Source organism: Salmo salar, chromosome 24 (genome assembly GCF_965601325.2).
Source record: "Salmo salar chromosome 24, fSalSal1, whole genome shotgun sequence".
Classification (NCBI taxonomy): Eukaryota; Metazoa; Chordata; class Actinopteri; order Salmoniformes; family Salmonidae; genus Salmo; species Salmo salar.
In genome coordinates, this window is record NC_138314.1 from 25,750,861 (window position 1) to 25,855,435 (window position 104,575).

Sequence of the window (104,575 nt, forward strand, 5' to 3'; positions counted from 1 at the left end):
TAGTTGGCTAGCTGACAAGGCAGGCTGGGGTATATAAGTACAGTAGCTAGCAACGTCAATCTAAAAACAGCTTAAATTACTTATTGTTATTTGTATTTACATAAAGACAAATACATGGTAAAGAAAGTGTTCTCTTTCCAGTCTTTTCGGTCCTCTAAGCAGCAGGTAGTCAGCAGGTTGTCACCGTCAAAAACACCGTCCTTGGAGAGCAATTCTGAGGTAATAATTTTGCGTGGACTGAGCGAGCGTCTATGCGGTCAACTGCCCGCGTCCTCCTTCCAAGCAACCAGCATAGCAACGGACACTTTGGTTCATTACGTAATCCAGTCAGAATGTTTCAAGTTCTAGCAACAGCCCTAGCAACAGAAGCTAGAACTCATTGAATACCATTGTAACGTAGAGGGGGACACTATTTGGCCGGGGGACACAATTTGGCATGACAGCCCCCCCACATTGTGGGCCAAACATTTAATTTAAGTTTTGAAGTTTATTTTCCTGCAATTCTACACGTTTTGCCATGGGGAGTAGAGAAAATGTTGCAGTTTTAAAGCTAGCTTTCTGCAATTCTGCACATCTTGCCATGGGACTGAGAGAAGTTTAGAAATGTTATAACAAATTTCATGCAATTCTACAAATTTTGCCATCGCACAGAGATATATTTTTTTGCAGTGTTACAGCTAATTTCCTGCAATTCTATCCATTTTTCTATGACTTATACCATGTTAATGATATCTGAATGAGAGTGACTAACACCCCTGGAGGTCAGGGATCCTTGGCGCATGGTTGTCCTCCTGGAAGCTTCTCCTATCTCCACAGAGGAACTGTGGAGCTCTGTCAGAGTGACCATCGTGTTTTTGGTCACCTCCCTGACCAAGGCTCTGTTTGGCCGGGCGGCCAGCTCTAGGAAGAGTCTTGGTGGTTCCAAACTTCTTCGTGTGTTCTTGGGGACCTTCAATGCTGCAGAAATGTTTTGGTACCTTTCCCCACATCTGTGCCTCAACACAATCCTGTTTCGGAGCTCTACGGACAATTCCTTTGACCTCATGGCTTGGGTTTTACTCTGACATGCACTGTCTACTGTGGGACCTCTAGGTGTGTGCCTTTCAAAATCATGTCCAATCAATTGAATTTACCACAGGTGGACTCCAATCTAGTTGTAGAAACATCTAAAGGATGATCAATGGAAACAGGATGCTCCTGAGCTAAATTTCGAGTCTCATAGCAAAGGGTCTGAATACTTATGTAAATAAGATATTTCTGTTTTTTATTTTAATACATTTGCAAATTATAAAACCTGTTTTTGCTTTGTCATTATGGGGTATTGTGTGTAGATTGCTGAGGATTTTATATTTTTTATTGCTGCCAAAGGTGCTTCAACAAAGTACTGAGTAAAGGGTCTTAATAATTATGTAAATGTGATATTTCAGTTTTTATTTTTTATAAATTATCAAAAATTTCTAAAAACATGTTTTTGCTTTGTCATCTTGGGGTATTGTGTGTAGATTGATGAAGAAGAAAAAAACAATTGTATCAGTTTTAGAATATGGCTGTAACTTAACAAAATGTGGAAAAAGTCAAGTGGTCTGAATACTTTCTGAAGGCACTGTATATAATCTGAAAACCAATTCAACTGAGGAACTCACCCTTACACAGCCTACCACCAGTTTTTCCATTAAATACAAACCCACAAGTATAAATCCTTATCACCCGTAGCTTATAGGCCTGTAACTTGTGTTACTTTTTAAAGCACATAAGCTAAAGACAACAGTAAAAAACAACAACCCATAGGCTAATCCAGGGATAATGCATTTTTATGGACCCCCCAACATACATAATCATATAAGCATGACTCTCCTGAAACTAAAAAAATGTGTTCCTGGACGGTCATAAGCCTACTACATATAGGCTACTGTACCAATGTATCAACAATGTTAATGGAGCAGTTTACCCTAAAATGTACGTTTGAGAAACATCCTCGGATTTCAGTGTCACAAGGTCAGTATTTGGTGCAAAATTTGATCATCTGGATTGGCACAAAACCGTAGTGGCATTTCTGTGCTCTGTGCTATTCAAAGCACAGGAAACATGCACATTTACATCAGCAACTGGTAATCTGACAACCAACTCAATTTAATGAAAAATACACTTTGAAAAGAACAAAGGACTATAACATTTGATGTTGCTCCTATTTCTGCCAACAGCAGCCAGCTACATTTTAACCTCGTCCCCAGACTATTGCGCACAGCACATAAACCTGGGATATCAACTACTTAAAGTTGGCCTTAGTTTGCGTGATCCGTAGAGATAGATAGAGGACTCATCTTTATATCTATGCCATTATAGCGTCTGTGACAGCTTGGGCAGCGCCATTGAGGTGACAACCCATAGGAATCCCCACCTAGTTGACTACTATGACTACTTTAAAATGGTGGAAGCATAGATGTGGTAAAGGAGTCAACGGAATGCAGACGTTCCATTGACCAGATTGGCACACATTCACCAAATCCAATATTTTTTTATATATAAATATATATATATATACTGTATATGTATTTTTTGTACCCCTTTTTTTCTTCAATTTCGTGGTATCCAATTGGTAGTTACAGTCTTGTCCCATTGCTGCAACTCACGTATGGACTCGGGAGAGGCGAAGATCGAGAGCTGTGCGTCCTCCGAAACACGACCCAGCCAAGCCACACTGCTTCTTGACACCATGCCCGCTTAACCCGGAAGCCAGCCACACCAATGTGTCGGAGGAAACACCGTACACCTGCCGACCTTGTCAGCATGCATGCGCCCGGTCCGCCACGGGAGTCACTAGAGCACGATGGGACAAGGACATCTCGGCTGGGCCAAACCCTCCCCTAACCCGGACGACGCTGGGCCAATTGTGCACCGCCCCATGGGTCTCTCGGTCGCGGCCGGCTGCGACAGCGCCTGGACTCGAACCAGGATCTCTAGTGGCACAGCTAGCACTGCGATGCAGTGCCTTAGACCACCACCAAATCTGATCTAACAAAGTGGATATTTGTCAAATCCATCATTATTCAGGTATTGTAACAGGCCCACTATGTGGTTACTTAAGTCAAATGTTGATATTTGTGTCTGTATTTGCTGCATAACATGTAGAAGTTGTCCCTTTTCAGGTTTAGAAAAAGTAACTGCTAAATGCTAACTCCAGTTCGTATAAACTGGTTAGCATAGCTAGCATACAGAAATCAGTGGTGTTAGTCAAAGTCATTTTTAACTGTAATGCATTTGAGTGGTAACGATGACATGAACATGTGTTGGGGTTGACATCCTGGGTTACCAGTTGTCTTCAACTTACTGACGTCTGAGATTTCCCAGTTCCGAGTTTCCAGTTGTTTTGACCGCGGCAAAAGTAAAAAAAACAATAAGAGACAATAAGTTTTGAATGATCATCCAATTCAGAATTCCAAGTCGGGAACTCTGGCCTCTTCCTTGAGCTCCAACCTGAAGATCAATGACGTCATTATTCAACCTTTGATGGCAAAGTTTGATGACAAAATTTGCTCACAAGAAGGACCGCTGCGCTACCTCCCTGTTCAAGTGAGTACAGCACAACAAGGTGAGTCCAAAAATGTCTTGTATGCTGCTGCATAAATGGTGTACTATGCCAGGGAGATATGTATACTGTAGCTAAGAAAGTAACACTTAGTGTATGTTGTGTAGTAAGTTGTTAGTAGGCCATGTGCCTAACCCTAATAATTTGGTCCCTTTCCCCCTCATAACTTAGTCTACTGTTCTGACTTGGTGGTGGACATGTAGCCTATAGCCTGTTTAAGAGAAATGTAATCATCTTAAAATATATTTTAAGAGCTTTCATTGTTTGCTTATATGCCGCCTTTATTTATCCTACAGTTCTGACTTGGTGTACAGGGAGAATACTGTAAGACCGGCCCATGTTCTGAATTCTGTCACTGTACATTTCAAAAGTGCTGAACAAATAGTTATATTGACAACATCCATCCTAGCTTGCTTATTAATGTCTTAATCGGAATTAATGATTGCCTCTTATCCGCTCGTCGTCCCCTTATGCCATAGTTTGTACATCTCAATTGTCAGTAGAAACCACATTTGTTTAAGCAAGTCAGCCATATCAACAGTGGCGACCTGTTTTGAGCAACATATTTTTAGCAAAAAAACCCATGTTTTTGGGGCTTGCCTGTTTTGCATGTTGTTTTGGCATTAGTATGTGTCACATATCAGTTTGCAAACAATGTAAAAATATATATATATCATAGAGATAATAAAGCCGCATACAAACATGGTCTCTTTTTTTGTTTTCTTGAGTAAGGCAGCTGTAAAATGCAGGTGTTTCAGCCTAGCTCAGTGCTTCTGTGGTAGTGGGGCAAACCAGCAAAAAATAGGTGCGTTGCACCGTGATTGTCTCAGTATTCTGTCACTCATGGGGACACTACGTCACCGCCAAGTCTAAGGGTAGACATCGAAAATTCAAGCCCTTTGGGTCCGGACATAGTTATATTAGAAGTGCCCTTCCAAGAAGGCTCAAGGTCAATGACCACAGATAAAATGACGTCAAGTCACGTTATATGTACAGTAGCTTTGATTGGACTGATCGTGTCAACATCTTACTTTCAAAATCTAAGCTAGCAGTCATCATCATGAATCAAGCTGACAATCTACTGGCAAATCCTTTTTAATCCTTGTCATATGAAGAGAAATAATGAAGAGAAATTATAGATAAAAAAGTATCGGTGCTCATCAGCCATTAGACATAAACATTACACAACAAGTAGGAAATCACAAAGTCAACAATGAGTGGTTTGGAAGGAATCGGTGACAGTGGCTAACTGCAAGCATTGCAACTGGGAAGTTCTGGGAAAATACATTTTGAACGGTCATCCAACTCGGAATTGTAAATCCATCCTCTTTCTCTTTCTTTGGTGACAAAATTTGCAAACGAAGGACTGCCGCGCCACATTTATTTTATGCTACTGCATAAATGATGTAATATGCCAGGGAGATATGTATACTGTAGCTAAGAAAGTAATGCTAAGTGTATGTTGTGTAATAAGCTGTTAGTAGCCCGTTTGCCTTACTCTAATAATTTGGTGTACTTTCACCTCTTAATTTTCACCCATAACCTGTTTTAGAGAAATGTAATCATCGAATATTGTAAGAGCTTTCATTGTCTGCTACATGCCCCCTTTATTTATCCTACGGTTTTGACTTGGTGTACAGGGAGAGCACTGTAAGAATGGCCCATGTTCTGAATTTTGTTGCTGTACATTTTGTACATTTCAAAAGTGCTGAACAAATAGTTATATTGACTACTTACGTCCCAGCTTGCTCATTAATGTCAATCAAAATTACGGATTGCATCTTATCGCTAGTCGTCCCTTATGCCATAGTTTGTATATCTCAATTGTCAGTAAACACCACATTTGTTTAATCAAGTCAGCTATGTTTTTTTAAAAGGCAGTAAATGAGGCTGAATGAACTGTTTCGCTGCAAGACAAGGCTCCGCTGATAGCCAGGTGTAGCAGTGGTAAGGATTCACTCCATGGTGCTGAAAAGAAGGCTCTGTTGTTGGGACAATTTTTATGTAGACCCTAACAGTTAGTGGGCACGTTTGTCACCGTTATAGTGCGATTCATATATTGTTTAGTATTGTGTTGTGTTGTGTAGAGGCTTTGGTGGCATGCATCTTTAAAAAATGTTTAAGTTTGCCTCGCCAAGATATATATGCTAAAATCGCCACTGGTGATTTATGACGATCAATGGGACGTCGGAGTATCGCGTCTCAGCGTTTGTGGACTATTGCCACGTTCATATACTATTTGGAACCAGGAAACTCAGAAATATTCGACTTGCCAACTACAACCAGTTAGCGAGTCGGACATTTCTTAGTTTCCTAGTTCCGACTAATCTATGAACGTGGCATAAAATGTACGTTCCTGTCATAGTTCACAAGGGCATGTTGGGGACTGTAGTTTAAATAGTAGAGGGACTGGATGAGTTGCCCAAGTCTTCTGTCCTGTAGAGTTTTATAGGCTACTGGCTACATTATTACAAGGCGATTTAAGGTTATTTTTACGGACACATATAGCTTATAAGTATTTAGCATTTACATTCTTATTTGCGAAGGCCTATGTTTAATTTTAAATCTAAAGATTAGCTTGTACGCCTATACCGGGGTAGATTGATCTGACTTCCTGTTGCACTGCAGTGCTTTGTACGTGCTTTGCCTGCTGTTAGTTTACTAGATATCGCGGTGAATGTCATGCAACAACACAAGTTAAGTAGGGCCTCGTTAGGTAATTATAGGCTTATAACCTAGATATAGAGGACACTAGCTGCTTGGTAACATGGTAAACCTGTAGGCGAGATATCATCCACAACCATGACAATTGGGTGAGTTGTTATTATTATTGCGCAGGCCTATCATGTTGCATTCGTTCCGAGTTGTTTTTATGGGCTACAAGTCTAGCTTTTACAGATCTTCACACAAGATGCTGTCTGAGATTCTGTGGTGATTTTATGCGATTGAATGATGACACGTAGGCAAGCATGAGGGCATTAGAGGCAGGAATATTGGTGAAATTGAGAGAGGAGAGGGGAGACGAGTGTTATGGATGGTTGTCCCCATTGCTGTAGGGTTTTTTAATATGACAGTTCCTCAAGGCATGGCAGCAGACAACGAGCGTATATAGGCTATAGCTCAGTGGAGTGAACTATGTAGTTGTGCCAGGGCGGTTCTGTGGGGGCGTGCGTCTCGGTGGACTGTGATCGGGGTTGTGTTCACTTGAGAGGAGAGGGCTGTTCTGGCTGTCCAAGCAGGTTTGCCGGACCATTCTTGGTGAGATTGTTTTGCAGGAGAAGCATAGGCAGTTATGTACATTGTGAGCGCTGCTTATGCGTGTTTATGTTTACTGTATGCAGTGCATAGTATTCTTGTGACAGTATCTTTTCGTCTGTGTCGTGACTCGTGATTGTGGGTGCTTCATACTGCAGTTACTGTTCATGTATATATGCTGGTGCAAATCCTTTGTTCTCTTCATGCACATCATGGTTGTTTACATTGCCATGATCCTTTTTCACTTTCCTAAGGGACAGTTCGAAACGAAATGTACAGTACTGGGTGGGGGGGGGGGGGGGGGGGGGGGGGGGGGGGCAAAAACATTTTTTGGTTTGGGGAGTGTTGTTTTTTTTTGTTTGCACAGGGGAGGGTAGTGCGTTTTTTCCCCCTGATTTACATTCGCCATTCTGCATGTGTTACTATATATTGTCTTCCATATTGCCAGATTTCCTATTCTGCTTGCATGCGCCTCCCCTATCAAGGTGTTTTGGTACTTCCCTTATGCCCTATGCTTTTTCCACATGCTTACTATACCACACACAGGTCAATATAGTCTACCAATCAACTGTCTATCCTGCCCTGTATTCATAGTGACAATAGTGGTAGGTGGATCGTTTGTCCAGATCTGCTGTAGGTTAAGTAGAAATCATACCACACAAAATAATTAAAATCGGAATTTTTCAAAATAAGTCCACAAAATAGAGGAATAGCTGATAAGCAGAGGAGAGGCCAGGTGCATAATTGCATGAAAGAACAGTGAAGACATGCAATTCAAAAAGCTCTCTTATTGATCTTGTTTAAGAACAATCAAATTATCCTACCAAGCCTACAACACCACAATCCAGTTAATAATTGCAATATTGTTTTCAAGTGAGTATAATTCTACTCTAGGCTTTACACTGCAGTGGAAAAGGTCATTTGAATAATGGCGCAAAAGCCCTGTTATTTGAATGTTTCATTCCATTTGGATCAGTTGTGGGTCTACTCTTGACAGATTATAGAATGGCACAGTAGCAGGCCACTCTGTCTGTATTTTTACTTCTGATGCGTTGTCTGTTGCTGAACCATTATTCTCCCAAGTTGTCATATGCTCCCAGCAGGCCCAGTTATCAGTGTGGACTCGAGTCACATGACTTGGACTCGAGTCTGACTCGAGAAAATAAAATAACTTGACTTCACCTTGGAGCCTCAAGACTCGGGACCTGACTGATTACTTGAAATTATTTGGCCAGGGTTTGTAATGTCATGTCACTTATTTTGTGGCACAGAGTCTCCATGGATTAGGCTACTCTCCACACAGCCAGAGACAGTACCGCACTTGCAAATAAACAGATTAGCTAGTGAAACGCACACTCTGCCCTCTGATTGGACCAGCAAACTGTCAATTAACACAGGTCGGGTGCGCTACAGTAGCGCAGTGAGAAGGTTTTGAGGGGATGCTGGCACTGGAAAAAACAGAGTAGACTAACTATGTTATTATTATCCATATAAAATTCAGTCTAGAAATCTGCTACGGAGGCATCTTGCCAGAACAATAGGCTACCTGGTGATTTCATTGATTATTTTCATATTTCAGGTAGGCCTAGTTTGGGTGGGTTATAAGTAGGCCTGTGGCGGTCACGAAATTCCGTCAGCTGGTGATTGTCAAGCAAATAACTGTCAGTCTCACGGTAATTGACCGTTAATTAACAAACACATTAAGGATCTCCTGGCTTCCACACATAGCCTACAAGCCATTTTAAAAACTTGAATAAATCCATGTAATATAGCCTACACCTTAACAATAAATCCATAATTTATTTTAGACATGTCTAAAGAAGCATGATATGAAGAAAATGTAGTCTATTTCAGAAGAACATAATAGCATACTCTGAGTTGTCCTGATGTGGCTATGACTGTGGGCTACACTAGTTTAACAGACAAGATTTACTTATAATTCCGTGGCATTATTTTATATTATTTTCTAGTATGAATAATACAATTGAACAAAGCTGAATAAAATCTAAATATTTTCTCCAAACGATTTGAGGGAGTGCGCACATGCGGCTATTCTGTGTTGAGTGGTTAACAAAGAAACTGGTACTCCTATATGCTTAATTTAGAGTTATTAATGTAACTTCAGTTGTTCTACAAATGTTGGGCTATATGTTTTGATTTTTAATACATTGTAAGGCTGCATGGTGAGACTAATGATTATTTTTAAAAAGTCGCTTGAAAGGCATGAGCTCTGCTTTGTTTTTTTGCGCCGGCTGTACATACTTCATTAGTCTCTCATTCACTATTTGACAAGCATTTGATGATGCCTTGAATTTCATGGCGGCATTGCCTTTGTGGCCGTAATGCACCCTAAAAAAATCCATGCCTTTTGCGGCCGGGAGTGCTGCGTTGTGCCATATCCAATTACGAGGTGCATATTGAAGATATTGGATGAACTGTCCACATTTACTTTTCGTCAGCCAACAAGATGAGTAGGCCTAAAAAACAGCAAAAACTATAGCCAATGTCAATGTACTATCCCCCATAGTACAAAAGTCGACCTATTCTGTGCGAGAAATAAATATTCCAAACAGTCTGGGACAGTTGTGGGATGCGATAGATCCCAAATTAATACAACAACTAGCATCAAAAAACCTTGTTTATGTAATGTGGCTGACAACAGAAGAGCACGTTTAGCTTAAAATGTTGATAAACTATTAGGCTATTTCTTCACATTATAAGCGCAGCCATGCGCACATGGTAGTAGGCTATAAGCGCAAATGTTCCATTAGCAGAAAACACCATTATCAAAAGTGACCGCAAATGAAATTATGCATGTAATGCTTTTATCATAAAGGTGCATTTTTATGTTGAAAATTATCTTACCCAAACTTGAAACTCACGAGTAAAGCGGATTAATGTGCTTAATTTTAAGAAATTATTTGGCCACTTTAGTTGTGTTGCAAACCTTATTAAAACATATAAGCCTATGGGCTAGGCTACATGAGGTGTGTGACTATGATTTGAACAAGTCGCAAAAACAGGCATTGTTTCTTATGCTCGGCATCATTCACAAGTGATGATATATAATTAATCAGACTATTCTTGATTTAATCTTGTCTTTACATATACTAAACAATATGTGTGACATTTATGATTTAGAATGGACCATTATCATGCACCTGTATCGAAACGGGCAGAGGAAAAAATACATGTCATCTATGCACTTAAATAGCGAATGGATGCTTTTCCCGTCGTTTATTTTCATGCCAGCCAGGTTGGCTATACTCCTGTTGTAAATATAAGCAATGTGCTTAATATTAGGAAAGTTGATGAATAAATATAGTAGGCCTAGCCTATAGAAAGCTCATGGGATCCTCCTCTTTTTATTAGTGGCCATCACTCTGTTTTCTCACACAATTGCATAGCCTATAGAAATGTTGCGCAACATGAAGTGTTTGATTAGATTTTCAAATACATTTGCATTGATGTCAGAGGGAGTAGAGGGACAATATAGTGCTGAGTACCAGGCAGTTAGAAAGTTTGGTAGGCTACTAATGACCTGCAGCAACATCGGAGCTTAGACAAGCGTAAAAATCGTAAGTAAATGGTCATGTGGAATTTGAATGCCTTCATGACTTGTGACCGCTGGTAATACGGTCACTGCAACAACCCTAGTTATAATTTTATACCTCAGGGGTGGTACTGGCTATATATCTAAGATCGCACTAGCTTCAGTACTTATGTGATGAAGATGTAACATATTCTGGTGAATTACAGTGCCTTCAGAAACCTTTACTTTTCCCACATTTTGTTAGGTTACAGACTTATTCTAAAATGTATTCAATTGTTTGTTTACCCTCAATCTACACACTACCCCATAATGACAAAGCAAAAACAGGTTTTTAGAAATTTTAGCAAATGTATAAAATAAAAAAAAACGGAAATATCACATTTACATAAGTATTCAGACCCTTTACTCAGTACTTTGTTGAAGCACCTTTGGCAGCGATTACAGCCACGGGTCTTCTTGGGTGTGACGCTACAAGCTTGGCACATCTGTATTTGGGGAGATTCTCCCATTCTTCTCTGCAGATCCTCTAAAGCTCTGTCAGGTTGGATGGGGAGCGTCGCTGCACAGCTATTTTCAGGTCTCTTCAGAGATGTTCGATCGGGTTCAATTCCGGGCTCTGGCTGGGCCACTCAAGGACATTCAGAGACTTGTCCCGAAGCCACTCTTGTGTTGTGTGTGTTCTTAGGGTCGTTGTCTTGTTGGAAGGTGAACCTTCGCCACAATCTGAGTTCCTGAATGCTCTGGAGCAGGTTTTCATCAAGGATCTCTCTGTACTTTGCTCTGTTCATCTTTGCCTCAATCCTGATTAGTCTCCCAGTCCCTGCCACTGAAAAACATCCCCACAGCATGATGCCGCCACCACCATGCTTGACCGTAGGGATGGTGCCAGGTTTCCTCCAGATGTGACGCTGGACATTCAGGCCAAAGAGTCCAATCTTGGTTTCACCAGACCAGAGGATCTTATTTCTTATGGTCTGAGAGTCTTTAAGTGCCTTTTTGGCAAACTCCAAGTGGGCTGTCATGTGTCTTTTACTGAGGAGTGGCTTCCGTTTCGACCACTCTACCATAAGGCCTGATTGGTGGAGTGCTGCAGAGATGGTTGTCCTTCTGGAAGGTTCTCCCATCTCCACAGAGGAACTCTAGAGCTCTGTCAGAGTGACCATCGGGTTCTTGGTCACCTCCCTGACCAAGGCCATTCTCCCCCGATTGCTCAGTTTGGCCGGGCGACCAGCTCTAGGAAGAGTCTTGGTGGTTCCAAACTTCTTCCATTTAAGAATGATGGAGGCCACTGTGCTTTTGGGGACCTTTAATGCTGCAGAAATGTTTTGGTACCCTTCCTCATATTTGTGCCTTGACAAAATCCTGTCTCGGAGCTCTATGGACAATTCCTTCGACCTCATGTCTTGGTTTTTGCTCTGACATTTACTGTCAACTGTGGGACCTTATATAGACGAGTGTGTGCCTTTCCAAATCATGTCCAATCAATTGAATTTACCACAGGTGGATTTCAATTAAATTGTAGAAACATCTCAAGGATGATCAATGGAAACAGGATGCACCTGACCTCAATTTAGTTTCTCATATCAAAGGGTCTGAATACATATGTAAATAAGGTATTTCTGTTTTTTTAAATGTCAAAACTGTTTTCGCTTTGTCATTATGTGGTATTGTGTGTAGATTGCTGCAGATTTGTATTTATTTAATCCATTTTAGAATAAGGCTGTAACGTAACAAAATGTGTAAAAAGTCAAGGGATCTGAATACGTTCTGAATGCACTGTAATTACAATATTTGAGAGAAAGAAAAAGACTACAGACAGATCATGCTTTCCATCCAATCCTGCAACCCCCGCTGCATATAGGTAGGCTGTGTGATCGTGCTTGCTCTGGACTCTGGACTAGTTTATATTGACTGTTAACATTAATGACTTTCAGCTCAAAATGCAGGTGTAAAACGCAGTTTATTTCTGTATCTTTCGTTTAAAAAAAAAAGCATCATTTGCGCGTGCATGCGTGGGGGGTCGCAAACTTTGAACCCCTCCTTTTTGTCGTACGCAGGTCAAAACCTTTGAGATCCACTGCGCTAGCGAACAGGTTGCTGATTTGTGGTACAGCTATAGGATCGGGTGCAGCGCAAATGTAGGGAGAGAGGATTAACATAACTAAATATGCAGCTACAAAAATGGTTTGCTGATCAAGAATATTAACTGTTTTGTAGTGAATTCTTCTTTCTTAACCCATTATTTTATTTTTTATTTTTTTATTTCACCATTATTTAACCAGGTAGGCTAGTTGAGAACAAGTTCTCATTTACAACTGCGGCCTGGCCAAGATAAAGCAAAGCAATGCGACACAAACAACAACACAGAGTTACACATGGAATAAACAAACATACAGCCAATAATACAATAGAGAAAGTCTATATACAGTGTGTGCAAATTAGGTAGGATAAGGGGGGCGAGGCAATAAATAGGCCATAGTGGCCAAATTATTACAGTATGGCAAATTAATCACTGGGGTGATATATGTGTAAGTAGCGGTACTGGGGTGCAAAGGAGCAAAATAAATAACAGTATGGTGATGAGGTAGTTGGATGGGCTATTTACAGATTGGCTATGTACAGGTGCAGTGATCTGTGAGCTGCTCTGACAGCTGCTCTGACAGCTGGTGCTTAAAGCTAGTGAGGCAGATATGAGTCTCCAGCTTCAGTGATTTTTGCAGTTTGTTCCAGTCATTGGCAGCAGAGAACTGGAAGGAAAGGCAGCCAAAGGAGGAATTGGCTTTGGGGGTGACCAGTGAAATATACCTGCTGGAGCGCGTGCTATAGGTGGGTGCTGCTATGGTGACCAGTGAGCTGAGATAAGGTGGTGCTTTACCTAGCAACGACTTATAGATGACCTGGAGCCAGTGGGTTTGGCGACGGATATTAAGCGAGGGCCAGCCAACGAGAGCATACAGTGGGTAGTATATGGGGCTTTGGTGACAAAACGGGTGGCACTGTGATAGACTGCATCCAATTTGCTTAGTAGAGTGTTGGAGGCTATTTTGTAAATGACATAGCCGAAGTCAAGGATCGGTAGGATAGTCAGTTTTACGAGGGTGTGTTTGGCAGCATGAGTGAAGGATGCTTTGTTGCGAAACAGGAAGCAGATTCTAGATTTCATTTTGGATTGGAGATGCTTAATGTGAGTCTGGAAGGAGACTTTACAGTCTAACCAGACACCTAGGTATTTGTAGTTGTCCACATATTCTAAGTCAGAACCGTCCAGAGTAGTGATGCTGGACGGGTGGGTAGGTGTGAGCAGCGATCGGTTGAAGAGCAGGCATTTAGTTTTGCTTGCATTTAAGAGCAGTTGGAGGCCACGGAAGGAGAGTTGTATGGCATTGAAGATCGTCTGGAGGTTTGTTAACACAGTGTCCAAAGAAGGGCCAGAAGTATACAGAATGGTGTCGTCTGCGTAGAGGTGGATCAGAGAATCACCAGCAGCAAGAGCAACATCATTGATATATACAGAGAAAAGAGCCGGCCTGAGGACTGAACCCTGAGGCACCCCCATAGAGACTGCCAGAGGTCCGGACAACAGGCCCTCCGATTTGACACACTGAACTCTATCAGAGAAGTAGTTGGTGAACCAGGCGAGGCAGTCATTTGAGAAACCAAGGCTGTTGAGTCTGCCGATAAGGATGTGGTGATTGACAGAGTCGAAAGCCTTGGCCAGGTCGATGAATACAGCTGCACAGTATTGTCTTTTATCGAGCGTGGCTGAGGTGCACCCATGACCAGCTCGGAAACCAGATTGCATAGCGGAGAAGGTACGGTGGAATTCGAAATGGTCGGTGATCTGTTTGTTAACTTGGCTTTCGAAGACCGTAGAAAGGCAGGATAGGATAGATATAGGTCTGTAACAGTTTGGGTCTAGAGTGTCTCCCCCTTTGAAAAGGGGGATGACCGATGCAGCTTTCCAATCTTTGTGGATCTCAGACGATACGAAAGAGAGGTTGAACAAGCTAGTAATAGGGGTTGCAACAATTTCGGCTGATAACTTTAGGAAGAGAGGGTCCAGATTGTCTAGCCCTTCTGATTTGTAGGGGTCCAGATTTTGCAGCTCTTTCAGAACATCAGCTATCTGGATTTGGGTGAAGGAGAAATAGGGGAGGCTTGGGCAAGTTGCAGTGAGGGATGCAGGGCCGTTGACCGGGCTAGGGGTAGCCAGGTGGAAAGCATGGCCAGCCGTAGAAAAATGCTTCTTGAAATAGTCAATTATCGCGGATTTATCGGTGGTGACAGTGTTTCCTAGCCTCAATGCAGTGGGCAGCTGGCAGGAGGTGCTCTCGTATCCCAGAACTTTTTGGAGTTAGTACTTCGAAGCATGTCAACCGCTGTTTAAAATCAATTTTTATGCTATTTTTCTCGTAAAAAAGCGATAATATTCCAACCGGGAAAGCGTGTTTACGTTCAAAGAGAGAGAAAATAAAAACATGGGATCCCCTCGTGCACGAGCCTCAGTCTGATGGTCCTCTGATAGACCACTTAGCAAAGGCGCTAATGTGTTTCAGCCTGGGGCTGGAATTACATCATTCAGTTTTTTCCCGGGTTCTGAGAGCCTATGGGAGCCATGAAGTGTCACGTTACTGCAAAGATCCTCAGTTTTCAATAAAGAGAGCCAAGAAGCCCAAGGAATGGTCAGAGAGGGCACTTTCTGTACAGAATCTTCTCAGGTTTTTGCCTGCCATATGAGTTCTCTTATACTCACAGACACCATTCAAACAGTTTTAGAAACTTTAGGGTGTTTTCTATCCAAAGCCAATAATTATATGCATATTCTAGTTACTGGGCAGGAGTAGTAACCAGATTAAATCGGGTACGTTTTTTATCCGGCCATGCAAATACTGCCCCCTATCCCCAACAGGTTAAGCTAACAGTCCGATGTGCTCTAGACAGCTAGCGGGCCGCGGCTAGCAAGCTAGCGGGTGGGCATACAGGGGACGTCGCGACGGAGGAGTCAGTTGAAAAACCAGTCGTGATGGGTCGGTGGGGGTCCAGGTATTGTAGCCCAAGGAGTGGCTGATGTGCCTCTACTGCTAGCCGGGAGATTGGCCTAGCAGATGGGCCCAGCAATGGCTAACTGACTACTAGTTAGTAGCCAGTTAGCTGGCTAGCTTTTGATGGGGGTTCCGGTTCTTAAGTATAAAGAAATAGCAGATCTGTACCACATTGGGTGAGGCGGGTTGCAGGAGAGTATATTCAGTCCGTAGATGGAAAGTGATATTAAAATATATATGAAATATATACGGAAAAAAACAAGGAAAAACGATATTTACACGTGACAAGACAAAACACACGTCCCACTGCTACGCCATCTTGGATGTAGACCCTCACCTTAAGGTCCTCACCTAAAGTGCAGAGTATCAAAATCCTGAGGCATTTGTAAATCTGTTTTTTTCAGGAGAGTGCAATCACAAAGGTTCTATCTGACACTTCTGAATTAGACTTGTTCAGTTTTTAAGAAGACTGTAGCTATTTGAATACATACATGATATAATATCACTATTGTACCAAGATAGTCAGTACTCATCATCAAATAGTTAAGAAATGTATTACGATCATCAGACGAATTACTGTCATCACTGAACAACGATGTGACATTGTTTACTTTAAGATTTCTGATAGTGTTATTTTCTTGCTTGTGTGCCATTTTTGCTCGCTAGACTAGCCTAGACCATACTTAGAGGGAGATGGCAAAGACGTGTTCTGATTGGTCCCTCTGTATTTGTTCAGGCTTGTGATTGGATTGCAGATACAACCTTATAGCACCAAGTTCAAATTAGTTTATGCGGATAGAAAGCTGTAGTTTTTCACTTAAAATTAACTTTTTCAAAAATCTAACTTCACAAACGTATGAATAACCATCTAAAGATCTATTATATGTGACTAATTCATTTTTGACAAAAATGTCAGATGGAACCTTATGGTCTCAGCATCTCAATTTGTACTTGAACAAGTCATTGCATGTATAGATTTTTTTTTTTTACTTGACTTGTGACTCGACTTCACTTGCTCTTAGAATGCACGACTTTGACTTGACTCCACCCGTTCTACTTGGGACTCGACTTGAGACTCTGACCTTGTTACTTGAGACTTGCTTGTTACTCGAATAATAGTGACTTGGTCTCACCTCTGCCAGTTATTCAGGAAAGCTTAACGCGTGTTCTGCCTTCTTTCCGGATCAGACCGGCTATTCCTCGACCTAGAAACTAATGTGCCAATATAGCCTAAATATTTGTCATTTAACTTTTAAAATGTATTACCTTTTTATGGGGCAGCAGGTAGCCTAGCGGTTAAGAGCGTTGGACCAGTAACTGAAAGGTCTCTGGTTTGAATCCCGGAGCTAGCTGAAAACTCTGTGAATGTGCCCTTGTGCAAGGCACTTAACCCTAATCGTTCCTGTAAATTGCTCTGGATAAGAGTGTCTACTAAATTATTAAAATGTAATAAACATTTAAAAAAGCATTATTTATGGGGAAAAAATAAGGTATTATCTTATAAATAGGGAAGGTGGAGTTATGTCACGTGCTGTTAACAAAAATATGGAAATGTTTGCTCTATCCCAAATTACAACCAGCTGATTTCAGCGTTAACTCAAAAATGGAGGAGGCAATTGGAAAGTGGAGAAGGTAGGGAACTTGTCTGCCCTTTATTAAAGACCAAAATTGGCCTCCAAAAATTGTCATAAATACAAAAATATACCCGCTTTAATTTTAGGATCAAAATCTTTTACAGGTTGCAAAATAGTTTCGATTTTCGATGTGCCGATTCCATGGCACATGGTTTATGAACTGATACACAAAACAACGCTTGTTTCAAAAAACAGTTTTTTATTATACAAGATTCTTGCCATGAACAGAATGTTATGTGCAGTGCTGTGAAAAAGCATTTACCCCCTTATTTTTCTCATATTTTGCCAATTTTGGATACTGCAGTGTCTGGTTTTTGCCAGGCATAATGGGACCGATGTCGTCCAAAAATTTAGACTTTTGAATCATCTGTGCATGGAGCATACTTCCAAGAGTGTTGATGGCCATCCAGGGGCTTCCAGGTGCTTTTTGGAAAACATGGGTCCCGTTATGCCTTGCAGAAACCAAACACTGCATTCCACAGTAAGTACCTCATACCAACAGTCAAGCATGGTGGTGGTTTGGGGATGCTTTGCTACTTCAGGACCTGGACGACTTGCCTTAATAGAAGGAACCATGAATATCAGAGAATTCTACAGGAGAATGTCAGGCCATCCGTCTGTGAGCTGAAGCGCAGATGGTTCATGCAGCAAGATAATGATCCAAAACACACAATCAAGTTTACATGAAAATGGCTATAAAGCAACACATTTGAATGGTTTGGAATGGCCTAGTCAAAGTCCAGACCTAATCCGAATTGAGAAGATGTGGCAGGACTTGAAACGAGCAGTTCATGCTTGAAAACCCACAAATGTCGCTAAGTTAAATCAATTCTTCATGCAAGAGTGGGCCAAATTTCCTCGACAGCAATGTGAGAGACTGATCAACAACTATAGGAAGCATTTGGTTGCAGTCATTGCAGCTAAAGGTGGCACAACCAGTTATTCCGTGTAAGGGGGCAATTACTTTTTCACACAGGGGAATTGGGTGTTGCATAACTCTGTTAATTAAATAAATAAAATAATATTTTTTGTGTTATTTGAACAGGTTCCCTTTATCTAATAGTAGGTTTTGGTTGAAGAGCTGATAACATTACCTATCAAAAATATGCAAAAATAGAGAATCAGAAAGGAGGCAAATACTTTCTCACGGCACTGATATGGGGCATACAACCATGTTAGCTTTGCAGATTTTGCTGCGAAGAGACAGAACCATTAGATCACTTATTCTGGTATTGCCTCTATGGTATTGCCCACACAAAACCCACACACATTCACATACACACATAACACACACACACATAACACACACATGCATACTGACACAACACAAACACACATACAGTTGAAGTCGGAAGTTTACATACACTTAGGTTGGTGTCATTAAAACTGGTTTTTCAACAACCCCACAAATTTCTTGTTAACAAACTATAGTTATGGCAAGTCGGTTAGGACATCTACTTTGTGCATGACACAAGTCATTTTTCCAACAATTGTTTACAGACAGACTATTTCACTTATAATTCACTGTTTCACAATTCCAGTGGGTCAGAAGTTTACATACACTAAGTTGACTGTGCCTTTTTAACCTTTCTAGCGCAGGCGTTCTGCTAGCGAACCACCTCGACAACATCCGGTGAAATTGCAGAGCGCGAAATTCAAATGACAGAAATATAAATATTTAACATTCATGAAAATACAAGTGTTATACATCAAAATAAAGCTTAACTTCTTGTTAATCCAGCCGCTGTGTCAGATTTCAAAAATACTTTACGCCGAAAGCACACCATACGATTATCTGAGGACAGCGCCCCGCATACAAAAGCATGAAAAACATATTTCAACCAGGCAGGTGCGCCACGAAAGTCAGAAATAGCGATATAATAAATGCCTTACCTTTGAAGATCTTCTGTTGGCACTCCAAAAGGTCCCAGTTACATCACAAATGGTCCTTTTGTTTGATAAAGTCCTTCTTTATATCCATAAATACTCAGTTTAGCTGGCGCGCTTCAGTCAATAATCCACCAGTTTCCCTCCTTCAAAATGCATACAAAATGAATCCCAAACATTACAAATAAACTTATCCAAACAAGTCAAACAACATTTATAATCAAACCTTAGGTACCCTAATACGTAAATAAATTATACAAATTTAAGACGGAGAATAGTATGTTCATTACCGGAGATAAATAACAAAGAACACACTTCATCCACGCGCATGGAAACACTACAGCCAAAATGGGAGCCACTTAGAAAAACTACAACTTCTAGCTAATTTTTCCAAAAACCAGCCTGAAACTCTTTCTAAAGACTGTTGACATCTAGTGGAAGCCCTAGGGACTGCAATCGGGGAGGACTTCGCCTCATAATAAACATGAAAGCCATTGGAAACAGTGGTAGGCTGAATTTCTTTTGGGGGGGATGGTTTGTCCTCGAGGTTTCGCCTGCATATCAGTTCTGTTATACTCACAGACATTATTTTAACAGTTTTAGAAACTTTAGAGTGTTTTCTATCGAAATGTACCAATTATATGCATATCCTAGCTTCTGTGCCTGAGTAACAGGCAGTTTACTTTGGGCACGCTTTTCATCCGGACGTGAAAATACTACCCCCTAGCCTAAAGAGGATATTAAACAGCTTGGAAAATTCCAGAAAATGATGTCATGGCATTAGAAGTTTCTGATAGGCTAATAGACATAATTTGAGTCAATTGGAGGTGAACCTATGGATGTATTTTAATGCCCATCTTCATACTCAGTGCCTCTTTGCTTGACAACATGGAAAAATCAAAAGAAATCAGCCAAGACCTCAGAAAAAAAGTTGTAGACCTCCACAAGTCTGGTTCATCCTTGGGAGTAATTTCCAAACGCCTGAAGGTACCACGTTCATCTGTACAAACAATAGTATGCAAGTATAAACTCCATAGGACCACGCAGCCATCATACCTCTCAGGAAGGAGATGCGTTCTGTCTCCTAGAGATGAACGTACTTTGGTGCGAAAAGTGCAAATCAATCCCAGAACAACAGCAAAGGAACTTGTGAAGATGCTGGAGGAAACAGGTACAAAAGTATCTATATCCACAGTTAAACGAGTCCTATATCGACATAACCTGAAAGGCCGCTTAGCAAGGAAGAAGCCACTGCTCCAAAACCGCCATAAAAAAGCCAGACTACGGTTTGCAACTGCAAATGGGGACAAAGATCGTACTTTTTGGAGAAATGTCCTCTGGTCTGATGAAACAAAAATAGAACTGTTTGGCCATAATGACCATCGTTATGTTTGGAGGAAAAAGGGGGAGGCTTGCAAGCAGAAGAACACCATCCCAACCGTGAAGCACGGTGGTGGCAGCATAATGTTGTGGGGTTGCTTTTCTGCAGGAAGGACTGGTGCACTTCACAAAATAAGGCAATAAATAGGCCATGGTGGCGAAGTAATTACAATATAGCAATTAATGGCGCTGAGAGAAAAATTGCAGTTTCATAGGTCATTTCCTGCAATTCTACACATTTTGCCATGGGGCTGAGAGAATTTGTAGTTTTAAACCTAGTTTCCTGCAATTCTATACATTTTGCTATTCTTATGCTATCTGATTGACTCAAACATTATAACAAAGTCAATGGGGGCCCCATGCCATGCAATTTTTTACATTTAAAATTCTCCTTGTCTAGTTTTTATTTTGGTGATTGTTAGTTCTCAAAGATGATCTTATTTAAAAATATATTGCTCCATGATATGTTCTACATATTTTTATATCTGGTTGTAGTCGTTTAAGTTTATACTAAAAACGTTTTACCATCCCAAAAAAATTATCCATGAAGTCATTTTACATGCATGAAATGTGACTCATGGCTTTGTACAATGCAGTGTGGAGGTGTGTGGAGACCTGAATTTGAAATGCCATCCGTATGGGTGTGTGCATGATGCACTGCGTGTGTCCAGAGCTGAGTGTGGGGGTGGGAGTTTGCACAAAGGGTGGTGCAGAGGGTGGGAGTTAGCTGGTTTAATATGGAACTAAGTGGGGGAGTCATGTGGAAAACTGAACTTGCAATGACATCTGCATGTTGGTACTCTACTTCTGTATTAGATGCTGCCTAAAGTCTTGAGTGTATTTGTTTGTGCAATGCTTATGTCTAATGACCTTTTCCCTATTTCCTTCCCTGTCTTTCTGATGCAGATGCCAGATACTCTGAGGTATGTTGTCTGTCTGCATTTGTCTAAAATGAAAAAGGGCGGGAGCAGCACAAATACCGCACAGCCAGACGCGATGCAGGGGGAGCCCTCCCCTCATCCCTGAGTGCTGAAATGTCCAGACTGGAGCCTTAGTGTGTCATCAGATAGTGTCAGACTGCATCCAACAGGGGGGATGATAAGAGTTTATTGAAAGTAGCCTTTCAGACACCCTGTGGAAGATTTTCCTCTAAAATACATTTTCAATCAGTCAGACAGATTTGGTCATTGACCTTCTCAACAGTAGTTTCTCCAGACCAGACCATCAGGGGTTTTAGCGAGGAGCCAGTATGGAGTGGTCACTAGAAAGGGTGAGGGAGATGGTGGCTGGAGGGATGCAGTCTATGAGGGACTGTGAGTCCAGTGCCTTTGGCACAGCCATGTGCCTGCTGCTGCTCTTTGTGTGGTACTGTTACAGGGTAGGCCGTGAGCACAGCTCCTCTCCCCTGCGTGGGGGGTACAGCACTGAGCCCAGTCGAGTAGGAGGGGGTGGGGGGGCCTTGATCAGCACAGATGGGGATGGTAGGGCTAAAGGCAGGCCGGTGTCAGGGGTGGAGGAGCAGAACGGCTTTGCTTACTGCCAGTCCACCGAGTGTTTTCGCTGCACCAACACAGGGGAGGGTCTTAATCAGAGGCTGTACCACAGCTTGCAGGATTACGCCAAACGCTACACCTGGTCAGGCATGGGCAGGGTACACAAAGGGGTACGAGACCAGGGCCGCTACCTCACCAGCCGGCCCACCATCCAGAGGCCAGAGGTGTTCTTCCTCCCTGACCTGCCCTCAGCACCCTTCTTCTCCCGGGACGCACAGAAACACGACGTGGAGCTGCTGGAGAGAAGCTTCCCTGCTCTGCTGGCTGAGTTTGAGAACATCTACCACGCCCCCCCAGCGCGGGCAGGCTCCTCCCTGCCTCCGGGCTGGAAGGCCAACAGCACCCCCCATGGCCAGTGGTGGACCTTCTACCTGGTGAACCAGGGAACTCCGCTGGCCCTCAACGCCAGGAGGTGCCCCCGAGCATGGAGGGTGCTGGGCCAGCTGCGCACCTTCATTGCCAACAACGTGTTTGGAAATGCCTGCTTCTCTGTGCTGACCCCCGGAGCCCTGATAACTGAGCATTACGGCCCGACCAACGTCAGGCTGCGCTGCCACCTGGGTAAGAAATAGAGAGAGCTCCCTGGAGGGCTACAACACTGTTAAATATAGGGATGCACCTGGCTCCCAAAATGCACCTGGCTCCCATATGTATGTGTTCACCTGTGCCTTTGTGAAAGTATTACAATGATAATAATGATATTCACTTTCGTATGGTTGGTTTCAAAGCTTGCTTTGCTTGCAGCATATACAGCAGACATTTTAGAATATATTCATATATGTTTGAGTCATACAATATTTTCCTTGGTTTCTTTAGTAATTATATAGACTGACTTGCTGTCTGTCCTCTGTAGGTCTTAGAGTGCCCTCTTCCTGTGAGCTGGTAGTTGGAGGGGAGCCGCAGTGCTGGTCTGAGGGGAGCTGTCTGCTGTTTGATGACTCCTTCCTCCACAGGGCCTTCCATGAGGGTGAGAGAGGGACAGCTGTTTGTGAGGAGGGATGAAAGGGGTTGCCTTTTTCTACCCTGGGTTGTGTGTGTGTGTGTTTGTAATATTCTGACAAAATGTTATTAAGCTGTTATAAAGGGTTGATTGGAGGAAAACAGGAATCTGTGTTTTCTCTATGTTCAGGCAGCCCAGAGGACGGCCCCAGGGTGGTCTTCATGGTGGACCTCTGGCATCCTAATGTGGCAGCTGCTGAGAGGCAGGCTCTGGACTACATCTTCACCCCTGGACGCTGAGCAGACGGTGGGGTGGGGTGGGGTGGGGGGGAGAAAAAGAGAGACAGAGCTACAGAGAGAAACACAGAGAGGTAAAGAGAGACAGAGAGAATGTGTCAGAATTGAAGAGAGAGTTGGTGAGAAAAGTAGAGAAGAACAGTGTGAGTGAGGTGAGAGATCTTCTTTGTCTCTTGTTCCGTTCCCACACTCACTGTGTACATATTCTCTGTCTTGTTCAAATTGGCTCTCTCCCTGTAACTCTCCCTTAGCACCTACTGACTTTGACCAAACAGACGTAATGTAAAATATTACATTTGAATGTTTACAGCCCCAATCCTTATATCTGTGATTATCCCTGCCCATGTGTGATAGTTTACCGTGCTCTCCTTTAGAAATCAATACAGCTTTCACAAAAACAGTTGGATAAGCACATAGAAAATGTTTTTTAGAGATCAAATGATTTGCTAGAGACTGCCTGTGTTGTTGCTACACAGGAGAAATGGTTGTATTTGCAGTAGTGGGGAAAAGCCAGAAAAAAAGCCATATTACAACCTGTGTTGTGATAACTGCGTTGTTTGCTCTATAACCTGTTAATTCATATGCCTTGCGACTGTGATATATAGCTCTAAAGGCCAAGACAATAAGAAGACAGTGGCAGAATAAATTCAACCACCCTTGTTTTATCACAAAACCGGATAGCAACCTCTGTCCGGTTTAGTCCACAAAGCATATTGCATGTAACAGACAGTTACATGACCTACAGCATGGTCAAGCAAGTTAATGTCTCTGACATTTTGGACTACTAAACAACTATTGATTTAGAACCACAGAGAGTTACCGCAAGTCACAAAGAAAACAGGCGCTGCCTCCACTATTCCAGCACCATTTCAACTTCAACATTTCAACATCATCAAATCACCTTTGCTTAGTCTAATACAGTGAACTAAAAGATACCAAAAACAATTTAGTCCAATCAACATAAGCTAAACATGTTGTGGCTGTCCACGGTTCTAATTTCTTTGTGCGTGTGCGCGTTTGTGCAAGTAGAATAATATGTTGACTCACCCTACTTGTAGAGAAATTCCAATGCCATCCTCCTCCCTTTCATTTTGACCAAACAGTCTGTCATACAGTACACAGTTTTATTTTTTGTTGTCCTAGGCTAGCTGGCTAAAACGCATGCTGGCCTAACTTCCATTCATGGGCAATGTTAGCTAGATAACGTTAGCCTTCTACATCTAGCTACATGTTGAACTAACATCCTCTCAGGCCAGGGTCACAACAATGTATGAATGAATGGTCAGAATGCCGTTATAATCATTGGCCAGTACAGAGAATTAAGTAAAACAACAAGTCCAAATCCCTATCGCCATCCATGGCTTATTTAGGAAACGGACAACTGTAGCTAGCTAGCTAGTCACTGGAAGACAATAACACAACGAGATGCAACACCTCAACTTGTTTCTATCAATGATGTATGCTCTCAATGCGATTTGATAGTAGTGACGCCAAAATCCAAGCTGGCTTCCCTTGACACTTTTTTTTGGTGCGCCAGGACCGTTTAGCTCAACGATGAGCAACTTTTTTTTTTTATCAAGGGAGGCCAAATGCTCGCAGGCTTTCCTTGCATTCCATTCAATGCTTGGGGTCGGCAACAATGTCATACATCTATCTGATGCTGGCTGTCGTTGGGACCATACAGAATCAGAAAGATGGCATACACGTAGACCGACAGAGGGGGATCTGTTTCGCTTGTTCGGATGCTTTCTCCTCCGAGATACATTCAGCCTCTTGCGAATTGAGGGAAAATGATGAAACAGAGAGATGAATGATAAATGATTTAATGTTATTTTCTTGGTACATTTTGGGGGGAGCCTGGCTTCCCTTGACATCCATGAATACACGCCACTGTGTATTTGGTAAATTATCTAATTAATGCTTGTAATATGGTTGGTTGTATTTGATATCAACTTTGTATTTATGTAAATATAGTTGGAGTACAAAACATATCTGAGAGGTTTTGAAATATAATTGTCTTACAATCAGTAGTTATTGTGTGGTCTTAATTTACTGGTACTGCAATGTCATCTTCTCTCCCGAGTATTTGTCATTTTGAGACATTCATTTTTAGATATTTGAAATGTTTATCAAGTGGTTTGGCTATTGTTCAGTAACATTTTATACCATTCTGTGATTTTTCAGCTGCATATCAAATGTTTGGTGATATTCTTCCCCAATAGTCATATTTGTGGCATTTGTACTCATTTTGAACAGTATTTAATAAATGGCAAATTATCTGAATCAGACAACTTCAGTCTTGAATTCATAATCTATTTTGTGCATGGTAACACTGTTGCAACCGCTTATGTATTCCGTGTGTGTCTGCATATCAGTACCCTTGGGTAGAATGTTGTTCTGCAGTTTCATATTAGTGGCACGAGGAGGCGTAGGTGTGCCATATTCAGTATGAACAGATGGAGAGGTGAATATGGAGATTCCACTGAAGCAAAGCAAGGCCAGTACACTAACACACCTACGCTACTCAATCTTAGCAGCAGAGGAATTATAATGTACTGTAAAAAAAAAAAAGTGTGAAATCAGTAAAAAACAATGGTTACTGGAATGAACACCTGTTCTGGGGCTACTACCCTTCTACATATGACTAAGTATACTGAACAAAAATGTAAACGCAACATGTAAAGTGTTGGTCCCATGTTCCGTGAGCTGAAATAAAATATCTCAGAAATGTTCCATATGCACAGAAAGCTTATTTCTCTCAAATTGTGCATAAATTTGTTTACATCCCTGTTAGTGAACATTTCCATCCACCTGACAGGTGTGGCATATCAAGAAGCTGATTAACCAGCATGATCGTTACACAGGTGCACCTTGTGCTGGGGACAATAAAAGGCCACATTAAAATGTGCCGTTTTTTCACACAACACAATACCACATATTTCTGCTGATGAGTATTTCTGTCTGTTATAAAGCTATTTTGTAGGGGGAAACTCATTTCTGATTCACTGGGCCTGGCTCCCTATTGGGTGGCCCTATGCCCTCCAAGGCCCAGCCATGGCTGCACCCCTGTCCAGTCATGTGAAATCCATAGATTAGGGCCAAATGAATTTATTTAAATTGACTGATGTCCTTATATGAACTGTAACTCAGTAAAAACTTTGAAATTGTTGAATTGATATTTTTGTTCAGCATAGTTTGAGTAGTTTCTCAGACTGTTTTGTAATTTGGTCCATCTGCATAAAGCTGCAATTTGTTCATTTGTGAAAATGGGTCATATTTTACCCTGCACCTCAGAGTTCAGTGATGATTCAAGTGAATCAGTAGTGGGACTATTCAATTGTTCAGGGGTGCAATTTTGGATTTAGAACTGGGGGGGACATAACTTGGTGGGGGGTCTTGGGGTCCTCCCATTTTTGGGGGTGTCTAAAGCACATTTCCTTAATTTCTACACAATCTAATATGACCCATGACCCTTCTAGCAGTCTCTATTTAGAACAACAAAAAGTCAACAAAAATGCCCACAGTCATCAAGCTAGGTAAGAGATTATTAAATATATTAAGTGATTGAAAAGACTGAACTAGATCAATGATAATTCAATCATCAATATTGTGTTGCACCTTTAACCAATAGCCTAACATATTAACAACTGTTACAAATAAAGTACAACGACTTAACTTTTGATTGTTTTTATTAAGACATCCTCTATATTCAATTTCAGCCAGACCGCCCAGCCAGCCAGCCCGAGCTACCTGCGCACCCAGACTGAGCAGACCAGCAGCTAGGGATTGCCTAAATAGGTAACTTCCCTGACGTGGGAATGTTTTCAATAAAGACTGTCATCCAGTATTCCATATAAGGCATATAAACACTAGCACACGCACTCTATACATTGTTATATGGCGATATTATGCATTTTGTATTGTAGATATGTAGTGCTGTAATAATGTTACATTGTTTTATGTATAATGTAAGTGCCTTAATGTGTTTGGACCCCAGGAAGAGTAGCTGCTGCCTTGGCAGCGCCTAATGGGGATTCGTACTGAATACAAATACAAATCTTGTAAAAACAAATCTAGTATACATGACTTGACATTTCTTCCATACACTGTGAGAGGATAACCAACCTTCCAATTAATAGCAATGCATTTCTTAGCCACAATAAATGCTATGTTACAGTTTCTTCTGGTAACAGTTTCCAGTATCAACATTTCCAAGCAAACAAAAACAGGAAGAAGGGAAAATCTTGAGACATGCTGATATAAAATAACATATTCTTTGCCAGAATTCAATTGGCCTTCACATGACCATAACATACAGTATGCAAATCTTTCCCCGTTTGTGCTTTAGGGGCGGGGGTGTATGTCTATTTGTCAATAACTGCTGGTGCACGAATCAGAGGGGTGCGGGGTGCTGCCTTAATCGACATCCACGTCTTCGGCGCCCGGAGAACAGTGGGTTAACTGCCTTGCTCAGGGGCAGAATGACAGATTTTTACATTTCAGTTACTGGCCCAACGCTCTAACTACTAGGCTACCTGCCGTCTGTAGAGATATTTATACTGTGTCAGTGTGAAAAGTAGGGAATTAGCTAGGGAAACTGACAGATCAATAATGTTACATTACTATACTGACTAATAAAAACTAACATTGCGCTGAAAAAAACGTCAGAATAACGATCTTTAATCGTTTGGCAGCTTGTTTCATTGTTTGATTCAGGACTAGTGTGATTGAGAAAAAATAATAGCTGAAGTTAGTCAGCTAGCTAGCTAGCTAGCTAACATTAGCCAACTTTTGGCTAGCTCTAGCTAGGTACATCATCAAATGTACTCATTTTGAAACGGGACAAAACAAAGTCTACAAAATATTTCCATACACACAACAGCTGTATTCTGTTACCTGACAGATAGGGGCGGCAGGGTAGCCTAGAGCGTTGGGCTAGTAACCGAAAGGTTGCAAGTTCAAATCCCCGAGCTGACAAGGTACAAATCTGTCGTTCTGCCCCTGAACAAGGAAGTTAACCCACTGTTCCTAGGCCGTCATTGAAAATAAGAATTTGTTCTTAACTGACTTGCCTAGTTAAATAAAGGTAAAATATATCTTTTTTAAATAGTTAGAGGCTAGCTAGAGCTGAACTGGCTATGGTTGCTACTAGCTAGCTAACTAGCTGCTAGTAGTTCATTCACTTCAGTCGAGAGGGTATGAAACATTGGCTAACGTAACATGTTACTACTAGCTCAGCACTCGGAATACATACTTTTTTTCTGTCAAACAGCAGTTACCTTGCCAGCTAGATCAGTCAACTAAACAGTAGCCAGTTTCTGCTCAGCTTGCACAACTCGGAGAAAAAGCACGATACAGACAGCAGCTGCCTCTTCATCTCTCCGGTGCTGGTCCTATACGCCAGCCTTTCAGGAGCTTTGCCTTCACACAGCCTGTCAGCACGATCTGTGGTGTCCATGTGGTCCTAACTCCACCCGGCTGAAACTGGAAAACAGCCTACCCGACCGCTCTGAGGTGTCTGCGTGGTCCTGAAGCACACCGGCACCACGTTTTGTATCACAGTGCAATGATAAAACTGGGGGGACAAATATGCAATTTCAGAATGTGGGGGGGACATGTCCCGTCTCCCCCCCCCCCCCCCCCCCCATCCCCTGTCCCCAGTGAAAGTTGCGCCCCTGCAATTATTCAATAAAGTGTGTGCATGTGTTTGTTTGTTAGAGTGTGTATAGCAGGGAGGGGTCAGCAACCTGCTGTTAGGGGAAATACGCTATCTCCTGTGCCATAGAGGACTAGACCTTTTGGTAGACATTTGCTTGAAATTATGCTTACATAAAATGGCCTACTGAGTATAAATAAATGCAGTTGATAATGTGTAACATAGTTAAGAACATATCGTAAGATCACTACACAGCTAGCTTGAAATGTTGAGGATGGAGCCTTCCAATCTGTAGTTTTTGGGTTGTCAAGAAAGGCAGTCACGTGTGCTGCGAAGCAGGGGATCACTGGTTCGAGCCCAGTATGAGACAGTCGGACATTGGGGGAAGCTATTAGTAGCAAACTGACCCCCGTTACACGAGCATACAGTGGGGGAAAAAAGTATTTGATCCCCTGATGATTTTGTATGTTTGCCCACTGACAAAGAAATGATCAGTTTATAATTTTAATGGTAGGTTTATTTGAACAGTGAGAGACAGAATAACAACAAAAATATCGAGAAATACGCATGTCAAAAATGTTATAAATTGATTTGCATTTTAATGAGGGAAATAAGTATTTGACCCCCTCTCAATCAGAAAGATTTCTGGCTCCCAGGTGTCTTTTATACAGGTAACGAGCTGAGATTAGGAGCACACTCTTAAAGGGAGTGCTCCTAATCTCAGCTTGTTACCTGTATAAAAGACACCTGTCCACAGAAGCAATCAATCAATCAGATTCCAAACTCTCCACCATGGCCAAGACCAAAGAGCTCTCCAAGGATGTCAGTGACAAGATTGTAGACCTACACAAGGCTGGAATGGGCTACAAGACCATCGCCAAGCAGCTTGGTGAGAAGGTGACAACATTTGGTGCGATTATTCGCAAATGGAAGAAACACAAAAGAACTGTCAATATCCCTCGGCCTGGGGCTCCATACAAGATCTCACCTCGAGGAGTTGCAATGATCATGAGAACGGTGAGGGTTCAGCCCAGAACTACACGGGAGGATCTTGTCAATGATCTCAAGGCAGCTGGGACCATAGTCACCAAGAAAACAATTGGTAACACACTACGCCGTGAAGGACTGAAATCCTGCAACGCCCGCAAGGTCCCCCTGCTCAAGAATACATATACATGCCCGTCTGAAGTTTGCCAATGAACATCTGAATCATTCAGAGGACAACTGGTGAAAGTGTTGTGGTCAGATGAGACCAAAATGGAGCTCTTTGGCATCAACTCAACTCGCCATGTTTGGAGGAGGAGGAATGCTGCCTATGACCCCAAGAACACCATCTCCACTGCCAAACATGGAGGTGGAAACATTATGCTTTGGGGGTGTTTTTCTGCTAAGGGGACAGGACAACTTCACCGCATCATTTGACGGGGCCATGTACTGTCAAATCTTGGGTGAGAACCTCTTTCCCTCAGCCAGGGCATTGAAAATGGGTCGTGGATGGGTATTCCAGCATGACAATGACCCAAAACACACGGCCAAGGCAACAAAGGAGTGGCTCAAGAAGAAGCACATTAAGGTCCTGGAGTGGCCTAGCCAGTCTCCAGACCTTAATCCCATAGAAGATCTGTGGAGGGAGCTGAAGGTTCGAGTTGCCAAACGTCAGCCTCGAAACCTTAATGACTTGGAGAAGATCTGCAAAGAGGAGTGGGACAAAATCCCTCCTGAGATGTGTGCAAACCTGGCGGCCAACTACAAGAAACGTCTGACCTCTGATTGCCAACAAGGGTTTTGCCACCAAGTACTAAGTCATGTTTTGCAGAGGGGTCAAATACTTATTTGCCTCATTAAAATGCAAATCAATTTATAACATTTTTGACGTGTTTTTCTTGATTTTTTTGTTGTTATTCTGTCTCTCACTGTTCATATAAACCTACCATTAAAATTATAGACTGATCATTTCTTTGTCAGTGGAAAAACGTACAAAATCAGCAGGGGATCAAATACTTTTTTCCCTTACTGTTTAGGGAAGCATTTACGCAAGCTTTTGGCAAGAATCAATATGTGCATAGCAACATCAATATTCATGCAAGTAGGAGGAGGTTGACAGTTAATATGTATGGAAGCCCATTCCCGTTGATACTATCTAAAGATTTTGAGATTTGTCAGTCAAAATTTCAAGATAGTATCTCAAAATGTTGTGATACTATTTTAAAATGTTGAGATACTATCTAAAAAAACATTTGGAGATACTATCAACTGTAGCCTACTGATAACAACCACAGCTGCAGTAGCCTAGAGAGGCCTATGCGCTCTGCTCTACAGGTGCATCAAAGCTGGGACCAAGAGACTGAAAAATACTTTTTTTTCACAAGGTCATCAGACTGTTAAATAGCCATCACTAGCCGGCCTCCACCCAGTACCTTGCCCTGAACTTAGTCACTGTCACTAGCAGGCTACCACCTGGTTAGTCAACCCTGCACCTTAGAGGTTGCTGCCCTATGTACATAGACAGGGAATCACTGATCATTTTAATAATGGAACACTGGTCACTTTAATAATGTTTACATACTATTTTACTCATTTCATATGTATATCACAGGAGGTTGGTGGCACCTTAATTGGGGAGAAGGGGCTTGTGTTAATGACTGGAGCGGAATTAGTGGAATGGTATCAAATAAAGCAAACACATGGATTCTAGGTGATTGATGCCATTCCATTTGCTCTGTTCTGGACATTATGATGAGCCGTTCTGCCCTCAGCAGCCTCCTGTGATGTATATGTAACAGTATAGCTTCCGTCCCTCTCCTCGCCCCAACCTGGGCTTGAACCAGGGACCCTCTGCGCACATCAACAACTGACACCCATGAAGCATCGTTACCCATCGCGCCACAAAAGCCGCGGCCCTTGCAACGCAAGGGGAACAACCACTTCAGGTCTCAGAGCGAGTGATGTCACTGATTGAAACGCTATTAGCGCGCACCACCGCTAACTAACTAGCCATTTCACATCGGTTACACTCACCCCCCTTTTGACCTCCTCTTTTTCCGCAGCAACCAATGATCCGGGTCAACAGCATCAATGTAACAGTGTAGGTTCCGTCCCTCTCTTCGCCCCAACCTGGGCTCGAACCAGGGACCCTTGCACACATCAACAACTGACACCCACGAAGCATCGTTACCCATCGCGCCACAAAAGCCACGGCCCTTGTAACGCAAGGGGAACAACCACTTCAGGTCTCAGAGCGAGTGACGTCACTGATTGAAACGTTATTAGCGCGCACCACCGCTAACTAACTAGCCATTTCACATCGGTTACATATATACTGTATTCTACTGTAGTCTAGTCAATGCCACTCTGACATTGCTGATCCTTATATTTATATATTTCTTAATTCCATTCTTTTACTTTGAGATTTGTGTGTATTGTTGTGAATTGTTAGATATTACTGCACTGTTGGAGCTAGGAACACAAGCATGTCGCTACACAAGCATCTCGCTACACTCGAAATAACATCTGCTAAATATGTGTATGTGACCACAAGCATCTCGCTACACTCGCCATAACATTTGCTAAATATGTGTATGTGACCAATAACATTTGATTTGATTTTAACATCCTGTATTTATAGCCTAAACTATGTACTGTATTTATAGCATAAAATACGCCAATTTATTTGTGTTAAAAGAGAATGTGATCAAATGTTGTTAATATTCACATTTCGGGTGGCTAGGTTAGTACTTTTCTAGTACTTTTCGATACAAAATGATTGACTGGAATTAATCAATCAACATTAGTGATTAAATACTGTATGAGTAACTTTTCAATTACAGATTTAAAGGCCTACATGATGCAACCCTACATAAAGCAAGCTTAGCCCTGTTATTTCTATTGTCCAAACGCAGTTGTCTCTTTGTCTGTGTAAAGAAAAATCGCTACACATGCTCAGAATTCATATCAACAATTACAAGGTGTCTGCAGTTTGTTTACCGCTTCGTTTCCCCTGGCCAGAGGTGATCAGAGCGCATAGGCTCTCTAGGCCAGGGTTTCCCAAACTTTGTCCTGGGGCTCGCTCTGGGTGAACGTTTTGGTTTTTGCCGTAGCACTACACAGCTGATTCAAATAATCCAGGCTTGATAATGAGTTGTTTATTTCAATCACCTGTGTAGTGCTTGGGCAAAAACCAAACATGCACCCAGGGAGGGCCCCAGGACAGAGTTTGGGAAACCCTGCTCTGGGCTACCTGCAACTGTGGTTGTTATCAGTAGGCTACAGTTGATCAGACTGAAGCACAGATTAATTGTACACGATTTGACAAATCATGAGGCAAATCAGTCTAAACAACATTACTTTGTCCATATTTAATGGCTTTGTGCCAATATTTTTTATTAAATCATATCAAAACTGCTGGGGTAAATGCCAGCTCACCACACATTTGATGGCGGTCCCACTGTGCTGATCTCTGCAATGTCAACGTGGATAGATGGAAATCGCCACACAATGCTACAAATTAAGAAACATATCCTCTATGATCTACTATCTCAACATTTTGAGGTAGGCTAGTATCTAAAAAATGTTACTTGGTATCTCAATGTTTACATAGTAGCCTATCTCAACATTTTTTAGATAGTATTGACATTTAAAGGCCCAGTGCAGTCAAAAAACGTGATCTTCCTGTGTTTTGTATATATATTTCCACACTATGAGGTTGGAATAATATGTGAAATTGTGAAAATTATGATAATGCCCTTTTAGTGTAAGAGCTGTTTGAAAAGACCACTGGAATTTTTTCCCTGTTTTGGTGGGATGGAGTTATGGCCTGCCTGTTGACCTCACCAGGTGGTAAATTAACAGACCAATAAGAAAGAGAGTTCCAAATTATCTCTCTGCCAATAACAGCTAGTTTTCAGTTTCCCCCTCCCCACTCAGACCACTCCCAGAAATTGCTCTTTGTTAAGAAGCTATTTTTGTTTATTTTTGACCATTTTAATTGTTAACAATTACAGTAAGGTACTTGATTGTTATCCAAAAATGATTTGATATTGAGATTTAAAAAAACTGCTGCCTAGGAACTTTTTAAAAAATGGTGGAGGAAATGGGTTTCCATATCCATAGTTATTATCTGCATTCATTTTGGAGCTTTGCCCTCTCTGTTTAAATCAATAGAGATGTAGCCTACCATAGCTGGCACCCGAGAGATGGGCATTGACATTTACTGCTGAATTATGACCCATTCCATTTGAAGACGGCATAGCCTACCGCAATCATTTATGAGCACGGTGTTTGGTCCTCCCACAACAGAACACGCACGGTAAATTCAATGTTCCAGGGACGTTTACATTAGTGACAGGATGACGCGACGTGAACATCGTGCTCTCCCTCATCACTATGATTTTGGTTACGCGTCTGCGCGCGCCCTGCATCAGCGGCCGGGCCACATAGCAATCAGGTGGTAAAATGCAACTTTTAAGGATAGCTTTTGAAGGCAGCTATGGTGTAGTTGTTACCTTACGAGGGCCGACAATGTGAGAAAATGACATAGTTGATGGGTAACCAAACGGCAATGAGTAGGTTAACCGGATGAAACGAGACTAGAAGCAAGACACAATCATGAGCTCCTCTTTTCCCAAATCCGAATCCAAGACCTCATTGCTGAAATCTTCCTCGGCAAGCGGAAGATCGACACACTTCCCTGAACGTACGACAGGAACCGACCGAAATCATCATCATCATCACCACCGTCCAGCTGCAAGTCAAGTGAGCAGCAATGCCGCAGAGGAGTCTTTCTGGTCGGCAGAGTGCGACGTTACCGCGCGGAGACCCCTGTGCCACCCCTCGCTCCTCGGTACCCGGAATAGGGCGACGACCCGAGCTAGTAAGAGCCAGCCCCACGCCCCACATGGCAACGTCCCCGCCGCCCACTCCCAGGATGACCCATCTGAGCAACATGGTGTGGGTCGAGGTATGAGAGAACGCTGCAAGTCAGCCAAGCATCACCGACACCACCGGAAAACGACCCGGGACGACCAGCCAGCTGCACAACACCACAGCCACACTCACCCTACCCGTTTAGACCCCAGAATAGGCATACAGCCTCACTCAGACTGCAAAGACGACACCGCGCTCTTGTTTGAATCGAGGGACCATACAAGGGCCAGTTCGTCTGCTAGCGTGGATGCCAGCATCCTGTCCCCAGCTTCCTCCTCACCTATCCCCGTATCCAGCCGATCCTCTCACCGCTCTCGAAGGTCCAGCGCAGCATCGTGTGAATCTGACTTTTTGCGGCCAATTCTCAACTCGGTTTTTGGACAGGTAAGACCCTTGCCTAAAACATAATACACATTAAATTGTTAATTAAAAGTCTTTCTTAATTATGAAAAATAATAATTAACTTGCAATCACAAATTATAAGGCTAAGCTTCTTCAAATAGTTTCATAATCAATAAGGCCTATTTAGCCTAGTAATGTAGGCTATTTCTTAAGAGGGAGTAGGTCTACCATTATCAGAGTATTGATCTCAGATAGAGAGGTAGTAGTCTGAATGTAATTGATAGTGCATGAAAACTATAGTATTTGAGGTTCACATTACTGTCTTGTAGTGGAATCGTACAGCCATTGAACATGCCTGGCTCACTGAGCCCAGTAAATCAATGACATTATTAATGGATGAGCTTGTCTGTGAAAGCACAGAGGGCTTCAGTGAGTCTTCTTATTAAAGCTCCTCTGTTAATGAACCGTGAAAAGGAAACCATATAGGCTATCCTCATTGTACATTTCACATAAAATTATCCAGAAATGTAATGCCCACATTTGGTGCACAAATTGTTATCCTCACATGTACCATGATGTCACAGGTGATTTAGCCTTACGTTCCAGATTTTTCTGCCTTTGTAATATTCACAGCTACACACATTGCCATATAAAGCCATGTCTCGATTGATGGTTTCTCAGCATGGATGTTCAGTAGTAGGCCTACACATTGAAATGAGAGAGGAGAGAGGCAGAGGAGATAGAGAGTTACAGAGTAGAACGGTTCTGAAGTGTTCATTTGTATTACACTGAAATCAATGTGATTTGCATATTCATAAATACATTGATTTAAAAAATATAACTATCTTTTTTGTATTTTGCTGTTTGACGGTAGCCGAGTCACATTGAAGGTAGCCTAGTCACATTGAAGGTAGCCTAGTCACATTGAAGTATCTCGTCACGATGAAAGGATGTTAGATGTTCCTCACTGCACTCCGAACAGGTGTTTTCCAAACATTTGCTGGATGTGTTTATAGATATTCAAATTATTGTCCAGAAATAAATAGCCAATTGTTATTCATGCACAGAGCTTAATCTCCATAGTGACATAGGCCTTCCAATAGTCGATTTACTGGTGTTAAGATATGCCTATCTATAGCTCAAGCAATTTGTTTTAGGATGGTTGTGTAAATGTCATAATATGTTAACTAGAGGTCGACTGATTAATCGGAATGGCCGATTAATTAGGACCGATTTCAAGTTTTCATAACAATCGGAAATCGGTATTTTTGGATGCCGATTTGGCCGATTTATTTATTATTATTATTATTATAATTATTATAATTTATTTTTTTAGACCTTTATTTAACTAGGCAAGTCAGTTAAGAACACATTTTTATTTTCAATGACGGCCTAGGAACGGTGGGTTAACTGCCTTGTTCAGGGGCAGAACGACAGATTTTTACCTTGTCAGCTCAGGGATTCAATCTTGCAACCTCACGGTTAACTAGTCCAACGCTCTAACCACCTGCTTTACATTGCACTCCACGAGGTTACGCGAATGCAGTAAGAAGCTAAGGTAAGTTGCTAGCTAGCATTAAACTTATCTTATAAAAAACAATCAATCAATCATAATCACTAGTTAACTACACACGGTTGATGATATTACTAGTTTATCTAGCCTGTCCTGCGTTGCATATAATCGCTTAGGTACACGTTACTCTAACCATAAACATCAATGCCTTTCTTAAAATCAATACACAAGTATATATTTTTAAACCTCCATATTTAGTTAATATTGCCTGCTAACATGAATTTCTTTTAACTAGGGAAAATGTGTCACTTCTCTTGCAAACAGAGTCAGGGTATATGCAGCAGTTTGGGCCGCCTGGCTCGTTGCGAACTGTGAAGACTATTTCTTCCTAACAAAGACAGCCGACTTCGCCAAACGGGAGATGATTTAACAAAAGTGCATTTGCGAAAAAAGCACAATCGTTGCACGACTGTACCCAACCATAAACATCAATGCCTTTCTTAAAATCAATACACAGAAGTATATATTTTTAAACCTGCATATTTAGCTAAAAGAAATCCAGGTTAGCAGGCAATATTAACCAGGTGAAATTGTGTCATTTTGCGTTCATTGCATGCAGAGTCAGTGTTTATGCAACAGTTTGGGCCGCCTGGCTCGTTGCAAACTAATTTGCCAGAATTTTACGTAATTATGACATAACATTGAAGATTGTGCAATGTAACAGGAATAACGTTTTTTTTTTTTCCGGATTCAACCATATTAATGACCTAAGGCTCGTATTTCTGTGTGTTATTATATTATAATTAAGTCTATGATTTGATAGAGCAGTCTGACTGAGCGGTGGTAGGCAGCAGCAGGCTCGTAAGCATTCATTCAAAATAGCACTTTTGTGCGTTTTGCCAGCAGCCCTTCGCAATGCATTGCGCTGTTTATGACTTCAAGCCTGTCAACTCCCGAGATTAGGCTGGTGTAACCGATGTGAAATGGCTAGCTAGTTAGCCGGGTGCGCGCTAATAGCGTTTCAAACGTCACTCGCTCTGAGACTTGGAGTAGTTATTTCCCTTCCTCTACGTGGGTAACGCTGCTTCGAGGGTGGCTGTTGTCAAAGTGTTCCTGGTTCGAGCCCAGGTAGGAGCGAGGAGAGGGACGGAAGCTATACTGTTACACTGGCAAGACTAAAGTGCCTATAAGAACATCCAATTGTCAAAGGTATATGAAATACAAATGGTATAGAGAGAAATAGTCCTATAATAACTACAACCTAAAACTTCTTACCTGGGAATATTGAAGACTCATGTTAAAAGGAACCACCAGCTTTCATATGTTGTCATGTTCTGAGCAAGGAACTTAAACGTTAGCTTTTTTACATGGCACATATTGCACTTTTACTTTCTTCTCCAACACTTTGTTTTTGCATTATTTAAACCAAATTGAACATGTTTCGTTATTTATTTGAGGCTAAATTGATTTTATTGATGTATTATATTAAGTTAAAATAAGTGTTCATTCAGTATTGTTGTAATTGTCATTATTACAAATAAATAAAGAAATAAAAAAAACGGCTGATTAATCGGCATCGGTTGTTTTGACCCTCCAATAATCGGCATCGGTATCGGCGTTGAAAAAAATCATAATCGGTCGACCTCTAATGTTAACTACCGTTGATGCTTATAAGCCACATGGAATACAGTAGTAACTACATTCAGACATTATAATGACACTTTACGCTAGAGGACACTCTGATAATGTATTAGTATTGCTCAAAATGAAACATGATAAGATCAGAAAACATTCCTATATTAGTGAATGATTTGTGTCCCTGCTCTGTAAACATAGTAATGTGCTGGCACTGACCCTTCTGCTGACTGGGGTCCTTAGTATTCATAAAGAGGAAGTTGGTATTGGTCTGTCAATGGGAGTGTGCGGCATCATGGAATGGGCTCTTGACTTTGTGGATCACTCTTGACTTGTATGGTGATGGTGTGTTGTGATATGCTATGCCTCATACTTTGGTTATAATTTATTCAATAAGTGTCCTGCAGATTAGGTGGAGTATATTATGTGTTCTCAATGTTTAATTCGTTTCCTTTTGTGTTTTTGCTGAGCGTTTGCAAACTGAAGCTTTGGTGCTTCTAACAATGAAGTCAATGAGTCTTTGTGACATCCCTCAGCTCAGCAGCCAATCTATTTCCATAATTGTTTTGTCTCTCGGGTGTTTTCCCTGTCATCTGTGAGTCAGTCAGGAAGTGTGTGCCAGTGAAACATAAGCTTAATATGAATCAGCTATTTATGACACAGTAATTGAGAGGTGGTGAGACACAGGGAGAAGCGTAACACATCTTCTATTAGATCCCAATGTAGCATGTGTTATAAGACACAATGTTTCTGAGACAGATAAAGCAGCCATCTCATTCTACCTAGTTGCTTTTTTTTCTTACAGACTACCGGTATAACAGAATGTTCCAAAATGAATCCAATGCTCCAATGTTCTACCTCCCTCCATGGTTTTCTCTCCCTCCCCTTCCATGACGTTCTCTGTTCATTTGGCTCTGTATCTGTTAGGTCAGTGTGACCTTGTCATAGTCTACAGAGTGGTGGAGATGGGAGGGGGAGAGGGGAGGAGAGTGAAGGATAGAGGGATGACGGGGAAAATAGGGGGTAGGAGATAGAGAGCCAGGTGACAGTTGAGCAGAAAAATGTATTCATCTCCAATGTACCTGTACATTTACAATGAATTATTTACAGGCACATTAAAAGGAACTGTGCATTTTACAGTCAGAGTTCCATCTAGAGCTTAAAACCAGGTGTGAAATTGAACAGAGTTTGATGTGTACTGTCTACATGTGGATGTGCATGCGTACACATCTGCATGATGCTAACATGATGCAATCAAACCAGAGAATGGCTCTGATCAGATGTGGGATGTGTTCTGAAGTTCACCATGACTCTGAGAAAGAATGCTACATTAGCTAAATATGCTCCTACCAAGATGAATCATCACCTGAGAGAGAGAGAGAGAGAGAGAGAGAGGGAGGAAGGTTATATCAGAGATTTTGTAGAAATAACTTACACCATCTGCGTGTTTCACGGTCATCCAACGTGTCAGCCAATTCTCATTGCCTATCTCCCAAAGTAGCTGCATATTTTGCTGGTTTTACATTTATAGCCTATTGATGAACAATTTAAGGAAATGACTCAATAAATGAGTGGGGCATGTTGTATTTGTCTCACAGTGATAACTGTGATATCAATGGCAGTGCAACCAACCGTAGTGCAAATTGCCCCCTCTGGTACACCTGAAAGACAAAACTCTTGAGGTGTAGTGGTCTACTACTTTATTCATCAGTACTGTACAGTCAGGGATAATTTTCATGGCTTGGCAGTTGAGAGAAAGTGGAATTAAAAACACTCAATGGCACAGCAGTATATAATAATCCATTCATTAAACCATGAATTACTACTAGTCCCACCTAAACATGCACTTAACGCATGGTAAAAACATTGTTACAAATACTTTTGCTAATGTCCCTGCATATTATCCTCATTTTGTTATATATTTGCTTAACATTGTTGATGGTGTTTAGTCAAGCTTGCATTCTTTATATGTGCCAGAAAATGGTATCCTGCCGCTTTTAGACAGATGAGCCTTTTTTTAAACACCTGCTGCCCCCTAAATATCTCTGCACAACCTTCCTGCTGATTAGAATCGTGTATGTTTGTGTAGGTAATGGAATGTGTCATGTGTTTTGAGAGAGACGGAAGGGGACTGTGGGTAAAGGATCGGCATCTTCTCTCTGCATTATTTGTTTCAGCTTGTGCATTTTATGGGAAAGTTGGATCTACCCCCCCCCCCCCCCCCCCCCCTTTCCATCTCTTGTTCCCTCCCTCTTACTCCTTCTTCCTCCCTTCCTCCCTCCCTCTGTCCTTCGCTCTCCCTCTCTCTTACTGTTTTTGTTGGTCCTGTCACTTTCGTTTCCACTTTCGTTAGGTGCTAATCAGCTCAGCTCTCTCTCACTATCATTCTTACACTCAGTACCTCAAATCAAAACAAATGTTATCACATGCGCCGAATACAACAGGTAGACCTTACCGTGAAATGCTTACTTACAAGCCCTTAACCAACAATGCAGTTTTAAGAAAAAAAAGAGTTAAGAAAATATTTACAAACTAAACTATAGTAAAAGAAAGTAACACAATAACAATAACAAGGCTATATACAGGCTGTACCGGTACCGGGTCAATGTGCGGGGGCCAAGGTTAGTCGAGGTAATTGAGGTAATATGTACATGTACACTACTGTTCAAAAGTTTGGGGTCACTTAGAAATGTCCTTGTTTTGGAAAGAAAAGCAATTTTTTGGTCCATTAAAATAACATCAAATTGATCAGAAATACAGTGTAGACATTGTTAGTGTTGTAAATGACTATTGTAGCTGGAAACGGCAGATTTATGGAATATCTACATAGACGTACAGAGGCCCATTATCAGCAAACATCACTCCTGTGTTCCAATGGCAAGTTGTGTTAGCTAATCCAAGTTTATCATTTTAAAAGGCTAATTGATCATTAGAAAACCCTTTTTCAATTATGTTAGCACAGCTGAAAACTGTTGTTCTGATTTTAAAGAAGCAATAAAACTGGCCTTCTTTAGACTAGTTGAGTATCTGGAGCATCAGCATTTGTGGGTTTGATTACAGGCTCAAAATGACCAGAAACAAATAATTTTCTTCTGAAACTCGTCAGTCTATTCTTGTTCTGAGAAATTAAGGCTATTCCATGCGAGAAATTGCCAAGAAACTGAAGATCTCGTACAACGCTGTGTACTACTCCCTTCACAGAACAGCGCACAATGGCTCTAAACAGAAATGAATAAGGAGTGGGAGGCCCCGGTGCACAACTGAGCAAGAGGAGAAGTACATTAGAGTGTCTAGTTTGAGAAACAGATGCCTCACAAGTCCTCAACTGGCAGCTTCATTAAATAGTACCCGCAAAACACCAGTCTCAAGGTCAACAGTGAAGAGACGCAGAAAAAATGAAAATATGCTGGAGGAGTGCTTGACGCCATCTGTCAAGCATGGTGGAGGCAATGTGATGGTCTGGGGTGTGCTTTGGTGGTGGTAAAGTGGCAGATGTGTACAGGGTAAAAGGGATCTTGAAGAAGGAAGGCTATCACTCCATTTTGCAATGCCATGCCATACCCTGTGGATGGCGCTTAATTGCAGCCAATTTCCTCCTACAACAGGACAATGACCAAAGCACAGCTCCAAACTATGCAATAACTTTTTAGGGAAGAAGCAGTCAGCTGGTATTCTGTCTATAATGGAGTGGCCAGCACAGTCACCGGATGTCAACCCTATTGAGCTGTTGTGGGAGCAGCTTGACCGTATGGTACGTAAGAAGTGCCCATCAAGCCAATCCAATTTGTGGGAGGTTGTCATTGTCGTGTGTGTAGGTGGCAGGGAAGTCAGGCGCAGGAGAAACCAACTTGGTGTAACTGGAGTAGTTTAAGATAAAACAAACTCCAAAAACCAATGTACATAAAAAAAATAACATGGGTAAAATAACCCGTCGCGCACCAATACAAAATACACGAGCACATAACAACAAACAATCTCTGACAAGGACATGAGGGGAAACAGAGGGTTAAATACACAACATGTAATGAATGGGATTGGAACCAGGTGTGTAGGAAGACAAGACAAAACCAATGGAAAATGAAAAATGGATCAATGATGGCTAGAAGACCGGTGACGTCGACCGCCGAGCACCACCCGAACAAGGAGGGGCATCGACTTCGGCAGAAGTCGTGACAGAGGTGCTTCAGGAAGCATAGGGTGAAATCTCTTCAGACTACCTCGACAAACTGACAACTAGAATGCCAAAGGTCTGCAAGGCTGTAATTGATGCAAATGGAGGATTCTTTGATGAAAGCGAAGTTTCAAGGACACAATTATTATTTCAATTACAAATCATTATTTATAACCTTGTCAACGTCTTGACTATATTTCCTACTCATTCTGCAACAAATTTCATGTATGTTTTCATGGAAAACAAGGACATTTCTAAGTGACCCCCTACTTTTGAACGGTAGTGTAGGTAGGGGTAAAGTGACTATGCATAGATAATAAACAGCGAGTAGCAGCAGCGCGAAAAAACGAGGGGTCAATTCAATTAGTCCGGGTAGCCATTTGATTAACTGTTCAGCAGTCTTGTGGCTTGAGGGTAGAAGCTGTTAAGGAGCCTTTTGGACCTAGACTTGGCGCTCCTGTACCGCTTGGCATGCGGTAGAAGAGAGAACAGTCTATGACTAGGGTGGCTGGAGTCTTTGACAATTTTTAGTGCCTCTGACACCGCCTGGTATAGAGGTCCTGGATAGCAGGAAGCTTGGCCCCAGTGATGTACTGGGCTGTACACACTACCCTCTGTAGCGCATTGCTGTCAGATGTCGACCAGTTGCCATACCAGGCAGTGATGCAACCAGTCAGGATGCTATCGATGGTGCAGCTGTAGAACTTTTTGCGGATCTGAGTACCCATGCCAAATCTTTTCTGTCTCCTGAGGGGGAATAGACGTTGTCGTGCACTCTTCACGACTGTCGTGGTGTGTTTGGACCATGATAGTTTGTTGGTGATGTGGACACCAAGGATCTTGAAGCTCTCGACCTCTATCCACATGGATCTACCTCAAACCTGTGTTATCTCTCCTCTCCTCCAAACCCTCTCAGAAAGACCCTTGTGGTCTTTTTATGTCTGGCGCAAACCCTTGTTTTCTACCATTGGGAACTGTGTAAAATCTCCTTTTAGAAGCCTCTCCAAAAAGGTAAGGTTGTATTTAATGTGATGCACTGTAGCCAGGGTTGAGGAGTAATTGATTACATGTAATCAGTTCCATGTAATCTGATTACAAAATACTGTAACTGTACGGATACGTTACCAGAAAAAAAGATTGAAATCAGATTACATATACATTTGAAAAACTAGATGATTACTTCTTGGATTACTTTTAAATTCAGAAAGGATGTTTGCGGAAAAAAAATACATTATGACACTTTTCTGTTTTCTTAATGACATTCAATTCAGCATTGAAAAGTCAGAGACCGCAATGATGACACACCAAATGCATTTGATGGATCCTTTTTGTGTTCTTTGAATGCCTCTTAAGGGTAAAGTAGTCTGAAGTAATCAGATTACGTTACAGAGTTTTGGTAGTCCAAAAGTTATGTTACTGATTACAGTTTTGGACAGGTAACTAGTAACTGTAACGAATTACATTTACAAAGTTACCTACCCAACCCTGACTATAGCACATGTGCTCTACCTCTCCAGCTGTCTATCCTCTATGTCTTGTGTCTGTTCCCATTTGACGTCAATTGAGTATGTAGAATGCTTATTGGTCATTGTATGGATATTGTTAGAATGCCAAAAGTTCCCAGATGTCGTACTAAACTTGCCAAAATACGAAGTATACAAGCAGCGGACACTCAATCCATGCTTTTAGGGCCCATAATGCAATTCTTCAGAAAATGGGCGTGGCTTCACATTTTCAGATTTGAAGAAAATGGTGGAAAATATGCAGCTGAAGTCCGACGAGAGTGGTTACAAATGCATTGCTTTAACTAATTATGTCAAATTTTAAGAAAATGTTAAGGAATGTAATAAAGAAATGACTTTTCAAATAAGTTACGTTACAAGTTATGTTGGATGACAATTTGTTAGCTACGCTATCCTTATGAAACGCATAGCATTACAGCAGTATGTACCGGTATGTTAGCTAGTTACCTGGTTGGCTAATTATTAGACAAGTGAGTATTCTGATCTTATCATTATTTCTATTCACATTTTCGAACTCCAAACCATATAAACTTGAATTCTTATTGGATTTAATCATTTTCTGGTGATATGTATTTGTGTAATGAGGGAGGGTGTGGTGAAAGTGAATAACACCTTATATCAAGGTGTGCATAATTATTAGGCAGCCTCATTACCTCAGGTAAAATGGGCCAAAAAAGAGATTTAACTGACACTGAAAAGCCCAAAAATGTAAAATGCATTTCAGACGGATGCGACACTCTTTAAATAGCTAAACTATTGTGGCGTGACCACCGGACAATCAAATGTTTTGTTGCGAATAGTCAACTGGGGTGAAAAAAACGCTTGGGGAAGAAAAGGCGCTAATTAACTGCAAAAGACTTGAGAAGAATTAAACGTCAAACTACCAGGAACCCATTATCCTCCAGTGCCACCGTATTCCAGAACTGCAACCTACCTGGAGTGTTCAGAAGTACAAGGTGTCAAGTGCTCAGAGACATGGCCAAGGTCAAGAAGACTGAAACAAGACCACCACTGAATAAGATTCACAAGTTGAAGCGTCAAGATTGGGCAAATAAATACCTGAAGACAGATTTTTCAAAGGTTTTATGGACAGATGAAATGAAAGTGACTCTTGATGGACCAAATGGATGGGCCCGTGGCTGGATCAGTAATGGACACAGGGCACCACTTTGAGTCAGGTGCCAGCAAGATGAAGGAGGGGTACTGGTATGGGCTGCTATCATTGAGGATGAGGTAGTTGGACCTTTTCAGGTTGAAGATGGACAGAAACTCAACTACCAAACCTACTGCCAGTTCCTGGAAGATTCTTTCGTCAAACAGTGGTACAGGAAGAAGTCCTCAGCGTTCTAGAAGGCCATGATCTTTATGCAGGACAATGCTCCATCACATGCATCCAAGTACTCCACTGCTTGGCTAGCCAGCAAGGGCCTCAAAGATGCCTGAATAACGACCTGGCCCCCTTCCTCACCTGACTTAAATCCTATTGAGAACTTGTGGACCCTTCTCAAATGTGAGATTTACAGTGAGGGAAGACAATACACCTCTTTGAACAGCATTTGGGAGGCTGTGGTTGCTGCTTCAGCGAAAATTGATCGTGAACAGATCAAGAAACTGACAGACTCCATGGATGGAAGGCTCATGGCAGTTCTTGAAAATAAGGGTGGCTATATTGGTCACTGAATATTTTTGAAAGGCCAAAAATGTTATATAATTGTCGTTTTGTGTTACTTATCTGTTACACTTACTCTAAAAATTTAGAATCAACAAGTGAGTTGAGAGAAATTATTTTTGTAATTTAGTTGCCTAATAATTCTGCACACTAATAGTTGCCTAATAATTGTGCACACTTATATATTTCCCTGCGAAAGACAAAACTCACTTTTCCTTTGTTAAACATTCAGGTTTGAGGTTCAATAACATTTTGGATTGACTGAGAGCATTGTGTTTGTTCAACAGTAAAATTAATCCCGAGGAATACAATTTGCCTAACAATTGTGCACGCAGTGTACATCGAACTTGCCAGGCAGTATATTAACTATATGCTAACTAACTATCCAACATTTATTGACTTGATTATTCACGTAATTCTTAGCTAAGTGTTATAGTTGTTGTGCGTTCTCAATGGACATGTTAATTCTGGCTATCTACTCCGATTTCATAGTGTGCCAGAGTCAGAGTGTCAGTAAACATTGCCAAAAAAAGGAGTAATTCAATTGTATCCAGCAGCACAGTTACAGTCACCAACAATCTGGATAACATGAAAACAGCCTAACCAGCTCTGCTAAGGCGAGTAAAATGGTCAGAGTGAGGTGTTCTCTCATTTGTGTCTGGAAGTAGCTAGCTTGGGTGCTTGACTGCCGTTGTAAGGTCAGAACGCTCGGATCCCTAACCCTACTCCTCGGCCAGAGCAAAACGCTCTGAGGTTACGAATGGACAATCTGACAATCGCACTCCAGATTGAATTTACGAACACACCCGACATCATAAAATGTCTAGCTAGTCATTTGTTATGCTAACAAGCTAGCAAGAGGTTGCATAGCCACACCATCAACTTCCGGTAAACAGGTGAAGCGCTAGTATGCTCAACTGAAATGATACCTTTCATTTACAGTATACTAAAATGAAATAATAGTGTGTAGTATATACTCATTAAGTATGTTGTATACAGTATGTTATTATGGGTATTCAAACACAGCTCATGTCCATATTATGTCAAGAACAGCTCAAATAAGCAAAGCGAAACAATAGTCCATCAGTACTTTAAGACATGAAGGTCAGTTAATCGGGAAGATTTCAAGAACTTTGAAAGTTTCTTCAAGTGCACTCGCAAAAACCATCAAGCTTTATGATGAAACTGGCTCTCATGAGGACCGCCACAGGAAAGGAAGACCCAGAGTTACCTCTGCTGCAGAGGATAAGTTCACAGAGTTCAAGTAACAGACACATCTCAACATCAACTGTTCAGAGGAGACTGCATGAATCAGGCCTTCATGGTCGAATTGCTGCAAAGAAACCACCACTAAAGGACACCAATAATAAGAAGAGATTTGCTTGGCCCAAGAAACACGAGCATTGGATATTAGACCGGTGGAAATCTGTCCTTTGGTCTGATGGGTCCAAATTTGAGATTTTTGCTTCCAACCGCTGTGTCTTTGTGAGACGCAGAGTAGGTGAACGGATGATCTCCACATGTTTGGTTCCCACGGTGAAGCATGGAGGAGTAGGTGTGATGGTGTTGGGGTGCTTTGCTGGTGGTACTGTCAGTGATTTATTTAGAATTCAAGGCACACTTAACCAGCATGGCTATCACAGCATTCTGCAGTGGTTTCTGGTTTGCACTTAGTGGGACTGTCATTTGTTTTTCAACAGGACAATGACGCAAAACACACCTCCAGGCTGTGTAAGGGCTATTTGACCAAGGAGAGTGATGGAGTGCAGCATCAGATGACCTGACCTCCACAATCACCTGACCTCAACCCAATTGAGATGTTTTGGGATGAGTTGGACCACAGAGTGATGGAAAAGCAGACAACAAGTGCTCAGCATATGTGGGAACTCCTTCAAGACTGTTAGAAAAGCATTCCTCATAAGCTGGTTGAGAGAATGCCAAGGACGTGCAAAGCTGTCATCAAGGCAAATGGTGGCTACTTTGAAGAATATAAAATATATTTTGATTTGTTTAACACTTTTTTCATTACTGCATGATTCCATATGTATTATTTCATAGTATTCTACAATGCAGAAAATAGTAAAAATAAAGAAAAACCCTTGAATGAGTAGGTGTGTCCAAACTTTCAACTGGTACTGTATTACTAGAATAAGAACAAGTCACTTGTCATTTGATTTATTACATTTACATATACAGTAAAGTTCATAACAGTCTGTAGACTGCAGAGCTCTTCATCTGTGTAAATTAGTTTACAAAGCGATGCAGAGTATTTTTATACTGTTTGTCTACTCATGTCAGGCCACGTTTTTACAATTATATTTCACTCATGACAGCAAAACATTTGTTGGGGACATCTACTACTTTCACAATGCCTCTTACCATGCCTATTTATACCTATACTTGGCCTGCCTCTTGGAACATGCTCTGTCGTAGAAAAAAAAATATTTGAACCAAATCTAAATTGCAAGTGAAGTCTTTGGCACAAATGGTCGGTCTTGGGCATCAGTGTAGAATGATGGAGAGATCCAGGTTCTAGTAGCAGATCCAGGTTCTAGTAGCAGATCCAGGTTCTAGTAGAGTATTAAGAGTTAAATGGAATACACGTGTGAGTGCAGTCCTAGTTCACTGAAAGAAAGTATCTTCTCTTCCATCTATTCTCTGCCTTTCATCCACTAGTCTTTCTCGCCTTTCCCCCTGTGTGTGTGCTTACTGTCGTGTTGACAGTGTATAGGTCTCAAGTGCCAGTCTACATGATGTGACCGGTAAACTGTTATGATGAATGAATGGAAAGTTCCACACACTTTTTTATTGATGTGGATATACAGTCCCTCCACCCCTCTCTTTTGCGCCCTCTCTCTCCCTCTCTCTCTCTCTCCCTCTCTCTGTCTCGAACACACACACACACTAAAACATTCACATTTAGAACACATTTTACTGACAGCGATGACAGCAAGTGTGACGTTACTGATAACAAGCGCTGTAAAAGTCTCCACTGATGTGCCAACAGGCTTGCTAACAGACCCCATCCCGCTGGCAGCATTAGCAGATCTACTATAACTATTGCAATCAGTCATGTTTGCTGTGTGAAAGGTTTATGTAAAAAAAAATCACTTTGATAAATTAGGAAGTGGGAGTAGGATGAATGGGAGTAATTTATTAAACAGGGGAGGGCTTTTGGGTGTGAAAGCTGTCGATAATTCCTGCTAGACTAGCATAAAGGAAATTTGATAAAGTAGCAAGCAGCACAAGCTACTGACTGATAAGTATTACAACATGACTGCAGCATGACAGAATTAACAGGTCAAAGGTAGGGCCCTAAACACATTGAACAGGTCATTCATATGAAAGGATATTATGCACTACAGCCCTTACAATGTTTTTTTTCTATCAGATGTATTTGACAAGGCATGTAGATTTTTGAGAAATTAGAGACTCACTGACGCTATACAGATCAAATTGACTTACTACTCCCTCTGAACTCTACCTCTGAGTTCATTCTGTCCCGAAGCTGCTGTTGACTACAGGTCTCTAACACTGTCTCTGTCCCCCTATACCCAAACCCCCCTGGAAAGCTGGTCCAGGAAGACAGGAGGCAGTACAGAGGTGGTGCAGTCCTGTGATGAAAGGGGCCTCCCCATTTGAGGGGCCTATCAGGAGCCGCTCATAACCCTAGCGCTCTCATTCACAACATTATGAGGCCCACCTGCATCTTCCTGCTCAAGAGCCTGGCTGATATCAGGCAGGCTGTAAGTAAGTCTGGACACACACAAACACATATGCACTGAGTATACCAAACATTAAGAACACCTTTCTAATAATGAGTTGCACCCCCTTTTGCCCTCAGAACAGCCTAAATTCGTCGGGCATGGACTCTACAAGCTGTCGAAAGCATTCCACAGGGATGCTACCCCATATTGACTCCAATGCATCCCACAGTTGTGTCAAGTTGTCATTCTTGATACACACGGGAAACTGTTGAGCGTGAAGAACCCAGCAGCATTGCAGTTTCTTGACACAAACCTGTACGCCTGGCACCTACTACCATACCCCGTTCAAAGGCACTAAAATGTTTTGTGTTGCCCATTCGCAGTATGAATGGCACACATACACAATCTACGTGTATTATCTCAATGCTTAAAAATCCTTCTTTAACCTGTATCCTCCCCTCCATCTACACTGATTGAAGTGGATTTAACAAGTGACATCAATAAGGGATCATAACTTTCACCTAGATTCACCTGGTCAGTCTATGTCATGGAAAGAGCAGGTGTTCTTAATACTTTGCATACTTAGTGTACATTGGTGTGTGTGTGTGTGTGTGTGTGTGTGTGTGTGTGTGTGTGTGTGTGTGTGTGTGTGTGTGTGTGTGTGTGTGTGTGTGTGTGTGTGTGTGTGTGTGTGTGTGTGTGGCAGATAAAGTACAAATATGTGGATGAGACCGCAAACAGGGACTTACCTACCTGGGGCTACTGTACTCCTTGGTCAACGCTCTTTGTTTTACATTCTGTTTGTGTTGTGACTGATGTCAAAAGAAACCCCTGCAGTTTGTTCCATTATTGGATTCATTTAGGATTCTGATGGCTGTTTGATGTTTAGCCAAATATATTTCTTCGGGCCACTATGTTTACACTTCTCCCTGCCGATTAACCCCTAAGGGTTCTGGGATATGTCTCTCTCTCTCTCTCTGTCCTCTATATCCTTTAAAGGTTGCTTTCATTATAAGCAAGAGCTGAAAAAAGAACATAGCTACATTCCTTGCAGACTGAAAGACATGCGTTTCCCGTTTGTGCTCTGTCTCTGATGACGCTGGGAGCAGTCTGAATGGGAGTCATTAAGATGTTTGAAAACATTCCAGTGACTATATATATAGCTATTGTGCCTTGCTTGAGTTCCACCAGAATAGATAGAGGATTATCATGGCGCAGACCGCAGATTCACCTTTTGAAGTCGCTATGTTCCTGGGATTGTTAACATCAGATAGTGTAAGAATATAATATGATGGACGTTGACAATTGTTGTCTCTAAACGACTTAATCATAATCTTTATTTATTCATTGTTAATAACTTAATTTTATTTGAAGTTCTGATTACACGGACACTGTCTTCTTTGCCCCAATAGGACAGAGACCTGAGGCCAGAGGAGATTGATGGTAAGTTGTTTTTCATTAATGTTCCTGTGCTTGTCTCTCTGTAGTTGGGTCTCTGGTAGTGGCAGGAGTTTTCAGATTACAGGAGAGTAATCTTTCTCTGTATTCTCTCTGCAGAGTTGCGGGATGCTTTTAAGGAGTTTGATAAGGACAAAGATGGTTTCATCAGCTGTAAAGACCTGGGAAACTGTATGAGAACCATGGGATACATGCCTACTGAAATGGAGTTGATAGAACTGAGCCAACAGATCAACATGAATTGTAAGAGTGTGCCCTAGTCTACATAGTTGCAGTACAGGTACATTACACCATGGTTTGCTAATTCCCTCCCCATAACATTCTCTCCCTCGTTCCTTCTCTTTTTGGGAAGTGGGAGGTCATGTTGACTTTGAGGATTTTGTGGAGTTGATGGGCCCCAAACTTCTTGCTGAAACTGCAGATATGATTGGTGTGAAAGAACTGAGGGATGCCTTCAAAGAGGTGAGAAACTGGATTGCCAGAGAGAGAGGGAGGAGAGGGTGATTACGGAGAGAAGTAGTTCTATTGCCTGTCTGTCTAATATTTCATGCTCTGGATTATGAATGTGATCATTTGTTTTTTCCTCATGAAGTTTGACACCAATGGTGATGGAGCGATAAGCACAGCTGAGCTGAGAGAAGCCATGAGGAAGTTGCTGGGACAACAGGTGAGGTTACAAAATGAAGTCTGTCTGAGTAGCTTAATCGATGTATGCATCACTACTAAAAACTGTTTGTTTTTCACACACGTATTCCTCCTTTGTTACTGGACTGTAGGTTGGCCACAAGGACTTAGAAGATATCCTGAGGGACATCGACTTGAATGGTGATGGGCATGTTGACTTTGAAGGTAAGCTGATGCAGAGTTTTTATTTATCTATACCAACAGAATAATAAAATCACAGACAATATTGTAATAGCTAGAGATTTTGCTATTCATGCTGTGTGCAAGCTAGTCTTCAGCTGATGGGACAGGAGTGCTTCATAAACGCTTGATGTCAACTGGTCTTCCTTACTGTTCAATTTCATGATATTTCCTTCCTTTTATCTACTTTCTGGCAAAGCTTCAAATAGCTTTGACATTTGCAAACTGCCTATTTCAACCATGTAAGGAAAGTGTGGTCTCCTCCTGTGTTTTCCTTATAACAGCGAGAACACAATCCCTATACCCCAATCCTTAAACTGGTAAATGCATTATGATACAGTATTCAATATGTCTGTCGGCTGCAGACAACTATGGGGCCCCACTGCTCTCTGTGACTCAAATATAGACATGTGCAGTAACATGTGATACTGTCCACTTTCACACATAGTCTGCATGTCCTATGCATATTTTAACACACACAGACTGAACTTCTAATATTTGACAGATCTTATCCTCTCTTTTCACAGAGTTTGTACGAATGATGTCCCGCTGAGAGGAAGAATGGTCGATATGGCTTCAAGTTAATTATTCTGAATGTGAACCTCTGCCCCTTTGTCATCATCATTGAATGAGCAAAACAGAGTAAATACTTGGACCTCTGAGCTATCTTTTCCTGAGAAAAACTGGAATTAAAGCCCTTACCTCTAAGTAGAAACGGAAGACCACGGTACTGGTCAAAATAGTGTTCTTCGCTAAAAGCCCCACATTCCAACTTAGACAGGTTCTACTGTAGCTTACAGACTGACCCGCTAATGGTTTCCGCACTATTAACCCTCCACGAACTGTATACACTTGTGTGTAGCCTGCTGTTTAGGCAAGTTTTGTTTCTCAACCTTTAAATGGCAATATTACTTGTGACTACTGATACGTTGTTCAAGTTTGGGTAATAGAGTGAGAAAAGCAGAGTCTTACTTGTGTGTGTGTTTGTCACTGTGATCTTTTGTGAGGTGATCACTGTGTTTACCCAGCACCATAAAAGCACCAGATCCTCTCTAATGCACTGGGTTTATGGGACAAGCAAGAGCTAAGAGGACCTCAGCAAACACGTCAACCCCAGATCTGGAAAATAGTAGCTTTTCTTCACATTTGTGTGCAGTGAATAAACATGATGGTTTATGTGTACAGAATCTTGTCTGTCTGTCTGTCTGTCTGTCTGTCTGTCTGTCTGTCTGTCTGTCTGTCTGTCTGTCTGTCTGTCTGTCTGTCTGTCTGTCTGTCTGTCTGTCTGTTGGTACAGTTTGACAAATAAATTCCAGAGTCCTAGTTTGTCATTGTGCTGTTTTTATGCATGCCAGAGACAAACCTAATTTGAAATATAGTATGTATCTGTATGGGTGTGACAGTAAATGTAATACATTGTCTAATGTATATAGTAGGCTACGCAATCTACTAAAAATAAATGTCTACTTGTGAACCTGTTTTTTTCCAGTGATGCAATAAGTCCTAGGGAAATAGCTATATGGTGTAAAGCCAGGAAAGAATAGAAGGATTTAACTATTGCAATACAAGACAAACATGTAAAGGGCCTATACTAGGGTCCAGTGTGAAGTGAAGAAGTGTCTCACAAGGACATTGGACTGACACATCTAACCTTCCTTTTCATTTTTTGCATAATGGTTAAACAATACAGAGCAATAGGCCTAGAACATTCTGGGCTCAAACAATATCAAAATTTAAGAAAATATTCAAACAGATATGGCTAAAGGCTGACCTTGACAGAACAGAAATTATTTGGAGAAGTTTTTGTGTTATTAGCGGGAACAGGATACGAGACAGAGACGTTTTCATGGTACCAGGACACAACAATGGTGCGCGAATGATTGGCTGGCTGGAACAGAGGAACAAGTTGTCATGGCAACTGTCTCGCTCGACCACCTGGATCCGCAGGAGCGGCGAAACATCTCTCTTCTTTGTTCCCTACCGTCTGTCTTGACAGGACCCAAAATCCGCACGGGCTCCATCGTGTGGTAAATGTCTAGAATACATTTTGTTTTGAGTTCTTGATGTTCTCAATTTTCGAAACTAAAGACATGCAAGGGATAAAATTGTCTCATCGTTAGCATACAACTAGCTACACAGCACTTTAAAAAAGTCAGGTGCAGGTTTCTTTCATCATAGTGTTCGCTGTATGCATATTGTGTGGGAATTGTGTTGTGTGTATTGCTGAATTGTCATATGTTGATATGATTATGTAGGCTACAGGTTGTGTTTTCCTAGTGACAACATATCGGCATGGTCTGTTGTGGTTGATCAAAACCCAGGGACAGTTTCTAAACCAGTGGTCACCAATTGGTCGATCGCGATCGACTGGTTGATCGCCTGGTCATCACCAAACATTTCTGTAGCAAAGTGTGTTTTCGCTGTTGACGGTAGGTGCACATGATTCAGAAGCCCTGCGCACCCATTTTGAACCATTTTATTTGTCTGAAAAGACAAACTCCGCCTACCCGGCAGACCAGGGAGATATGTGGCTAAATCGAGTGGCCAATCGGATAGCTCACATCACCGTGCCTACAAGCTTCCAAGACAGGAGGACCCCGGCGACAGAAAAGTTTGATACTAGCCAACGTGAGAATTCATAACTTTTAAAACCATGTTCAGATAAATACTTTTAAAGAATACAGCAAAGACCTGCTGTTTATATGAGTGAGTTAATGACAACGTTTTTATTCAGCAGTCTTTATTCAACACTATTACAAAACAAAAATGCGCTTCTCTATACTTCCACTCACGCTGCAGCTACAATGAATGAGTTGGCAAGTTCTTCGATAGCCGCATTTTTTTATTTAATCAAATGTAATTTGTCACATTCGCGGAATACAACAGGTGTAGTAGACCTTATCGTGAAACGTTTACTTACAACCACATAACCAACAATGCAGTGTTAAGAAAAATAAGAGTTAAGAAAACATTTACTACATAAGTTTTAAAAAGTAACACAATAAAATAACAGTAACGAGGCTATACACAGGGGTACCGGTGTTGTGCCGAAAAGCTCACCCCTGCCAGAACCCCCCCTCCCCTCCAGAACCCCCCCCCCCCCCCCTCCCCTCCAGAACCCCCCCTCCCCTCCAGAATCCCCCCTTCGCGTGAACAACGCGCACGCACTCAATTCTTCATTGCTCCGACTTGCTTGCTAGTTGGGATTTCTGATCACGTTAGGCTGCGTTTCATGTTATTTTTTTATGTCGGTTTGATCGCGGGTAGGCACTAGTAATGTCTGCAGTTTTCGGGTTGGCTATTTGTTTCAAGTGTATTAGTCTATAAATAAATATCTTTGACAAAATTCGTCATCTCTCCCATGTCTTATTCGACTAGTAGTTGTTCTGAAATGTTTATTGCTTGCCTATATTTTACTCCCTCCTCTATGTTTAATGTAACACACCTACATTACTTATTAATTTCGGTTGCTTATCCTGACGTGAAGTTTGTTCTATAGAAAGTATTTGACTCTGATGTGTGCCACAGAAAGTGTTTGACTCTAGCCACAAAATTAAGGAAATTAGAGGGGGGGGGCTAGAGTCTAGAGTAAAATACTTTCTATAGAACCAACTTCACGTCAGGATAGGCAACCGAAATTAATAATGAATGTGTGTGTGTTATATTAAACATAGAGGAGGGAGAAAAATGTAGGCAAGCAATAAACATTTCAGAACAACTACTAGTCGGCAGGCCATTTTCTTGCCTGCCGAAATTCTCCCCCCCTATCTTGGGACTGCAAGGCCTGGCACACTTCAGAATAATTTTGTTAACTCATGTTGACCACAGAAAGTATTTGACTCTAGCCACAAAATTAAGGAAATTAGAAAGGGGGGGGGGGGGCTAGAGGCTAGAGTCAAACACTTTCTGTGGCACACATCAGAGTCAAATACTTTCTATAGAACCAACTTCACGTCAGGATAGGCAACCGAAATTAATAATGAATGTGTGTGTGTTATATTAAACATAGAGGAGGGAGAAAAATGTCGGCAAGCAATAAACATTTCAGAACAACTACTAGTCGAATAAGACATGGAAGAGATGATGGATTCTGGCAAAGAAATGTATTTATATACTAATACACGTGAAACAAATAGCCAACCCGAAAACTGCAGACATTACTTGGCAGGGGTACCAAGTCAATGTGCGGGTGTAATTTGAGGTAATATGTACATGTATGTAGGGGAAAAGTGACTATGCATAGATAATGAACAGCGAGTAGCAGCAGCGTAAAAACAGAAGGGGGGGGGGGGGGGGTAAATACAAATAGTCTGGATAGCCATTTAATTAACTCTATAGCAGTTTTATGGCTTGGGGGTAGAAGCTGTTAAGGAGCCTTTTGGACCTAGACTTGGCACTCTTCTCGACTGTCTGGACCATGGTAGTTTGTTGGTGATGTGGAACTTGAAGCTCTCGACCTGCTCCACCACAGCCCCGTCGATTTGAATGGGGGTGTGTTCTGCCCTCCTTTCCCTGTACAGCTCCTTTGTCTTGATCACATTGAGGAAGAGGTTGTTGTCGTCTCTGACCTCCCTATAGGCTGTCTCATCGTTGTCGGTGATCAGGCTATTATTAGCAGCTCGTCGTGTCTGTTTTAATATTGAGGAATATTTCACTTTCTCTGGTCATAGCATGAAGTGGTGCATGAGGCAGATGCAATGCGACTCGAGTTTCGCCATCAGGTTGAAGACATTGTCCCCTCTCTCTGGTCAGTCTCACAACTGAGACTAAACTCGAGAATTGATAACAAAATAAATCTCTGACTTCAGTGCGTTCAAGACAACTGGGAACTTGGGGGGAAAAACGAGATCCAATTGGGAAAAATCGTTTTGAACGGACATCCAACTCGAAATTCCAAGACGGAAACTCAGCATATTTCCAGAGCTCCGACTTTCCGACCTGAAGATCACTTGCAAATGCTACACCTGATTTATTTTGTTATCAAAGCTCGAATTTTGAAATTATGGTCTGAGAATAACAATATTGGCAGGACGGTGATAGGACAATAGCCACTATGCTGTGATAATGTTTTAGGGCACATTCCTACAGAACTGTCTTTATTTAGTAATTTTTTTTTTAGCTGTAGATCTCGGCTTGTTTTTTTATTGCGAAAGTGATCTTGACTCAGAAAAGGTAGGTGACCACTGATCTTAACCATCTTTGCCCAGAGAGCCCTCATATGAAATCTAAGCGTCAAATGTTACTACGGCAACGTTATTTGTTCATTCATTCTTTTTGACAAACCCAGGGTGCACTGCAAGCGCGCTGCGTTGGACTCTCCTGATTGGCCAAGATTTCAGACATCAGTTGCGTTCCAGGTCGTCCATATTGTAGTAGCGCTGCGCCGATTATCAGATCACAAAATGCCTGAGAGGGGGTTTTAACTTCTCGAGAGCCACGTCGTTTCGTATCATATTAATGTTCTTCCTAAGAAGTTAGACACTTCTCCTGACATTGTGAGATCGGATCATCTGCACAGCACAACTACAATAAATACGACCTGGAATAGGGCCATTGCATTACAGTCTTTAAACAATTTTTTTTTAGGAAATTGATATCACTTTCTTCCTTCAAGTTTGCACAAAATACATCGCATACATGTGGACTGCAAATGTCGTTTTTATGAAATTCGTATATACATTATATTCTAAATGTTTTATTTTCGAAGATTAATACAATTAAGAATAACTCCCATTAGGTGTAATTGTGTGTACCTTTCACCTTCTGCATTTTTCCAACTAAACAGCTTTGCATCAAACAGACCCTTAGCACGTTGATATACAGTGGTGGTATGGAATTGTATTTGATTCGTGAATCCGATGCATTTCTATGAATATGCTAAAGAGAGGAGAGAGAGAGAGAGAGAGAGAGATGTGATTGGTTGTCACTTCAGTCATTCACTCCCTCTCTACACTGAACCAGCATGTTCACACCCTCTCTCGCCTCAGCCTTCATGCACCGTGTGTGCATCTGAGGAAATCAACGTCAGTCATACCGGTTTGGCAGAGAAGACTAAACGTTCATTGCTTTCAATGAGAGCTGCAGTGTAGATTGTGGACTATTCGATTTACATCTTGAAGCAAACAGGCATAGAAGCAAGTTGCACCAAAGATTTTGCAACGTAAGAACCTCATATTCCGCTAGAGCTTCTGGGAGCGTTGATGACCGAGCAGTAAGTCAGCTAGCAAGTCACATAGATAGCTTTTAGCTAACAGATAAGACCACTCAGTTATAGTGAAGGCCAACGAGGCTGTTCGTTTACCTGAGAGTATTTGAGATTTAGCCATGTTTAGTGTTTGCGAACATTTGCCAGCTGCAACCATTCATCAGTCATACTTGGCTAATGTTAGCCAGATAGCTAGCTACCTAAATATATTTGACTACCTTATCTGGGAAGGGGGTGGAAGGGTTTTGTGCTGTCATGTATGCTAGTTGGCTGGCTAGCTACAATTGATGCCTTCTCTCACACAGCTTCCTTGTACCAAGTTGTGTATGGCAATGCGGCGGGTAACGGTGCCATTGGTCGCCGGGCTGGTCGTGGTGGTGGTGGTGTTGTCGCTGCTGGCTGAACACTGTTGGGCGGATGGTGGGGGCCTTGCTGAACGAGTTATTTGGGCAGTGAACGCTGGCGGGGAAGCTCACACAGACATGCATGGCATTCATTTCAAGAAGGATCCATTGGAAGGAAAGCTTGGGAAAGGTGAGTATGTAGGCATGGCTGGGTCATCAAAATGGCTATATTAGATTACTATTTCCTGTTAATAATAGCAAATGTGACTGCTAAATTGAATTGAACGCTATAGCCAGTTAGTCTGTGTGAAATTAGCTACAATTGTAGCCATTTGGCTAAAAGCAAGTGAAATATTTGCTTCTGCCAGAGGGTGATCATATGGTTGTAGAGATGTGTATTTCCCATTAATTGAACCTATTTAACCCAATGAATAGTCAGTATTAGTAGTGCTGTCATTTGTTGAGCTTCTTCGAAAATGAACCATCTCATGGAAGAATAGTAAACTCAACTGTGATGTTTGTTTATTTTATTTGTATGTGACCTTTAACTAGGCAAGTGATAATGACTGATATTCAGAAATGTATTTCTTTAAAATCAATTGCATACTAATAACATGAGCAGTTAAAGGGAAAGTATATTGAGGTAAAGGATATATTGATGACATTTCTTGTTTGATGTATTATAGCCACTATGCATAGTTCCACTGCATGTTCATAGATTTTTTTGAAACACACTTCATTCTGCGACATTTCATATTGTTTCTGACATCCATCCCAGTTAAACTAAAGACCAAATGGGTCTGTCTACAAATAGAAACCAGACAGTTAAGGAAACATTGACACTTGACACAGGTATATCGCCTCTCACTTGCCAGAACAGATAAGTCATGAATATTTTAACATGCCAAGCTATGGTTAGCCAGCAAGTTTGCATCTCACATTTTTTAAAAGGACCTTATCAGCCATAAAATGCATGTGCCATTTTCCTGGTTTTCACCGTTTGTGTGCAAGTACAGTAAATAAATGTATGCAGCCATCACTATACTGTTCCAATACCTGGGTAAGCAAATGGGCTTGCATTATGTAAGGAGTGTGTTGGGTGCATATGTGACAGAATTGCTTATAAATCAAAAGCATAGTGAACAATCTACTCTGTATTTCCCTCTAGCTTCAGATTATGGAGTGCGTCTGCCCATATTGCGCTCTAGTCCCGAGGACCAGATTCTCTACCAGACAGAACGCTACAATGAGGATACTTTTGGCTATGAGGTGCCGATTCGTGAGGAAGGAGACTATATACTTGTCTTGAAGTATGCAGAGGTCTACTTTGCTCAGTCTCAGCAGAAGGTACGACTCAGCTTTCCAATCAAATCATCAAAATATGTTTTCAGTTTAGATCTCAAAGTTATCACTGCTGTAAACAGTAAGTCATAGTAATGTTATTCTAATTTCGCAGCAAATAATGTTGTTCAACTTAGATATTGATAGTCTCCAAAAAAAGACAGTTTCCAACAGATGTTTTATTGCAAGGTAATTTATTAGTAATATTTAAATACCTTTTGACATTCTACAGGTGTTTGATGTGCGTCTTAATGACCATGTGGTGGTGAAAGATCTGGATATCTTTGAGCGGGTGGGTCACAGTACAGCTCATGACGAGATTGTGCCCTTCTCCATACGCCGCGGTAAACTGAGTGTCCAGGGGGAGGTGTCCACCTTCAACGGCAAGCTCACTGTGGAGTTTGTCAAGGTGAGTTGACACGACCGAAGTGTGTCACTGCTCAATGTTTTCTCCTCTCCTCCTGACCCATTAAAAAAATATATTTTTCAGATGTGTCCTCAAATTAAAGTCAAGCACTAAATTGATGATTACCTGCACACAACTCTGAATGTACAGTCGTGGCCAAAAGTTTTGTGAATGACACAAATATGAATTTTCACAAAGTCTGCTGCCTCAGTTTGTAGGATGGCAATTTGCATGTACTCCAGAATGTTATGAAGAGTGATCAGATGAATTACAATGTCCCTCTTTGCCATGCAAATGAACTGAATCCCCAAAAAACATTTCCTCTTCATTTCAGCCCTGCCTCAAAAGGACCAGTTGACATCATGTCAGTGATTCTCTCGTTAACACAGGTGTGAGTGTTGACGAGGACAAGGCTGGAGATCACTGTGTCATGCTGATTGAGTTCGAATAACAGACTAGAAGCTTCAAAAAGGAGGGTGGTGCTTAGAATCATTGTTCTTCCTCTGTCAATCATGGTTATCTGCAAGGAAACGCGTGCCGTCATTGCTTTGCACAAAAAGGGCTTCACAGGCAAGGATATTGCTGCCAGTAAGATTGCACCTAAATCAACCATTTATCAGATCATCAAGAAGTTCAAGGAGAGCGGTTCAATTGTTGTAAAGAAGGCTTCAGGGCGCCCAAGAAAGTCCAGCAAGCGCCAGGACCGTCTCCTAAAGATGATTCAGCTGCGGGATCGGGGCAGCACCAGTACAGAGCTTGTTCAGGAATGGCAGCAGGCAGGTGTGAGTGCATTTGCACGCACAGTGAGGTGAAGACTTTTGTAGGATGGCCTGGTGTCACTCACAATTTTGCCTAAGGACACAGCCATGAATAAAGAATGGTACCAACACATCCTCCGAGAGCAACTTCTCCCAACCATCCAGGGACAGTTTGGTGACAAACACTGCCTTTTCCAGCATGATGGAGCACCTTGCCATAAGGCAAAAGTGATAACTAAGTGGCTCGGGGAACAAAACATCAATATTTTGGGTCCATGGTCAGGAAACTCCCCAGACCTTAATCCCATTGAGAACTTGTAGTCAATCCTCAAGAGGCAGGTGGACAAACAAAAACCCACAAATTCTGACAAACTCCAAGCATTGATTATGCAAGAAAGGGCTGCCATCAGTCAGGATGTGGCCCAGAAGTTAATTGACAGCATGCCAGGGCGGATTGCAGAGGTCTTGAAAAAGAAGAGTCAACACTGAAAATATTGACTCTTTGCATCAACTTTATGTAATTGTCAATAAAAGCCTTTGACACTTATGAAATGCTTAGAATTATAGTTCAGTATTCCATAGTAACCATCTGACAAAAATATCTAAAGACACTGAAGCAGCAAACTTTGTGGAAATTAATATTTGTCATTCTCAAAACTTTTGGCCATGACTGTTTGTTTATGCCTTTTCTGTGTCACTAATCTTTTTTTTTTTGTGTGCAAATAATGGTAGGACAGTGTTTCTCTGCATGTTCATTTGACACATGGCTTTATCTCTGCTGTGCGCTGATAACCTGCCCTTTGTTTTCTTAGGGTTATTACGACAACCCCAAGGTCTGTGCTCTGTATGTGATGAAGGGAACATTAGATGGTGAGCCTCATCAGTCTATTAACAGGAGAATATTCAGCAGTGCCAGTGAAAAATTGTATTTTCTAAAATGTTGTCTAAATAATTCTGAAATTATTTAAATTGTAATAGAATGTTGTATTACAAAATTATTGCTCTCTTTTTTTTTTAAATCTGACATTCCTTTTCAATAACATTATTCATTTGGCTGCTCAAACAATTAATTGTATGTACAATCCAGTCTAAAGACATCGCACCCTCTCCTCAATGTCTTACCTCTAAGTTCTGCATGAAATTAATTTCACTCAACCCTATCTTTAAACCCATGATCTCTCCCATCTCTATATTTTCTGCATCTCAGATGTACCAAAACTTCAGCCTCACCCAGGACTGGAGAAACGTGAAGAACTTGAGGAGGAGGAGGAAGAGGAGTCTGAGGCAGGAGAGGAGGGTGGTAAGAAGAGTACCTCGACAGCTCCTAAGTACAGGGTCCAGTCAGGCCCCAGAACACCAAACCCGTATGCAGCCGACAATAGCAGCCTCATGTTCCCTATCCTGGTGGCATTCGGGGTGTTCATCCCTACACTCTTCTGCCTCTGTCGGCTGTGAGAATGTAAAATGGAGGGGGAAACGGAACATGATGGACAAGAGACTGAAGGGGGGGGACAAGGAAGAGACACAAGGAAAGTCAAGGCAAATAGACAGGAGTGAGCACGAGAGCCAATGGGGATAACAGTGGACAAAAAAGAGACAACAAATTTGGAATTCAGGGCAGGTGACAGAATAAAAGGCCTTCCTCACTGACTTTAAGGTCACAGAGAAAAGGGGATGGAGAGAGTGCGTTTGTGTGTGTTGTACATCTTACACATTTCCACCATGTTGCATATTACTACATCGCAAAGACATGATCTCACATGAGACGGGATTGACCACTTTCAAACCAGGTTTGTCTTGTCTTGCAGGAAGAGGCTGGGACTATACTGAGGGGTGCTGAAATGTGATTGGCTGTCCCTCTTTATAGACTAGTATGGCTTTGGATGAGGTGTGGCTTGAAGTGAATGCAGATAGGCTGCTATGGTGATCAACAAAAGTCAGGCCCAGTATTTAGTCAGAGATGATACAGGAGGTAATATCCAGAAAATGTATTGATTCTTACAAATTTGGAAATTGACAGATATTTTGTTTTAGAGAATACGTGTTTGGTGGAGATTGGAGGGGCAGTGGAAGACGGTGGCCAATCGGGCTTTTGAATGTTTTTGCTTGCTCTTTTTTTTTTAACTTTATTTTTGTGCTTGATTATCGCCAAACTTGCTAGTGTTGTAAAGCTACAATTTATTTGAGCTTTTGATACAAAGCTGTGCCATAATTTGTTGAGAAACAACATACTAATCATTTCAACAAGTCTGTACTGTTACAGCCTCAGCCTATTCTATAGCGGAGAATTGATGTTTCATGTGCTGTTTGAAAAGAAGGCTGATTGTGTTTTCACATCTAAGGTGGGTTTCACAATTATGTTGCATAATGTGTTTAAAAATGCATGTGTACCTCCATGGGACTATACCATGCTGTGCTGTTTCATATAACAATGCAAGTTTCCGCAAATGTGGTCACAGGTAAGAAGTCCACTTGTGCTGGCATGCATAACTCTGTACTAGCAGGTACCTTTTTGGGACAGCTAGACTATTGAGTTACCAGAAATTGCAGGGTAAGAGTGCAGGGCTTGACATTTTCACTTTTTCAGCCACTTGTTTTCCAGTGCTAGAAATTTAAGGGCGTCCTGTTGTCCCTGGGACGATAAATGTCTACGGTTCAAAACAGACTAAAAAAAGCAATGAGGCTGATACAACAGATCAGACCGTTTAGCTTAATTTACATTTTATGTTTTTTTACATTTTAGTCATTTAGCAAATGCTCTTATCCAGAGCAACTTACAGTACTGAATGCATACATTTCATGCATTTATTTTTTATTTTTTTGTACTGGCCCCCGTGGGAATCAAACCCACAACCCTGGCGTTGCACACACCATGCTGGCGTTGCAAACACCATGCTCTACCAACTGAGCCACAGGGAAGTGTTGATTAAGTATTATTTTTTCATATTATCAGCTCAACAATGCGCACATGGCTATGCTATGTGTGAAGGTTCCAAAATGCAATTAGTGGGAAAACAGTTGCCAAAAGTGCACTGCACGTGTGAGTGGTTTCATGTGACAAAGATAAAAAATATCTGTTAGAAATTAAGAGGGGAGATCTAAAGATGCATCAACTAGCATCAGTTACTTATATGACTAGGATTATGCCTTTCCTGCTCGACAATAAAATTAAAATAATGTGAAAACCAATAGAACATTTGGCATGTTAGGTGTTTATAAAATAATGACTTCAACATTTCTATGGTTGTATTTTGGCTAGGCTACTTTTAAACAAGGTAAGCCATGCTTCATAAAATAACATAAAACATCCAGGTTTTCAACAAGTTTATGGTTAAATAGTTAAAATGCTGACCACCTCTGCTCAGATTCAAGGTGGGTGATGTGTGGTGCGCAACAGGCACTGTGCTTCACTCTCCGGTCTTTTTTAATTTTATTTCTCCTTTATTTAACCAGGTAGGCCAGTTGAGAACAAGTTCTCATTTGCAACTACGACCAGGCCAAGATAAAGCATAGCAATTCAACACATACAACAACACAGAGTTATACATGGAATAAACAAAACATACAGTCAATAATACAGTAGAACAAAATAAAACTAAAAGTCTACATACAGTGAGTGCAAATGAGGTAAGATAAGGGAGTTAAGGCAATAAATAGGCCATGGTGGCGAAGTAATTACAATATATAAATTAAACACTGGAATGTTAGATGTGCAGAAAATGAATGTGCAAGTAGGGATACTGGGGTGCAAAGGAGCAAGATAAATAAATACAGTATGGGGATGAGGTAGGTAGATAGATGGGCTATGTTCAGGTGCAGTGATCTGTCAGTCTCCAGCTTGTGACCATTTAATCTGAACAAACTGCGCCTCAAGCCTTTAAACGTTCATGTTAATTTTCCTTCATTATATTTGTCAAAAATGACTGGTGTTTGCCTATGTTTATGTAATTAGCAGTCTCGTTAAGTTTGGCTACATTTTACGGAGCCTCCCTCTTGTCAGCATCGGTTTGGACATGAGGCTGCAGCCAATATGCATATCACCTAGACTTTGACATGTAGGCTTTTTTTTATTTATGTACATGAAAAATAGATTAGAACGTTATTCCAATGTTGGCCCCTCTGATTTAATTCTGATCTGAGTAATTGTTTGATATTGTGCTAAAAAAAAAACAATTTACTTGTCAATTCAGACAACTCCAAATCTATATTATTCTTCTCTACCTTTATTTATTTTTTTTACAATTTTTTTGAACTTGTCCCGGACAAGAGGACAAGCCTTAATGTTCGAGCCCTGGAGTGTTTTGAGTCCTTTGAGGGTTTACATGGTATTCAATCACATTGTTTCTCTAACTTAGCTTGGTTTGCATCTGGTGAAAGGACACCTCTGAAAGGTTATGTGATTTAGTTAGTTAGTTTGCCAACATTGAGGGACCTGGTAATTAAACAAATTCTCAAACGAGTGGGACAGGTCCCGAATCAGGAACATGTCTGAATTGTCACAGAGATGCATGTAGTGTAGTCCTTTGTCATGGTCACTGCCTTTTCCATTCATGACTGTGCATGCCTTCTTTTGATTCACCTAAGTGTTTTGTGTTGAAGAATTTTGTTCTATAAAACTCCCAGCAATCCTCTGTTCATAACACTGTGATTGATATAATTTAGTTTTTTAACTCACAATGTTGGTGCTGGAGTGATTTTAAGTACTAGGTCAAGATATAACGTAAACATCAGAAGTTATCCCAATACAATGTGTCATTAGAATGAATAACCGGAAGGGCCTAAGCATTTTTTATTTACTATTTATGTAAAGTCCTCATGGAAAGACTGCTGGATTCTTTTAGTATATTGGAATATAAATGTAGGACTTACAAGTGTGTGTGTGTGTGTGTGTCAGCTATCCTAGAAGGTTAGAAAGTGAGGGGAGTTAGAAAGAACTAGTTATGTTACACATCTTTTGCTAAGGCCAACCAAGATTGTCAGTGGTAGCCTAAATTGAAACTGGCTTGGAGTAGAAACCTTAAGAGCAGCCTTCTTAACAATAATTTTATTGCATTAAATTATGATTTTCCCAGAGAAAAGTGTTTCTAAAAGCCAGCTCCCCAAATTAGTTTGAAAAGTGTGCAATCAGTCAAATCAACATGATGTAAAAACAGTGGGCTGGCACCAGTCTTAATTATGATCTATATTTACTGTGCACATGTGAGTATCTATAGATGTGTGTACATGTTTCACTATTGGGAATATTTGTCCTCTTTCCCATCTCCCCATGAGATAATCTTTTTTGTAAGTTGAGGCCTTATTTTTTGTCTGATCCCTTTTGATTTCCTTTCCAAAGCTGTTTAAAAAAAACTTGCCTTAAAGTGGACTGCAGCATTTTGTTATTACTAATCTCTAAGGTGTCCCACGGACATATCCATATGTCCTTCAATACAGTTAGCCTGGAAGTCAGTAGCTGCATGTTTGCATTGTTTTTGTGTGTCTAACTGCCTCTGTATCAGGAACATAGCTCTTTCCATGAGGGACAAATCTTTTACCAAGCCTATTACTTGCCTCTCCACACTTGTCATTGGTTTTATACTTGCTGAATACTTGACAAATAGATGATCCTGGTGGTTTAAATTCTCTCTCACTCTTGTGGTTTCCCTCTCCATGTTCCATGCTGCTGGGAAAAAAACAGCAAGGGAGAGGTTACAATACTTGGTCAGCTGATAGTTGTTTGGCTTGTTTTGTATAAAAAATACATTTAAAAAACGAAACAGTCCGTATCTAATAAGAGAGAAGCACCTTTGTTACTCATTTGAAAAAAAGATTATTTAATTCAGTACCAAAGTTATAATCTTTTGTTGGCTAATTGAAATCGCTTCACAGTTGCGGGTGTATATACTGTAAGGTACAAAATCACATTTATTGTAGTGTGGCAGCGGTTATTTTCTAATCTAAATATTGTTATTATTGAGGTGTTTTTATTGGTTAATTTTAAAGAAGACTGGCATTTCTGCTGGGGATAACTTACAACGGTGGCACTGTAGAAAAGAAGAGGTCTTGACTGACTGTCAGGAAGAGAGGAGATTGGTGAAGCATGGCATTTTTTACATGTATTTGTATAGTTTAAGAAAGAGGTTTAATCTGAAATATTTGCTTAATGACTAAAGGATTTGTAGCTTTTTATTTTTTTCTCAGGACCTGTTTTGTGTTTAGTGGTGTGACTACTTGGTTTATTTTCAAAGCATTTGTCTGTCATTTGTTGTGTGTACATTTTATTTTAATTGAATCCCTGTTGCCTTGAATTTGAATACAGTTGTGCATTATCATTGTCAGCTTTGAGGTTCCTTTTTTTTTTTGGTGTGCTTTTGATTTCTTCATTGGATGTTTCATTTTTTTCTTCTTTTTTCCCACCAAAGTCCTAGTGTGCAAAAATCCTAACCTTACTTGAGCTCACCTAAGATAAGAACCAAATACTTGCTACACCACTCTCTCCCATTAGCCCTACTGAGGTGCAGATGGAGCAACCATACACTCTTGTGCAGTCCACACACAGTCTTAAGAATCACAGAATGAGAGTATGAATTAATTAGTGTGAACGTGAGAGAAAGCGATCAATGTCAATAAGGAATTCTACTCTACTTATTGATTTCTCCCACCCCGTGAGGGCTTCATGCAGCAGGTGGACTGATGGAGTCCTTTGAGATGCCCCCTCCATACTCCGTTGTGGCTCTACCAATAACATCTAAGTGGGAACTGCTGATAAATGCTGTCTCTTTTTTTAATAAATGTGCTATTTTATCTAACTGGTGTTCTGGCAAATGTTTTCCATATGATTCATCTCATGTTTTACTATCCTTGGGGTTATTGTAGTACCCCTCATGTAACTGAACTGTTCAACATGCTGTATATCGCTGAGATACTGTCGTCATAAGTAATAGAGAAACCCTAGAAGTAGAATGAGATTGTTTATATTGGGGAGACAGTAATGCAGATGAGAGATGTAAGAAGAGACGTTATATTTTATATAAATGTAGTGTATGGGCAAATTACATAAGTATGCTCAAATTGCTCAATATACTAATGAAGTTGGACCATACACAGCTGCGCGTTCAGCAGGACACAACGTTTTGGAACGTTAAGATAGAAATATAAGGAATCATGTTGGCTCGATTAGTGGCATTTCTATCTGCAACGTTTGGCAACTGAACGTGACCGCTGGTGTTCTCTAATTGGAATTCAATTTACTCGCTACGTTTCTAAACAGTCCGCCCTACTGGTAACTATGGTAACCACCTAGCGTTTTAAGCCAATTACAATCGACTATTCTCAGCATATGTTCTCCGTAGAGACGCTTCGCCATCTTGAATTTTGTAAAAGTTGCAGACAGCCATCGACACAGTCGCCTTAATAAACACAAAACAACCAAGATATGAGTGGCTCTAACTCTCGAAACAAGACTGCAGCCACAGTCAAAGGACCGGACACCGATATCGGCCCAACTGCAAATTCCAGGGAGCGAAAGTCCGGTGGAGGTGTACTGAAGAGACTCAAATCGCGACGAAATCAAACCGATAAACAGCGGCCTGTTATTACAGAAGAAGAGCTAAGGGCGCTAGGAAGACACATCACACCGGACGAAGTCCTTGGTCTGCGTGCTGTTACACGGGGTATGTATGCCTTAGTTGATTGGAGTTGATGGGATTTGGATAAGATTCAAGTTAATGTATTCTAGCTAACGTTCCCTTTGTTAGTTAACTAGCAAGCTAAATTTGCACCAATGGTTTGAGGTAACCAAACAAAGAATCCTTCAACACACCAGATTCCCTGTCTGTATGTGCTTCTAACTACGAATTTCCTTCCAGATTATCTATGTAATCCTGAGGACAATGTCTACAATATTGACTTCACACGTTTCAAGATTAGAGATCTGGAGACTGGGACAGTGCTCTTTGAGATTGCTAAACCTCACAACTGTGGTAAACTCAAATGTCTTGCCCAGCATCAAGTTTCAACTTTTCCACCACACTTTGGCACACCATAAATAGCTTGGATAGGCCACATCTTAAAGGTAAACTCAGCAATATGACATCATTATACACATTGGAGCGTATTCCTACTTATAGAAATCAAGTCCAGGTCACTGTCAGCTTGAACAGGGCACCAGGCTCAATCTGTAAAACAGCCTAGTTGGAAAAACCACTGCTGACGGTGCACTCATGTTGTTAGGTTGGGGTGCAAAACTAATGCTCAAATCTGCCACTATATTTTCTCTTTCCAATGAGGACTTGCCTCATTAGAAGGCATAAATGAGAAACCCCATAGTCTTGGCAGATTTTAGCATTAGTTTAGTAAGCAGGAAGTTGCCCCGCTGTGTGTGATGTAGTATCGCTAAGTCTACTTAATGAATTGGTCTATTATTTCAAGAAAGGCCTAACACACGCCAAGTTATTCCCTCTATGATAATTGATGTAGTCCTTACACAAATGTTGTAGATACAATTTTAGGTTGAAATCAGAGATGACATGTTGACACTTATTTGGATGTCAATCACAGTTGAATTCATGTTCTCTGTCAGACCCTGAAGATGAGGAAGAAGAGAATGGAGACGTAGACACCAGTGCTGGACGCTTTGTGCGGTATCAGTTTACGCCGGCCTTCCTCAGACTGCGGACTGTTGGTGCAACGTAAATCAGTGGATTAAACAGGAAACACCACATGCATTATCATTATTAGAAATCATATAACTCGTAGTTTAAAAACCACATACTGTGGTTATACTTAAATGTTCCATAATATGTGCTTTCCAATATGGCAGGATTACCTCAAGCTCTAGTATGCTGTTAGCACCCTCAAATTCTGTTCAGGTCCATTGCTTATAACTCAGCAGTTACTTATGCAGATGAATCATGATCTCAGTTTCATGCTCAATTTTGTTTGCTGGTGTGGCTTTGCAGCTCTGGCAACCAATCCAACTGTGGTGACAGAGGATTTAGCAGAGCCCTGACACCACACTTAATGCTTTTCTCCTAAAGTTGTATCACATGGCTGGCAACAATACAATTGAAATAATCATCCTTCTTTTTGACTTTTAGAAATATAGATGGTTAATGAATAAAGCTTCAATTCTAGTAGCTTAAGCCATTTCATGCAGTTATGTTCAGCATGTCCCTACTAGTATCTCAAGTGCCTCTCTTTCTTCCCCGCTTTCAGTGTCGAGTTCACCGTGGGGGATCGGCCTGTTAACAGCTTTCGCATGATAGAGAGGCATTATTTCCAGGATAAAGTTCTCAAGAACTTTGACTTTGACTTTGGATTCTGCATCCCAAACAGCTGCAACACTTGCGAACATATCTATGAGTTTCCCCAGCTCCCTGAGGACCTCAGTAAGTCTACTAGTAGTAGGAGTGCACCAACAATGCCCCCTCTCACTTTGTCTATCATCTTTGTTTTAGCCTGTGTCCTACAAGCTAAAGTTCAGACTGGCCACAACATAGCTAGCCAAGTCTGTATACTAAACACATCCATACAGAGCCAGTCAGGCCACTCAAATTGTAAGATAAGTAATGTGGAACTAGACAGTCACATGGATCCCCTTCAGGAGTAATTTACTGTAAGCCAGGCTAATGTGCATTCTGCTGTTCCTTATGAAGTTATTTCCAAACTGAAATCCCTTGTTTGTTTGTTTTTCCCTCTCTTTCTTTTGAAGTTTGCCTAATGGTGGAGCACCCATATGAGACCAGGTCAGACAGCTTCTACTTTGTGGACAACAAACTGATCATGCACAATAAGGCAGACTACGCCTACGATGGGGGCGAGTAGTGCCTGAATATTAGCCTCTTGTGTGCAATGCAACACAGCGGTCACATTGCCCCAGAACACAACCACAATATAGCCCTTTTGGGAACAGGAGTATACATCTTCCACTTCAGACATTCCAACAAACTTTACCAGCCCCAGGTTTGGGAAAACAGGACCAGATCTGCCTTCAAAACAAGTTGCTCATTTATTTGATACCTCGTACCCTTCTGTTGCTGGGACTCATAGGAAACTCTTGTCAATCACTCTTTTGTAATGTTGAACATGTTTTTCTTTTAATCTTTTCGAATGTTTTCATGTTTAAATGGTTACTTTTAATACGTATTATTTTAATCTGCCTTGAGTTAGTTAGTTCAGTATTTGTTGCAATATCCTTGTTTTCTGTTGGAATACATTGAGGCATGTCTTGTGGGTTTGTGTAACTCTTATCAGCCTAATGATCTAATACACTCGTTCAAATTGAATAATATTAGTTTCAATTTCTCAAGTTGTCAATTTTTTCAGGGTTGCCATCTCCCTGGTGAAAGGCCACTCTGTTACCAAACGGCTCTACAGAGGGAATCTTAAACTTTACAAGATCAAAGTGAATGTTGAATACTGGATATTTTTAGCCCGTAAGATGGACACTGGTTGAAGTTGAGCATGTTTTGTGTTATTTTGTCCATACAACAATAGTTGACAGATGGCAAGCCAATTACAACTGTTTGATACCACCTAATTTGATTGAACAAGTAAATACATTTTCGCTACTCATTGTGCTCTAGTAACAATCATTATCCTTTGCTGTGTCTTCCCTCCTCAGTCTCAAAGCTGAATATTTAGCCCACTAACAAATGCTCCATGACTTAGAAATCTTGCCTTGATAGAAGCTGTATTATTCATATTGGGTGTCCCATGTCACCTCTAGCAGTATATTCAACCAATAACCCCTGTTGACTATGAGACATTTTTGTATTAACTGCCATTGGTAGTAAGTCACAGACAGCACCCCTGGCCTTTAAGTTGTTAGCATTTGTGACAGTGCTGTAAATTTACTTGTAGTGTGTTTGTGCCTGCTGGAGCCTCCCAACACTAAATTAAACCTCCCCATGGGCCTTTGTATTCAGACTGTTAAACTCAAGGTTTTGTGTGTGTGAGAGAAATCCCTGTCAAGTCCAGCTGTCGATCAGCTGTGCTCCGCTACACATCTCTCCAACAACACTCATCAACAGTTGTCAAAAGCAGGCTAGAAGAGATTTTGTGAAGTAAATCTTTTTCAACTATGAAATGATAACTACAGGTCAATGCTCAGTGGAAGGTATGATGTGATGTTCATCTCTTTATAGACTTGTGATATGTGTATAATTTTTTTTTTTACAGTTACTGACGGAAAATTGTGATGGCATCTACCACTTTAAATTCTGTATTTCTAATAGCGCCCTCAAATTGTTAAGATGGCGCCGAAGAGAATAGCTGACGTTCTACATGCCCGTAACCAATTGTGCTGTTTTTTTGGCGTTTAACTTCAGTAAAAAATTATTTTGTACATAATGTTGCTGCTACTGTCTCTTATGACTGAAAATAACTTCAGGACATCAGAACTGGGATTACTCACCACGAACTGGAAGAAGCTTTTTCCTTTAACGGGTCCGACGAGAAGGATATATACTGCTCTCCCGGGAACACGCCCAGATCTCCGTCATTTGCGTGAAGAAAAGACAGAGGAAGCAGATCGGTCTGCCATTTGAGAATCTGTAGGCGAATGGGTAAACTCCCATTGCCATCAATTCTACTTGCTAACATGCAATCACTGGAAAATAAAATTGAAGACTTACGATTATCCTACCAACAGGAAATTAAGAACTGTAATATCTTACGCTTCACCGAGTCATGGCTGAACGACGAAACGGATAATATCGAGCTGGGGGATTTTCAATACACCGACAGAACAGAGAAGCTACGTCTGGTAAGACAAGGGGTGGGGGTGTGTCTTTCTGTCAATAATAGCTGCTGCGCAATGTCTAATATTAAAGAAGTCTTGAGGTATTGCTCGCATGAGGTAGAGTAACTTATGATGAGCTGTAGACCGCAATATCTACCAAGAGAGTTCTCATCTATTATTTGTAGCCGTCTATTTACCACCATAGACCGATGCTGGCACTAAGACCGCACTCAATGAGCTGTATACCGCCATAAGCAAACAAGAAAATGCTCACCCAGAAGTGGTGCTCCTAGTGGCCGGGGACTTTAATGCAGGCAAACAAATCAGTTTTACCAAATTTTTACCAGTATGTCACATATGCACTAGAGGGGAAAAAAAACTCTAGACCACCATTACTCCACACACAGAGATGCATACAAAGCTCTCCCCGCTCTCCATTTGGCAAATCTGACCATAATTATATCCTCCTGATTCCTGCTTACAAGCAAAAACTAAAGGAGGAAGTACCAGTGACTCGCTCAATACGGAAGTGGTCAGATGATGCGGATGCTACGCTACAGGACTGTTTTGTTAGCACAGACTGGAATATGTTCCGGGATTCATCCAATGGCACTGAGGAGTATACCACCTCAGTCATCGGCTTCATCAATAAGTGCATTGATGACATCGTCCCCACAGTGACCATACGTACATATCCCAACCAGAAGCCATGGTTTACAGGCAACATCCGTATCGAGCTAAAGGTTAAAGCTGCCGGTTTCAAGGAGCGGGACACTACAGTCGTGGCCAAAGGTTTTGAGAATGACACAAATATTAATTTCCACAATGTTTGCTGCTTCAGTGTCTTTAGATATTTTTGTCAGATGTTACTATGGAATACTGAAGTATAATTACAAGCATTTCATAAGTGTCAAAAGCTTTTATTGACAATTACATGAAGTTGATGCAAAGAGTCAATATTTGCAGTGTTGACCCTTCTTTTTCAAGACCTCTGCAATCCACCCTGGCATGCTGTCAATTAACTTCTGGGCCACATCCTGACTGATGGCAGCCCATTCTTGTAGAGAGACACTGTCCTACCATTATTTGCACAAAAAAAAAAGATTAGTGACACAGAAAAGGCATAAACAAACAGTCATGGCCAAAAGTTTTGAGAATGACATTAATTTCCACAAAGTTTGCTGCTTCAGTGTCTTTAGATATTTTTGTCAGATGTTACTATGGAATACTGAACTATAATTCTAAGCATTTCATAAGTGTCAAAGGCTTTTATTGACAATTACATAAAGTTGATGCAAAAAAGATTAGTGACAAAGAGTCAATATTTTCAGTGTTGACTCTTCTTTTTCAAGACCTCTGCAATCCGCCCTGGCATGCTATCAATTAACTTCTGGGCCACATCCTGACTGATGGCAGCCCTTTCTTGCATAATCAATGCTTGGAGTTTGTCAGAATTTGTGGGTTTTTGTTTGTCCACCTGCCTCTTGAGGATTGACTACAAGTTCTCAATGGGATTAAGGTCTGGGGAGTTTCCTGACCATGGACCCAAAATATTGATGTTTTGTTCCCCGAGCCACTTAGTTATCACTTTTGCCTTATGGCAAGGTGCTCCATCATGCTGGAAAAGGCAGTGTTTGTCACCAAACTGTCCCTGGATGGTTGGGAGAAGTTGCTCTCGGAGGATGTCTTGGTACCATTCTTTATTCATGGCTGTGTTCTTAGGCAAAATTGTGAGTGAGCCCACTCCCTTGGCTGAGAAGCAACCCCACACATGAATGGTCTCAGTATGCTTTACTGTTGGCATGACACAGGACTGATGGTAGCGCTCACCTTGTCTTCTCCGGACAAGATTTTTTCCGGATGCCCCAAACAATTGGAAAGGGGATTCATCAGAGAAAATGACTTTACCCCAGTCTTCAGCAGTCCAATCCCTGTACCTTTTGCAGAATATCAGTCTATCCCTGATGTTTTTCATGGAGAGAAGTGGCTTCTTTGCTGCCCTTCTTGACACCAGGCCATCCTCCAAAAGTCTTCGCCTCACTGTGCGTGCAGATGCACTCACACCTGCCTGCTGCCATTCCTGAGCAAGCCCTGTACTGGTGGTGCCCCGATCCCGCAGCTGAATCAACTGTAGGAGACGGTCCTGGCGCTTGTTGGACTTTCTTGGGCGCCCTGAAGCCTTCTTCACAACAATTGAACCGCTCTCCTTGAACTTCTTGATGATCTGATAAATGGTTGATTTAGGTGCAATCTTACTGGCAGCAATATCCTTGCCTGTGAAGCCCTTTTTGTGCAAAGCAATGATGACGGCACGTGTTTCCTTGCAGGTAACCATGTTTGGCAGAGGAAGAACAAGGATTCCATGCACCACCCTCCTTTTTGAAGCTTCCAGTCTGTTATTCGAACTCAATCAGCATTACAGAGTGATCTCCAGCCTTGTCCTCGTCAACACTCACACCTGTGTTAACGAGAGAATCACTGACATGTCAGCTGGTCCTTTTGTGGCAGGGCTGAAATGCAGTGGAAATGTTTTTGGGTGATTCAGTTCATTTGCATGGCAATGAGGGACTTTGCAGTTAATTGCAATTCATCTGATCACTCTTCATAACATTCTGGAGTATATGCAAATTACCATCATACAAACTGAGGCAGCAGACTTTGTGAAAATTCATATTTGTGTCATTCTCAAAACTTTTGGCCACGGCTGTAATCCGGACGCCTATAAGAAATCCCGCTATGCCCTCAGACAAACCATCAAACAAGCAAAGCGTCAATACAGGATTAAGATCGAATCGTACTACACCGGCTCTGACGCTCGTCGGATGTAGCAGGGCTTGGAAACTATTACGGACTACAAAGGGAAACCCAGAGGTGAGCTGCCAAGTGACGCGAGCCTACCGGACGTGCTAAATACCTTTTTTATGCACGCTTCGAGGCATTCAATACTGAAGCATGCACGAGAGCACCAGCTGTTCTGGATGACTGTGTGATAATGCTCTCAATAGCCGATGTGAGCAAGACCTTTAAACAGGTCAACATTCACAAAGCCGCGGGGCAGGATGGATTACCAGGACGTGTACTCAAAGCATGTACAGACCAACTGGCAAATATCTTCACTGACATTTTCAATCTCTCCCTGACTGAGTCTGTAATACCTACATGTTTCAAGCAGACCACCATAGTCCCTGTGCCCAAGGAAGCAAAGGTAACCTGCCTAAATGATTACCGCCCCGTAGCCATGAAGTGCTTTGAAAGGCTGGTCATGGCTCACATCAACGGCATCCTCCCCGGATACCCTAGACCTACTCCAATTCGCATACCGCCTCAACAGATCCACAGATGATGCAATCTCTATTGCACTCCACACTTCCCTTTTCCGACCTGGACAGAAGGAACACCTATGTGAGAGTGCTGTTCATTGACTACAGCTCAGCATTCAACACCATTGTGCCCACGTAGCTCATCACTAAGCTAAGGACCCTGGGACTAAACACCTCCCTCTGCAACTGGGTCCTGGACTTCCTGAAGGGCCATCCCCAGGTGGTAAAGGTAGGCAACAACACGTCTGCCACGTCTGATCCTCAACACTGGAGACCCTCAGGGGTGTGTACTTAGTCCCCTCCTGTACTCCCTGTTCACCCACGACTGCGTGGCCAAGCATGACTCCAACACCATCATTAAGTTTGCTTATGACACAACAGTGGTAGGCCTGATCACTGACAACGATGAGACGGCTTATAGGGAGGAGGTCAGAGAACTGGCAGTGTGGTGCCAGGACAACAACCTCTCCCTTAATGTGAGCAAGACAAAGGAGCTGATTGTGGACTACAGGTTAAGGCGGGGCGAACAGGCCTCATTAACATCAACGGGGCTGTACTGGAGCGGGTCGAGAGTTTTAAGTTCCTTGGTGTCCACATCATCAACACACTATCGTGGTCAAAACACACCAAGACAGTCATGAAGAGGGCATGACAAAACTTTTTCCCTCTCAGGAGACTGAAAAGATTTGGCATGGGTCCCCAAATCCTCAAAGTTCTACAGCTGCACCATTGAGAGCATCCTGACCGGTACATCATCGCCTGGTATGGCAACTGCTCGGCATCTGACTGTAAGGCGCTACAGAGGGTAGTGCATACGGCCTAGTACATCACTGGGGCCAAGCTTCCTGCAATCCAGGACCTCTATAATAGGTGGTGTCAGAGGAAAGGCCATAAAATTGTCAGACTCTCCAGTCATCCAAGTCATGGACTGACTGGAGAGTAAGGCTCCTTAACAGCTTCTACCCCCAAGCCATTAGACTGCTGAACAATTAATCAGATGGCCACTGAACTATTACATTGACCCCCCCCCCCCCCCCCCATTTGCTTTGTACACTGCTGCTACTCACTGTTTATTATCTATGCAAAGTCACTTCACCCCCACCTACATGTACAAATGACCTCTAACCTGTATCCCCGCACACTGACTCGATGCCTGTGCCACCTGTATATAGCCTCGTTATTGTGTTACTTTTATTTTTTACTTTCTTTTATTTGTTCAAAATTTTCTTAACTCTTCTTGAACTGCATTGTTGGTTAAGAGCTTGTAAGTAAGCACTTCACGGTAAGGTCTACACTTGTATTCGGCGCATGTGGCAAAGTTTGATTTGAAATTAACACTAATTATGGCTTTTACAACATGATCGCTACTGATATAATTTTTCACTCTTATTTAGTTGGACCCACATACTGAGTAAATTGAAACCCCGTTGATTTTTATTGAACATATTGTACTTTTGCCTATAGATTAATGTGTTTTATGACAAGACATCTCAGTGACTACAAAGTGTGGTGTCTTGAATGTTACATTTCAGGTACCATAGACTCTGTCAAATACTATTGTTTACATCTTTGGCTGTGTACTTGGTGAGTATCTGGTAAGAACTAGAAGCCCACCTAACATTGCCTTTTATATTCTGCAGAAACAAAAGCAATTGAAGAAAAATTTTGGCTTCACTCGTCAAACTCTGGTCTGCCCTTGTCGCCACTAGTTACCACAGTCACAAAGTCATAATTATGGCTATACCACGCCCATTTCTACAATTTATCATCTTAAAATAATATTTAAACCAAACCTTAACCACGCTGCAAACATTATGCCTAATCTTAAATTAAGACCAAAAAGCTAATTTGTGTTTTCATAAATGTTTACGATACATAGCCAATTTGGACTTTGTGGCTGGGGTAACTAGTGACAACCGTTTGCCCTGAAATAATTAATTACCCATAGTGCATTGCTTTGTAGCCACACGTGCTCGATCCAACATGTCAGCGCCTGTTGGGACGATGGCCGAAGACGCAAGCAGTGAAGATGAAGATGAAGATCTAGAACATTTTAAGGAAGCAGCTTGGAGTTTTGGCACATATGGAACTAATGGTACACACAATGCCAACCCGGCAGGTAAATTCAGCCGAACTTTAAGTGTACCATTTGCTTTAGCTAAGACACAGGGTGTAGTTAGTTAGCTAACAGTTAGTCATAACAAATGTGGGGTGGGAGATGGCTAGCTAAGTGTGTGAAATCTTGAGCCAACGAGCAAATCTATCATACCCCAAAACGACAGCAAAGTCCTAACAGTAACTAACGTTACTGTTGTTTTAGATGGGGTAAGCAATGTCAAGCAATCCCGTCGGTAAGTTTTAATTTACTCTGAAATCATGCTATCCCCTCTCTATTTTTGACTCATCATGAATATAGGTTTTGTTTCAAGCTTGGCTTTACCAGCTACACTTATACTGTTTTATGGTATACCATGGTCAACAGTGTGGCTGTATCTAAACATGAACATGATGGGAACGAGTTGCAGACGACCCCGGAGTTCCGTGCGCACGTTGCAAAGAAATTAGGGGCTATGCTTGACAGGTATTTATTTTATATTTATTATATGTATATATTAATTTAGGGGGTGGATCAGCTTTAATATTGTGGATAGAGTTTTGCTTCCATCAATGTAATTGGTCATTTCCAATCCCCCATATATTTTTGGGGTATACAGTGGGGGGGGGAAAGTATTTGATCCCCTGCTGATTTTGTACGTTTGCCCACTTACAAAGAAATTATCAGTCTATAATTTTAATGGTAGGTTTATATGAACAGTGAGAGACAGAATAACAAAAAAAAATTCCAGAAAACGCATGTCAAAAATTAGAGGTCGGCCGATTATGATTTTACCGCCGGTACCGATTATTGGAGGCCCAAAAAAAAGCCGATACCGATTAATCGACCGATTATTATTATGCTTTTTTAAATATGTGTATATATATATATCCCCACACACACACAGCTCTGAAGTGACAACAATACTGAAGAGTCTGCTTAGGAGACAAATACTCTCAACTGTTTGAATAATAAAAATAGAGTATAAGTTACCTGTGATGAATGCTGAAAACAAACTGTAATTTCTATATGCAGGAAATCCTATTTTAATAATGGGCATGGTAAGAATTGACTGCCAAAGTGTGAGTCACAATTCCCATGACACCTAGCAAAATCTGAAAAGCGGTTCCTTCATTTATTCCATAGGATATTTTTAGATTCATTTAAAATAAGGTCTGTGTTTGGTTTAGGCTTACACCACCTTGCCAATTTTATAACTGTGTAGATATCCATAGGATATAACTCTGATCAATATAAGCGAAGCTCATTTTTTTGTAGAGTGGATTTATGAAAATATGTTGACAAACGTTACCTAGTGAGATTTACACGGGTATCAAAACGCCGAGGCGGTTTAAGCACAAAACACAGACCTTATTTGAAGTAGATCAAGACATTCTCTATGGAAGACATGAACGGTAAAATAACGAAGGAACCCCTTTCAAGTTCAGCCGCAAGTTATTACAGGAATTATGACGCGTCCACTATTTCTCTCTAAACCATATATCTTTGACTATTACGAGCCTGCTGCTGCCTACCACCGCTCAGTCAGACTGCTCTATCAAATATCAAATCATAGACTTAACTATAATATAATAAACCTTAGGTCATTAATATGGTCAAATCCGGAAACTATCATCTCGAATACATTATTCTTTCAGTGACATACGTTCCGTATTTCCGTATTTTATCTAAATATTCCTGTTACATCGCACAACCTACAATGTTATTTCATAGTTCCGTAAAATTCTGGAAAATTAGTCCGCAACGAGCCAGATTCTGTATACCCTGATTCTGCGTGCAACGAACGCAAGAGAACTGACACAATTTCACCTGGTTAATATTGCCTGCTAACCTGGATTTCTTTTAGCTAAATATGCAGGTTTAAAAATATATACTTCTGTGTATTGATTTTAAGAAAGGCATTGATGTTTATGGTTGGGTACAGTCGTGCAACGATTGTGCTTTTTTTTGCAAATGCGCTTTTGTTAAATCATCCCCGTTTGGCGAAGTCTGCTGTCTTTGTTAGGAAGAAATAGTCTTCACAGTTCGCAACGAGCCAGGCGGCCCAAACTGCTGCATATACCCTGACTCTGTTTGCAAGAGAAGTGACACATTTTCCCTAGTTAAAAGAAATTCATGTTAGCAGGCAATATTAACTAAATATCCAGGTTTAAAAATATATACTTGTGTATTGATTTTAAGAAAGACATTGATGTTTATGGTTAGGTACACGTTGGAGCAAAGACAGTCCTTTTTCGCGAATGCGCACCACATCGATTATATGCAAAGCAGGACAGGCTAGATAACTACACATGGTTGATGATATTACTAGTTTAACTAGTGTTTATGATTGATTGATTGTTTTTTTTATAAGATAAGTTTAATGCTAGCTAGCAACTTACCTTGGCAACGTAAAGCAGGTGGTTAGAGCGTTGGGCTAGTTAACGTAAGGTTGCATCCCCAAGCTGACAAGGTAAAAATCTGTCGTTCTGCCCCTGAACAAGGCAGTAACCCACCGTTCCTAGGCCGTCATTGAAAATAAGAATGTGTTCTTAACTGACTTGCCTAGTTAAATAAAAGTTGTTTTTAAAAAAAGTTAAATCGGCAAATCGGTGGCCAAAAATACCGATTACCGATTGTTATGAAAACTTGAAATCGGCCCTAATTAATCGGCCATTCTGATTAATCGGTCAACCTCTATCAAAAATGTTATATAATGATTTTCATTTTAATGAGGGAAATAAATATTTGACCCCTCTGCAAAACATGACTTAGTACTTGGTGGCAAAACCCTTGTTGGCAATCAGAGGTCAGACCTTTCTTGTAGTTGGCCACCAGGTTTGCACACATCTCAGGAGGGATTTTGTCCCACTCCTCTTTGCAGATCTTCTCCAAGTCATTAAGGTTTCGAGGCTGACGTTTGGCAACTCGAACCTTCAGCTCCCTCCACAGATTTTCCATGGGATTAAGGTCTGGAGACTGGCTAGGCCACACCAGGACCTTAATGCGCTTCTTCTTGAGCCACTCCTTTGTTGCCTTGGCCGTGTGTTTTGGGTCATTGTCATGCTGGAATACCCATCCACGACCCATTTTCAATGCCCTGGCTGAGGGAAGGAGGTTCTCACCCAAGATTTGACAGTACATGGCCCCGTCAAATGATGCGGTGAAGTTGTCCTGTCCCCTTAGCAGAAAAACACCCCCAAAGCATAATGTTTCCACCTCCATGTTTGACAGTGGAGATGGTGTTCTTGGGGTCATAGGCAGCATTCCTCCTCCTCCAAACACGGCGAGTTGAGTTGATGTCAAAGAGCTCCATTTTGGTCTCATCTGACTACAACACTTTCACCAGTTGTCCTCGAATCATTCAGATGTTCATTGGCAAACTTCAGACGGGCATGTAAATGTATTATTGAACAGGGGGACCTTGCGGGCGCTGCAGGATTTCAGTCTTCATGGCGTAGTGTGTTACCAATTGTTTTCTTGGTGACTATGGTCCCAGCTGCCTTGAGATCATTGACAAGATCCTCCCGTGTAGTTCTGGGCTAATTCCTCACCGTTCTCATGATCATTGCAACTCCACAAGGTGAGATCTTGCATGGAGCCCCAGGCCGAGGGGTATTGACAGTTCTTTTGTGTTTCTTCCATTTGCGAATAATCGCACCAAATGTTGTCACCTTCTCACCAAGCTGCTTGGCGATGGTCTTGTAGCCCATTCCAGCCTTGTGTAGGTCTACAATCTTGTCCCTGACATCCTTGGAGAGCTCTTTGGTCTTGGCCATGGTGGAGAGTTTGGAATCAGATTGATTGATTGCTTCTGTGGACAGGTGTCTTTTATACAGGTAACAAACTGCGGTTAGGAGCACTCCCTTTAAGAGTGTGCTCCTAATCTCAGCTTGTTACCTGTATAAAAGACACCTGGGAGCCAGAAATCTTTCTGATTGCGAGGGGGTCAAATACTTATTTCTCTCATTATAATGCAAATCAATTTCTAACATTTTTGACATGCGTTTTTATCTATTTTTGTTGTTATTCTGTCTCTCACTGTTCATATAAACTTACCATTAAAATGATAGATTGATCATTTCTTTGTAAGTGGGCAAACGTACAAAATCAGCAGGGGATCAAATACTTTTTCCCCCCACTGTATATATATTAGAGGTCGACCGGTTATGATTTTTCAATACTGATTTTTGGAGGACCAAAAAAATCCGACACCGATTAAACAGCCGATATTATTTATTTTATTTTTTCCTTTTTAATTTAAATTTAATTTTAATTTTATATATATATATACTGCTCAAAAAAATAAAGGGAACACTTAAACAACAATGTAACTCCAAGTCAATCACACTTCTGTGAAATCAAACTGTCCACTTGGGAAGCAACACTGATTGACAATACATTTCACATGCTGTTGTGCAAATGGAATAAACAACCGGTGGAAATTATAGGCAATTAGCAGGACACCCCCAATAAAGGAGTGGTTCGGCAGGTGGGGACCACTTCTCAGTTCCTATGCTTCCTGGCTGATGTTTTGGTCACTTTTGAATGCTGGCGGTGCTTTCACTCTAGTGGTAGCATGAGACGGAGTTTACAACCCACACAAGTGGCTCAGGTAGTGCAGCTCATCCAGGATGGCACATCACTGCGAGCTGTGGCAAGAAGGTTTGCTGTGTCTGTCAGCGTAGTGTCCAGAGCATGGAGGCGCTACCAGGAGACAGGCCAGTACATCAGGAGACGTGGAGGAGGCCGTAGGAGGGCAACAACCCAGCAGCAGGACCGCTACCTCCGCCTTTGTGCAAGGAGGAGCAGGAGAAGCACTGCCAGAGCCCTGCAAAATGACCTCCAGTAGGCCACAAATGTGCATGTGTCAGCTCAAACGGTCAGAAACAGACTCCATGAGGGCCCGACGTCCACAAGTGGGGGTTGTGCTTACAGCCCAACACCGTGCAGGACGTTTGGCATTTGCCAGAGAACACCAAGATTGGCAAATTCGCCACTGGCGCCCTGTGCTTTTCACAGATGAAAGCAGGTTCACACTGAGCACGTGACAGACGTGACAGAGTCTGGAGACGCCGTGGAGAACGTTCTGCTGCCTGTAACATCCTCCAGCATGACCGGTTTGGCGGTGGGTCAGTCATGGGGTGGCATTTCTTTGGGGGGCCGCACAGCCCTCCATGTGCTCGCCAGAGGTAGCCTGACTGCCATTAGGTACCGAGATGAGATCCTCAGACCCCTTGTGAGACCATATGCTGGTGCGGTTGGCCCTGGGTTCCTCCTAATGCAAGATAATGCTAGACCTCATGTGGCTGGAGTGTGTCAGCAGTTCCTGCAAGAGGAAGGCATTGATGCTATGGACTGGCCCGCCCGTTCCCCAGACCTGAATCCAATTGAGCACATCTGGGACATCATGTCTCGCTCCAGCCACCAACGCCACGTTGCACCACAGACTGTCCAGGAGTTGGCGGATGCTTTAGTTCAGGTCTGGGAGGAGATCCCTCAGGAGACCATCCGCCACCTCATCAGGAGCATGCCCAGGCGTTGTAGGGAGGTCATACAGGCACGTGGAGGCCACACACACTACTGAGCCTCATTTTGACTTGTTTTAAGGACATTACATCAAAGTTGGATCAGCTTGTAGTGTGGTTTTCCACTTTAATTTTGAGTGTGACTCCAAATCCAGACCTCCATGGGTTGATAAATTGGATTTACATTGATTATTTTTGTGATTTTTTTTGTTGTCAGCACATTCAACTATGTAAAGAAAAAAGTATTTAATAAGATTATTTCTTTCATTCAGATCTAGGATGTGTTGTTTAAGTGTTCCCTTTATTTTTTTGAGCAGTATGTGTGTGTATATATATATATATATATATATATATATATATATATATATATTATAATCACACACACACTTAGAATATAATTTAGAATATACCTTTATTATTCTCTGCAAACCCTACCCGCCCCTCCCACAATTGGAGTAAACTAATAAACAATAACACTTAGGCTTACCTTCAGTTTATACATGCTATACACATTTTACAGACACAATCTATTTTACAATAGTTATATTTTGTTTGTTTTTAGTCATGGCCTTCCTCTATTTCTGATTTCCATCCAGTTTGATTTCTATTGTAACTGTGCTATTTCACAAATGTTCTGAACCTATATACTTTTTACAGACCCCATATCTTTTACATTTGTTTTCTTGTTGTTGTTAGTCCCACCCTTCAGCTCCATTCAAGCTCTCCCATCTATCCCTTAACACCATCCATTTTGGATTTCTATTTGCCATATATTTTTCAACTGTGCTGTGATGCTTCACAAAAGTACTGAACCTTTCTATTCTCATCGTTTCTATAGATTGTAAATTAAGGAAACATTTTTTCTAAAATAATTATTATATTATTGGTCGATTGACTATGACTTTTCAAATCACCCAGTATTGCTATCTGCAGCGTTAGTTCTAGGTAAATGTTGCAATTCTTCAGCCATTCCTGGACCTGACAGGTATTTCTTATATGTCATGGGAAAATGTTAATAAACATCAGTTTTGCTATTTTAGCTAGCTACATCAAACTGTTATAGCCTTTGCCTCATGTTACCATCACCTGTCTACTTTTCAGTCACCTACTTTAATCCAACTATGAAATTTGATGTTCAGTTGTATTTCAGTGATCTCTGCAGAAACATCAAGACCCTGCACAGAGTCAACCAAATGTGAAGATGGTAAGGGTTTATCCATAAATTGGTTTGCATTGAAACTGATACAGTAATTACAAGATGTGTTGTCAGATGTGATGTAGATGCTGGATGTGGTCTTGATCTTATTTCTTGGTTTTGAAGGTTTCCGGCTGTTCACCACATCTGTCCCAGGAGAATTTACTATTGAGCCCCCTCCTCCTGTAAGGCGCAGGCCCATCCCCAGCTCAAGGTGATGCTTGTTCTATTTAGGCCTTTTAACCATTGGGATGTGTGAGGTGGTTTGATGTCACCTTCATTTCTACATTGGGAGGAATCCTTATACAGTAGCATTGCATACTGTAATAAATGTTTGTTTCTGCAATTTTATTCTAGTGACAGTGACAGTGAAATGGAAATGAGACTGAGAGAGGCAGCAGTGTCAGTCACAGACCTCCTATCAGCAGCTCTCCCCAGCGCGGTTACACATTCCCTGCCGGAGTCCCCCAGCTCAGAGAAAATTATGATGAAGAACAACAAAGGAGATGAGGCAGAAAGAGAGGACCATAATAACAGCCCTGTCCCTAAGAAAAGGAAAGCTCTCCAGGGGGAGTGTGGAGAGGTAGAGCACTGTGGAGAATCCTCACCTAATGCTAAGACCGATGAGGAGCAGAAGAGGCCAGAAGAGGACATTATACCCCTGAAGAAGAAGAAGAAGAAGAAGAAAAAGGCACAGATGATAGATGGAGTATAAAAGCACTGAGAGACTTGAGGGCTGTGATTTGGAATGTTGGCTGTTTGTTCTGTACTTGTGAGACCTGTTGTACTTGGGAATCTTATCACTGATTATAACATGGTCAGGTCATACACTCATATCACAGCAATGTTGTACTACTTTGTAGATTGCATTCCAGAAAATAACAATGTGTTCTTTCAGAAATGTGAAATAAGTCTTTCACCAGATATTTGATGACCTTTTTCTCTACCCAATTTGTTCTATCCCTTGTTTTTCTTAAAGGAAGTAGTTTACACTGAATTCGACTTACATGTACATTTATGAGCAGAATGCTATACAAGAATTGAGAGCATTTTTATTAACACTTCTCCGTTGATAACGTACACATACTGGCCACTTTATTTGGTACAACACCCTGTTCACAAAAATGGATCGCTTGTACAGTGAGTCACTTGGCTGTGGCTTGGTATATAAGACGGGCATCGAGGCATTCAGTTACTGTTCAATTGAATGTTAGAATGGGCAAAACGAGTGACCTAAGTAACTTTGAGAGTGGTATGATCATCTGTGCCAGGTGCACCGGTTCTAGTATCTCAGAAACAGCCACTCTCCTGGGCTATTCACACATGACAGTGTCTAGGGTTTACAGAGAATGGTGCAACAAACAAAAACATCCAGTCAGCGGTAGCCCTGTGGGCAAAAACAGCTTGTTGATGAGATCGGTCGAAGGAAAATGGCAACAATCGTGCAAGCTAACAGGCGGGCCACAAACAGACATATAACGGCGCAGAAGGGCATCTCGGAACGCACAACTTGTCAATCCTGGCCACGAATGGGCTATTGCAGCAGACGACCACACTGGGTTCCTTTCCTTAGCTAAAAACAAGAAGAAGCGGCTCCAGTGGGGATGCGATCACCGACAAATGCTGTTGTGTTATGCTGATGGCAGAGTCAGGATTTGGTGTAAGCAGCATGAATCCATGGACCCATCATGCCTGGTGCAGGGGCGGAAATCCCGGGGGGGACGGGGGACACACGACCCCCCAATCCTTGGAAAAATATGATTTGTCCCCCCCAATATATCACTGAAACATAACTATGTAATTTAAATAATATTAATAATACGCAATGAAAGCAATTGTGCTGATTATAGACACTTAATAGCGCGTTTTTAAGTTTCAAAAGATTGTGACCCCCCCACCCTTTGCCTCACAATGTTTTGATCCTCTGCCAGTTCCTTAGTTGGCAAGGTAACAGAGGGGTCGTATCTACTGTCTGAAAGGCACTCAATGAACGTAACTGACGTGAGGTTAATCCAGTCAATCGCGCGCACACACACTAGCTGAATATGCAGAGCTAGCGCGCAAATATTAACTATTAAGCTAGCTAGTACCTATTCCATTTATGTGGCCTCGTCAAAGATGGAATCTTTGCTATCGTCAATTTATTCCAAGATCAGCATGCAGATGATGTAAGTTAGTGCTTCAAAGTCCCTGCGATAAGGTTAGCGATAAACTGAAGTCCAAACTGAACTACACTCTCTTCTACCATTGTCTTAAATATATTTAATGGTCTCGTTGCAAAAGCTAAATTGTCGCAAGGGAACTTTTATTTATTTATTTTATTTCACCTTTATTTAACCCGGGTAGCAAAGATTATAGCAAACACCACTGAAACGGAATTGGTGCTCGCTAGCTTTGCAAATTCAGCTATTGTTGGAAGCCAGCCAATATGAAACAAACTATTAAAATTACAAAAGGTTGCAGCATATGTTGTGTAAATGGTGAACTCATACAGCTGTCAACTCTTGTCATTTTAATCCATTTCACATTTGGTAGCTACCTTTTAGATCGAAGCCCAAATAGAATGATAAAAGATAAGATGATAGAAGCCCATCTCCTACTGTAAATAACCTACACACTGTGTGTGTGTGTAGCCAGCCAGCCAGCCAGGTAGAAAAATGGCAGAAAAATAAAAGACGGACATCAGAGTATTTTTCAGTACACCAAAACGCAAAGTAAGAACCCTAGTAGCCTAATATCGCAAAGACTAGTTGATAAAATGTTCATAAGAAAGAAATGAAATTCTAATGGAAATGTTTAACAATGATGTCATTAGGCAGAGCAGGCAACAGATGGCACACAGACAGCAGAGTTGGGGACAGATATGCAGGGACAGACTGGCAGAGACAGGGAGTCTCAGGTAAGTTTGTTGAGTCTTTGTTTGGCAACATTATGAAAGGTTCTCCATTTTTTTGACTTGTAAAATAGGAACAAAATTGGAAAATGCCATGGATACCCCCACTCTCAACTTAAACTGGTGACTGAACTAAGATTTGTTAAAGGCAATGGTATTGCTGTTGTGATTAGTTGTGTAGTTTTGGGTACCGGTAGTTAGGAGTACGGCAAACACCTTATTTCTTTGGTTCCTCAATATACATTTACCATATTACAATGTAGGCTATGTGTTACAGCACTACTTTTGGTGTCCCCCTCAGGAATTGCTCTTGAGAAAATGTAATGTAATTGTCCCCTCCAAAGTTGATATCAGATTTTCGCCCCTGGCCTGGTGTCAACGGTACAGGCCGGTGGCGGTAGTGTACTGGTGTGGGGAATGTTTTCCTGGCACACGTTAGGTCTCTTGATACCAATTGAGCAACCAAATATTCTGACACCTAATAGAATTCATGCCCCGAAAAATTCAGTCTGTCCTGGAGGCAAAGGGGGTTTGAACCGGCACTAGATGGGTGCAGTGCTTAATTTGAGTCAGATCTTGCCAGAACAGGATCCGGCACCTCTCCGTTTTGGACTATTTCGCTACGCAGCCTATTTGGCCGGATCCGGTACCTCTCATGGCATGAACAATTATTTATCTGATTTATTGAAATACATTTGCCAAAGTTATAGAATTACTGTTGTCTGTTCAGAAAGAAATGAAATAATTCAGAATACTACACAATGAAAAGGACTACACTGCGTGCACAATTATTAGGCAAGTGAGTATTCTGGTCTTATCATTATTTCTATGCACATTTTCCAATTCCAAACCATATAAACTTGAATGCTTATTGGATTTAATAATTTTCAGGTGATATGTATATGTGTAATGAGGGAGGGTGTGGCGAAAGTGAATAACACCTTATATCAAGGTGTGCATAATTATTTGGCAGCTTCATTACCTCAGGTAAAATGGGCCAAAAAAGAGATTTAACTGATTTAATTAAAAGTCAAAAATTGTAAAATACCTTTCAGACTGAAGCAACACTCGAAATAGCTAAACTATTGAGGCGTGACCACCAGACAATCAAACGTTTTGTTTGCGAAGAGTCAACTGGGGTGCAAAAAAACGCATTGGAGAAGAAAAGGCGCTAATTAACTGCAAAAGACTTGATAGGAATTAAACGTCAAGCTACCAGGAACCCCTTATCCTCCAGTGCCACCATATTCCAGAACTGCAACCTACCTGGAGTGTCCAGAAGTACAAGGTGTCAAGTGCTCAGAGACATGGCCAAGGTCGAGAAGGCTGAACCATGACCACCACTGAATAATATTCACAAGTTGAAGTGTCAAGATTGGGCAAAGAAATACCTGAAGACAGATTTGTCAAAGGTTTTATGGATAGATGAAATGAGAGTGACTCTTGATGGATGGGCCTGTGGCTGGATCAGTAATGGACACAGGGCACCACTTCGAGACAGGCGCCAGCAAGGTGGAGGAGGGTTACTGGTATAGGCTGCTTTCATTAAGGATGAGGTAGTTGGACCTTTTCGGGTTGAAGATAACTCAACTCCCAAACCTACTTCTGGTTTCTGGAAGATACTTTCTTCAAGCAGTGGTACAGGAGAAGTCCTCAGCATTCAAGAAGGCCATGATCTTTTTGCAGGATAATGCTCCAACACATGCATGCAAGTACTCCACTGCTTGGCTAGCCAGCAAGGGCCTCAAAGATGCCCGAATAATGACCTGGCCCCATTCCTCACCTGACTTAAATCCTATTGAGAACTTGTGGACCCTTCTCAAATGTGAGATTTACAGTGAGGGAAGACAATACACCTCTTTGAACAGCATTTGGGAGGCTGTGGTTGCTGCTTCAGCGAAAATTGATCGTGAACAGATCAAGAAACTGACAGACTTCATGGATGGAAGGCTCATGGAAGTTATTGAAAAGAAGGGTGGCGATATTGATCACTGAATATTTTTGAAATGCCAAAATTTGTATTTAATTGTCATTTTGTGTTATTTGTTACACTTACTCAAAAAATTGAGAATTAACAAGTGAGTTGGGAGAAATTATTTTTGTAAGTTAGTTGTGTAATGGTCTGGGTGTAGCTGGTGCAGAGGAGTCTGGCGCAGGACAGCAGAGATGACTAATAAAAGTAACTTTACTCAAAATCATCAAATACATGTAGATATACCAAGCCCACACAAACGGACTGAAATACATAAAACAAACATGCACAAAAACCATGAGGAAAACAGAGGGTTAAATAAAGAGCATGTAATTGGGGAATTGAAACCAGGTGTGTAAAACAAAGACAAAACAAATGAAAAGTGGATCGGCGATGGCTAGAAGGCCGGTGACGTCGAACGCCGCCCGAACAAGGAGAGGGACCGACTTTGGTGGAAGTTGTGACAGTACCTCCCCAATCCCCCCCCCCCCCCCCCCCCCCCGACGCGCGGCTCCAGCAGCATGTCGACACCGACCTCGGGGACGACCCGGAGGACGAGGCGCAGGGCGATCCGGATGAAGACGGTGGATCTCCCGCAACAATGAAGGGTCCAAAACGTCCTCCACCGGCACCCAGCATCTCTCTCCCGGACCATACCCCTCCCACTCCACGAGGTACTGAAAGCCCGACGCCTCGAGTCCAGTATGGCTCGAACAGCATACGCCGGGGCCCCCTCGATGTCCAGAGGGACAGACTCCTGGAGTGGACCAGCCACCACCTGCCTGAGGAGAGAGACATGGAACAAGGGGTTAATACGGTAATCTGGAGGAAGCTGTAACCTGTAGCAAACCTCATTCAGTCTCCTCAGGACTTTGAATGGCCCCACAAACCGCAGACCCAGCTTCCGGCAGGGCAGGCGGAGGGGCAGGTTTCGGGTCGAGAGCCAGACCCGGTCCCCAGGTGCGAACACCGGGGCCTCACTGCGGTGGCAATCGGCGCTCGCCTTCTGATGCCTCACGGCCCGTTGCAGGTGCACATGGGCGGCATCCCAGGTCTCCTCCGAGCGCTTCATCCATTCGTCCAGCACAGGCGCCTCGATCTGGCTCTGATGCCAAGGTGCCAGAACCGGCTGATACCCCAGTACGCACTGGAAGGGAGAGAGGTTAGTGGAGGAGTGGCGACGCAAGTTTTGGGCCATCTCTGCCCAGGGGATGAATGCCGGTCCTGGCAATAAGACCGCAGGTTTACTCTCTCTACCTGCCCGTTACTCTCGGGGTGAAAGCCTGAGGTAAGGCTGACCGAGACCCCCAGACGTTCCATGAATGCCCTCCAGACCCTTGACGTGAACTGGGGACCTCGATCAGACACTATATCCTCAGGCACCCCGTAGTGCCGGAAGACGTGTGTAAACAGGGCCTCCGCAGTCTGTAGGGCTGTAGGGAGACCAGGCAAAGGAAGGAGACGGCAGGACTTAGAGAACCGATCCACAACGACCAGGATCGTGGTGTTACCCTGTGAGACGGACTGTTGGAAGAACAGACATTTCTCAGCCTTGACGTACAGGTCATGCTCCAACAGTCGACCAAGCACCCTGCACACCAGGGACACATGCTCTGCGCGTGTAGCGAAGTATATCAGAATGTTGTCGTTATACACCACTACACCCTGCCCGTGCATGTCCCGGAAAATCTCGTCTACAAATGCCTGGAAGACTACTGGAGCATTCATCAACCCGTACGGCATGTTGAGGTATTCATAGTGCCCTGAGGTGGTACTAAATGCCGTCTTCCACTCGTCCCCCTCCCGGATACGCACCAGGTTGTAAGCGATCCTGAGATCCAATTTTGTGAAGAAGCGCGCCCCGTGCATTGACTCTATCGCAATGGCTATGAGAGGCAGCGGGTAGCTGTACCTCACAGTGATCTGGTTGATACCTTGATAGTCAATGCACGGGCGCAGACCTCCATCCTCCCTCTTCACAAAAAAGATCCTCGAAGAGGCAGGCGAAGTGGAGGGCCGAATGTACCCCTGCCCCAGGGATTCGGAGACATATTTTTCCATAGCCGCCGTCTCCTCCTGTGACAGAGGATACACGTGACTCCTGGGAAGTGCTGCGTCTACCAGGAGATTTATCGCACAATCCCCCCGTTGATGAGGTGGTAATTGAGTCGCCTTCTTCTTACAGAAGGCGAGAGCCAAATCGGCATATTCTAAGGGGATGCACACGGTGGAGACCTGGTCTGGACTTTCCACCGTAGTAGCACCGACGGAAACCCCTAAACACCTCCCCGAGCACATTCGTGACTGCCCGTTGAGCGCCCTCTGTTGCCACGAAATATTGGGGTCATGACAGGCCAACCAGGGTAGGCCCAGCACCACGGGAAATGCAGGAGAATCAATAAGGAAAAAACGAATTCTCTCCCTGTGACCCTCCTGCGTAACCATGCCCAGTGGAGCGGTGGCCTCCCTAATTAGCCCCGACCCTAATGGTCGACTATCTAGGGCGTGCACAGGGAAGGGCATATCCACAGGAACAATGGGGATCCCTAAACTATGGGCAAATGCCCTGTCAATAAAATTCCCAGCTGCGCCTGAATCTACGAGCGCCTTATGCTGGGAATGCGTGGAAAACTTAGGAAAATGTATAAACAAAAACATGTGAGCAACAGGGGGCTCTGAGTGAGCCTGGTGCCGACTCACCTGGGGTGACACGAGAGTGCCCTGCCTGCCGTCTCGACTTCCAGAGGAACCTCCCCAGCACCAACCAGCAGTGTTCCCTCTGCGGCCACAGATGGTACAGGGAACGGCCCTGTACCAGCCGGCTTTTTGCATGAACACCAGCAAGTGAGCTGTGCATGGTGACAGTGGATTATAATTTCCTCCTCATATTGTAGCCTACAATATGTGTGTCCACAAGTCTAGGCTATTGATGCAGTCGTTTTCATTGATCTCAGTTTGTTAGTGTCAAAGTAGCATGTCCGTTAGATAATTTGTGCGGTATTAAAAAAATGTTCTTCCAAAGTCTCCAGTCATGTAAAAAATGACAGAATTGCAAGAGATGCATTTTTATACATTTCTTTACAGAACCTAGGCTACTAAAAATGTTCCACATGTGTGCAACTGTTGGCAGTCCCTCTACTGCTCTATGCCAATACACAAATGCGATGATATGCCTACAATACTTTATTATAAATGGGATTTCTTTTTTTATGCGTTCCGATACCGTTGAGCTAGGTTGCAGAACCCCCCATTTGCCGATTTACAAATTAAGCACTGAATGGGTGTACCTAATAAACTGTTCGGTGAGTGTGTGTTCATTGTAAAACGGGGATCAATGGCTCAGCTGTCTTTGCATCGATTTAGGTGAGGCTGTTTATAATGGTTTATCTCTGACCTCAGATCAGCAGTATAAGACTGACACCCTGTGTACTAAGTACACTGTTCAAATCAAATGTTCTGTCTAATAGTAAAGCAGCTTCTTCAAGTGACTACACTGGTAATTGGCAGTGAGTCTCCCTGATGTACAGTACCATTCAAAAGTTACAACACACCTACTCATTCCAGGGTTTTTCTTTATTTTTACTATTTTCTACATTGTAGAATAATAGTGAAGACATCAAAACTATGAAATAACACATGGAATCATATAGTACCAAAAAAGTGTTAAACAAATCAAAATATATTTTATATTTGAGATTCTTGAAAGTAGCCACCCTTTGCCTTGATGACAGCTTTGCACACTCATGGCATTCCCTCAACCAGCTTCATGAGGTAGTACTTGTTAAAAGTTCATTTGTGGAATGTCTTTCCTTCTTAATGCGGTTGAGCCAATCAGTTGTGTTGTGACAACGTAGGGTTGTTCTGTCTCCTCTTCGGGGTCTGTTGTCAGAATCTAACCAATGCAAAAGTCATTATCAGATTCAATCAACATTAATACTATTTCTGATCATTAGCCGGTGAGTCTAGACTTTTCTGTACCTGTATCCTATAACTTAGCCTATATGTAAGCGATTATTAATGGCATCACTTTTCATATTGGTAAATATTTGGCTTCACAGTACCTCTCCGACTGCGCTTAGACTGATCAGTGTTCCAAGGCTGCTGCTGTCAGTGACAACCATGGCTTGGGACAGTAGGCTGGACGGAGGGTAGGGAGACATACTGGACTTGCTGTACACTGCAATGGAGAAATTGAGAGCAGAGATACTTTATGAAACCCTTGTTAGTTCTAGCTATTATGTCACTTATTCCTTGTTTAATACATGTATTTATGTCAACAGGGCAAATTAAGGAATAACATGCTGCCACTGTGGCCTTACTGTGACATGGAAGCCCTGTCATGGTTGCCATGAAAGGACTGTGGCCCATATGATTCTGAAACTGCTGTGTGAGTTGCTGCTGGAAAGAGATTGGCTGAAGGGTGGTGAACCCGCCTCCCACGTTGTTGATGACAGGTACTGTTTGACCTGTTGACCAACATAGGCCAGGAAAACATGGATTAGGCTACTTTGTAAATGTCAATTAAAGTTGATATCTGACAGCTTTCTGATCATCACTGAAAAAGTAAACGATACACTACAGTGGATATATTTTGAAATGATAATTTGATAATATGCACAGACTTTTACATACACCGTAGCCAAATACATTTAAACTCAGTTTTTCACAATTTCTGACATTTAATCCTAGTAAAAAATTTCAGTTAGGATCACCACTTCCTTTTAAGAATGTGAAATGTCAGAATAATAGAAGAGAGAATGATTTATTTCAGCTTTTATTTATTTCATCACATCCCCAGTGGGTCAGAAGTTTACATACACTCAATTAGTATTTGGTAGCATTGCCTTTAAATTGTTTAACATAGGTCAAACGTTTCAGGTAGCCTTCCACAAGCTTCCCACAATAAATTGTGTGAGTTTTGGCCCATTCCTCCTGACAGAGCTGGTATAACTGAGTCAGGTTTGTAGGCCTCCTTGCTCGCACATGCTTTTTCAGTTCTGCCCACAAATTTTCTATGGGACTGAGATCAGGGCTTTGTGATGGCCACTCCAATACCTTGACTTTGTTGTCCTTAAGCCATTTTGCCAAAACTTTGGAAGTATGCTTGGGGTCATTGTCCATTTGGAAGACTCATTTGCGACCAAACTTTAACTTCCTGACTGATGTCTTGACATGTTGCTTCAATATATCCACATCATTTTCTTTCCTCATGATGCCATCTATTTTGTGAAGTGCACCAGTCCCTCCTGCATCAAAGCACCCCCACAACATGATGCTGCCACCCCCGTGCTTCACAGTTGGGATGGTGTTCTTCGGCTTGCAAGCATCCCCCTTTGTCCTCCAAACATAATGATGGTCATTATGGCCAAACAGTTCTATTTTTGTTTCATCAGACCAGAGGACATTTCTCCAAAAAGTATGATATTTGTCCCCATGTGCAGTTGCAAACCGTAGTCTGGCTTTTTTATGACGGTTTTGGAGCAGTGGCTTCTTCCTTGCTGAGAAGCCTTTCAGGTTAAGTCGAAATAGGACTTGTTTTACTGTGGATAGAGATACTTTTGTACCGGTTTCCTCCAGCATCTTCACAAGGTCCTTTGCTGTTGTTCTAGGATTGATTTGCAATTCACACCAAAGTACGTTAATCTCTAGGACACAGAACGCGCCTCCTTCCTGAGCGGTATGGCGGCTGCGTGGTCCCATGGTGTTTATACTTGCGTACTATTGTTTGTACAGATGAACGTGGTACCTTCATGCGTTTGGAAACTGCTCCCAAGGATGAACCAGACTTGTGGAGGTCTACCATTTTTTTCTGAGGTCTTGGCTGATTATTTTTTATTTTCCCATGATGTCAAGCAAAGAGGCACTGAGTTTGAAGGTAGGCCTTGAAATTCATCCACAGGTCCACCTCCAATTGATTCAAATCATGTCAATTAGCCAATCAGAAGCTTCTAAAGCCATGACATAATTTTCTGGAATTTTCCAAGCTGTTTAAAGGCACAGTCAACTTAGTGTATGTAAACTTCTGACCCACTGGAATTGTGATGCAGTGAATTATAAGTGAAATAATCTGTCTGTAAACAATTGTTGGAAATTACTTGTGTCATGCACAAAGTAGATGTCCTAACCGACTTTCCAAAACTATAGTTTGTTAACAAGAAATGTGTGGAGTGGTTGAAAAACGAGTTTTAATGACTCCAACCTAAGTGTATGTAAACTTCCGACTTCAACTGTATTAAGGATCCCCATTAGCTGCTACTAAGGCAGCAGCTACTCTTCCTGAGGTCCAGCAACATTAAGGCAGTAATGTTCTGAGCCCATTGTCATTTTCTGAGGTCCCTCTTTGTGGCATCTGACCACACGACTGAACAGTAGTCCATGTGTGACAAAACTAGGGCCTGTAGGACCTGCCTTGTTGATAGTGTTGTTAAAAAGGAAGAGCAGCGCTTTATTGACAGACTTCTCCCCATTTTAGCTACTGTTGTATCAACATGTTTTGACCATGACAGTTTACATTCCAGGGTTACTCCAAGCAGTTTAGTCACCTAAACTTGTTCAATTTCCACATTATTTAGTGCAAGATTAAGTTGAGGTTTAGTGAACGATTTGTCCCAAATACAATGCTTTTAGTTTTTGAAATATTTAGAACCAACTTATTTCTTGCCACCCATTCTGAAACTAACTGCTGCTCTTTGTTAAGTGTTGCAGTGATTTCACTCGCTGTAGTAGCTTACGTGTATAGTGTTGTGTCATCCGCATACATAGGGCACACTGGCTTTACTCAGAGCCAGTGGCATGTCAATAGTAAAGATTGAAAAAAGTAAAGGGCCTAGACAGCTGCCCTGGGGAATTCCTGATTCTGGAGAGGCTTCCATTAAAGAACACCCTCTGTGTTCTGTTAGACAGGTAACTTTTTATCCACAATATAGCAGGGGGTGTAAAGCCATTGCACGTATGTTTTTCCAGCAGCAGACTATGATCGATAATGTCATAAGTTACCTATGAGGAGAGAGAACTCTCCCAGACTCATGGCACTGGGCAAGGAGGCCATGTTAAGTCCCTGGGGGGGAGAAGGCGAGGCAGACAGACTGTGCAGTGAGGTCAGGGTGCTTACTGGGGGCAGTGGACCACCTCCTGATACCTGAGATGGGAAAGAGGGTGGTTGGCAGATAGTGACAGCCATAGATTATTGTGAGGATTGAGATGCTTTGTAAACTCAAAGGTTTATGATGGTGGGAAGTATTGTACAATCTTACTAGTTTGATGTGATATGGCTTTGTAATTTCACTGGCTTACATGATGATCTATCACTTGTGATGATATGATATGGATTGCGATCTCATTGGCTTATATTATGATGTAATAAATATGGTTTGCGATCTCATTGGCTTATTATGATGTAATATGAGTTGTGATTGCATTTGCTTATTATGATATGCGGTTTGTGATATCATTGGCTTATTATGATATAATATTATTTGTGATCACACTGGTTTGCATGATGCAGTTAATAATCTCTGTATTGTGATTATGTGAACATATTTGCTGATCTCTCTGGTTTGTGAAAATAGGAGGTTGTTTGTGATCTCACTGGTTGGTGACAATGTGTGTCGGTGTGAGATATGGTTAATGATTATACAGTGCATTCGGAAAGTATTCAGATCCCTTGATTTTTTCCCCCACATTTTATTACGTAACAGCCTTATTCTAAAATTGATTAAATCATTTTTTCCCCCTCATCAATTTACACACAATACCCCATATTGACAAAGCAAAAACATGTTTTTAGACATATTAGAAATGTAAATATCACATTTACATAAGTATTCAGACCCTTTACTCAGTACTTTGTTGAAGCACCTTTGGCAGTGATTACAGCCTCAATTTTTCTTGGGTATGACACTTCAAGCTTGGCACACCTGTATTTGGGGAGTTTCTCCCATTTTTCTCTGCAGATCTTCTCAATCTCTGTCAGGTTGGATGGGGAGTATTGCTGCACAGCTATTTTTAGGTCTCACCAGAGATGTTTGATCGGGTTCAAGTCCGGCTTCTGGCTGGGCCACTCAAGGACATTCAGAGACTTTTCCCGAAGCCACTCCTGCGTTGGCTGTGTGCTTAGGGTCGTTGTCCTGTTGGAAGGTCAACCTTTACCCCAGTCTGCGATCCTGAGTGCTCATTAGCAGGTTTTCATCAAGGATCTCTCTGTACATTGCTCCGTTCATCTTTCCCTCGATCCTGACTAGTCTCCCAGTCCCTACCAATGAAAAACATCCCCACAGCATGATGCTGCCACCACCATGCTTCACCGTAGGGATGGTGCCAGGTTTCCAGGTTTCCTCCAGACGTGACGCTTGGTTGAGTCTTGATTTCATCAGACCAGAGAATCTTGTTTCTCATGGTCTGAGAGTCCTTTAGGTGCCTTTTGGCAAACTCCAAGCGGGCTGTCATGTGCCTTTTACTGAGGAGTGGCTTCCGTCTGGCCACTCTACCATAAAGGCCTGATTGGTGGAGTGCTGCAGAGATGGTTGTCCTTTTGGAAGGTTCTCCCATCCCCACAGAGGAACTCTAGAGCTCTGTCAGAGTGACCATCGGGTTCGTAACAAAATGTGGAAAAAGGGAAGGTGTCTGAATACTTTCCGAATGCACTGTATAATGGTAGGTGATCTCACTAGTTTGTGATAGTGTGTTTCCAGGAGTGTGTGGCTGGGCTCAAGTTGGATGGGGCTGGCCAGGCGGCCTCCCAAGCCTCGGTCTCCACTGCGACCCCTCGCTGATCCCAGACTGTCACATGGGATTTGCTGGCTGTACTTCATAACTGGAAGAGAGGAAGAGTGTTAGGATGAGTTAAGATCAGGTGTTTCCTGGTATAAGGACATTTTGCACCCTGGCAGTCTTGGTTCTGTTGCTCTGTATCCCGGTACTAATAATAGTACATAACAGAACATCTGAGGACAACATGAATGATTAATTATGCTGTTTGTGGATTCAATTAATTAATATTTTTATTCACTTTGGTCTTAGTGAGTGATACCTTGCACAGGGCTGTGTGCGAGAGTGTGGTTGGTGGTGTTTGCTGATTGGCTGGTGTAAGGCGTATCGAGAGCCAATTTATGGCGGAATGCCTCCTCCTTGCGGCGGTTAGCAAACCAGTTGTACACTCGTACCTCTGTCACCAGGTTAGAGCCCAGTCCAGCCAGCTGGGACGAAGACACACCCCTCTGGAGACACTCAGCCCTGAGGGAGAGACAGAAAGGCCCCAGAGCAAGAAAAACATGTTTAAAAGGGACACGCTAAAATGACAATGACAGCTCCTATAAGCCACAGTGTGTTATATGTGCAAAAGTACTATCTCACAACACAATGAAACCTTCACTCTTGCGCAGACATTTAGAAACAAAACAGGCCAATTTGGAAAATAAGCCACTGGAGTTTTTTGAGCGAGAATTAAGACTTTCGAGTTGTAAGACGTGTATAAAAGCAACAGATACCATTAATAAGAAAGGGCTAGAAGCGTCTTATATGGTGAACTACCGAGTGGCTAGGACAGGCAAGCCCCATACTATTGTGGATGACTTAATTCTTCCTGCTTTCGCGGATATGGCTGGGACAATGCTGGGGGAAAAGGCCCAAAAAACTACACAGACAATGACTTCATCAAACAACACTGTTTCACGACGCATCAGTGACATGGCAGGAGATGTTTTGAAACAATTACTTCTTTGCATACAAGCCAGTGAATTATATGCGTTACAGCTGGATGAGTCAACAGACGTGGCGGGCCTGGCACAGCTCCTGGTATATGTCCGTTACATTTATGGGAGGTTAATTAAGGAAGACATCCTCTTCTGGAAACCAGGAACCAGGACAACAGGAGAGGATATTTTTTAAGTACTGGACAGCTTTGTGACATCAAATGGACTTTGGTGGTCAAGATGTGTTGGTATCTGTACTGATAGCGCAAAAGCCATTACAGGGAGACATAGTGGAGTGGTAACGCACATGCAAGCAGTTGCTCCAGACGCCACTTGGGTACACTGCAGCATCCACCGAGAGGCTCTCACTGCCAAGGGAATGCCTGACAGCTTGAAAGACGTTTTGGACACTACAGTGAAAATGGTTTACTTTGTTAAAGCAAAGCCCCTGAACTCTCGTATATTTTCTGCACTATGCAATGATATGGGCAGTAACCATTTAACACTTTTACAACATACAGTGCTGGTTATCAAGGGGCAAAGTATTGACACATTTTTTTGTATTGAGAGATGAGCTTAAAGTTTTCTTTACTGACCATCATTTTCACTTGTTTCTCACACGACTGGTCTATCTGGGTGATGTTTTCTCTCACCTGAATGATCTGAATCTAGGATTACAGGGACTTTCCGCAACTATATTCAATGTGCGGGACAAAATTGAGGCTATGATTAAGAAGTTGGAGCTCTTCTCTGTCTGCATTAACAAGGACAACACACAGGTCTTTCCATCATTGTATGATTTTTTTTGTGTGCAAATGAACTCAAGTTTACGGACAATGTCAAATGTGATATAACGAAGCACCTGAGTGAGTTGGGTGCGCAATTACGCAGGTACTTTACCGAAACGGATGACACAAACAACTTGATTCGTTATCCCTTTCATGCCCTGCCTCCAGTCCACTTATATCTGAACAAGATAGCCTGAGTTGGCAAATGAGGCAGGAAGGGGGAGTGAAGCAGAAGCATGAGGGCGGAAGGGGGGAGTGGAGCAGGAGCATGAGGGCGGAAGGGGGGAGTGGAGCAGGAGAATTAGGGAGGAAGGGGGGAGTGGAGCAGGAGTATGAGGGCGGAAGGGGGGAGTGGAGCAGGAGAATTAGGGAGGAAGGGGGGAGTGGAGCAGGAGTATGAGGGCGGAAAGGGGGAGTGGAGCAGGAAAATTAGGGAGGAAGGGGGGAGTGGAGCAGGAGCATGAGGCAGGAAGGGGGGAGTGGAGCAGGAGCATGAGGGCGGAAGGGGGGAGTGGAGCAGGAGCATGAGGGCGGAAGGGGGGAGTGGAGCAGGAGCATGAGGACGGAAGGGGGGAGTGGAGCAGGAGCATGAGGACGGAAGGGGGGAGTGGAGCAGGAGCATGAGGACGGATGGGGGGAGTGGAGCAGGAGAATGAGGACGGAAGGGGGGAGTGGAGCAGGAGCATGAGGACGGAAGGGGGGAGTGGAGCAGGAGCATGAGGACGGAAGGGGGGAGTGGAGCAGGAGCATGAGGACGGAAGGGGGGAGTGGAGCAGGAGCATGAGGACGGAAGGGGGGAGTGGAGCAGGAGCATGAGGACGGAAGGGGGGAGTGGAGCAGGAGCATGAGGACGGAAGGGGGGAGTGGAGCAGGAGCATGAGGACGGAAGGGGGGAGTGGAGCAGGAGCATGAGGACGGAAGGGGGGAGTGGAGCAGGAGAATGAGGACGGAAGGGGGGAGTGGAGCAGGAGCATGGGGAGGAGGGGGAGTGGAGCAGGAGAATGAGGACGGAAGGGGGGAGTGGAGCAGGAGCATGAGGGAGGAAGTGGGGAGTGGAGCAGGAGCATGAGGACGGAAGGGGGGAGTGGAGCAGGAGCATGAGGACGGAAGGGGGGAGTGGAGCAGGAGCATGAGGCAGGAAGGGGGGAGTGGAGCAGGACGATGAGGACGGAAGGGGGGAGTGGAGCAGGAGCTTGAGGCAGGAAGGGGGGAGTGGAGCAGGAGCTTGAGGCAGGAAGGGGGGAGTGGAGCAGGAGCATGAGGCAGGAAGGGGGGAGTGGAGCAGGACGATGAGGACGGAAGGGGGGAGTGGAGCAGGAGCTTGAGGCAGGAAGGGGGGAGTGGAGCAGGAGCTTGAGGGAGGAAGGGGGGAGTGGGGGACTAAATTTGATAAAGACCAAGAACAACTGACTTATTTGTACTCTTTTCTTGGTGAGAAAACATCAGGAAAAGATAGCAGAAAAGAAAGAGAATGGAAAACGGAATCAAGTAACCACCCTAAAATGTATTTGTTTTTTAAATAATTTTTACCAAATGAGTTGGACATTGTTTTGAGAAATTAAAGCTTGCATGAGAGAATAAAACCACAGCAAAGGGATGTGGCAATTTTTTGTTGTATTAATAGTTGAGGTTTGATTAAATGAAGAGATTGATGTGTATGTTGTTCAGGAGAGGATAGGGCGGAGGGCAGAGATTTGGGAGCTACTTACTGCAGCAGTTGGTCGACCAGAGCCCTCTCTCTGGCTGCCTCCTCTGAGGGTAGTGCCTCCAGCTCCTGGAATATTGGGGGTGGAAAATCAATTTCTCCCTCCTCCGAACTCTCTCCATCTCCCCTGTCCCCCTTCTCTGCTCCAGGGGTGACCCTCTCTTGCTCAAGTTCTTCCAGTGCTTGGACCAGGACCTCCCGGGACAGTCCAGAGCCCAGCAGTGCCCAGATAAGCTCGTTCTGGAGATTAGTCAGATGCCCAGGGCCCCATTTCCTCTCCTCTCCCTCCATTACACTGTTTCCTAAACCTTACCCCACTAACACAACACACAGACTACGTAGAACACAGGTCACAAACATACACATATTCACACACTAAGACAGACACACTGCAGTCATGCGCTTACAGAAAAGACAAAGAATTGTGGCTTCTTGAGTCATTACCTTTCTGTCTTTCTTCAGTTCAGGAAAATACAAAGTTTACTTTCATTTTCCCCCGTTCGATTCTCTTCTCGTCTCGTTCTGAGCTGTCTGGTTTAAGCCCTCCACCTGCTGTTAAGCTTTCAATTATTTTTTTAACCTTTTTTACCTTCCTCCCCCTTACTCTCCATGTGCTCTCTTTGAACTTTGTCCATCCCTAAAAGTGAGCAATGTGCAATCAAAAACTCTAAATGAAAATAAACTTTCTGTCACATGCAAGTTCCTTCCTGTATATCACACATACGTGAAAGGTTACAAAAATAATACAACCATTACAAATTATAATGTTCATTTTGTCAATATATTCAAAACTGACACAATTCTTTATGACACTTATAGATATTCATTTTAGGATCCAAAAAGGATGACAACAAAATTTATATTTGGCCTGCCTTAATGTAATTTACGGCTGGTTACACTATACTATACTATTTCAAATCAATTGTAATGTATAGGCCCAATGGAATGGATGTTGTAGCTTAATGTTTATCATGAACACCTGATAGGTGTGTTTTGAGACATCTTTGGAATGAATTGGACAGAGGAAATGAAAGTAGGTATTGTCCTGCACAGCACAAGAGAGCACTATTGTGTAATCTTAGACAGATGAGGTCGGATTGAGGTAGCTTTTAGATGCCATACATCTGCTGTGTTATCGTCATGATTTTGTCTAACTTTGTGCTTACTTCTGAATCAGTAATACTTAAGAACCCCTGCAGGTGGCATTGTAGCTATGCTGTATTGGTAGTGTTGCTTTCAGTGTGGCTTCAACTCCAATAACCCTCTCCTCTCCCCTTCTCTTTCCCTCCCCCTCTCTTACCTTATGCCTTCCTCCAGTTCAGCCTATCACCTGCCTTTTTGTGTTGAGCTCTCTCTCCTCTCCTCACCCCGCCCTACCCTAGGGAAGATGGCATTATACAGTATTTGAAAGGGGGGAAACTCTGAGAAACAGGGCTCCCTCTATCTTTCTGACCAGTAATTAAGTCCCATTGTGCCTTAGTTTGCACTGTTCAGAGGACAGCCTAGCGAGGGAAAAGGGGCAGGGTAGTGTGGCTTGTACTGCATTTAAATTCCATACAGTGCGTTATATCACACATTCTAGCATGCATTTGGTGTGAGAAAGTAAATATGCAGTTATGTCATTTTATTATTATATAAAAAAAAGTGTGCTGTGTTAATATGTAACCTACTGTATTTTCTGTTTCTAGAAATAACGAACCACAGAACCAGTTTACACGTTCTTTACTTGAAAAGGGAACAGAGCTACTGTTTTCCTGTTGTCCTCCTCATAGTCTCATTAATCAACCTCTCTCCCTATTTCTGCCCCCTCCTCTCTCAGCATTGTGTCCATACCGCCCTGGCACCCCCCTCTACCCCACACGCTATTCAACCCCATTGATCATGCATGCAGAAATTTAACACACCCCTTAGTTCCTGCCCGAATAGGCCCTGTCCCACTTTTGGAGATTCCTCTGCTGAGGACAGAGGCTGTGTAGTCTACACTGGGTGTCTTCAACAACATCCAACAACTCACCCAGTATAAACCTCATGGACACTTCACACACAGGGTTTATCATCCAGATCACAAACAAATAAACCTTTTCAAAACCAGTCAACAGACATGGCAATAGGAATGTAAGAAAGTTTGCCGTTTCACATGTTGAGTGATATTCTCGTTCTTAATGTCATCTGGAATTAGTTTAACAGCTTGTCATGAGTGCACCCCCTAATAGAACAAGCTGCATGTGTAAAGGGGAGTTGAAGAACCAGAGGCTTGTTTGATAATACAGTAGTTATGGTTAGTCGATTTGAAGTTTTAATGCAGATTATACTTCCCAGAGTTCCAACAGTCTTTCAGAGGCATGTGAATCAACAGCATTGTTTACCTGTATCACTCTAGGCATTGGTGCTAATGTATTACCATTGCTTGAATTATTAGAATGGCTGTTCTGAGAAGCGACATTGTGATCGGCCTCCAAACGGTTAACGAGTCACATGTTGAGTCGGTGTTGGAGAGGAGATTAGGTGGAGCTGGCTTTGGGACTAATTAAATACTTAAGACCCAGCAGTGAATGAGCAAGCACACTGCCCAAAATCACTTCCTATATGAAACACAACCCTCATCAGGGGGTTATGGGGGGGGGGGGGGGTCCTGCCAAAGTGAGGGACTGTCTTACTGATGCTAGTGTTAGGAGTAGGCGAACCAAGGCCTGGAGACACTGACACAGAATTTAAAACTATGTGGACACTTATAAGATGGTCTGTCTTTCAAAGAACATCAATTAGGCCTAAAAGTTTCATTTTCTCAATCCATTATGTATTTATTTTGACAAAAAAGGGCACATTTTCATGATAGCCTATACTGTAGTTGTACAATGGTATGTTTTGTGAGATTGATTAAAAGTGGAGAGCAGATTTATAAAGGCAAGCTACTGTACATAGTTCTATATTTAGTAATGCAGTGGTCAGAAAGCTAACAAACAACTACTATACATGACCATATACATGACCTACTGTGAAACAAAATAGAATTCTAAGCTTGTAGGCT

The 104,575-nt window shown here is 42.2% G+C and overlaps 6 protein-coding genes across 10 annotated transcripts; 5 read left to right on the forward strand and 1 right to left on the reverse strand.

The window, feature by feature from the left end:
* The first annotated feature begins 5,995 nt into the window (after positions 1-5,995).
* Positions 5,996-25,417, forward strand: LOC106585499 (aspartate beta-hydroxylase domain-containing protein 2). Of its 2 annotated transcripts, none has more exons than XM_014171774.3 (4): positions 5,996-6,399; positions 21,244-22,451; positions 22,744-22,857; positions 23,020-25,417. In XM_014171774.3, exons 2-4 carry the CDS (start codon positions 21,587-21,589, stop codon positions 23,127-23,129), a joined length of 1,089 nt encoding a protein of 362 aa, XP_014027249.1. In that variant the 5' UTR covers positions 5,996-6,399; positions 21,244-21,586; the 3' UTR covers positions 23,130-25,417. The 2 variants fall into 2 exon arrangements, with proteins under 2 accessions (XP_014027249.1, XP_014027250.1); XM_014171775.3 differs by lacking the exon at positions 5,996-6,399 and adding an exon at positions 6,479-6,844.
* An 8,721-nt stretch (positions 25,418-34,138) lies between these two features.
* LOC106585497 (calcium-binding protein 1) lies at positions 34,139-52,767 on the forward strand. 2 transcript variants are annotated; one of them, XM_014171772.3, is made up of 7 exons: positions 34,139-35,088; positions 50,677-50,707; positions 50,822-50,965; positions 51,075-51,184; positions 51,315-51,389; positions 51,499-51,571; positions 52,114-52,767. In XM_014171772.3, the coding sequence occupies exons 1-7, from the start codon at positions 34,387-34,389 to the stop codon at positions 52,137-52,139; spliced, it is 1,161 nt and encodes a 386-aa protein (XP_014027247.1). In that variant the 5' UTR covers positions 34,139-34,386; the 3' UTR covers positions 52,140-52,767. The 2 variants fall into 2 exon arrangements, with proteins under 2 accessions (XP_014027247.1, XP_014027248.1); XM_014171773.3 differs by lacking the exon at positions 34,139-35,088 and adding an exon at positions 50,385-50,539.
* Positions 52,768-57,518: 4,751 nt separating this feature from the next.
* LOC106585496 (malectin) lies at positions 57,519-67,428 on the forward strand. Of its 2 annotated transcripts, none has more exons than XM_014171768.3 (6): positions 57,519-57,797; positions 58,097-58,325; positions 59,304-59,482; positions 59,709-59,885; positions 61,453-61,510; positions 61,848-67,428. In XM_014171768.3, the coding sequence occupies exons 2-6, from the start codon at positions 58,118-58,120 to the stop codon at positions 62,093-62,095; spliced, it is 870 nt and encodes a 289-aa protein (XP_014027243.2). In that variant the 5' UTR covers positions 57,519-57,797; positions 58,097-58,117; the 3' UTR covers positions 62,096-67,428. The 2 variants fall into 2 exon arrangements, with proteins under 2 accessions (XP_014027243.2, XP_014027244.2); XM_014171769.3 differs by having other exon boundaries at positions 57,541-57,746.
* Positions 67,429-67,956: 528 nt separating this feature from the next.
* On the forward strand, positions 67,957-71,190 carry unc119b (unc-119 lipid binding chaperone B). Its single transcript, XM_014171767.3, has 5 exons — positions 67,957-68,292; positions 68,488-68,601; positions 69,201-69,309; positions 69,836-70,008; positions 70,332-71,190. The coding sequence occupies exons 1-5, from the start codon at positions 68,055-68,057 to the stop codon at positions 70,442-70,444; spliced, it is 747 nt and encodes a 248-aa protein (XP_014027242.2). The 5' UTR covers positions 67,957-68,054; the 3' UTR covers positions 70,445-71,190.
* A 6,459-nt stretch (positions 71,191-77,649) lies between these two features.
* Positions 77,650-85,497, forward strand: LOC106585494 (protein CUSTOS). Of its 2 annotated transcripts, XM_014171764.3 has the most exons (6): positions 77,650-77,801; positions 78,003-78,033; positions 78,165-78,263; positions 84,445-84,509; positions 84,627-84,714; positions 84,858-85,497. In XM_014171764.3, the coding sequence occupies exons 1-6, from the start codon at positions 77,666-77,668 to the stop codon at positions 85,213-85,215; spliced, it is 777 nt and encodes a 258-aa protein (XP_014027239.2). In that variant the 5' UTR covers positions 77,650-77,665; the 3' UTR covers positions 85,216-85,497. The 2 variants fall into 2 exon arrangements, with proteins under 2 accessions (XP_014027239.2, XP_014027241.2); XM_014171766.3 differs by lacking the exons at positions 78,003-78,033; positions 78,165-78,263 and having other exon boundaries at positions 84,456-84,509.
* A 7,649-nt stretch (positions 85,498-93,146) lies between these two features.
* LOC106585312 (hepatocyte nuclear factor 1-alpha-like) lies at positions 93,147-101,838 on the reverse strand. Its single transcript, XM_082968379.1, has 8 exons — positions 101,552-101,838; positions 100,439-101,194; positions 98,394-98,596; positions 98,032-98,177; positions 96,362-96,503; positions 93,685-93,831; positions 93,427-93,542; positions 93,147-93,257 (listed from the first exon to the last, which is right to left on the reverse strand). The coding sequence occupies exons 1-8, from the start codon at positions 101,836-101,838 to the stop codon at positions 93,147-93,149; spliced, it is 1,908 nt and encodes a 635-aa protein (XP_082824505.1).
* Positions 101,839-104,575: the final 2,737 nt, after the last annotated feature.

Coding starts and splice junctions, on each gene's coding strand:
- LOC106585494 (XM_014171764.3), top strand. CDS start 77,666: ATGTCAGCGCCTGTTGGGACGATGGCCGAAGACGCAAGCAGTGAAGAT. Junction 78,264..84,444: donor TTAGGGGCTATGCTTGACAG/GTATTTATTTTA, acceptor TTTGATGTTCAG/TTGTATTTCAGTGATCTCTG. Junction 84,715..84,857: donor AGGCCCATCCCCAGCTCAAG/GTGATGCTTGTT, acceptor ATTTTATTCTAG/TGACAGTGACAGTGAAATGG.
- LOC106585312 (XM_082968379.1), bottom strand. CDS start 101,838: ATGGAGGGAGAGGAGAGGAAATGGGGCCCTGGGCATCTGACTAATCTC. Junction 98,597..100,438: donor CTGCTCCACTCCCCCCTTCC/GTCCTCATGCTC, acceptor TCTCTCCCTCAG/GGCTGAGTGTCTCCAGAGGG. Junction 93,832..96,361: donor AGAGTTCTCTCTCCTCATAG/GTAACTTATGAC, acceptor GTTGGTCAACAG/GTCAAACAGTACCTGTCATC.
- unc119b (XM_014171767.3), top strand. CDS start 68,055: ATGAGTGGCTCTAACTCTCGAAACAAGACTGCAGCCACAGTCAAAGGA. Junction 68,293..68,487: donor TCTGCGTGCTGTTACACGGG/GTATGTATGCCT, acceptor ATTTCCTTCCAG/ATTATCTATGTAATCCTGAG. Junction 70,009..70,331: donor CCAGCTCCCTGAGGACCTCA/GTAAGTCTACTA, acceptor TTTCTTTTGAAG/TTTGCCTAATGGTGGAGCAC.
- LOC106585497 (XM_014171772.3), top strand. CDS start 34,387: ATGAGCTCCTCTTTTCCCAAATCCGAATCCAAGACCTCATTGCTGAAA. Junction 50,708..50,821: donor GAGGCCAGAGGAGATTGATG/GTAAGTTGTTTT, acceptor TTCTCTCTGCAG/AGTTGCGGGATGCTTTTAAG. Junction 51,185..51,314: donor TGAGGGATGCCTTCAAAGAG/GTGAGAAACTGG, acceptor TTCCTCATGAAG/TTTGACACCAATGGTGATGG.
- LOC106585499 (XM_014171774.3), top strand. CDS start 21,587: ATGGAGTGGTCACTAGAAAGGGTGAGGGAGATGGTGGCTGGAGGGATG. Junction 22,452..22,743: donor CAGGCTGCGCTGCCACCTGG/GTAAGAAATAGA, acceptor TGTCCTCTGTAG/GTCTTAGAGTGCCCTCTTCC. Junction 22,858..23,019: donor CCACAGGGCCTTCCATGAGG/GTGAGAGAGGGA, acceptor CTCTATGTTCAG/GCAGCCCAGAGGACGGCCCC.
- LOC106585496 (XM_014171768.3), top strand. CDS start 58,118: ATGGCAATGCGGCGGGTAACGGTGCCATTGGTCGCCGGGCTGGTCGTG. Junction 58,326..59,303: donor GGAAGGAAAGCTTGGGAAAG/GTGAGTATGTAG, acceptor ATTTCCCTCTAG/CTTCAGATTATGGAGTGCGT. Junction 59,886..61,452: donor TCACTGTGGAGTTTGTCAAG/GTGAGTTGACAC, acceptor TTGTTTTCTTAG/GGTTATTACGACAACCCCAA.